This window comes from Salvia hispanica, chromosome 2 (assembly GCF_029641045.1).
Source record: "Salvia hispanica isolate PSC_SH4W2 chromosome 2, Shi_PSC_v1, whole genome shotgun sequence".
Taxonomy (NCBI): Eukaryota; Viridiplantae; Streptophyta; class Magnoliopsida; order Lamiales; family Lamiaceae; genus Salvia; species Salvia hispanica.
In genome coordinates, this window is record NC_142693.1 from 58,781,276 (window position 1) to 58,923,512 (window position 142,237).

The 142,237-nt window shown below is 36.8% G+C and overlaps 14 protein-coding genes, 1 long non-coding RNA gene and 1 pseudogene across 24 annotated transcripts; 9 read left to right on the top strand and 7 right to left on the bottom strand.

The window, feature by feature from the left end:
• Positions 1-3,273: 3,273 nt before the first annotated feature.
• EMB2816 (Small nuclear ribonucleoprotein family protein) lies at positions 3,274-6,175 on the bottom strand. The gene is made up of 6 exons (XM_048099250.2): positions 6,045-6,175; positions 5,882-5,941; positions 5,668-5,749; positions 4,803-4,874; positions 4,110-4,162; positions 3,274-3,660 (listed from the first exon to the last, which is right to left on the bottom strand). Exons 2-6 carry the CDS (start codon positions 5,882-5,884, stop codon positions 3,571-3,573), a joined length of 300 nt encoding a protein of 99 aa, XP_047955207.1. The 5' UTR covers positions 5,885-5,941; positions 6,045-6,175; the 3' UTR covers positions 3,274-3,570.
• A 17,919-nt stretch (positions 6,176-24,094) lies between these two features.
• Positions 24,095-25,769, top strand: LOC125201223 (large ribosomal subunit protein eL31-like). The gene is made up of 2 exons (XM_048099249.2): positions 24,095-24,252; positions 25,377-25,769. Exons 1-2 carry the CDS (start codon positions 24,173-24,175, stop codon positions 25,654-25,656), a joined length of 360 nt encoding a protein of 119 aa, XP_047955206.2. The 5' UTR covers positions 24,095-24,172; the 3' UTR covers positions 25,657-25,769.
• Positions 25,770-33,305: 7,536 nt separating this feature from the next.
• On the top strand, positions 33,306-35,038 carry LOC125201222 (large ribosomal subunit protein eL31-like). The gene is made up of 2 exons (XM_048099247.2): positions 33,306-33,464; positions 34,626-35,038. The coding sequence occupies exons 1-2, from the start codon at positions 33,379-33,381 to the stop codon at positions 34,903-34,905; spliced, it is 366 nt and encodes a 121-aa protein (XP_047955204.1). The 5' UTR covers positions 33,306-33,378; the 3' UTR covers positions 34,906-35,038.
• A 14,103-nt stretch (positions 35,039-49,141) lies between these two features.
• Positions 49,142-50,395, bottom strand: LOC125215247 (large ribosomal subunit protein eL36y-like). The gene is made up of 3 exons (XM_048116612.2): positions 50,264-50,395; positions 49,431-49,630; positions 49,142-49,342 (listed from the first exon to the last, which is right to left on the bottom strand). The coding sequence occupies exons 1-3, from the start codon at positions 50,363-50,365 to the stop codon at positions 49,312-49,314; spliced, it is 333 nt and encodes a 110-aa protein (XP_047972569.1). The 5' UTR covers positions 50,366-50,395; the 3' UTR covers positions 49,142-49,311.
• A 1,242-nt stretch (positions 50,396-51,637) lies between these two features.
• On the top strand, positions 51,638-57,823 carry LOC125200803 (SURP and G-patch domain-containing protein 1-like protein). Its single transcript, XM_048098574.2, has 9 exons — positions 51,638-51,798; positions 52,425-52,855; positions 53,758-53,884; positions 54,544-54,647; positions 55,244-55,387; positions 56,419-56,553; positions 56,651-56,830; positions 57,299-57,477; positions 57,572-57,823. Exons 2-9 carry the CDS (start codon positions 52,462-52,464, stop codon positions 57,596-57,598), a joined length of 1,290 nt encoding a protein of 429 aa, XP_047954531.1. The 5' UTR covers positions 51,638-51,798; positions 52,425-52,461; the 3' UTR covers positions 57,599-57,823.
• A 3,416-nt stretch (positions 57,824-61,239) lies between these two features.
• LOC125203950 (transcription factor bHLH130-like) lies at positions 61,240-64,492 on the top strand. Of its 5 annotated transcripts, none has more exons than XR_007173482.2 (8): positions 61,240-61,918; positions 62,322-62,623; positions 62,690-62,866; positions 62,956-63,021; positions 63,102-63,170; positions 63,258-63,539; positions 63,822-63,928; positions 64,056-64,492. XR_007173482.2 is itself a non-coding variant. In XM_048102515.2 (6 exons), exons 1-6 carry the CDS (start codon positions 61,465-61,467, stop codon positions 63,324-63,326), a joined length of 1,137 nt encoding a protein of 378 aa, XP_047958472.1. In that variant the 5' UTR covers positions 61,243-61,464; the 3' UTR covers positions 63,327-63,769. The 5 variants fall into 5 exon arrangements, 1 of the variants encoding a protein (XP_047958472.1); XR_007173476.2 differs by having other exon boundaries at positions 64,060-64,492; XR_007173490.2 differs by lacking the exon at positions 63,822-63,928.
• Positions 63,833-64,432, bottom strand: LOC125204242 (Bifunctional inhibitor/lipid-transfer protein/seed storage 2S albumin superfamily protein). The gene is made up of 2 exons (XM_048102875.2): positions 64,099-64,432; positions 63,833-64,018 (listed from the first exon to the last, which is right to left on the bottom strand). Exons 1-2 carry the CDS (start codon positions 64,430-64,432, stop codon positions 64,002-64,004), a joined length of 351 nt encoding a protein of 116 aa, XP_047958832.1. The 3' UTR covers positions 63,833-64,001.
• Positions 64,493-64,821: 329 nt separating the features above from the next.
• Positions 64,822-65,474, bottom strand: LOC125204162 (histone H3.2). Its single transcript, XM_048102764.2, has one exon. It carries the CDS (start codon positions 65,399-65,401, stop codon positions 64,991-64,993), a length of 411 nt encoding a protein of 136 aa, XP_047958721.1. The 5' UTR covers positions 65,402-65,474; the 3' UTR covers positions 64,822-64,990.
• Positions 65,475-72,822: 7,348 nt separating this feature from the next.
• On the top strand, positions 72,823-74,532 carry LOC125201600 (glutamyl-tRNA (Gln) amidotransferase subunit C). 3 transcript variants are annotated; one of them, XM_089064362.1, is made up of 3 exons: positions 72,823-72,940; positions 73,180-73,325; positions 73,547-74,532. In XM_089064362.1, the coding sequence occupies exons 2-3, from the start codon at positions 73,190-73,192 to the stop codon at positions 74,344-74,346; spliced, it is 936 nt and encodes a 311-aa protein (XP_088920488.1). In that variant the 5' UTR covers positions 72,823-72,940; positions 73,180-73,189; the 3' UTR covers positions 74,347-74,532. The 3 variants fall into 3 exon arrangements, with proteins under 3 accessions (XP_088920488.1, XP_047955733.1, XP_047955732.1); XM_048099776.2 differs by having other exon boundaries at positions 72,842-72,940; positions 73,174-73,325; XM_048099775.2 differs by lacking the exon at positions 72,823-72,940 and having other exon boundaries at positions 72,961-73,325.
• A 707-nt stretch (positions 74,533-75,239) lies between these two features.
• Positions 75,240-89,002, top strand: LOC125221848 (clustered mitochondria protein-like). Of its 3 annotated transcripts, none has more exons than XM_048124144.2 (29): positions 75,240-75,397; positions 75,983-76,204; positions 77,182-77,243; positions 77,421-77,610; positions 77,709-77,849; positions 77,969-78,125; positions 78,240-78,433; positions 78,537-78,638; positions 78,915-79,050; positions 79,148-79,276; positions 79,706-80,099; positions 80,417-80,521; positions 80,952-81,070; positions 81,463-81,571; positions 81,663-81,809; positions 83,563-83,697; positions 83,773-83,943; positions 84,111-84,197; positions 84,427-84,561; positions 84,906-85,061; positions 85,147-85,215; positions 85,671-85,829; positions 86,158-86,214; positions 86,299-86,339; positions 86,506-86,625; positions 87,293-87,602; positions 87,700-87,807; positions 87,918-87,989; positions 88,306-89,002. In XM_048124144.2, exons 2-29 carry the CDS (start codon positions 75,991-75,993, stop codon positions 88,726-88,728), a joined length of 4,242 nt encoding a protein of 1,413 aa, XP_047980101.1. In that variant the 5' UTR covers positions 75,240-75,397; positions 75,983-75,990; the 3' UTR covers positions 88,729-89,002. The 3 variants fall into 3 exon arrangements, with proteins under 3 accessions (XP_047980101.1, XP_047980111.1, XP_088920864.1); XM_048124154.2 differs by having other exon boundaries at positions 83,569-83,697; XM_089064738.1 differs by having other exon boundaries at positions 75,248-75,397; positions 75,991-76,204.
• Positions 89,003-90,551: 1,549 nt separating this feature from the next.
• Positions 90,552-97,321, top strand: LOC125222249 (chaperone protein dnaJ GFA2, mitochondrial-like). Of its 2 annotated transcripts, none has more exons than XM_048124766.2 (18): positions 90,552-90,728; positions 90,817-90,910; positions 91,004-91,081; positions 91,360-91,442; positions 91,525-91,608; positions 91,703-91,741; positions 92,240-92,335; positions 93,545-93,589; positions 93,665-93,752; positions 93,935-93,999; positions 94,143-94,217; positions 94,781-94,853; positions 95,593-95,684; positions 95,779-95,850; positions 96,218-96,274; positions 96,524-96,572; positions 96,721-96,787; positions 96,933-97,321. In XM_048124766.2, exons 1-18 carry the CDS (start codon positions 90,654-90,656, stop codon positions 97,045-97,047), a joined length of 1,347 nt encoding a protein of 448 aa, XP_047980723.1. In that variant the 5' UTR covers positions 90,552-90,653; the 3' UTR covers positions 97,048-97,321. The 2 variants fall into 2 exon arrangements, with proteins under 2 accessions (XP_047980723.1, XP_088921799.1); XM_089065673.1 differs by having other exon boundaries at positions 90,595-90,728; positions 90,849-90,910.
• A 275-nt stretch (positions 97,322-97,596) lies between these two features.
• Positions 97,597-100,087, bottom strand: LOC125222301 ((-)-isopiperitenone reductase-like). The gene is made up of 3 exons (XM_048124830.2): positions 99,897-100,087; positions 99,154-99,449; positions 97,597-99,089 (listed from the first exon to the last, which is right to left on the bottom strand). The coding sequence occupies exons 2-3, from the start codon at positions 99,418-99,420 to the stop codon at positions 98,586-98,588; spliced, it is 771 nt and encodes a 256-aa protein (XP_047980787.1). The 5' UTR covers positions 99,421-99,449; positions 99,897-100,087; the 3' UTR covers positions 97,597-98,585.
• Positions 100,088-103,065: 2,978 nt separating this feature from the next.
• Positions 103,066-103,777, top strand: LOC125222316 (uncharacterized). The gene is made up of 3 exons (XR_007176529.2): positions 103,066-103,120; positions 103,203-103,269; positions 103,452-103,777. It is a non-coding gene; the product is annotated as an uncharacterized LOC125222316 (long non-coding RNA).
• A 4,011-nt stretch (positions 103,778-107,788) lies between these two features.
• LOC125198834 (C2 calcium/lipid-binding plant phosphoribosyltransferase family protein) lies at positions 107,789-111,208 on the top strand. The gene has a single exon (XM_089063753.1). The coding sequence runs from the start codon at positions 107,920-107,922 to the stop codon at positions 111,082-111,084; it is 3,165 nt and encodes a 1,054-aa protein (XP_088919879.1). The 5' UTR covers positions 107,789-107,919; the 3' UTR covers positions 111,085-111,208.
• Positions 111,209-121,471: 10,263 nt separating this feature from the next.
• On the bottom strand, positions 121,472-122,665 carry LOC125222258 ((-)-isopiperitenone reductase-like). Its single transcript, XM_048124777.2, has 2 exons — positions 122,360-122,665; positions 121,472-122,298 (listed from the first exon to the last, which is right to left on the bottom strand). The coding sequence occupies exons 1-2, from the start codon at positions 122,624-122,626 to the stop codon at positions 121,624-121,626; spliced, it is 942 nt and encodes a 313-aa protein (XP_047980734.1). The 5' UTR covers positions 122,627-122,665; the 3' UTR covers positions 121,472-121,623.
• Positions 122,666-124,057: 1,392 nt separating this feature from the next.
• Positions 124,058-127,774, bottom strand: LOC125198609 ((-)-isopiperitenone reductase-like; annotated as a pseudogene).
• Between the last annotated feature and the right edge of the window lie 14,463 nt (positions 127,775-142,237).

Genomic DNA, 142,237 nt, shown 5'->3' on the forward strand with positions numbered 1-142,237 from the left:
TCCATCTCACATTAATTAAGTTTATCTTTTGACTACAATATTTAAAAAATTAGTGCAGTGGAGCATTTAAAATTTAAATAGAGAGCCTAATAGGGAATCTTTTGAGTATAAATTTACTAGAAAATAGTAATTGTGTTTTAGGGGATTAAATTGAGAGAATAATAATATTCAAAGTAGGGGATATAGAGTACTTTAAAAAGAATGACTAGTACAATAAAAAATGAAATACGTATATGACTTAAATAATTTGACATACGAGAGTATATTCCTTCCGTTTTAAAATATATCATTTGAGGATAATAAAATTTTTTAATGCATAATTAATATAGTGAGAGAGAGATTAAATTTGAAAATATTGGATGGTTGAACCAATAAATAATAAACTAAAAAGGAAATATTTTTTATAAATGAATATGGACTATTTTTATTACGAATAAAAAAAAATCAAGATGAGTATATTTCTTAGTTTATAGTACTATATAACAAGTGTTTGTCTGTACATTTATGGAAAATAGCCAAAGTACACTCACCAATATTCACTGGAATCTTTGTTTTCAATCGGATGTGAGAATAATATAACAATTAATACACGGTTTTTTAAAATTATTTTGACTAAGCTATTATTTAAGTACTTAAAAATTTTGTAATATTTCTTAAATTTAATTTTTTTTGTGAAAGAAAAATCACTAAAATAAGAATCTAATTTGTATGAATTTCAGGGCATGCATCACTTAGGAATAAATTTGAGATAAACAAATTTATGTGCTATTATGCTTTTTTCTTTATTTTTTTTCTAGAACAGGTCTTAATAACGCGGTCTCGTATTTGTTGTCGCTTCCAAGATAGTGATCCATTTTCTTTATTCATGTCAAAATGCAATGCATAGTTCCATCAAATAAAGGCAGATGTCATTGTTATTTAGCGGAAATTCTTATAAATATCTTATCTGATAGTAATTGATAAGTTGTGTCGAGTGGATATATTGTACGTGTTCACTCCATCAACCAAAGAGATGACTTGGTTTAATATCATGCTAAATAAAGATTGGTTTCTTTATTTTTAAGATTTTCTTACTTTTGTGGTAGGATATGAATTCATGGCGTTGCTACTTATAGATAGACTTTGATACTCGGATGTCCATTTGGGGATTTCCGGACAAGGTTGTAAACCTCCATCGATTATTAAATATATCACTTTAATTCTACTAGTACTACTCCTCATTATAAAACAAAATAGAGGGAAAATATTAGTAAAATGTAAGTCAAACTTTTAAATAATAATTTTATAATAAACTATAAGTTCAAAATAAATTTGTAGAATGTGAAAGTCCACTCAAAATAATAAAAATAAAATGAGACAGAAACATTTAACAATGAATAAATGAAAAAAGAAATATGACAGATTTAATTGCAGATATAGAAGTAAATAAGATATATTATTATTATTATATTGTTTCTCTTATGTAAACTGTACAATTTACTACCTCAATCTTCCAAAATACTCCTGAGTCTTACTATAATAAGCGAGTCACTTTCCTTTTCGGGATATCCAAGTATAAGTGAGTTATTTCCCTTTTACTTTATTTTTCCATCTATTTTATTCCTTTTATACATCTACCTTTCACTTCTTATACTTTAACCATCTCCACTTTAACTCTTTAAATATCAATTCCTTAAATTCTGAATAAAAAAAAAATAGCTTGCTTATGACGGGACATAGAGAGTATAAACTTTTGAAACAACATAATTTTATGCAAAATTAGTTAAGTAAGAGAAATGAATTGAAAAAGTAAAAGAAAGGAAGAGAAAAATAGATAAAGTAAATGAGAGAAAGAGAAAAATAGTGAAAATAGTATTCGTGGATTGCAGGGTCCACTTTCTAATTTAGTAAGTTTAAAAAGTTTCTATATTTAAAGGACGTAGCAAAATGAAAATAGTTTCGATATTTAATGGATGAAGGTAGGTATTAGTGAAATAAATCGCACTTGCAAAAATCATGCGCCAGAATTTGGTGCACATTGCATCCATCTTAATTCTCTGTTCCACAATTTGTCATGTTTTGATCGGATACGGATTTTAAGAAATATAATGAAAAATGAGTTGAAAAAATTAGTTGAACATGATTCTACTTTTAGTGGAATATGAGGTCCAATAACAAAAATAATACTTGAAAAATGACAAACTTTTGTAGGAGAGAAGAAAATGAAAATAAGTGACAAACTTTGAGACGAAGGAAGTACATTCTAAATATGATTAAGAAATTTAAATTAGAATTGATTAATCCTAAATGGAGTGGATCTGTGGATGAATTGTACATCCGGATGCAAACCAATTTTTATTCTGCAATTTTTACTGCAATTTTTAACACGATGAATTGAAATTTTCGATACTTTAACAGTATCTAAATTAGAAGAAATGTGTACGATGAAATAAAAATATTCAAACGCCCCTAACGTATATTTGAATATTATTTGTATATGGTAACTTGCATGCATATGATCCACCCAAGTAGCAAGCCAGCTACGATGAAGAAAAAGGTGGATTAAATCATTAAAAGGAATGGACATTCGCATTCTGCCAAAGTCAATAGGTAGAAACTAGAAAGCATAGAAAATAGTAACTATCACATTATAAAAGGATGAAATAAAAGGCATAAATGAACAAAAAAAGCTACTCATCATGATGTGATTTTTGGAATTGGAAAGCGATGTGATATTTGGAAATTGAATTGGCTAAATTGTCTCTAATCGACTTTTGCCACGTTGGGATAGGAACGATGTTGCTATCGTACCCAAAATTTCTCTCTACATTGAAACTACCGATGAATGTCGATAGTAATAGTAGAAACCCCATGAACAATAGTACTAGTTTTAATGCAAAAATAATAAAATATATATCAGTCAAAGTGATGTTTGCTGATGATAAAATCCACACTATTAATAATAGTATAATGTATAATGCAGAAAATTTCAAAAATAAAAATGAACTAATTGTATAGAATAGACCAAAATAGCTACACAATATTCTTTTTTAGAGACTAATTTTATGGGACTAACCTAGAATTGGTCATAGCATTGAATTTTCCCTCAACAAGCAGCATGTTAGTACACCTATAGCAAATGTTTGCTTTTCCAAAATTACTTCAATTTTTCGGGGCTGTGAAAACATACATGCACATGATTTCATCTAAATTACATAGATTTAACAAAGATAAATAAAATATTCCCAACATCCAAAAAAGGCAAACATACAAAGGGCAAAAAAACCAAAGAAGTTTGGACAAATAGTTTCCGGATTACCAATGTCTATTGCGAATGTATAACAGATCACAGAATCAAGATAAGGGTCAGTGCAGTAGAACTACTAGTGTTCACTGTGAAATATCCAAATATTGTCTAAATCTGACAAAGATTAACACATTTAAGCATATTTCTCATCACTGCCATGGCACAACTATTAAATCTGACAATGATAGAAGAGAAGTAGGGGAAACATACTCCAGAAGTTGCAAAGTAATGCCCATTTCTTGAAGTCTCCTATAAAAGTAGGATCTCACGTAGGGATGCAGCATCTATGCCCCATCAGGCTGAACGAATGGATTGGAAATCTCATCTGTTCCATCTGTTGGGGAAACGAGCATAACAGCAGTTCCTCGGCAAACCTGAAGTTGCAGAAACAGAACATTACATGTACAGGAACAGGTAATAGCTATTTTGCATTCTCTAAGCCTTGTGCTAGTTTATCAAATAAACATGCAGTGATGTTTGTGTCAATGCGATCTCAAAAATACATCTCAATTGAAAATGCAAAAAAGTATAGTAGCACAGGGATCTTGTAACCGGGAAAAAAGTACGAGGACTTAACAAAGCAAACATAAAAATTTTTAAGCATAGGGACCTAAAAATTGTTTTGGCTATAATTGTTTTGAAAAAAGAAAATCAAACTTCCGTGAGGATGCAAGCATCTTCGGATATGTATGGAGGATTTTCCGCTAATCTAAAACTTCTAGCTGTATCAAACTGTAAGTGAAGGTGAATGTAAATCTGCAGTGCAGTTGGACATAGAAGTATAGAACACAATTAAAATTATCCATGCACATTGAAGACATACTATTAAGCCAATGCGGCGGGTCTGATCAGTTGTCTTTAGGGGATCTTCTGGATCTGCAGAGAGTGAATAAATGTGTATGTGAATAACTGATAGTTTTCATGCAGCAATGACTCCTACTAGTATAGGAAAATAAAATCCATAACACTTAATATCTTCCCCATGGGAAGGACAATGTTTGTCATGTAGGAATAGTTTATGTGATAGCATCACAGATGAGTTTCATCATGTAACTTCACTGATTCAAAGATCCATAAGGTTCTTGCATATCATGATTATCATCAAATTATTCGCACCAAGAGGGACAAATATGGCTATGTGGAGTATAAAAGACTCATGGTTGTGGAGTTAATTATCAGTAACATCAAGCCAAAAATAAAGATTATATCAGCAATAAGTTGGATGTTTAAGGTAAATACGGTAGCAGCTTCTAAATATGACCAATTCATGTAACATGGTGTATACTGAGATTTCACTCCTCAGCAGTGATGAGCAGCTATCTTTTTACATTTAGATACCATGATTTTGGGAGGAAGGATATGGGTAATAATCACAAGTCATACGCATAGAGGTCTGGATGACCTTGGTTCTCATCATACGTCAGCAAAACTGGTCATACCAATGATGCACACAAAATAAATATGCAGAATCATGGCATGTATGTTTGCAGAAACTGCCAACAAATAATGAAATTACCTCTAAGAAATTCTACTGCTTCATCCAAAACAAGATTGAGCAACTGGTCATAGCCTTTTAAAGTTCCAGTCACTGAAAGGAATAGTTGGAGTTAAGCTTACACGGAATATAGCATCTAGCTTTGCCAAAAGAAACCACTGAAAGTGAGAAAAACATTATCTTTCAAAAGTCATGAGGTTCTACTACTGAGCATAAAAAATAGTTGGATGTGAAACACAAGCTGCAGAAGTTGTACAATTGACTGACATATTTCACTGAACCGAAGTATGACCAACCAAATACTTAGAAATCAAATTACGCTGCAAGTGCCATGTAAGATGTTTTGGACTTAGGAATTTCTACAGATTAGTCAAAAAGCAGAAACCACTGCTTCCCGCATGATGACAAAAGCTAAAATCAATGAAGGCAAATTCATAGAGATACATATCCATAAACACCAGCCAACTCCAGGAAATAATTGAACCTCATAAGGAATCAAGGAAAGGGCGGTGAAAAGCCTCTGAAATCCCAAACCAAGAAGTTGGAGGTAGAATAAGAGAATAAGAGAAATGACAATGAACTGTCTTCATAGTGAAAATGACAGGAAGCTATTATTAGTAAGTTCAAGCACCTTTAAAACACACACAAAATGATTGATCACAACCAATTAGTCTTAAACTAATAATGAACTTAACAGAGTAAGCCAACATTACTGCCCACATATTGAGTGCAAACAACACTACTACCGTTCATCTGATCCAGTTAAGTGGAAGATCTAAATCACTACTTCATACTTCAATTATTTTTATCCTTTTTCCTAACAACATCACGTTACACACAAAGTGGGATTACAAAAATTATAATCCAGAAAACAGAAACCACATACCCAGCCTTCCACCAGTTAGTTTGACTTGAACACCCTTGTCAACGAATTTAGCTAAGTCCAGAACAGTTTCTTTTCTGCCAGACTGAAACGAAGAAAACACTGAGTGATACAAATAAACAAATTTTTTGGAAGACCACAATAACCAAATATTTTGCAACTGATGGCCATCAGTCAATTAGGTTTGCGCTTACACACAAAAAATTGCATCACATACCATTTTGAGCTTCGATCGACTGCGTTTGTAGCTGAATGAATTGCAGACTGCAGTTCAGTTCTGCGAAGTAAAATTATCGGAATAAAATCAGGAAAATTGTGACAATCGTAGAGAAAATGTAACATTATTGCCTGGATATGATGACGGATGAAGGATGACTTACGATTTTGAAATGGAATTCAATTTGGGAAACTGAGAACTATGCCCTAGTTTCGTCTTCCCGCCTTCGGATTTACTTCCGCAGTTCCCCTGCTCTCGTTTATTTAGGTTGCGCAGAATCTGACTTACATAAATAAATATTTTTCTATAAATATATGAAATTTTAACATGTCCTACGTATAAATAAATAAATAAATAATTCCTACATTAACTAGAGATGTCAAACGGACTGAGCCGACTTGGCACAGGCCCAGCCCACCAATAAAATGGAGCGGCCTTGGGCTTAGCTTAGCAGGTTAAACATGCCCCAATTGGGCATTTTACAAACCCAGGACCGGCCCGGGCCCAAACACACTTAAAGCTCGGCTCAAGCCCGACAATATTTCAGTTTTATAAGTACTATATATTCTTAATTCTTTGAACATATTTATTTGACTAAAGTCTTTTTTTGGTCCATAACATATGACGATTTTACGATTTTGGTTCAAAACATTATCTTTTGAATTATTTGGTCCCTCACAAATAAAAATGAGTTATATTTGGTCCGAATTGAACGGAACTGTTAAAATTAAACAGTCAACGAATTTTAAATCAATATTGACCGAATTAAGTTAATAATTAAGTTTTATTAATATCTAATATTTATTTAACCCAAAACTAAAAGAGACCAAGAAACATATTCAGAGAAAAATATAGAGGAAGACAAGAGAGTACAGAGAACCGTAAACTTTTATTGCTCTGTTAATTTGGAGATAAGATAAATGACAACAACTACAAAGTATAAATAGCGAAAATGAAACCCATAAAATTCTAACTAACTAATAACTAAATCAGCTAAATAGAATACCACTAACTAAAACACAGAAACCTAAATCCTAAATAAATGGAACAGAACTTGGACTACTTCAACTCACTCGTAAGTTTCACTATTTTCAACACTCCCCCTTAGTGAAAACTTACTATCAACAACGCCAAGAGCAGCTCGGAATTCTTCAAGTTTAGCTCGGCCAAGTGCCTTCGTAAAAATGTCAGCAACTTGATCTTCACTTCTTATCTTCTGCAAATCGATCTCTTGATTCAAAACCTTTTCCCGAACAAAATGATGATGCACTTCAATGTGTTTTGTTCGAGCATGGAACATTGGATTTTCAGCAAGCTTAATAGCACTTTCGTTATCACAACGAATCAGAACCGGATACTTCAAGTCACAGAAAATTTCTTGGACAAGCCTCTTGAGCCAAACATACTCTTGAACAGCCATAGATGCTGCCACATATTCAGCCTCGCAACTTGATAGGGCAACAGTGTTTTGCTTTTTGATGCACCACGAGATTGCTGCTGATCCTGTATCGAAACAATACCTTGTTGTTGAGCGTCTATCATTTATATCACCAGCCCAATCTGCATCTACAAAACCACTCAATAAGAATGTAGTTCCTTGTTTATAATGCAGTCCAAAATTCAGAGTATTCTTGATGTAGCGAAGAATTCGCTTTGCTGCAATCAGATGAGGCTCTCGCGGCTCTCCCATAAACTGAGATATTACTCCGACGGAGAAAGAAATGTCAGGCCTTGTGATAGATAAGTAGAATAAACTACCAACAAGCTGACGAAAATGTGTTGCATCTTCCAGCAACTTTCCTTCATCTTTAGCTAACTTCAAGTATGATTCCATAGGAGTAGTCATTGGCTTTGAATCTTGCATACGAAAACGATCCAATAAATTTGAAGCATATCCTTGCTGCGAAACAAAAAATCCATCTGACTTTGTCACTTCTAGGCCAAGAAAACAGCTTACTTATCCCAAGCTTTTAATATCAAAACGAACAGACAAAGCCTCTTGAAGACGAGTAATTTCAGTATCATCATTACCCGTAATAATCATATCATCCACGTAGAGAAGAACCATTATACAAGAAGAAGATGTTTTCTTGATAAATAAACTGAAATCAGTTTCAGAAGACTTATAACCACAAAATTCAAGATATTGAGCAATTTTACCATACCAAGCACGCGAAGCTTGCTTGAGACGAAACTCTTTCGAAATGAATCCAGCAGGCTGCTCCATAAAAATATCTCGATCCAAGTCTACATAGAGAAATGCATTCTTCACATCTAGTTGCCAAAGTCTCCATCCTTTACAAGCAGCTAGCGAAATAATGGTTCGAATTGTTGCCATTTTAGCAACGGGGCTGAAAGTCTGATCATAATCCTGACCATATTCTTGAGAAAAACCACGAGCAACGAGACGAGCTTTATAGCGATCAATTGTGCCATCAGCCTTTTTCTTCAATTTGAATACCCATTTGCAAGTAATAGGTTGGATATCTTTTGGCCTCTTAACAAGTTCCCATGTGCAGTTCCTAATTAGAGCCAAATATTCCTCTTCCATTGCAGCTACCCATTTAGGATCGTCTTTAGCATCATCATAAGATTTTGGTTCATCATCGCAAGATTCTCCCATTAGAAAGGCATAAATCACTGATGAAAGATTTACCTCAACTTCATAGTCAACTAAATGAGCAGGTGGTCTTCTCTGTCTATCAGATCTTCGAGCTCCAGCCTCTATCATCTCAGATTGCTGAACATTCTCTCCTGAAGTAGTGATGCTCCTCTTATCATTTGATTCAGTATTGCCACAAACGGGCAGGAGATCAACCATGATATTTTTATCATTTGCACCAATGTGATCAGATGAAATTTCATCAAACACAACATCACGAGAGATAACAACTTTCTTTGTTTCTGGATCCATACACCTCCATCCTTTCCTGTGAGTGTCATAGCCAACAAAAATACATCCTTTTGCCTTCGGATCAAGCTTAGTCCTGTTAGACTTTGAGACATGGACATAACAAATCGAACCAAAGACTCGAAAGAAACTCACATTTGGCTTATGATGGTATAATAGCTCATAGGGGCATGGTTTCGTACCTGGCCACGAAGGTAACCGATTCACAACATAACTCGCGGACTGAATTGCCGCTGCCCATAACTCTCTTGGAAGGTTCATTGCATGTATCCATGATAAGCAAATGGATGTAAGATGTGCCAATTTACGCTCAGCAACTCCATTTTGTTGTGGAGTTTCGGGACAAGTCATCTGACGTCGAATACCATTTTCTTCGCAATAATTAAGAAATTGATCAAACATGAATTCACCCCCATTATCTGTGACATCCCTAACCCGAAACATGCATTATTTTGCATATTATCATATTATATTGTCATTGCATATTAAATTGTCATTTTTACTACAGAGATATTAAGTGTGTCATAGAGAATATATTTATTGTTATGACGACTCAATACAGTCGAATATATGAATAGTTTTAATTTACGAGAATGATTATAATGGATGCGTGTATGTTATTTTATTATATAAATTAGTGTATGTTATTTTATTATATAAATTAGTATATATATAGTTATGTAAATGTTTGTGCATGTGTAATCTATAGTACTAGTAGTCATGTACGTTATATATATATATATATATATATATATAGATAGGGAGATGATCAAAACAAGTATGTGTTTAAATTCAGAAATGCAGCCCAAATCTTGACCCTAGGATTAGATGATCTAATGATCAATAATTAACTCAAAACACGGAAGGTCATAATTAAGTAGTTTTAGGTCATATTATAAGATTTGGGTTTATGTCATGTTAAGAACAAAGCATGACCTAAAAATAAACTAACTATGACCTAAAAATGCCTTACGTATGACCGTGTTCTGCATTTCTATATTTAAATCTGGTCTTCATAGATAAAACCCTATATAGATATATGTTTCGTACATCTACTAAAGAAGTAACAAAATAAAATAATTTAAAAAGAGGGCTAGTCATCAAAATTAAATACGTGGCATAGTTACTAGATTGAACACTTGTCTATGTTATATGTATTCTCAATTCCAATAATGATATTATGCATATAAGTAGGCCATTAGAAATATTTGATAAAAAGGGGATGGGGACGAAGCCGACTTATATATTCATGTACAGAGGGAGAGTTAGAAAAAAAAGAAAGAGTGTAGCATTAAAAAAAAGGGATTTAGGTTTATCAATATCGTTGATCAACGTTAAAAACAGAGAAGATAAGATTTTGGCTAGTAAGATTCAAGCGCTGTAAATCTAGAGTGGAATCAGTGGCTCAGTTCGATTATTTATCAAGTGTGTATAAATCACCCTTTTAATTTTACATGGTTTATGTGGTTAATTGCTATGTGTTAGAGTGAAGTGAATATTTGGATTATATGATATGAATTTGATATAGTTGTGTTATTTGGAAATATTGAGTGGAATATGATATGGATATGTGATTGGTGCAATAGATATGTTTTGCATATGGTATTGGAATTAATTGAATCATTTGATTAAAGAGGATCTGTGATAGTCATGTCTTGGATCTGAAATCATAGTGGACATATTGGGACCTTTGGGTCAATCATATTGGGACCTTCGGGTCGAATCATATTGGGACCTACGGGTCAATTCACAGTGGGACCTACGGGTCAAATCACAGTGGGACCTTCGGGTCAAATCATATTGGGACCTACGGGTCAATTCACAGTGGGACCTACGGGTCAAATCATAGTGGGACCTTCGGGTCAAATCACAGTGGCATATTGGAAATCCTGGGAAGATACCATGCTTGAACTACCACAGAATAATGAACCGAACAAAGTGGCATGTGCATATGTGTATGGAATTATTTTAAATATTTGTTGATAATTGTTATATATATTGGTTAAAGAATATATTGATATATGGGATGTGGAATTAAAGGTAAGGTTTATATACACTGAGTTGTGGCTCATATAAACCACTAATATTTTTCAGGAATAAGATATGAGTGAAGTATTTGGTTGAGGTGAGTCGTAGGAATTGCACATGTTATCAGGGTCAGCGGCTGACGTATTTCGGCAACTTTCTCTTCCTCATCATTTTTGCATGTAGATAAATTTATAGTATATAGAGTGGTGAGAGGGTCCAACTGCCTGTTAGAATGTTTTAAAATATGTACTTGATAAATAGTGGTTTTTGAAATTATATAATACGTGTGGATTATTTATTTAAAATTTTTGAATTTATTTATAATAAGTGCATACGTCATAAGGGTTGGGGTGTGACAGTTTAGGTGGTATCAGAGCGGGGATAGAATCCCATTGGGACATAGCATTCAAGTAAATCATATGATACATTTTGGTTATAAGTTTCATTTGCATTTGTAATGTCATGAGCATATGTCACTGAGAAGAGAAGGGTCAGACGCCCTGCATCATCAATTAATTGTAGAAACATCTCATATACATGCTGCATCATATTTGGATTTTTGGTACATGGACCAATGATGAGGTAAAGAGGTAGAAAATTAAAAGAGCTTGGAAAAGTATAAGTTGTTGATTTTATGAGACTAATTTGACTGAGGCTGGGATATAGTTAAAAATGATAGAACTGGTGTTCAATCAAATGAGTTGTATGTCAGAAGAAGGTTTTGATTATATGGTATCTCTTCTTTGAAGCAATACTTACTCTTGGTGGGAAACAGTCCCGAAAGCTATGATACATCCTCTGGTATTCAGTTTAGACGATTTTTCTAGAGAACTCAATGCTAAATATATGCAAAGAAGTGTATTGTGATAAGAAGCAGAGAAGTTTTTGTTTTTAATCATGAAACTATGTTTGTTGATTATGAGCTGACATTATTTCAATATACACGGTTTTCTAGAGAACGTATTGCGAGTTAATTCTATTGAGCTGCCAACGGATATTGATTCTCTTATTCATACACAAGTTTTGATATTATTATGGGTATATATTGGTTTTCACTTCATCGAACCAAGGTAGCTTGTCAAGTAAAAGAAATGGTAATATAATCATCGAGACGGGATCGAGTGATATTTTACGGTAATCAATATATTATTCCAGGTTTTCTTATATTATCTAGATTGGCTTTTTGATTTATTGGAGTGCAGATTTATCTGAATTTTCACCTTATCAGGAGACATATTTCTCTATGGAGCACTGCATTTATTTTTATTTATACTTATCAACTGTCTTCATTAGATTTTCAAGAATTTATGAATCAGTTACAAGAGTTGTCTGGTAGGAGATTTATATGACCCAGTGTTTCATCTTGGAGTGCACCAATATCATATTTGAAGAAGAAAGGGTGCACATTGCGACTTTATATACACTATTGAATGTCGAATCAAGTGACAGTGAAGAATAAATATTCATTATCGAGAATCGAAGACTTGTTTGATCAATTTTAAGGTATGCAACTGTTTTCGAGTACTGATTTTCGATCAAGATATCATCGGTTGAAGATAGCTAAAGAGAATATTGCAGAGACACCGTTTTGAACTCAGTACGACCATTATGAGTTTTGATTATGCCTTTCAAATAAACTATTGCACCTACAATTATTTATGGTATTGATGAACAAATTCTCTCAACTATTCCTGGATCGGTTAGTGATTATTTCTATTGACTTACTATTATATTCATGAAGTACAGATGGGCATGTTAATCACTTGCAGTTAGTATTTCAAGTTCGGCGAGATGAACAAATCTATGCTAAGTTGAGTAAATGTGAGTTTTTGCTAGAACATGTGGTATTGTTGGGACACGTGGTGTCAGGTCATAGAATATAAGTGGATCTACAAAAGATTGAACTGGTTTTTATCTGGAAATGTTTCTCAATTATTATTCAATTGATAATGAAGTTAGTACGACAAAATTCTTCTTTTATATGGAGTGAAGCATATCCAAAGAGTTTTAATGAGTGGAAGCATCGGTTGAATATGTCAACTATTTTGGTTATCTCCGCAGGTACAAGATATTATGTTATTTATAGTGATGCGCTGAAACATGGATTTGGTTATCTTTTGACTTAATGGAAAGTTTATTGCTTATGCGTCGTAATAATCGCAAGCACATTATTTTGACATATATTTTCAATGGATAAGCACTGATCCCACTTTGGTTGTTCATGCTCATCATGTTCACAAAAGCAAAACACGGTTGCCCTATCAAGTTGCGAGGCTGAATATGTGGCAGCATCTATGGCTGTTCAAGAGTATGTTTGGCTCAAGAGGCTTGTCCAAGAAATTTTATGTGACTTGAAGTATCCGGTTCTGATTCGTTGTGATAACGAAAGTGCTATTAAGCTTGCTGAAAATCCAGTGTTCCATGCTCGAACAAAACACATTGAAGTGCATCATTTTGTTCGGGAAAAGGTTTTGAATCAAGAGATCGATTTGCAGAAGATAAGAAGTGAAGATCAAGTTGCTGACATTTTTACGAAGGCACTTGGCCGAGCTAAACTTGAAGAATTCCGAGCTGCTCTTGGCGTTGTTGATAGTAAGTTTTCACTAAGGGGGAGTGTTGAAAATAGTGAAACTTACGAGTGAGTTGAAGTAGTCCAAGTTCTGTTCCATTTATTTAGGATTTACGTTTCTGTGTTTTAGTTAGTGGTATTCTATTTAGCTGATTTAGTTATTAGTTAGTTAGAATTTTATGGGTTTCATTTTCGCTATTTATACTTTGTAGCTGCTGTCATTTATCTTATCTCCAAATTACCAGAACAATAAAAGTTTACGGTTCTCTGTACTCTCTTGTCTTCCTCTATATTTTTTGCTTCCATATTTCTTTACAACTTCATCCACCCAAATCCGAGTTCATACTACATACACCACCATATACCATAATCTGTAATCAACCTACTAATCGAATAAATCGAAGCAACACCCGAATTAAGAATCGGACATAAATGAATCAAGAATCGGCCCAGCGTCGACAACGTCTTCGGGGTGGAATCGGGGCTGCTGCGGCGACAGCGTCGAGCGCCCAGCAGCAGCGTCGCGTTTCCGGCATTGCGCGGACGTGGAGGACGGCCCTGACCGGCGACGATTGCCGCTTAAATAAGTCGACTGGTGCAGTCACGAAGGTGATCCTGCAGCGGTGAATTGGGGATCTTGTTTGAGAGAGAGGTTGACGAGACCTGAAGGAGAGGGAGCTCAAATTTTCTGTTCAATTTTGTGTTGTGATTTTCTTTGAGGGCCGACGGGATCTGGGCATGTGTTTCAATTTGGGGTAAATTTGAAGTAATTTTTTGGAAAAAGAATAAAAATTCACTTAATCAGAGCAAATTCGATTAAAAATTCGTTGACCTTTAAATTTTAACAGTTCCGTCCAATTCGGACCAAATATGACTCATTTTCATTTGTAAAGGACCAAATAATTCAAAAGATAATGTTCTGGACCAAAATCATAAAATCGTCATATGTTAAAGACCAAAAAGAGACTTTAGTCTATTTATTTTTTCATATTACATATAAATATCTTTTTATTTTATTTATTATTAAGTGAATTCTATTAATCAACTAAATCAAAACTTATAGTATCAAATTTGATTTCGATGATTATAAAGATTAATTGATAACTACTTTTCTCTTTTAAAAATAGTGTATTTTAAAATTAATTACTTTAATTTGCATAATTATAGAGATTAGTTGCTAACTACAATTAATTTAAGACCATAGGATTTTAGAAATATTGTGGTCTACAATTTGCCATGTGTAATTTCATTTTTCATTTTTTAATATAAAAAGATAATAGCAACTATCAAATTTAAAGTTTAGAAGCACAATGTCAATACAGTATATGAAATACATCAACGCAAAGACATGACAATATCAATACAATTTCATATTGGCATTGTACAAGCATTGTATTAACATATTATGTGTCGTGTATTGACATAAAGCTGTTAACGAAATTTATGAAAATTTGTAAATAAAATTTCAAATTTTGACATCAGAACATATGCAAGTGAGATCTCGTTAGAATTCTTATGAAATTATCTTTTATTTGGTATATGTTGTGCGAAAAAATAATTTAAATCGAGAAAGGTATATGCGTTTTAAAGTTAAGAGATATTTTTCAAAAGTTAGTTAGACCATCTCCAACCATTTATAACAAACTCAAACCCATTTTTAGGTATACGTCACCCCAAAAATTAGTTTTACTCCAACTATTTACACCAAAATAAAAATTTACACCATTTTTGAGTTTTTGTCTTACAAAAAATTTTTGTAGCAACACCATATCTGGTGTTGTTTCACAAAAAACACCAAAAATGAGTTTGAGTTTGGTGCATGATTGAAGTATATTTCTATACCAAAACTCATTTTTGGAGCATGGTTGGAGATGTTCTTACAACTAATTTGTTGTAAATTGACCTTAATACCCTTATTGACGTTTTTTGTTGATCGTATTGAGATTCCGGGGCTGATGATCTAGGCCCTTGATTTGAATATCTAATGGCTATTATTTAATTGTAGTTAGCAATTAAGTATTGAGCTAGCAATATAACACACCCCTATATATATTATAGTTAAAATATATGCTTGATATCACTTATGTTTTGGTTGATATGAGTTTTAGAAAACTCCACGTGTTGTCAAGGTTGGCGGCTGACGCATTATAGCAACCTTCTCTTCCTCGTCATTTTGCATGTAAACCGATGTATAACAATATAGAGTGGTGAGAGTCTCAATACAGTTCAAAGTATTTTGAAATATGTAACAAATAAATGTTGATTTCTGAGTTTATCTTATATTGATGTTTTACGAATTTTACATGTATGTTATTTGCTTAAAAATATCATATTTATATAATTATAAGAATATACGACAAAAGGGTTGGTCGTGGCGTGACATGTGTGAAGATATTTTTAATGCGATTAATGCGATTTATTTTTAATCCCAATTTTTGCCACTTAATTTTTATTTTGTGGGCATTAATGCGATTTATTTGCTCAAAATTTACACCTTTTAGTTTTAATTTTTACTCATTAATTAATGTGATTTACTTGCTTAATTTTAGTTAAAAATGTTTAATATGCTTATATAATTAGATAATACTATATAGATTCAATTTTAAAATTAACTTTATAAGTAAAATTCAATAGACACAACATTTCTTTCAAATTATTTATTCAGTATAATAATAATAATAATAATAATAATAATAATAATAATAATAATAATAATATTTTTTATTTTGGGAGTCTTCTTCTCAAGAAAGTTGTGCTGCGGTCATTTTTATTCCTTCACTTTCATTGCAGATTTTCGATTCTCAAGTTTCAACTTCAATTAAACTCATCCCCCTCTCTGACGATGTCCGCATGCAGCATGCCAAACCCTTAACCACTTTTACTATTTACGTTCATTAATTTTTTTATTATTTATATTACAATTGAGAATTATGAATAAATCAAAAACTAGTAATTTCATTAAAACAATGTACTACCCCATAAAGTTACATAATTCAAACAAAAACAAAAATGCATAATTACAAAACGAAATGGATATAATTACAAAACAAAATGGATATAGTTAAAGTTCCGATTAAGAATGTTATTACAAAAAAAAAATATTTTTATCATTTAAAAATATAGTAGTACAAATTAATTTCATTTTGGTCCATCCTTTAAACTTAGAATTTTTTTTTATTTTGAACTTTTCTATAAGATTATTCTCTATACAGTACTTTAATAATTTTTTTCTTTCTAAATCTATCATAATTATGCATTAAAATTTGCAAATTTTTTTTATTTTTAAAAGAAGGAGATAATAATAAATTTTCTGAAAATAAGTCACATAATTTAAAACGAAAATAAAAAATGACATACTTTAAACTTAATAAAAAAAAAACTTGCATAATTTTAAGGTTAAGAAAGGGTAACAAAGTCGAAAAACAGAAAAATATAAATTTTTTATTAATAATTAAAATTAGAATAGTAAAGTGAATAACAAAACATTCGTTACTCTTAATACATGCATATTACCTTGACTAAACACTAATAAATAATTATCAAAATTGGAAGTTCACCATTGCGTTTTGAAATGAATTAATTATAAAAAAATTGTCGACTATAAACAAAAAATAAAAATAAAATCCAATAATTAAACTAGTGAATAGGTCGTCACAAACGATGTAATCATTTGTGAAACAGCTTTCTTCCAAATTAAAACAAGGAAACTGTGAATTCATGAATAAAATATGCATGATTTTTGCTTTACAACATCATCAATGTTGTTAAGTTGTTTGGATGAAATATTTAAGACTACAATTGGTCAAGTAAATAGAAAAACACTTACCGGGCGTTCGGTTGGTGCAACTGAATCTATGAATAAAATTAATCATGTGTTCGGTTAGCAAAATGGAATGACTATTTAATCCATGATATTATCTGGGATGGATAATCTCCCGATTATATATCGGGCCTTTACCCCTGCGACTAAATCAGTCGGGGAAGGATTAATATTTGGTTCCATTTTTGCCCCCATCCTCTCCTTCACTATCAACCACACGCAGATCCAGATCTTACCCACAACAAACAAATCGACGCGGAGGTTTGGCAGCAACATCGGTGCTACACCAGCAAATTCGCTATTTTCGTCGGCGGAGACACTGAGGTGATGGAATGGCTGAGGTCGTTGTTTAATCTTCAACCAAATCGGGGAGGGGGGAAACGTGATTGGGCTGAGTGAGGTTCTCCAATCAAATAAGACAGTACGAAGACATGATGGAGTTGTATATGGTGAAGGATTTGGGGATGGGATAGGAGGTGCCAGGGTGGTGGTGCTTCCCAAATTGGAAGATGCCACCGTCATAAATTCATAATCCCCACAAAGGAAAACCAAATAGCTGTAAATTTGTTGAGAGAGGGAGAGAGCGCGCCTAAAATAGGGGATTTTACGGTGGTGGAGGCGGCGGTGCTTGGCCTCCTGCTTCAAGATCAGTAAGACTAAGATATTGCGTTTTCAATCTCCAAAATATTCTTTGCAACTATGAAGGGTATATTGGTAAATGTGTATTTAAGAATATTATGAATTAATTATATTTTTAATTATATAAAGATTGTCAGCCAACCAAACACCTTTCTTAATCTCATATTCAATCTGGACTTATCTCATACTCAATAATACTATTTTATCTTGCCAACCGAACATGGCCTTAGGAGATACACTTTAGTTTTCAAACTTATCAATTTATGCAAAATGATACAGGACTCATATATGTATGAGTATTTATGTATTCTAAAATTCTCTACTATAGTTTTGTATTCTATATATTTAGATTTTTCTCCACCGGGAGAACTAATTGGATTGTTACGGGCGGAACGGATGGGGCGCGCGTTGGAAGAAGCGGTTTGTTACCGAGCCCTCTTATTGGGCATAACAAGAGCGTCTCTCAATACTCAAAGTTTTATATCTGAAGCAAGTTTTCAAGAAACTGCTCGAGTTTTAGCAAAAGCAGCTCTCCGGGGTCGAATCGATTGGTTGAAAGGCCTGAAAGAGAACGTTATTTTGGGGGGTATGATACCTGTGGTACAGTATTATTGAACCAGACAAAACAACAAGCAATGAAACCAAAGACGGATAAAGCCGCTAAACTATATCTATGTTTAGAGAATTCTATACTAAATAATTTTCTTAAAAGTATCTAGACATTCTATTACTTTATCAACCGTGCATTAAAAACCGCCTTCAACCGAAAGTTCATACTCTTAGGATGGAGGAAGTATTATATTTTATTTTTCTAAATTTGTTTATTTAACTATTAATATGTTTTTCAATAAATATACAATAACGAAGATACTAAAAAAAGGACAAAAAAAGAAAAAAAATAATAAGTTTAAACGGTGCAATTTTATTATATTTGAACAGCAACAACTATAAAAGAGGATTTAAACAGGACGTGTGAAACCCCAAAAGCTAGCAATGTTAAATATATAGTAGTAATATTTTAAATCCTAATTTGTTAAATTTAAATACTAAATGCTAAAATGTTAAATAAACAAATAAAATATTATTAATATTTGAAACCCGCCAACTAAAATGGGCCGCAATTTTTCTTTCTTCCCTTATCATTGTCTCTTCCACTCATCCCTTTAAAATGGTACTGTCTCAGTCACAATTAGGTTGAGTCAAAACTTTTGGATACAAAAATTAAGAAATTATATTGAAAAATAAAAAAGAATAATAAAGTAAGAAAAATAAATAAAGTAAAATAGTAATAGAATAAAATAAGAGTGATTGTATGTTTTGTTTTTTTTTAAAAAAGAAAGAAATGATTCAAATTAGTTAAGACATTCCAAAAATGAATACGACTAAACTAAGTTGAAATATTCTAAAAAGAAATACGACTCAATTTAATTGGGGCGAAGATAGTACATTGGAGTGATACCGATGCATGGGACTCCATTAAGAATAATGATTGAGCAGCCTCCTCATATTCAAGGATCCAACTATGGCGGCGAAAATAATAATGCATGATAATGTTCCTAAATTAAATTGATATAGAAGACTCATCAGTTATCACCATTGTAATGTATACGGTACACCTATCGTTATTCATGAAATAAAAATGCATAATACAAAAAACGTCACATTTTTCGAAATATTCACTACCAAATGTTTTTACAATAAGATTTAATTTGTTGAAAATAACCAGACACTTTCTCAATAGTTAATTCCCAAAATGCTAAATAGAGTAGATTTAATTTGTACTCCCTCTGTCCTGGCTAAGTCCCGGCTAGATGACATATTCTTTAGCCGTCACGAGATTTTAGTAGTTATTGGTTAAGTGTTTAATTGGAGAGAGAAAAAGTGGGTATAAATGTTAGAGCATCTCCAATAGCGGCTAGCCCACTGGCTAGCCGATTTGCGTCGCTAGCCGGTCGGCTAGCTGAACCATTGGAATCGGCCAGCGCGTTTTCGGCGAGAGAATAGGCGAGCGCACGCCGATTTGGGGGCGCTGGCCGCCATTGTGGCGTGCCGATCGGCCAGCGCTATTTTTTATTTTTTATTTTTTGAAATTTTTTGAAAAATTATATATACGAGATTTTAGTTTCATTTTCATTTGCACCACTTGTTTTAACGAGTTTTCTCTCCCTCTAAATTTCTGTACAATAGCAACATCGAGCGATGGACAATAACAACGAGTCCAGTCCGGCGACGAGGGGATCTCAGACTCCCACGGTACCCGTGGGGTCTGGATGGGCCCAGATGGGCGGGCAGATGGACCAAAGGTTTAACATCCCTTGGCAACAGTTGATGGGGATGATGGCGGAGCGCAGTGGGGGATGCCGGGCGGGGGGCAGGCAACGCCGGGGTGGGGAGGTATGCCCCAGCAGATGCTGCAATAGATGATGGGGATGATGCCGGTATGGCAGGGAGGGATGCAGGGGTCACCGTGGGGGGAGGGGGGGGGGCATGGTCTATCGTCTCACACGTGGACCCCAGTGGAGACGCAGTTCACTGGGGATGACCGTTTCTCATTGCATGAGCTGGGGATCGATATCGGGGAGGCGGACAGTGCCGTTCCAGCGGGTCGGGCCGCGTCGAAGAAGAAGAAGACCAAGGGGAAGAGCAAGGTGGTCGGCGAGTCGTCGCAGCCGGCTGTTGACGTCACCCCCACGCGGAGGACGTGGACGGAGGATAAGTACGCCGCCATGGCCAAGGCGTGGTTGTCGATTTGCGACGATCCGCTGGTTGCGAACAACCAGCGGATCGTCAACATGTGGGCTAAGATTAGAGCAGCCTACAGGAGGTACTGCCCGCACGGAAAGGACTTCAGCGGGGAGGAGTGCCGGAAGGGGTGGGAACGCATCAGGGCCGCGGTCGGCCGATTTTCGGGGTTGTACACCACGCCCTCCGCATGATGACTAGTGGGCAGACTGAGGAGGACGCTCAGAGGATAGCGGAGAGTCAGTTCCCCGTGCCGGGGACTTATAAGGAGTTCACCTTTTGGGAATGCTATCTGGTGCTGAAGGACTCCGAGAAGTTCCGGGCGGGGGTCGAAGCTGGGTGGCCGAAGAAGCAGAAGCTGAACTATTCCGGCGATTACAGCGGCAGCAACGACGGATCCCACGACCTCCCCCCGGATGCTAAGGAGTTTCCGACCCCTCCATCCTTTGCTCGTCGCCCTCGCCCAGTTGGCCAAAAGCGGGCGCAACGGGCAGCGAGGGGATCCTCCCCCCCTATCGCCCCCGGAGGTCCTCTCGGCAGCCCCCCACGCGCGTACACCTTATTCTCGCGTCAAAAAATGCGGGAACAGATATACAAGGCCTTCCAAGAGTGGAGGGCCGCAACTGACCCCACAAAGAAGAGGTTTCTTCACTCAATGCTCGAGAACATGCAGGTGGATTTGGATGCCACGAGGGCACTGATGGGGGGCTCAGACGCGGGCTCAGATGCCACCAATGTGGAGGTCCCGGGTGGCAGCGGCGAGGACGGCGACGGCGATGAGGAGTAGAGAGGAGGGGGGGGGGGAGGGGGGGCTCGTGTGTGGAAGCCCAGTCTTTTTTAGCATTTTTCGGTATATGTCTCGTAAATTTAATTCCGTAATTTATCGTAAATTTAATTGCGTAAATGTAATTGTTTTTTAATTATTTTTATTGCGGCTAGCATGTGGCTGGCCTTAGGCTAGCCTATTTGAGTAAAATGATGATATGGCAGGTAGAATTTTAGTGCTGATGACGTGACAGAGAGAGAGAGTGTCTAGCCTAAAGCCACTGGAGATGCTCTTAAAATAGAGAAAAAAAAATATGAATATTTTAATAGGAGTGAGAAAAAGTTGTTGGGTGTATTAATTGAAGATAGAAAGTTTCCAAAATAGGAAATGTGTTATTTTAGTTGGGACAAACTAAAAAGAAAAATGTGTCATCTTAAGCGGGACGGAGAGAGTAAAATTTTAAATGACACGTGCATCTTGATGGCTACCAGTCTACCACCAAGTCTACAACATGTAAATTTGTTAACTTGTTGATTGACAAATCATTTTCACAATCCTTAGAGAACAGTGTTTAAAAGAGGTAGCCAACTAGTAGTCCAAAAATTGCCATTACATACTTACATTAATCTTCACGTTGGATGACAAATTCAACATAGTATCGGGATGACAAATTCAACTTTGCGAAAAATGGTTGAGATCATTGCTATTGAAGATGAAGAAGTTGGGAGTGGACGCCCTGTAACCATATCATTCATTCTCATTGAATATGACATTGTCTTGCAATTCTATATATTTTTATTTGATGCTTGTAATTGGTAAAATTACAAGTAGATAAGATCCCGATTGCTCATTTTTAGGTGGTATTAGAACCCTCTTTTGCCTTGTGTGATTCCTAAGTGTGATATTATCAGGAAATCTCTCTTCAAAGCTGGAAAGCACATTGCTCCCAAGATTGCTATGTTTCTTCAAAGATTCGTCGATATAAATCTACTTGCAAGAGTTATCATTATTTTTGCTACGACATCTTGGTCTGTGGAGGTACATTCGTATTTCGGTACATTTCTATCATCCAATTTTTTCACTTTCATTCTTCACTTTCGTTTTTGTTCTAGTTTCAGTTCTGGTTTCATATGAACGGGTTGATCCTCTTCAAAAAAACTAAAAGAGACGTCATCTTATCGATCCTACCCATCTAATTTTTTTTTAAAAAAACTTAATGAAACATCATCTCCATCATGATAATAAGAGGGGCAATGTTGGGTTACAAACCCATCCGACTTCAGCATGAGGTAAGAGTTCCAGCAGTGTCAACATGTCATACGACTCAGAACCAAAGCTACTAACTATGGATTGGTGTTTAGCACTCCGCTTATTCTTTTTGTTTATTCTTAGTTTGCTTCTAACAATACCTTCTTGCTCGTTGCATTACGTTACAGGCACTTTTCACTCAACTTATGTTTCCTGACATGAATAGAAAACTAAAAGGACTAAGGTGCAACTCTTCACCAATTACATTATGGAAGCATACCATGCATTTTTGTATCACATGTTTTTGCTTTTCCTCAATTCCTCTTCTCAACCGCTGTCGGGTGTCCATGGCCTTATCCACACTACTTTTACGGGCAATGTAACTGGCTTGTTAGTCATGCTAACTTTTTTACTTGTCGAAATCGAGTGAGATATATATTAGGTTGTCAAATTGGAAAAACAAATTCATTTTGGATCTTAAAAATCTTAAAACATGCTTCTAGTTTTAGGAGAACTATGTTATGTATATTAGTATATGCCTTGGTTGAGTAAGGGAAGTACGTAGCTTGACCATATTAGTATCTTCCAATAGCATGTTTTATCTTTATCATATCTTCAATTTTCTTCTCCCAGATGCGCAGATTCTGGAAAGCTTTCGCTTGGCATTTGGCCAGAGCTCGACTAGCTTACTGGGTATTGAAAACTGGTTGCCTATGGATGTGTAATCTAGTGACTTCATATTTGATGTCCCAATGTGTAGATTTGTTTGTAAGTTCGTACGGCTGGTATGATTATTTACGAAGCTACATTCATTTTGTGATCTCTATTTGCTTCTAGGACTACTGAAGTTGGTGGTATAAACAGAGATCTTTAAAACCATTGCTTGCTCTCACTAAGGCATCATGGTTTTTAACTATAAAAACTAAAATGGAGTTGCCTATTTGTCAAGCTTGACAAAGAGATTGTGATTCATTATCTATCAGCTTTGTCAAGAATAAAGAAATTGCAATCATTATCCTCAGTATGAATGGATAAATTAATTATCAAACACTATAATTATTCCACAGATTATACAAAATCAGCACCAATAAGCATATTACAAAGTCACATATTCAACATCCCCAAGCTATTTCTATTATCCAGATAAGATGATGAAACGAACTACTCCAGGAGTAACATTTTTCCATTTTGGTCCGTCTGCTAATAGAAGTCCCGGTTCATAATTACCATAAATGGTAAAGAGACCTCACATTACACCAACTCATTCTACTCACATACTCTATCATTTAAAATCAATATAAATAAGTGAGACTCATATTCAACTAATTTTTTTTTCACCCACTTTTTTCAACATTTATTAAAACCCGTGCCGGAGATGAATGAGACTCCTATTCGCTAACAGATGGAGTACTTATCTTTGGGAGGAGCCGAACAAAATAGCCAACAAAGTAGGCTTTATTACCCATAGGCCCACAATAATAACAATAAAATCTTTAATAAAAACTCATAGCTAGGGTTTACTATTTTCCTTTGCAGAACGAAGCGATTAACTTGGAGCAGCAGCAACCATGGTGGAGAACAAACCAAGGAAGGAAGAGGTTATCTCCAGAGAGTACACCATCAATCTGCACAAACGTCTCCACGGATGGTATAAAGCACTTCTCCACTAGGCTCTCCGTATCTAGGCGTTTACTTGCTTAATTGCTGCTATTTTATCAAAATTTTAATACTTTAATTGCGATCCAGTAAACAGTTGGTTCTCGTTTATAATGGTTTATTTTCTCAGCGTTTAGCGTCTAATTATTGCTCAGTTCTGTAGACATTAAATTTTAGTAAGTTTTTTCTATTCTGGATGGCATTGAGTTTCTTTGTGGTTCAAAACCATTAATTGAAAGTATGATAGTGCAGCAGAAGCACATGAATTTAGAGAATATGAGGATCAGGTTATTGCTTGGTAAATATTCAATTCAATTGTTTTAAGTAATTTGTCTTTCAAAGATTCAATGGATGCTTCTTGGCTGACTGCGGAATATACTCGTGCAACTGAATACTAGCCCTGCATCTGCTTGGACTGTATAATTGTTTTCATTAGTTTTTGCTGAGCTATATTTACTACTTATGGACCTGCTATAATTTCCAATGAGAAGATTATTTATTGTATTGAAATACTAGATTAGTGGAAGCATAAAGTGTCCAGTTGTATGTATTCTTGTTTACTTACAAACATAGACATAAACATGAACAAACACAAATACTTGGTACTGCATTGCTGGCCTATAAAAGTTAATTTTCACATACTAGTATATTTTACATAGATTGTTTTATGAAACTATGCAGTCATCAACTTATTGTGCTTTGAAAAGAACAGTGCTTGTTATATGCTTATAGCATGTAATTCCATCTTTGTAAAATTGAATTGCGCCATTAAACTATGTCAGTCATTAACTTATTGCGCTATGACAAAACAGTGTTTTCTATATATAAAGCATGTAGTTCCATCTTTGTAAAATAGAACTGAACTAAGTCCTACTGAGCCATGAAACTATGCCAGTTATTAACTTATTGCGCCATGAAAAAACAGTTTGTGCTATGTATACACCATGCGGTTCCATCTTTGTAAAATTGAATTGAACTTTAGTCCTATTGTTCAATTTGTTGCAAGTATCTAGCATAGCTATGAGGAGTACTTTATTTATGACTACAATGCTATATTTATGCTAGCTTTGTTGTTCGCTTAGTATGAAGTTGATTGACTTGTTGAATTGTACTCAGTACCTTCAAGAAGAAGGCACCAAATGCTATCAAGGAAATCAAGAAGTTTGCCCAGAAGGCAATGGGAACAAATGATGTAAGGGTTGATGTCAAGTTGAACAAGCACATATGGAGCCGTGGAATCCGGAGCGTGCCAAGAAGGATCCGCGTTCGCATTGCACGCAAGAGAAATGACGATGAAGATGCCAAGGAAGAGCTCTACTCGTTGGTCACTGTTGCAGAAATTCCAGAGGGAGGATTGAAGGGATTGGGAACCCAAGTTATTGAAGAGGAAGAGTGAAAATTGAAATTTTCTTTTCATTGGTTTTTATTAACTTCAGTTTTGCACACTGTGTTGTAAATTCAGAACAAGGGATATTATGCAATTAGATAATGGATTTTCTGTCTTTTTCATGTATTTTGTTCTCATATTTGGATTTTGGAATTTGGATATATTCATTTCTTACAGATTGAATGGTTATCGTTTTTCTGGAATTAATAGATAATAGTACTCCCTCCGTCCGCGATTAGGAGTCCTAGTCAATTTTGCGCACCCTTTTTATAAAAATTATAAAAAATAGTTAAAGTGGAGAAATGGTAAAGTAAGAGAGAGAATAATGTTGACAAGAGTCTTCTCAACATTATTTTCTTTTTTACTTTACCATTTCTCCACTTTAACTATTTTTTATCATTTTTATAAAATAGGTGTGCAAAAGTGACCAGGACTCCTAATCGCGGACGGAGGGAGTATTAATTAATAATGAAAACGTGCTCACTCATCATTACGACATTTGAGCGTTTTAATGTAAATTAGAAGGAAAACTACAAAAATAAGTTTTACACGACTATGTAGACATATTCAATGCAGATGGGAGCAGCAGTACTCCTTTCGATTCATAGTAATAGAGTCATTTTGTCATTTTAGTACGTTCCATAGGAATAGAGTCATTTCCATTTTCAGTAAAAGTCAACACATTTTTTCACACTTACTTTACTCTCTCTTACTTTTTCCCTCTTTATCTTTCTACCTTTTTCATTTTACACTTTATTCTATCTTTATTTAACTCACTTAACACAATTTTTCTTAATCTCCGTACCGAAAAGAAACGTATCCATTACTATGGAACGGACGGAATATATGCTAACCAACTAAGAAATTAGAGCTTTATTATTACAATTCATGAACACATATTTGAACTAACTTAAACCTCTAACTATTAATTAGAGAAGCCTAGAAAAGACTAAGCTCAATTTTAAGTGCATTAGAATAATAAATTCTTCCCGTTCATCACAGTTAACCCCAATTAGGTTGGCTTACCCAATGATGCGCGTATGATAGGTTCCTCGTGACTGAAGTAGTGGCGGATCCAGGATCCTAAAACGAAAGGGACGAAATAGAATATATCGGAAGCTATCGGAGGGGGCGAGAATGGTAGCGGATCTCCGGGAGGGGCGGTCGCCCCCTCCTGCCCCCTGGATCTGCCACTGCTGCGAAGCTGCACCCCATTAGAACAAAGAAGTCGAGCCAGCTGCGGATGTAGAATAAATTAGTGGTGGGGGCTCTACTATATATAAACTCCTTTAGGGCATGTTCAGTTTGTCGGTTATAGCAAGAAATTAGTTCAATTCTAAGCATTTCAGCTGTTTAGTTTACAACAATTATTTCTTGCAAGGCCCTAGAAATTAACAAGGCCCGCACTGTTCTCTTTAGAAAACCTCAAAAACAATTCTTCCAAAATAGGTGGTTTTCAATTCTGGGCCACTTGCTTGCACCAAGAAATAGAAGCATAGTTACTGATTTACCCTCCAAACTACTCCTCTCCTCGTCCCTCAAACTCCTCCACATCTTGGCAGTAGTTTCTCACGGCGGCAGCGGCGGGACGGGAAATCCGATGACGGAAGATGCATACCGGTACAAAGCCGATAGTTTCTGATACCGCGGCGGCGTATTTCTCTGAAAGTACGGGGCAGCCGCTTCGAAACAAAACACCGGAGAAGGCGGCTGCGAGATTGCCCACTTATTACAACGGAAACAAAGCGGCTCTAATCTTCGATTCCGGTGAACGTCAGGGCCAGTGCGAGGCAGCGGGCTCCCTTCAATTTCCGTTTCCCCCATCTGTGCAGAGAAGCACCCGCGGCGGCGGTGGATCGTACGGTGCTACAGAGGAGGAGGTTACTTGTTTTTTTTCGCTTGGGGAAATTGTGTTTCTGGGTGGGGTTGAAATCGGAAGAGACGCATTACATATGAAAAATTTCACCAAAACACAAACCCCCTTCTTCAATTCAACAAAAAGGGAAGCCACGATTCCTTCCAATTTCAAAACTTTCTCCCTCTTTATTGATAATTGATAATTGAAATTCAACAGCTATGTTTCTTGAAATTATGAAGTGCGTGTATATATTGTATCTATACATGGAAATGGGGATTTAGTGTGTGTGAGAGGTGAAGAAGAAGAAGAGATACAATGAGAAGAAGAAAGGAGCGTAGAGTGCGAGGAGTTCATTGTGAGATGAATATGAGAGCAGAGGCGACCAGCCGCCTTCAGAGGTTGAGTCCCAAGGGTGTCTCCGGTGGCGTCCCTCCCACTAGCCCTTCCCATGCCACGTCAGCATTAGCCCTTCCCATTCCACTGCCACATCACTAGCCTTTGCCACTGCTCTAGGACTTCCCGCAATAAAATTAATAAATTCACAATTAAAATTAAAATTTACGGAATTAAAATTTCGATACGAGCCGTATTTATAGAGTTTTTTTTTTTTTTTAAAAAAAAGTCGGTGGGACGTCCTACCCACGCCACAGTGGCGCCGGTCAGGTAGGACGTCGACGGGAGGGGTGAGGCCATCGCAGAGGCACATGGGACGGGCGTGGGCGCCCTTCCCGCCCACTATGGCGCCCGTCAGATCGCCCGTCCCCGACGGGCGAGTGGGAAGGGCGCCGGTGAAGATACCCTAATGCAGGAATTGAGTTGGGATGTCAATAATGATGATGAGGAGGAAGATAATGGTGAAGGCAGGTGTTGAAGTATGTGGAAACTGCCCACTGCTCCATGGACCAATTCCTGATCGTGATTATTGATTCATCTTCAATAGCTGGTTTAGAGATGAGTTGAAGGAGGGTGAGGTTAAAGTGGGCAATTTGTTAAAATAGTAGGGATAAAACAGTCTTTTACGTTGTCAACAGTGATGTGTGAACAGTAATTCGGGTCCTAATCTAGCACCGAAATCTTGAATACTAAACACAGACTTTGCTCACTCTATCTCAGCTCAACAGTAGCTCAAATCTTGACGTGCCTATATCTTGTGAATAGTGAAACAAGCAAGGTGAACACGCCCTTAAACATAGACTAATTTGAAATAACACGAATTTTAATAAATTATTGTTAAAGTAAGAGAAATAAAAAAGGCAAAAATGATTGGATTTTGTTAATGGATAATGAGACCACATTGTTAGTTAGAAAAAAAGTTACTACACTTATCTAAAATTGGTCTAAATTTAAGGGACGTCCCAAAATAATAAAATAAGTTTATTTTTAAGAGACAAATGAGGATAGTATTATACTACTACTAGTCTACTACTACTATATGAGAAATAATATACTCTTAGTATCATTTGTTAGAGTATCTCCAATGGTCGGCTAGAGACAGGTTAGCCGATTTTTCGCGCTGGCCGATCGGCTAGCCGAACCATTGGAGGCGGCCAGCGCGAAATCGGCGAGCGGACCAGCGTGGGCTGGCCGATCGCTCGGCGCTGGCCGATGCGCTGGCCGATCGGCTAGCCACCATTGTGGCGGCCCGATCGGCCAGCGGTGATTTTTGTTTTTTTTTTAAAAAAAAAAAACCTATATAAACGCGATTTTCGTTTCATTTTCATTTGCACCACTTGTTTTAACGAGTTTTCTCTCTCTCTAACTTTCTGTACAAGAGCATCATCGAGCGATGAGTAACGTGGATGGTAGAGGTGGTAGTGGTGGGGATGCTGAGGAGTACGAACGGAGGATGAACGAGGTTATGAATGCCTACATGAACCGCGAGATGGAGCGGTACATGCGTATGGTGGAACAGCAGGCGATACCTCGCCCTCCACGGGTTATCCACCGCCGAGCAGTGATTGATCGGGATCACGCCGCTGCACATCAGCGGCTGGACGACGACTACTTTTCAGAGAACCCGCGGTTTCCCGCCAACATGTTCCGGCGGCGTTTTAGAATGCGCAGGGAGTTGTTTATGCGCATCATTGGCGCATTAGAGCGTCGATATCTGTGTATCCGCTTTAGGCACGATGCGGCTGGCAGACCCGGCCACACCCCTATTCAAAAGTACACGGCGGCAATCAGGCAGTTGGCCTACGGAGGCACGGCAGACATGTGGGATGAGTACCTCCACATCGGTGAGTCGACGACCTTGGAATGTCTGGAGGATTTCTGTGGGGGCGTGATAAACGTTTTCGGTGAGCAGTACCTTCGAAGCCCTACTCCCGAAGATTGTCAGAATTTGATGCAGATGCACGGGGAGAAGCATGGGTTCCCCGGGATGTTAGGCAACATAGATTGTATGCATTGGGAGTGGAAGAACTGTCCGACTGGCTGGAAGGGGGCCTACACGACCGGCTACAAGTCAAAGAATCCCACGATAATCCTCGAGGCCGTAGCTGATTACCGGCTGTGGATCTGGCATGCGTATTTTGGGGTAGCCGGGTCGAACAACGACCTCAACGTCCTGAACTCGTCTCCCCTCTTCAACGAGAAGTGCCAGGGCGTCGGTCCAGCCGTCTCATTTGTGGCCAACGACAACCGGCATGATATGGGCTACTACTTGGCGGATGGGATATACCCTCGATGGCCGGTCTTTATGAAGACGATCAGGCAAACAAGTGATGAAAGGAAGGCCTACTTTGCGGAACGACAGGAGTCGGCGCGCAAGGACGTGGAGCGCGCATTTGGTGTGCTCCAGTCTCGATGGGCGGCAATTAAGGGTCCAACGCGTTTGTGGGATGTCGGATGCGTTTCCCAGATAATGTACGCCTGCATTATCCTGCACAACATGATCGTCGAAGACGAAGGCGTACAACTGACTAGTTGGGCCAATGACGATGAAGCCGGTCCAAGCCACGGAACGGCCACCCTTGGCGTACGACGTGGGGTACCTCTCGATGAAGCCGGCCGCCTCAAGGAATTTGCCGACATGCGCCAAGTGGATGCTCATATTTCAACTCCAAAAGGATATAATTGAAGAGTTGTGGGCACGGAGGATTGCACGGCGATAATTTTTTTTCTTTATTATGTCACTTTTTAAATGTAATTTTTTTTACCTATGTACCTTTTTTAAATGCAATTAATGAATTTTCCCTTATATGTCTCGTAAATTTAATTCCGTAATTTAATCGTAATTTTAATTCCGTAAATGTAGTATGTTTTGAATTATTTTTATTGCGGCTGGCCTATGGCTGGCCTAAATCTGATGTGGCAGGTGGATTTTTAGTGCTGCTGACATGGCATGGGGAGAAACTGCTGGCCGATTTCTGGCCGAAGTACCATTGGAGATGCTCTTAGCACCATACTCGTTTAGCAAACATTATTTCAGCACTATTACATCAAAGTTTAAAGACGTGTGGTGATATTTTAAAATAATATGAGCCAGAAAAGAAATTATGGCAAACTTTAGTAACATAAAATGCAGTTCTCACGTTTTATAATTCACTAGTATCACCCACGTGCGATGCACGGCCCATTTTCTTTAATTTAAACTTATTTTATACAATAAAATGATTTTATAAATTCATAAAAATATCATTGTATGAAATCTGAAATCATAAATACATAAAATAAAAAATAATTATTAAAAAATATAAAATCAAACAAAGGAAAAAAAAATAGCACATACCGAATGAGAAACAATATTATTATTTCAAGTTCTAAAATCACAAATTTATACAATAGCAATTTATTGTACCAATAAAAAGTCATATAACCAAATAAGTTTATAAACTAAAAATTGCACACAAATCACATATCATTTAAATCACTTTTAGATCTATACTACAAAAGATCAATCACAAACACATGTCAATAAAAATAATGTATAAATATATATTAGAAGATAGCCAAATCGATCAAAATCATCAACAAAAATACATCAAAATAGCATGGAATATACAATCGATATCAATATGCATGCATTTAGCCGGAAAAAAAAAAACTAACTGGTTGCATACCCTAATAGTATACCCCGCATCGCTTACTTCCCGTGTAGCTGCCAAATATTCAAAATATCGATTCCAAGGCCCATTACTATCTTTCCCACCATGTCTCAAACCTATTATTTAGTACTTATTGAATTTACCTTTTATTACTTCCACAATAATAAATGATATCGAAATATGATACACTACTATAGTATAAATGTGTGTATATATGTTTATTCTAGCACTGTTGTATAAATGATATCGAAATATGATACACTACTATAGTACTACAAAGAAAAATAGAAACTTTTATAATATAAATTGCTATATGTTATTTACCGTGTATGGTTAGCCGAACAGAGGACGGGCTAACCGATTTTTTTTTTATTTTTCTATTGCACATTGTGTGAAGATATTGTAGACCTTGCAGATGATCACATTAGCCAGCAAAAATGAAGGAAACATCGCTGTGAACCTGAATTAACCATGCCACGATTGAATCATGGAAATGCAAAGGGAGAAACCAAAAATTCTTATGAAACCGCAATACCTGCTCATCAGTAATTCTACGCAGAGGCGAACCACCTCCAATGAGAGCATACCCTTCCTTGCTCTTGGGAGCTCTCAACGTTGAAATCAGCCGTGCCATGGGACGTTGAAGGAACCCGAACAACCTTGGAAGACGAATAATGTCCTGCAAGATGGCATAAAAAAATATATCAACCATCAAATAATAAAACCAAATAACATTAATTTATTTTACGATTTTTTTCGGAAATCATTGTCCTCTTAAATGTTTGAATTGTATATGACATATTAAATCTAAATCATAGTTATTAAACGTCCATGAAGTTAATAGGTTAGTGGGTAAATGATAATGAATGTCATCTGCTTAAAATTTATATCTTGTACTTTTTATTTTATATTCGTTAATTAATGCGATTTATTTGCTTAAAATTTATATCTTCTGCTTTTTATTTTATAATCGTTAATTAATGCGATTTATTTGCTTAAATTTTAGCTAAAAAACGTTTAATATGCTTACATTGATTAGAATTCAATTTTAAAATTAACTTAAATTCAAAATATTTATTCATTCTTAAAAAGTAATTTTTCATATTATAATAATATTACTATTACTTATTTCGGAGTCTTCTTCTCTAGAAAGTTGTGCGGCCATTTTTGTTTCTTTTTTTTCTTTGCAGATTTTTTATTTTCAACTTCAATTCATCCCCTCTTTATCGCAGAATTTCTGAGGATTTTGTCTTTAACAATAACTAGATTTATTATAAAAATACTAACTCTTCCTTTAAAAATATAAATTATTAGTTCATTCCTTATAATTGGCAATTTTATATTTATAGTAAATCTTTTTCATTCTAATAATATGAATTTTTTTATACACTAACAACATTTTAATAATTTTTTCTTCTTTTTCTACTTCACTGATCATGCATTAAAATTGTCAAGTTTAAAATAATTACTATATTTTTATGAGATGAATGTAATTTTAAACTTTCATACTTAAAAAACAAATCACATACTTCAAACTTAAAAAAAAATTAACGTTACTCACATAATTTAAAGGCTTGAAAATAAAAACAGCGAAAAATATAAATATTTTATTTATGGGAATTAAAACTTGAACAGTAGAGTGAAATCATTGAATAATCAAGCATTAGTTAGCAAATACAGATTTATTATCCCTGGTCGAATAAAAAGCCCACAAAGCCCATCAAGCCCATACGCAATAAAATGGAGTATATAAATGATAAATCTCGCTAGGGTTTTGTTTTCTTTGCAGACAAAAAGAAAGAGGCGATTAACCTTGAAGCTGCAACAATGGTGGAGAAGGTGAACAAGCCAAGGAAAGAGGAGGTTGTCTCCAGAGAATACACCATCAATTTGCACAAACGTCTCCACGGATGGTATAAAACGCTTCCCTCTATGAGATACGCACTATGCTCTCCGTATCTGGGCTATTTGCTACATTTTTCAATGATCTTTTCAATCTCTAGATGTTTGTCGCTTAATTGCTGCTATTTTATCAGATTCTCAATAGTATTTATTTGCGATCAAATATGTCTGAAAATGATAGATGAAATGTTGCTGTTTCGATAGAGATTAATTTCTGCTTGAGTTTCGTATGCCTTTTCTAATCTGGATGGTGGTTCAAAATCAGTAATTCAAAGTATAGAAGTGCAGCAGAATCACATGAATTAAGAGAATATTAGAGTGAATTATAATTCATTTTATTTTAAGTAATTGTCTTTCTAATGAAAACTGATCATTAGTTATGGTAGATTTACTTTTTTGCTACCTGGTGAATATACTTGTTCAACTAAATACTAGCCCTGCATCTGCTTGTACTGCATAATTGTTTTTATTAGTTTTTGTTGAACTATATTTAGAGTTATATGCATGTGATAGTAGTATTTAACACTATAGTGAATATATCTTATTCTATGAAAAAACAGTCCTTGCTACATAGCATGCTGTTCCATCTTTGTAAAACTGGATTGAAATTTAGTCTTGTTGTTCAATGTGTTATATTGATTTTAGCATAGCTATGATGTTATAATCGATGTTGGTTCAAAGTCAGTAAGTCAAAGTATAGAAGCAGGAGAAGCACATGGATTAAGAGAATCATCAGTAATTTATTTATTTTAGTAATTGTTTTTTTAAATGAAAACTGATCACTAAATACTTTTTCAACTAAATACTAGCCCTGCATCTGTACTGTATAGTTGTTTTTATTAGTTTTTGTTACTCTATATTTAGAGTTATATGCAGGTGAGAGTATTTATTAGTACAACACTATAGTGAATTTAGGCTTGTTCTATCAAAAAACGGTCCTTGCTATATCGCATGCTGTTCTATCTTTGCAAAATTGGATTGAACTTCACTTATTGTTCAGTGTGTTATATTTACTTTAGCATTAGCTGTGATGTTATAATTGATCATATATTTACATACTGAAAATATGAGAATACAATGCTATAGTTAAACTGCTATATGTTGTTCGCTTGTTTTGAATTTAGTTGGTCTGATGGATTGTACTAATGACTGTCTTATTGAATTGTACTCAGTACCTTCAAGAAGAAGGCACCGAATGCCATCAAGGAGATCCGGAAGTTTGCCCAGAAGGCAATGGGAACAAATGATGTAAGGGTTGATGTCAAGTTGAACAAGCACATATGGAGCCGTGGAATCCGGAGTGTGCCAAGAAGGATCCGTGTTCGCATTGCACGCAAGAGAAATGACGACGAAGATGCCAAGGAAGAGCTCTACTCATTGGTCACTGTTGCAGAAATTCCAGAAGGTGGGTTGAAGGGATTGGGAACCCAAGTCATTGATGAAGAAGAGTGAAAATTCAAATTTTCTTTTGATAAGTCTTTGATTTACTAAAGTTATGCAGTTGGAAACTCATTTGTATTTTGGAATTTGGTATTCATTTCATAATACTAGTAACTGCCATTTTAATAGAACAAAATTCCTACTAGTAACTTGCAAAACTTGCAAATAAGTTTAATCTTGATTACGACTTTCAAGTGGTTTTTTGCTAATTTTTAGATGTAAAACTCATTTTGTTTTCCAAAAAAAAGTCCACACCACCGTTTTTCACTAGTAGTGTACTTAGGGTCGTTTGATACTACCTTTTACTACGGATTCACACTAGTCTCTGGTCAAACACAAATGTCTGATACAAAAAATGTGTTTCTCGCGGCCCGTGTAAATACATGCTTCCCAAAAAAGCCCGACACTTTTATCATGAATATCCCGATTATATTATCAGCATTCAGGCCAGGTATTTAAATCTGCATCAATTATCGTGTCAAGATTATATGAATAATTGACTTTATTGCCCTCAATTTCATTCTTCCCAAGCTGATTTGCCCTACCATAATTTCTCTTTCTTGCTCAAACACACAGCTTGTGCGCAGTGAATGAAAACAAGTTAATATCTCGTTCAATTTTTTTCTATCCTCATTCAACAATCTCGCGGATGTTGTTTTTAGGGCTGAACTAATTGCAGATTTCACTCAATTCGTGAAATTTTCAAGTTTGAATTATCTTCCCCCGCTTAGCAACTCTTCGATTATGCTTGCTAGAATCCTTTGACACATACGATGAGTTAACCATATCTTCCCCTATGCCATGTGTCTATTACAGTCATTTGATTTGTGTTGATGAATGTTTCCCTAAATTAATATGTGGTTTATTTTTTTAATTTTTTCAAATCTGTTCATCATCGCAGCAGAGTGTTTATTTGGTGATTTCACGAAGATAGGATTATAATCTTTTGGGATATGTTTGATTTAATTGAATCAGTTAAAACCACTATGCACGATTTTAATTTGAATTATTTGCTAAATGATGCAAATTGTATCCAGATTGGTTTAATTGATTTAGTTTTAGATTTTTGAGTTTTTCGGTTGGTTGAATTGAACTAGTTTGCCAATTTATTGGTATTTGGTTGGTTTAATTGAACTAGATTTCATCCCTGCATCAGCATGTGTTGGGTTAATTGAAGAAGAGTGAGGTGTGGTTTATGCAATTGCAGTTTATTTGTTTTGTTTTTAAATTTCGTGTTGGGTTGGTTTATGGTTTAATTGACGTAGATTTTTCTTGGTGGAAAATGCTTGTGATTACTCACTTAGATTCAATTCTATCAATGCAGAAAGAATTTGAATAGTAGATTCTGATATAGCCATAGTGATGGAGCATGCCGATGGACTGGGAGCTTCGCTGTGATAATCGTTGATATTATTCGCCTACATCAATTGCGCATTACGTGTTGCTTTCATACATATGGCATGTTGGAAGTGTCAACTGGGATTTCGTGAAACTTACCGTCTCTCCGACCTCAACCACGTTCAGCAAGATCTTCCAAGAAGCAGGCTTGAGCGGGAACTAGAGTAAAAAAAAGCGGCAATGCAAATGAGGAGAAAACCCAATTTATATTTTAGGTCAATATGAGAGCAAATAAGGTAGAAGCAAATTAGATTGAGGTTAAATATGTAAAGTAACAAGTCAGTAGTACAATGTCTTGTCTCAGACGGTGCTCTATCAAACATATGTGAATGAAACCAGGTAAAGGTTGTTTCTTGATCAAAGTCAGGAGGAGCTTGATTATAATCTTAAATATTTTCTTGAGAATATATACATGGTAAAAGTATCAAATATATGATAAAATCTTTCACTATTGATTTACATTCGTGTCTATCAATTTATTCCATATTTGAAAATGGACTCTAAGCAATTAGAGTTTTATTGTGTTTTTAGTAACAATTCACAAACACATATTTGAGCTAACTTAAACCTCCAATCTGAAGAATTGTCTTTTACTAGTATTTAGCCTCATATATACTTGAACTAACGTAATACTATAATTTAGGGTTTAGAATAGAAGCATTAAGTATTTGACTGAACTATAATTTACTGCTTAAAAGAGAAGCATTAAGTATAATTTACCGGAAAGGATCTCATGCTCCACTCCTCATCCACCTCTCACAATCAAATAAAATAATATTATAACTATGAGCAATTTTAATAAGTGTAGATGGATTATTTTATTTGATTGTGAGAAGTGGATGAGGAGTGGAGCAGGAGATCCTCTCCGATAATTTACTGCTTAAAGAAGAAGCATTAAGTATATGACTGAACTAACTTAAACCTACAATTTATAGTCCAAGCTGAACTTAAGTGCATTAGAATAATAGAGTTCTTTCAAAACATCGTTAATAACTGTGTTGGATTATTTAATCCAATTAATTTTCTATTTGCATTATTTAGAAACTGAATTCACATGTATAAAATGAGAAATAATACCTATATATCAAGTTCTAAAATCTAAACTCACAAATGTATATTACTATACTAATAAAAACTCATATGATCAATTAAGTTTCGATTCTAAAAGTTGAACATATTAATAAAAACAATTTCGATTTGTACTAAAAAAAGATCGATCAGAAACACACGTTGATTACAATTTAATGTTGAATGAAAGAAAAATGGAGCAATTATTGATGTATGTGTTAGGTGCATGATTAACGTTTACTAAATTACATGTGTTAATTTACTGCTCCCTCCGTCCCCCGAAGATGACCCACTTTCCTTTTTCGTCCGTCCCAATTAAGATGACCCCTTTATTATTTAGGAAATATTTAAAATACTCAATAATCATTTCCCTCTCTTACTTTATTCATCTCTCCTACTTTTAAACACCCAACAACTTTTTCTTTCACTTACTTTTTTGCATCTCTCCTACTTTTAAACATCAAAAACCTTTAATCTCTCTTACTTTATTCATCTCTCATACTTTTAAACACTCAACAACTTTCTCTCTCCCTTTTTAAACACTTTGAAATTAATATGCATAAAATCTCGTGCCGTCTCAAGAAGGGGTCATCTTCATTGGGACGGAGGGAGTACTATTTAATAAATTTATTAGTAGAGATAATTTTTTGTTTTGGATATATATCTCTTGTGTTTATTAAATATAAATACGGCTCACTATATTCTATGTTTTTTTAATTTTCAAAACATCTATACAATATATAAAAGGGGAGTTTTGGGAATATTCACATGATTGTCATTATGAAATTTTTGTAATATTAATGATTTTTTTTTATCAGTAATATGTTGATACTTCACGGAATCATGGGAGCAGTTCTGGATTAGTGGAATGGTGGATGTCATAGATGGAACTACTTCTAATCCACTTAAACTTGAGGTCACTCCAATAAATCTATAATTGAAATGCTATGTGCAGAACAGGTTTTGCTTTAGAAAAACCCGGTAAAAATTCCTTTTTTGATCTGCGCGTGTGTGTTTTGAGCTTTAAAATCATATTTTCTGTTGAAATTGCAGTTTAACTATTGAGATTAGGGATTTAATAGGATGCATGTTTTCAAGGTAGTTTGAATTGTGGTAAATTGAACATATGTTATCAGTGAAAGGAAATGAGCTAGAATTAGATTAATATGGATTAAGTAATTATTGTTGGGCTATCTATCTATACATATATAAAAGCCGAGTTTTAGGCTTCGTATTGAATATATATATAAGTTTTGGGTGCCGTTACAATTAATTTAAATTTGAAATCCTATACGGCAGTTTCATATGTATAAATGTAATCCACTGTGGAGTAATTAATTTTTTCAAGCGGTTAAACATTTATAGGGTTATTATATAGCAGGATTAATTTTCATGCGTTTAGAGCATTCAGTCAAAATATTAATTTTGATTAGTTTAATAACATTAAATGCACACATGACTAAAACGCATGATTGGAAATTTTTGTAGTAGTAATTGAAAAGTTCCTGATTATTGGGTTTAATGTGTGATAATGTTTTGAAACCATCACTAATGTTACGTCACAATCATGTAGATCAATTCCCCACGTCAAATTACATGTAACAACATGCAAAGAAATTAAGAAAATAATTAAAAGAAATCTCTTGTGGGAATAATGGCGTGAGTAGTGGAAGGTATTCATGGGAGTCTTTTTTCACTTCGAGTAACCTTCGTTGTCTTAATTTTGTGGTTTGTAGTGTGTTAATTTCAATGACCTTCCATGTCCTTATTTTGTGGCTATAAAAGGCATGGAGTTGTAGATGTATTACACATCAACAAAAGCATTCTGTTATTTCTCAATCTCTCTACATTTTAGTGTGTATTTCAGAATCATTGTATTCCATTGTTTTTGGAGCTCAATCAATTTCGTCCGTGCCTAGCGGATTTGAGGTACTTCTATATGCTAAGAGAGTTTATCTTTGAAACAATACGTCAATTCGAGAGCACTAGCCACGATATAATTTGTCTTGCAGAAAGAGGATTTCTCGACTCGACTAATCATAGTTTGGTTTATTTTATTATTTTCATTGTGATTTCTATTCTACGCATTTATTATACTAGTTTTTTTCTTCGATTGTAATAGTTAGAATGTCGCCTGTATAATTTTATCTCAAATGTGATTCTTATTGTGGGACAGAATAAAATGCCAAAATGTGACCTTCATTGTGGAAAAGAGAGAGTATTATTTATTACAGTAAATAATGTAATAAATAATAGTATTTAATTATTTATGTGAATGGTGTTTTATACTAATTATTTTTTTTTTTTTATAATTTGACCTTTCAGAAATTGATATATATTCTTTAATTTAATTTAAGGTTTATTATCAAAAACAATGTTAGCGTATCGTAATATTTGTGAATTTGCTTATTTTTTCATTATTTTGTATATATATCTTGAGTGAGATAGAGGAAGTAGTATATTTGATGTTTTGATTCTTTCTTTTCATTATTCAGTTATGAAAAATGTTTGGGTCGTGCATTGCACGTGGATGGATACTAGTAATTATAATAGTCCATAAGTCCAACAATCATGGAACCCTAGTGACTCTTCATCTATATAATGGTTATTTATTCTCCGTTGTGGGGCATGAGAAATAGCGTATTATTAGAGAGAAAATACGTAAAGCTTTGTAGAGAGAATTCATAGCATTCTTCAACAATTGTACCGGGATAGTTCCTGCATCGGATTGGATTGCACGTGGACCTCGATAGTAGTGGATTCAACTTGCAGGATTCAATCGTAGAAGAAAACAACACAAGTAAGATTTAATTCCGTTGTGTTTTACATGCTCTACTTGCATATGATTATGAATCTAGATCTGTTATTCTTGTATGCAATTTTCGTTGCGCTCATTAGATGAATACAAGAATTCCCAACAATAAAAAAGGAGGGGCTGCCTGATATGGGTATGTATCACCGTTATCTTTTTTCCTTGAATGCCAACAACCTCTGGTGTGTGGCCTAATACAAAGAAATGGTTTTTCCATGTAGTCGTGTGGAATCCGTGGGAGAAGAAGTCGAAAGCAATGGCAGATTTTGGCGACGAACAATATATGTAGATGCTATGTGTGAATGCACCAGCAATAGAGAAGAACATCACCCTGAAACCAGGAGAGGAGTGGACGGGTAGAGTCGAGCTTGCAGCTGTGCCTTCAAGATTCTGCTGCGATGAACTTGAACCTCATCTCGACTACTTTTGATGTTCGACTTGTGATTGTTCGTTCCTTCGTTTACTCAATTTTGTTTCAAGTGAATTATGTGTGGTGTAGAGGTATTTGAGCCGTCGGGGTCGTGTCCTTCGTTCTTGAGTATAACCCGTGATTGATCTCATGATTTGCAGGGAATGGTAATGCAGCAAAGAGAGAAATCATGGTTTGCATCTTCCCTTAGATCAAGAGTGCAGTATGTTGCTTGAACCTAAATCCTTTTCTTCAGTGCTCAAGTCAACAAGCTCTTTTGCATGAAGAGGTTGAGCAAAACCGGTTTGAAGCACTTTCTTCTTTTTACTAACTTTTTGAAGCCCCATCACTTGAAATGACAGTCGATCAGTAATTGACTTGAAAGGTTTAGTCTGATCTTTATGCTCATAGCTTTCATTTTCTTTCATGCTCGAGGGAAATGTTGAATCAATCCCTGCTCTCATACCCTCATTGATGTCTACCTTTATATATGAAGTCTATGTTGGACTTTGGCAATGGATCCCATTTAATTTTGTGTTCTCTCCCTGTCGCACCTTCGTTTTCATGTTCTTGATCCTTTTTTTCTTTTGATCATCACCTGCAAAGATGAGATCTGCATTGGCACCTACGAAGCCAAGATCAGTAATTGACTCGAAAGTTTTAGTGATGCATGTCTGATCTCTCTGCTCACAGCCTTCATTTTCTTTCACATTCGATGGTAATGTTGAATCATTCCCCTGTCTTGTGCCCTCATTGATTTCTACCTTCGTATGTTCATCGTAAGTTGTTGTAGCAAGTCCATGTTGCTCTTTCTCGGCAATGACTTGTGTTCTCTTTCTCTGTCTTTGTCTCACCTTCGTTTTCTTGTACTTGATCTTTTTTTCTCTTTCTCTTGATCTTTTTGCTCAGAACATCCATTTTCTTTCACACATTGATCATAAGATGTGTTAGCAAGTCTATGTCGGTCTTTCTCGGTCATTAATTCCATAATGTTTTTCTTTCTCGGTCTCTTCCTCTTCTGCTTATTCTTGATCATCTTTTCCTCTTGATCTTTATGCTCATCATACCAGTCTCCCTCTTTGGATCCTTTCATTGGAGCAGTTGATGCATTTTGCCTGCTCCTATTTGACCCCCATCAGGTTCACACACATTCTTATGATTATATATGTGATTAAGTGGAGTGAGTGGGAGATTTTACTATTCAAATTTGGTTTAAACGGTTGATTAAAATTCCAAATAAAAATATTTTTTGTCCTTTCATCAATTACATGTGGGGTGAATTGTTCGATTGTGTACTTTCATGGTGTGGAGAATGCTCGAATAACTCAACTCTTGGAAAACAGAGGGAAAAGCTTTTAAATACATGTTTAAATCCTGACCCTTGATTTGTTTTAGTTGATGGATTGCATTGTAGCCGTTGGATCAACTATTAGTTGATGAATCTGTTTTGCCCCTTTTCTTTTCTAATTAGGGCTCGGTTCTAAAACAGAGAGATATTCTTCAGTTGTAAATTCTCATCTTGTTCAATAAAAATTCTCTCGAGAGTTTCTCCATTCTTCTTGATTTTCTCGCAATTCGATCTAAATTCTAACAATTGGCGCCGTCTGTGGGAAGCACGGGCAATCGGATTTTGTTGCGTTCTGGAATCGAACTTGCTGGCGGATATGGCTTCAAGATTCGAAGCTGAGAGGTTCACCGGGAAAAATGACTTCGGTCTATGGCAGATGAAGATGCGCGCGATGCTCATTCAACAAGGGCTATCGGCGGCGCTTGATGAGGAGGATGAGAAAGCTCCGACGGATCTTAATGAGAAGGCAACTCAAAAACGAGCTGAGGTTATGGCAAAGGCGCACAATGTTGTGATTCTGTGTTTGGCCGACAAGGTTCTAAGGGAGGTCGCGAAGGAAAAGACAGCGGCCGGAATCCTCAAGAAATTAGAGAGCCTGTATCTCACCAAATCCCTCACGAATCGCCTATGTATGAAACAAAGGCTATACTCATATAAATTCTTGGAAGATAGGAGTGTAACGGAGCAACTGGAGGATTTCAACAAGGCTATCGATGATCTTGAAAACATCGATGTTACCATAAGCGATGAAGATAAGGCCATACTTCTACTCAACGCCTTGCCCATATCTTATGATCACCTCCGTGATGCGATGATATATGGAAGGGGGGGAACCATCACTTTCTTGGAAGTACAGTCTGCACTTAGAGCTAAGGAGTTGCAGGCATCTGGTACAAAAGAAGTTGATGCCGCCTTCGAAAGCTTGAATATAAAGGGGTTTAGAGGCAAGAAGGGTTTCAAGAAGAAGAATGAGGGGCCTAAACCTTCTGGAACTGATCAGAAAGAGAGCAGGGTATGCTTTTGGTGTAAAAAGCCCGGGCATCTCAAGAAAGACTGCTTCGGCTGGAAAAAGAAGCAGGCAACTTCAGGTAATCTCAACACAAGCACCTCTGACTGTGTTGAAGAAATCGATGCAGCAGAGGCCTTAAATGTAATGGAGACTATAGATGGTGCCTCTTGGATCATGGATAGCGGTTGTAGCTTCCATATTTGTCCCAATTTGGACTGGTTTGAACAAATTGGAGATGCTTCTGGCACAGTGACTCTTGGCAACAATCAAGTGTGCAATATCAAAGGGATTGGATCTATCAGGTTAAAGATGCAAGATCAAACTATAAAATTGCTCAATGATGTCGGGTACATTCCAGAGGTTAAGAGAAACTTAATATCATTGGGGTCATTGGAGTTAAAGGGTTACAGCTTCTCTTCATCTGGTGGAAAGATGCTGGTTAAAAAGGGGGATAATGTCACTATGTCGGCTCAAAGAAGAGGAAGTCTCTACTACCTCTATGCTTCTGTTGTAAGAGTTCAGAGGGATCAGATTAATCTTGTAAAGCCAGCAAGCATCAAACTGTGGCATCAAAGGCTTGGTCATCCAGCAATAGGAAGCATAAAGGAGCTGGTGAAGAAAGAGATTATCTCTGCTGATGTGACACATGACATTCCACCATGTCAGGACTGCATCAAGGGAAAGGCAAAGAAGCTCCCATACCCCACTGGTAATCACAACTCTTCCTCTCCACTTGATTATATACATAGCGACTTGTGGGGGCCTACATCAGTGAACACTATAGGAGGGGGTAGATATTATATGTCCTTCAGTGATGATTATTCTAGAAAAATATGGGTATATATTTTGAAGGAAAAGTCAGAAGCCTTTGGGAAGTTTAAGGAGTGGTGTACTGAGGTTGAGTTAGAAAAACGATGCAAGGTGAAATGTCTTAGAACAGACAATGGGCTAGAATATCTATCTAAGGAGTTTGATCAGTTCTGTAAGGAGAGAGGTATTAAAAGGCACAGAACAGTCCCTATGAATCCTCAGCAAAATGGAGTGGCAGAGAGGGCAAATAGAACTATTGTTCAAAGAATTAGATGCATGCTTTTCTCTTCAGGGCTGGGAAAAAAGTTTTGGGGGGAAGCAGCCTCTACTGCTGTATACTTACTGAATAAATGTCCATCATCTTCTATTAGTGGTGATACACCGGATTACAGATGGTATGGAAGGCATTCAAGTTACTCTAATTTGAAAACTTGTGGTCGTAAGGCTTTTGCTCATGTGAGGCAAGGGAAGCTGGATCCTAGAGCATTGATGTGTGTGATGCTAGGATATCAAAAGGGGGTCAAAGGTTATAGGCTTTGGTGTATAGAGCCTGGAAATCACAAAGTGATAATTAGCAGAGATGTGATTTTTGTAGAAAGTGACATGCCTTACCTGAATAGAGGAAGTACTTCTGATGGGTTGAGAATTGTTGCCACTGATAGCAATGATTTTGAGGTAGAGTCTGATACAAATGGTGGTTTAAGCCAAGGTCAAGATGCTCATGAAGTTGGGGCTGAGACAGGGGAGTTGGATGTTGATAGAGATGTTGACTCAGAAACTGATTCAAGTCAGCAAGGTGATGCATCTGAGGATCTGAGAATCTGGCAGTTGACCAGAGATAGAGCCAAGAGAACATCAAAAAATCCCAACAGATTATCTGACTCTGAGATGGTATTCTATGCTTTGAATATTGCAGAACAACTTGAGCTTGAGGAGCCACTGACTTATAAAGAAGCTATGGCTAGCAAGGAACGGGATAAATGGCTGATAGCAATGAATGAATGAAGAGATAGATTCATTAATGAAAAATAAAACTTGGAATTTGGTAGAAAAGGTGGAAGGCAGGAAGCTGATATCTTGTAAATGGATCTTCAAGAGAAAATTGGAGGCAGATGGTTCTATTAGATTTAAAGCTAGGCTTGTTGCAAGAGGTTTCAGTCAAGAGTATGGGATAGACTACAATGAAGTCTTCTCACCTGTAGTCAAGCATAGCTCCATCAGGATGTTGCTGTCAGTTGTAGCCAAAAACAATTTGGAGCTTGAACAAATGGATGTGAAAACAACTTTCCTAAATGGGGAGCTAGAGGAGTCCATATTCATGGTTCAGCCTGAAAGATTTGTTGCACCAGGGGAAGAGATGAAAGTGTGCAAGCTGAATAAGAGTCTTTATGGTCTCAAACAGGCTAGTAGACAATGGCACATGAAGTTCAATTCACATATGGTGGCCTGTGGTTTCACTAGATCTAAATATGATTCTTGTGTCTATCTTAAGAAAAGAGGTGGAGTACCAGTGGCATATCTACTATTATACGTAGATGATATGCTCATTGCAGGTTCTTGTAAGAAAGAGGTGGAGCAAGTAAAGGAGGATTTGAGATCAGCATTTGACATGAAGGATCTTGGACCTGCAAAGAAAATTCTTGGCATGAATATTGTCAGAAACAGAAAGCTTGGATACATATGGCTGGGGCAGACTGATTACATTGTGAGAATGCTGAAAAGGTTTAAGATTGATACTATGAAAGAAGCAGCTACTCCTTTAGCTCAACATTTTAGATTATCAGTTGATCAGAAGCCACAAAGTGAGAAAGAAAGGAAAGAAATGGAGCTTATCCCATATGCCAACATTATAGGCAGTGTAATGTATGCCATGATCTGTACCAGACCTGACATTGCTCAGGCTGTGAGCTTAACTAGTAGATTTATGTCTGATCATGGAAGGGAGCACTGGTCAGCCCTCAAATGGCTGCTGAGATATCTGAAAGGATCAGCAAATTTGGAAATTATGTATGGTGGAAACAATGGCTGGAATGGGGATGCTCTGATGGGTTTTTCTGATTCGGATTTTGCAGGCAATGTGGATAATAGGGAGTCCCAGTCAGGTTATGTATTTACCATGTTTGGATCAGCTATCAGCTGGAAGTCCAACCTCCAGAATGTTGTTGCATTATCAACAACCGAGGCTGAGTACCTTGCATTGACAGCATCAATTAAAGAGAGTTTCTGGATAAAGGTTTTAGCTGCAGAGCTTGGAGTTGTCCAGAAATCTATACCTATTGGTTGCGACAATAACAGCGCGATTTGCCTTGCAAAGCACCTGGTCTTCCATGAACGAAGCAAGCATATAGATGTGCGCTTGCATTTTATTAGAGAGAAGATAGAGGAAGGTGAAGTTGAGGTATTCAAGGTGGATACTGCTGTCAAGCCAACTGATATGTTGACTAAAGCATTGCCAAGGGAGAAGATTGGTTTGTGCAGGAGATTGATTCTTTTGCAGGAGAAGGTTGGAGTTGTTTGAGCAAGGTGGAGATTTGTGGAGAATGCTCAAATAACTCAACTCTTGGAAAACAGAGGGAAAAGATTTTAAATACATGTTTAAATCCCGACCCTTGATTTGTTTTAGTTGATGGATTGCTTTGTAGCCTTTGGATCAACTATTAGTTGATGAATCTGTTTTGCCCCTTTTCTTTTCTAATTAGGGCTCGGTTCTAAAACAGAGAGATATTCTTCAGTTGTAAATTCTCATCTTGTTCAATAAAAATTCTCTCGAGAGTTTCTCCATTCTTCTTGATTTTCTCTGGGTCTCATCTTATGTTTTGCTCTATGCATGAATGTTTTAATACATATTGATTATTGATTTTGTGTATTGCAAATTGATTTTGTTCCTTATTTTATTGTAGTTTTAGGTGAGGCGGATGGCTTTAAAGATGACAAACGAGTTATTTAATCAATGCGTTATGTTGGAGAGTGACAGAATTGTGAAGAATTGAAGGTTTAAGTTTAAAATAATGAGATTGATTTTAATTTTAAAGTTAATATAGTGTATAAAGAAGTTTTTAAAATAATGAGTAATTATCCATTGTGTTTAATTCTTTATTGTGATAGATTTTTATCTTCTGTTCATAATTTCAAGCTCAAAATTAATCCTCATAAACCTGACTTTTAAATGTTTCTTTTGCAATTGGTTTCGTTGATTTTTGACTTACGAGTCAATTCGAATGATTTTCCAAAGTTAGTGCTTTCTGCCATGATTAGTAACTGAAAATTGTAAAACATGATTCTGTTGATTTTTTTTGGACGACAAATTTTGGCCACTTCAATCGTTTAGGGGTGAAAAAGATGAGTTACTCTTTTCCAGGCTTATTTTTAATTTCTACTGATCATTTTTTTTCTTTTACTTCATGATTTAATATTTAAACATTATAGTATGTGATTTGTTTCAAATTTATTATGTTTCAATGTTGATTTGTATAGATCTTTGATTATCATATAACTAAAATTGTTACTCATAATGTTTATTGTTAATATTCATTTTAATTTTATTTAATTAATTTAAAATTGAATATTAATTAATTTTTAAAAATACATTATCTGTGCATAGCACAGGCGTGATAAAAGTTAGTTTTTAAAATTTTCAAAACATATATGATAAAAGTTAGTATAAATTTATTATATCAATGTTGAGATTTATAATCTTAACTATTTTCAGCATGTGCTTAATTTTAGTATTTTCAACAAAAGAAATTTTTTATTTGTGATTATACTTATTATATGTTCAATTTCTATATTTTGATTTATAATTGATTTATTAAATATACTATTAAAGGTTTATATTTTTAACTATGCATATAATACAATGCTACTGTATTTTGTTTTTCTATCCGTGCTTTTAATAAATCTTTTATAAAATATTAGTGGTAATTAAAAAAATTAATTACTAACATCAGTAATTTCTTCCTTGTTTTTTTGCCGGTGCTCTGCCTCCCTCTCTTGATCTTTTTAAACATTTCTCTGTTCTCTACTCGGACGGTCTGTTAAGAAAATTTATGCATTCCCTTTCTCATTCTGGACAATAGAATTTTTTTTCTTTTTATTGAATAGGAGAAACCAGTAGGTGGGTGTCAAAATTTAATCAAGTACTCCCTCCGTTTCATTAAAGTTGACTCATTTTCCTTTTTGATTTGTCTCAACCAAGATAACCCATTAAAACAAATGGAAACACATTTGTATCTATTGTATTCCATCTCTCTTACTTTACTCTTTCTACTTAATACACAAAATAAAATTGCATAAAATCTCGTGCCGCACAAGAAAGATGTCATCTTTCTTGGGATGGAGGGAGTAATTTTGTTTATAAAGTTTACTCATTAAAAATTACTCTCAAACAAAACCCAAAAAATACCAACTGAAGGAGTGAGAAGAAATACTCGGTACTATTGAAAAACAGTTAATCATGAATCTACAGAATTTGATAATAGATTGAAAAATACATGTGAGGAGACAGAAAAAATACACCAGTCGCTTGCAATAGCTCAAATTAAGTCCTTCAGCATATCAAGTCTCACATCAAATATATCGATACTAAGACAAATATGGCATGTGTAATTGTGCGCAATAATAGGAATATAAACAAACAAAATTAATAATAAATCACTAAATTAACAAAATTTAATACTAAGACAAATATGGCATGTGTAATTGTGCGCAATAATAGGAATATAAACAAACAAAATTAATAATAAATCACTAAATTAACAAAATTTAACAACAATAACCACACTATAATATCCACCTCATCTTCCTCACTATTAATTTAATTATTAAAAAATATATTGAACTATAGTTTTAAATAGTATTTGATTTCACGACCTCTATTCAATAACATGGGAGGTTCAAACGAGTTGTTTAATTAAACATACATACAATCTTAATGCAAAGATCAGTAATTGGTTTTTGCTAATACTATAAAATATGGAGCAATAAACAACACAAAACAACATCAAAATGAGCAATAAACTCATAGCTGATGAGTGTTCCAACCAAAAATGATTTTTTAATAATTACTAGCATTAAAAGTTTGTAAATACTCTCCGTCCCAAAAAATTTGTCACCATTAATCCAGCATGAATTTTTAAGGATGGAGGGAGTACTACATTTTAGAAATGATATAGCAGACAATCAGCGACTACCCGAAAAATATTTTAGAAATGATATATCGAACAATCAGAGACTACCCGAAAAATTATACAAGCCGGTTATTATGGGCAATTAATTTTTTGTTTATTTTTTATTTTTACCTAAATTATTTACTAAAATAATATAAGTACCATCTTTCTGTAAAACCCATTGTAAAAAAACTGTCATATAAGCTTAAGTTAAACTGCTACTTGCATATATAAAACCATACAAAATTTTCATTTCCAAGTACTATGAAAACAAGCATCAGAGAAGATGGTACTGAAAAAGTAAAACCAGAATGTGTCACATTTATGCAAGTCATTAGCAAAATACATCAAAGGATGTCCTAATCAACTCTGACAAAAATTAGATCCAAGAGCAGTTCTCTATTTCTTCTTCTCACCACCACCAGCAGCCCTGCTCCAACAACAAAGCAGAATAAGAGATACAATTACCACAGACAGAAACATTATTTCAACATTCCTTTTAAAGATAATTAATTCACCTCATCTTTCGGAGAGCGCCAGACATCTCCTCTCTCTTCCTCTTTGCCCTCTTGTGGGTGCCCAACTTTCTCTTGGCTACCTTCAAAGCACGCTTGTCCTTCCCGACTTTGAGAAGCTCAGTGATCCTTTTCTCATAAGGTGCAAATCCAGCAACTTCTCTGATAAGGCTCCTCACAAAATGCACTCGCTTGCTTGTTTTCTGTATTAAAAAATAGGTTTGAGCATAAACAAGTTGAAAGACCAACTGGAACTACCTAAAGCAGGGAAATGGATTCTCTGCACAATCAATCAGACAAAAATCATTCCTATACAAAATGTGTACATTCCAAAACTTAATCGAAATAAAAAAATTGCCAACTATCACACGCATCTAAATCGGTTCCTCCTTCGAATATCTCAAATCTCTGAATCAGCTCAAAGAGTTCGTGTATCACTGAATTAGTGTGTAAACTATACATCAGAGTAAGGCAGCATTCGGATTTGAATAACTAAACATTAGCAATCAAAATTCCTGACTAAATTATTGACTATAAGTTCAAAGAGCACATGTATCAGTAAGCGCATCACAAAACAACTTTTGAATTTGAGTACTAAATTTGAGCATAATGAATCAGTGGCTACATTTGTTAGTGGCTATGATTCTAGCAAATGAATCAGTAATGTGCGTATATTTAAATATTATCTTTCAGTAGCCAATTAAAATCACAGATTAAGAATTGCAAAAACAAAAGGAGCAAGTAAGAAGATGACACAATTTCAGGAATTAGATAAAAATTACTTAAAATAAATAGCGCTGGTATGAAATTGCAATGAGAAAAGGCATAAAACTCACCCCTTTCCTGTCTGAGGGGCGCGGCGCTAGCTCCTTTGGGGTAACGACATGACCTTTCTTCAACCCCACAAAGATACCACTGTTTTGCTGCTTTGGAGCCATGGAGAAGATGGAGAAAGAATAGGTGAACAAGTTTTTAACCTAATTATAGTTAGTGGATTTGGGCTTCGATTTGCATGAGTAATGGGCTTTCTAATTAACTCTGAATAGTTAGTACATGATTAGTGGGCTCTTTTAAAAATGAGCCCAATTTAGTTCATTTAATTTATGTACTACAAAAACAAATGAATGGGTGAGAATAAAAGCATGAAAATAGTTTTATTTTCTTCTTTCGGACATATTAGTATGATTTATTTGTGCTTTAATTTAAGTGTAACCTTGTGCCATGCAAAAATTTTAACTTGTTGTATAAAAATAAAGTAATATTTGCCTAATAATATACAACAAAATAATCATGCATCTAGTAAAAAAATTGGCAAAACTATCCAACGCATTACATTATTTATAATAATGAATTGCCAAAACACATTCTTAAGTCTTTAATCAAAATGTTCATTAGGTTTTCGTACATTTTTTTCGTTTTAATAGGTCCTTATACATTTCTCATAAATTTCATCACATCCTCGTACAATTTTTTCGTTTTAGTAGGTCCTTATACGTTGATTATAACTTGTATTGGGTCCCTATACATTATTTTTTTAAGATATTCTTTTATTTTTATCTTAGATACTAATTTATATTTAATTAAATTTAATGAACTTTTTAATTTTATTATTCAACTTATCTTATGATTATAAATATTCAGGGAAGCGTATCTTTCAATATAAATATAAATAATCAATTGAAAATTCAGATAGTTATTCTAAAAAAAACTTCGATTTTAATCTTCATTCATCACGGTTAATCTTTTTATTATTCTCTACAACTTATTGAGATTATTGGATAACAAGATGATATTTATAGACTATGCTAAGTTAAATAATGGAATATTAAAAAGTTTATTAAGTTAAATTAAATTTAAATTATTATCCAAGACAAATGTAAAAAGGTCCCTAAAATAAAAGATTGTACAAGAACCTAATGAAAATTATGATATAAGTATAAGGACCTACTAAAACGAAAAATTGTACGAGGACATGATAAAAATATTGTGAAAAATATAAGAATCTATTAAAACGAAAAAATTGTACAAAGACTTAATAAACATTTTGACTAAAAAATATAAGGACCTAAGAATAGATTTTGCCATACTAATTTAATACAATTTCCCACTACCAAAATAATTGAGAGAATGAATTGAGGGTGCAACATGTATATGGGGTATTATTATAGTCTTAAAATATAACTACAGTATAAATTCTTTTGTCAATAAACAAATGGACGTTGTGGAGAAAAAGGTGAGAAATCAGAAATATATGCAAATCTATTATAACTCATTTTTTAATCGTTTTTGACGAAAACACAAATTGTATCCGATTAGGGATTGCAACTGTTAATCCCTCTGAAATTGATCGTTCCAGTTCGGGCTTCATCAGGTAAGCAGCTGGTTTTAGTTTTCTTCAATTTGGGGATTTCGTTTTGTGCTTTGTAGTTTCATTATTGGCGCGTTGTATCTCTTGCCTCCCTGGGTTTCAAAGAGCTTCTGTTTTCCTTTGCGTTTCTGGAATTGAATCCAATCGATAAATTAGGTTTGGGGATTTGATTCGGCTTGTGTTATATTTCCTCTTTGTTTCTGGTTATTAAGTTTTATTCTTTGGGATGAAATCTGGTGTTATTGAATGCCTGCCTTTAGATGTAGTGGGGCTTTGTGCGACTAGAATTTATGCGTTATAAATTGGGTTAAAGTCTTCTCTTTGAATTACTAGTTCATAGCTTTCGTTTACATTTGCTTTTCCTGAGTTATGTGGCTGTTCAGACTTTTCGAGGATCATGCTCTGCTTACAAGTTGAGACATTGATTCCTCTTTGTAAAATCCAGCAATGCTCAGCTTATTTCCTGTTGATGTGGTTCATAATTATCATGAAGTTCTTACAATTAAGTGATACTATAAGCAATAACACTTAAACTTGCTCTGAATCCTGTCACTGTTATAGAATGATGCATATGTTATGTACTAGCTGCTTCTGTGACTAATTTTATCATCTACTTGCATGTGTCATAGCGCACAGGCAATCAGTGAACCAAACTAGTGCTAGGCAATGGATAAGACAACAGGCCATGGATTATTTGCTAATGATGGATCATTCCTGGAGAGGTTCAAGCAACTTCAACAGGAGAAGGGTGAACAGTTCGAGAAATCTAAGTCAGATTCAAACACGCGTGAGATTCAGACCTCAAAGACTGTCGTCAGTAAAACAACTATCAATTCTAAGGCTAATAGCTCTAGCAGAACGGCTAAAGCTCCTTCAAGTGGGAAACTTGCATTCAGTTTGAAACAAAAGTCAAAACTGATTGCAACCCCTGTTAAGTTTGGTGAAGATTTGGATGAAGACAATGAAGATGCTGGAAACTCCGCAGATGATGGGCCAGTAAAGCGCCCAAAATTGGCCCCACTTTATTCCTCTGATCTGTCTTCAAAACAAATTAATATTGGTAATTTACTTGTTTTGCTATTTTTTTGTGCATCGCCATGGGTAAAATCCATACCAAGTGGCAAGTATGTCTATCGTCATACATGTCCCTGACTATTTGATTTTGGAAAATTCTATGGTCTTGGTCTCAAACATAATTTTCCCCACTCGTAGTTTTTTGTAATGGTGACCAGCAGTTTTCCATAATTTTCGTTTTCCTATTACCAGGGGAAAAGAGTTCTATTATAATAACAGGTTTCAGCCGTCTTTCTGGCTCAAAATGTCGTATGAACTGTTTGTAGATTGGAAAGTCTTTGAAAACCTGTTGATCAGGATTTCATTAACTCAAATTTATATTCTAATTTTGTTCCTTATATCTAATGTGCTAGTTTGCCTTCTGAGAATCACGGGCACATTCATATTGCACCAGGAATCCTTAAGTGTATTGCATTTATTTAGTGATTTTGTTTTATAACTAGTTCTCATACTCGCTTTGCATCAACACCAGCCTGTCCTTTTCTTTCTTCATTATACATTACTGGATCTGCTGGTCTAAGTATTGATTGTGCTGAGTAGTGCTTCACATGTGCCAAGACCTATCTGAGCTCATGAGCTGAACAGTTATTTGCTAGAGTATTCTCCTAATACCTATTTCCAAATGCATGTGGCTGATATTTTGTCCATCTATTTAGACCATGTGCTGGGTCTTCATTGCCTGAGTAACAGTCAATCAGATAATTAGAGCAAAATATTCGTGAATTACTTTTATTTGGTGAATGCAGCTTATATTTAAGTTCATATCGACGTTGGTGGAAAGAGGTGTTCAGTGAACGATTTGGAATATGTGACTCGCCTGCTAGAAGAGTAATTTAAATTCTCTTCTTCAGGGTGTAAGTATTAATCAGTTCTTTGAGTAACATGCAGCACCACCTTTCCCTAGTGATCCTATAGTGAAGAATGTTGCTGATAAATTAGCTAGTTTTGTGGCTAAGAATGGGAGACCGTTTGAGCATGTGACAAGGCAAAAGAATCCCGGAGATACTCCTTTTAAGTACGTTGGATTTAATTTCTGGCTGCTCTGTACTCATAAGTCTAATTTTTACTCTTAGCTTCATATGATATTATTAGATCATCATGTCTATCCAGATAAGAATTGTATGCATATTGTTATCAGTGAACAACTTCTCTGAAAGAAATGGACCATTTTCTCTCTCATTTTTTAATGTTATACCTTTCTCTCTTTCCTCTTCTTCTATTATGTAGGATTTACTTTAGAAAATATTTGATACAATTAATATGTTTCCCTTTCTAACTTTCTCATTCTTGAAGTAGTTGATCTTGCAAAGTCTTGTCTTTGATTTGACCTATGAACAGTAGTAGCCTCCATATGAATATTTATGATTTGCCTCTCAAATACAATCTATGATTTACAATCCCTTGTATTGTATACTGTGGTGAGCAAGTAGTTTCATTAGCAAAGCAGTTTTACATATATCACCTCTTGTCAATAGTTCTATAATTAGTTTGTGATATTTCTGGATCACAAATACATGGGTCCTGTTCTCTGATGATTTTATTGCTTTTACTTATATTTCTAGTACCCGTAAATGCAAGGAGAGACTGTGCTCTATATTTTCCTAAAATCATATGTTTGTGCATTGCTTGATATTACTATAATGACTTAAGGAGTTCAATCGATTTCATTTGCAGGTTTTTATTTGATGAGAACTGTCCAGAATACAAGTACTATAAATATCGACTTAGTGAGGAGGAGAAGGCCTTGCCCCAATCAAAAGATTCCCAGACATTGCAAAGTAACGTCTATTGATTTCAGTCATTCTGGTTCAAATTATTAGCTGAAGTTCTTTTAGTCAGAATTATAGATAAACTGCAATAAGTACATGCTATGAAAAAAAGATTTACAGTTTCCAGAGACTAATTCCCGTTATTGCTTTAGAATTTTATTTTTTGCTGGGGTTGTATATGAGCAGGTTTGCATGCAATGTTGAGTTGAATGCTAAAACAGAATGATAATGGAACTCAACTCAACTGTGGTTGTGTTTAGTTGTAAAAAAGTGTCTTGAGATGTACTGATATGAAAAGCTGACGACGAATGCATCCTTCCCATTGTAATCCACCTCTGACACTATTGCTAAGCGCCAAATTTGACTGGATTTTCTGGATTATGATATATAGCCTCCTAACTCATTTTAAATATTTTTTATGTGAATAAAGATATGTATAAATATTGTGCGTCTTTTTTTGTCCTAACTTATTTCATTCTTGTTTACATTGTTACTGCATGTCTTGCACAATTAAGCTTCTGTGAACAAAATTTTGCATGTGTAACCCATTATCGACTGGTCGGTTGCTTTATTAATGTGGCCTGCTTTTATTATTGGTGGTTTAGGCAGTACAGTTCCTAATTCAGTGGGCAGTTCTCAGAGGTCAGAGCAGCACGTTAAATATCAAACTCCTGCTTCAGCTTTATATGAAGCCACAGAGAGTTTAAGATCTTCCCATGCATCATCACAAACAACACACCGAAAGAACGGTACTTTCTTGTATTCAGCATATATTCCTTCATGTTCTTTCATCAAATTAGGCCTCCCATTCTATATTTTGCATCCGTGGGGAGTGTTTACGGCAATTGAATCCTCATTTTGTTTATGATCCTACATTACTTACTGATATGACCTGCTCCTGTATATGATTTATTTTAGGGTTCTCCCCATTTTGAATAAATTTGTTGGAAACTGACAGTAAGATTAGATGCCCAAGCAAGACGACTAAAGAGAAAAAAATTATGATGCTGAAATTAAAAAGGGGTGATGTTTATTTCCAGGAATTGAGATTAGCAATCAAAGTGCTCAGTGATAATTCCCTGCCATGCAATCTTTCAATGAAACTCAACTAAAAAGAAACACTAGCAAAAGATACATTCATGATATAATGGATAACTAGCATAAACCTAACTGATTAGCCTTCTTTGTTTAGACAAGGAAGTAGGAACTAAGGATCTCTATGCAAATGTTGCTATCATGATATACTATATTTTGGGCCCTTCTGGGTCTGAAGAAGTATTTCATCCACATACAGCCTTTGTGACTGAGTCGTGACTTGTGACTCGTGACTCATAGTTTCCAAGATCACAAATTCTAGCTTGCTTTGGAATTAAAAGATAGGAGTAACATAAGAAAGGTTTTTAAACACACACATACACTGAGTAATGGTTTCCAGGCTCACAAATTGTGGTTGTGTCTTTGGCTTTAAAATTTAGGAGTAGAGTGACATAAGTAAGGTTTATTACACACAATATATACCCATATGCATATATATAAATAGATGCCTATGTGTGTCAGTGTGTGTGTTGCCAATCTGCAGATGACATGTGGATTGAGGTTCCACAATCCAGTATTTCTTTCTTCTGCACTAGTACATGATTTCTCTGGGAGATATCTTAAAATACATCTCCCTGAAAGGAGCATGCTGAACTTAATAACTCAGCTTCTGATAGCTTTGGTCCCTAAAGATATTTTTCCATGCATTTGACATCCGGTGTTTGCTTTTACCGAATACGTTTAGGTGAATCAAGTGGACCACCTGGTTCAGACCCTATTGCCATGATGGAATACTACATGAAGAAGGCTGAACAAGAAGAGAAGCTGAGGCCTTTGAAAGCATCAAAAGATGAGATGCCTCCACCTGCTTCCCTCCAAGGTTAAGCTTCTGTATCCTTTCTTTAGGAGTCCCTGGTTTGCCAAATCCAGAAAAGCACCAGCAGTAATGGAGAATGTCCATGTTATTCAATAAACAGGTTCAGGTAAAAAAGGGCATCACATGGGTGATTATATTCCTCCCGAAGAGCTTGAGAAGTTCATGGCTACCTGCAATGATGCATCTGCTCAGAAAGTTGCAGAGGAGGCTGCAGAGAAGACAAAAATTCAGGCTGATAATGTTGGTCACAGACTCCTATCTAAAATGGGTTGGAAAGAAGGTAATGAAAGTTGGTCATACTAGCCTACATATATGTGAAGTCTTCCTTTTCATTCTTGGATTTTTGTTTCTGTTGTGTCCTTTCTGCAATATCCTATGTGTTCTGGGATAATATTATTTTATTGATGTGAATACCAACAATTTACTTCTGCATGAATTCAGGTGTTTGTTACTCTATTCCTTGGATTGTTTTCCGCAGTGATTGACGATATACATAATTGAGACTAGTATCTTCACTTGATGTGGAACAATGTGTACATTATTCTCATTATCGCTAATTGCTTTATTTGAAATATGATATCCTGCAGTATAGTTGCATATGAGATGTGTAAGCTGCTACTGTTTCAGTCTACCAGCAAAATTGACTGGCATTTACTCCTACAAATGTGTTTAGTGTTAGTGTTAGTGTTAGTTTGTCTCGGCAGTGATCGCAATCTGTATAGCTCTAACATAATGGAGATAATTGCAGGTGAGGGTCTGGGGAGCTCAAAAAGTGGAATGGCAGCTCCTATTATGGCTGGGGATGTTAAAAAGGATAACTTGGGTGTCGGTGCTCAAGCTCCAGGTGAAGTCAATCCCGATGATGACATCTACGAGCAGTATAAGAAGAGGATGATGCTAGGCTATCGTCACCGACCAAATCCTTTGGTATGGTTTTCACCTATTCTCATTACACCCTTTCATATACAAGCAAGGTGATTGTTTAATCATCTAAAGCTGCACTATTTCAAAATATTTGCAGAACAATCCACGGAAAGCATATTACTGACAACATTTCAGCAAGTATCCCCATTTAAGAATAACCAGAGTTCTCCATATATTTGAAGCTGCTTGTTTTTGTGTATTCTGGAACCAAAACCAAATTCATTACAAGTTGGTGTTATATTTGTTTGTACTATACCTAATTATATTTCTTTTCCAAGTCTGTACGCACTTTATTTTCCATTATTTTGCCCCATGGTGAATGATATCTAGTTGGTGTTTTGTGAACCAATCATTCTGTGTGTGTGTGACCACAATGTTGTGGGCATTTCTTGAATTGGACGTCCCACTTTAAATGGATAGAAGTTTGCAGCACAGCCTAATCTTCAAATAAAGAATCTCACCCGATCGAATCCATATCCCTGCCGATAAACAAAATCTTGGTTTCTCGTCGTCTTCTACTTGTATCCGGTGCGTTAGCCATGTCATTTCTTAATTATACAATGATATCATGCGTATATTCTCTACCTTCAAGTGATCCTTCTTTTTTCAGTTTGTCATTGATCAACTCCAAAAGTCATATTTCATCTTTTCCCTAAAATTTTGGATCGACTTCGTGTTATGTTGCGTCGACCAAGTTGATGACATTCGTAGTTATTAAAATCGTAGCAAAATAAAGTCAGCTGTATATTTTTTACTTTTTAATCAAACACACAATTTCTTTCAATATAAAGTGAATCCGAATTAGTAAATAAAAAGATGAATTATAAGTAATTGATAGTGTGTACTCTACCTACGATTACAATATTACATGCTACTATAAGTCAAGTATTTCTATTTACAATTGTTAACTATAAATAATACTCTGCTACTATAAGTCAAGTATTTCTATTTACAATTGTTAACTATAAATAATACTCTGTGTCACGAGTCTTTGAAACATTATAAGGTGGAATTATGTGTATTGATTGTTATCATTCTTATCACATGGTGTCCAAGGTTCAAACGAATATATAATTATCAAATTACATGGCTTCAAAAAGGCATAAAAAGTTATGAAACGTAGTTGAGATAGTTGACTTTGTTAGTATATATATATATGCTATACAAACTAAAATGCTTAACTTTTCGAGCTATTTAGGTTGACAAATAATTTGTTTAAGGTAGATATTGTCTCCTGCCAAATGTATATTAATTAGGAAATAAGTTGCATAAAGTAATCGCCTCATGGTGTGGTTCCTTTCTTGTAGGAGCCGTGTTGAAATGGACATATTATTATCACTCGCACAAGGTTAGATTAGTAAATATAAATGTCAAAGGAGAATGGAATGAGTGGGATGAAAGTGAACAAAACTCTGTAAATGATAGAAACATAAAATTCGTTAAACTAAATCGAACGAAATAAATGAATTCTTGGATATAACTGTAATTAAATAAACATAAGTGTTGCTTTTAAAATCAGAGAATTCATTTTGTTTAGCTGCTCATAGACAAAATAATAAAAACAATAATTATACAGAACTTGAAATAAATAACTAGTAGTTTTATCGGTTGAATCTTGAAGTTTTAAGTCTTTTCTTGCTCAGATCTTAAGAACTCCTTCGATATATGGATGAATTTATGGAGGATGAAATATGATGGAATGATGAGAATGAAATATAGGATGGATGAATTAATGGAGTACGAAAGATGTTTTAGAGACTCTAAGATCGATGAATGGAATGCGTATTTATATGCTTCAAAAGAATTTGAGATATAATAGGAATTGGATTGGAAAATTTTTTAGATATATTAGGAATTGAATCATATACGGTATATCTTCAACATAGATATACCATATTAAATGTTCAAAAATCACTAAAGGGAAGCTCTATGCTCCATATTAAATGTTCGTTAATTAACTAGCACCTTATTATCTAATTTCATGGTAATATAGTCTAAAAGCCGTAGATAAATTTATTCTTGACCTTTCAACTAATTATTGGTCTATGGACCACATGTTTAATCATTTCTATCGAAAATTACAATCACATAAATCCATTAAAATAATAAAATGCTTTTAGCATATAATACAATTAAATAGCCCGGGACCATTCTCGAGTGGTGGGGGTAAATATATTTAATATCTGGATTCATGCATCTCATATGTAATTCAACTAACTTTGTTTAGAGTCTATGTTACTACTTTTCAAGTGTGTCGCCCACCTACTTTCTCTCACCCCTTGACCATAAAAAAGGACTAAGCATATGATTATGATAATGACTAAAGATTAATCTAGTTCCAAATTGCCCCTTCTCACTAGTCAAAGATACCACCCCTCACAAGAAGGAAAGAACAAGATAGCATTTTACAATCACTTTCATGGTTTTGATACATTTCCAAAATGGTTTACAAAACCACCAAACCCTTTTAAAACCATGGACTCATATCTTTTTTAATAAAGAACATTGTTTCAGTTTTATTAAATTGTATTTTACCATATCCTTATTATGTTTGTGAAAATAAATAAATTATTTTTATTATGTTGTGTGTATATGTATATGTATGGGGCTGTAAAGTTGCTCCTCAGATAAAGGAGAGAAGACAATAAAATATTTAAGGAGAAAAGGTAATTACATATTAGGTTATCTTTGTTTATCTTATTTTGAATGGATATTTATGTGAAATCAAAACTTAAGTACAATCAATTTGATATAAATATAATTGTTTAATTAGTGACTGATTATGAAACTAAACTAGAACACGTTTTTCATAAAATGATTGGTAAACATATTTTTTGTGTGGATAAAGGGCTTCGCAATAAGTGGAGTGGTGCGTAGGGTGAAGAAGTGCACTTTAAGTGTGGGCAAGCTCAGATTTTTCATAAAGGAAAAAATATGAAAAGTGTGTGGATAATATATTTAAAATATAAATTTGTATATTTAAATAATGAAATTATAAGTGGGGGTGGGGCATTTTACGAGCATGTATTCATACACAAAATAAGCATCATAAATTTATGAATATATGTCCATACATAAACTTTTATAATATTTTCTGTTTAATCCAAATATTTTTAACGCTAAATACACAAACTTTTATTATTTTTTGATCTTTTACTCCCAAAACTAATTTTCTTCAAATTGAAGTTCATGGCTATGCTAAAAATGTAGGTGTGGCAATAACAATACTGTTTTTAATATAAAAAGAGAAATTGTTTGTAAATATGTGAACTTTTGAGATTTTCTAATTTTCTCTTGAATTTTTGAGATTTTCTAGTCTTCTTCAAAGGTAGATGTTTCTCTGAAATCATTTAGTTATCCAATACTCTATCAGTCTATTGAGCTTGAATATGACTATTTTAAACACTTATATTTTCAATATGAGTATTACAAATCCATTCTTTGTAGCAAAATAAATTTTCAGTATGAAGTCTAATGTAGAGCCCAATTTATTTCAAAAAAAATATTATCTACATAAATTAAACCAATAAAATGTAGAGCGAGTCGCCAATAAATTTTAGTTTGAAACAAAACCTTCTAAAAGTATAGTAAATAAATGAAATGATGAGGTGGAGGAAGTGACATGTCAATGGATATATACGCCTAGAATGGGGGGTGATGATTAGTCCGGATGCAACTCACCATTTCGACAATTTCACGTGTTCAATTTCATAATTCCGATAAATCCGCTCCAATTATTTCCGCCCTATATATACTCTTCTGCTGCTGCATCACACGCACGCACGCACTTCCTTCCACCTCGACTTTGCAATTCGCTCAATTAATCTCTCTCTACCTACATTAGTTTTGCACCAAAAAGGATTCGATCGATCCAATCTATCCACCCACCGTTTCCACCACCATTCAATTCAATCCCATTACCTTTTCCAATTAAAATTCCATACGAGTTTCCATTTATGTTTTCCAATTAAAACCTCTTTCTCTCCAACTATGTACACCTCAGACGCCATTTCCAGAGACTTCCTCCACTCCAATCCCTCTCACACCACCAATTTCAAGCATGACGCCGATTTCTTCACCAATCATGATCAACATCAACACCAGCAGCAGCAGAGCTCCGGATTAGCTCGATACCGCTCGGCGCCGAGCTCCTTCCTCGCGGCGCTTCTCGATTCCAACGCCGATAATAACAGCAGCAGCGGCGATGAATCGGACGCTTTCTTCTCCGCGCTCATGGAAGCGCCGCCGCGCGATCTCAATCCCAAGAGTAGTATGAAGCGGGAAGATGAGGCGGATCCGGAGCCCCGAACCGCGCAAAACGGGTACCCGGGCGGGTATGATGGATCTTACTCTGTGGGGATGGAGCATCAGAGGTTGAGAGATCAAAATGGGAATAGGTCTAATCTGCTCCGCCAAAGCAGCTCTCCTGCTGGATTCTTCAATGGTACTAAATTACTTCATTTTTTTAATTTCTAATTTAGGCTTTTTCTCCTTGCTATGTGTCTAATTTAGCTGGAACAGTTTGTTGCTTTTGAATGAAGGTTGGAGTTGACTTTGAGCTGGCTTACAAAAATATTTCCTACTTGCAATATTTTTCATCTGAATAAAATTAAAATAATATTGAAGAAACAAAATTCAATGCAATCTTTAGGTTTTGCCTTCTGTTTAGTTGAAAAACTTTTACCAATATTCGGTTTTGAAGTGCCTCGCTGAATGATGGATTCTAAATTTTCCTGTTTTAGCTGTTTTGATGAAATATGCATAAATCTTGGCATGGTTGATTATGAGTTCAAGTAGTAGTGTTAATGGTTAAATATGGAGTGATTAAGACTTGTTTTGGACCTCAGGTTTTGGTTTAATGGGAGAGGCAGGAAACTACAGAGTTCACAATCCTGCAGAAGACAGTTCATCAGCTTGTGGTTTAAGTAGTTCCATGAATTTGTCATCGGCTGCATCTTCTAGCTCGAGATTCATGCCCAGCATACCCGAAACTGGAAATGAGAACGCATTCAGCCCTGAAAATGGTCGTCTGAGAAACGGGGCTGCCTTCCATCATGATTCTTGGAATGAAACATCTTTCAACAGTTTGAAAAGAAACAGAGATGGTGATGCGAAGATGTTTTCTGATTTCAATGGATTGGAGAATGAGGTAACCACATTTCTTTTGCTGCCTATTGTCAATTACTTCTGTTGTTGAAATCCATTTTTACTTCAGAATGGAGAAGCCAGGAAAAAGTCCTCTGGTTTAGTATCGCATTTTAGCTTGCCAAAGACTTCCACGGAGATGGCTGCAGTTGAGAACTTCCTGCAGTTCCAACAAGAGACGACCACTCCTTGTCAAGTTCGAGCAAAAAGGGGTTTCGCCACTCATCCTAGAAGCATTGCTGAAAGGGTAAAATTTCTAGGATTTGGAATCATAGTTTCTCCCATTCAAACTGAGGAGTTATTGAGAATAACAGCATCTCTTGCAATGATTTGCAGAATAGACGAACACGGATTAGTAAGAACATGAAGAAGTTGCAAGATCTTTTCCCTAATATGGATAAGGTAGATTTTGTAATGGTATTTACTTTTGGAATGGTGTTCATCTTGTTTGGTGTTTTTGCTGATTCCGTTTATATATGCAGCAAACGAACACGGCTGATATGTTGGACTTGGCAGTTGATTACATCAAAGAGCTGCAGAAAGAAATGAAGGTAATGAAACAGATACATCATCTCTTTCACATTGAACATGCTCACCAACCTCATCTTCCCTAATTATTTTCCCTCCTTTCTTTATAGGTGCTCAACGATGTGAGAGCAAGATGCGTTTGTTTAGGTAAACCTCACCAAACAAGTCCTTCCAAGTAGATGCTTCTGGCAAGACGAAAACCAAGTGCAGTAGATGAGTATATCCTTCAGTCTTGATTCACCTGCGACCTCACCACCCACGAGTCAAAGCCCGTGGCCTTTTCCCTATTGTTCTATGTATGCGTGTTGCAAGTTCCCACCCTCCAGGAAGAGGAGGGGGGAGAAAAAGGAGGACAGACTAAACTCCATGTTGTAGTATTATTATTTAAACTGGTAAGTGTAAGTGTTTTTATGAATAATTTTTGTATAGAAAGCTCCTGCATTTTATGCATTTTTTGGTGTTGTCAGTCCTTTCTTGTAATGCTAGATGAGTGAAAAGTCACAGGACCCACCTAATTCTTTGAATATGGAAGGTTCCATTTAGATCCCACCACATAAATTATTGTGATTATGATTATCTTGTGCCTTTAGTTATATAGAGATTGCTCTCGAGTCTTGAATCACTTGATCATGTCTAGCAGTGGTAAGCAACATAAGAATTTGTGTATGAACTAGGAAATAATGGATCTGCTAACGTGAGCTCAATCAACAATATAGAGAAACTATTTGTGCAGCAAGATTAACAAGAAGAAGACAACAGTTACTAGAAAATTCAAAACAAGGTAACTAACAACCTATTACAATTTGGCCACACACACTTATTAGACCTCATAGCAGCACTCCACAGAAAGTTTCTCACTTGGACGTTTCACCTGCACAAGAAAAATAACACTTTAAAATCAACCCAAGACAGAAAATGCAGAGTGGTCGATCGATGGCAGCACATATATACATGGCTCAAAGTTGGCAGTGCACTTCTCCGGGAGCTGAGTAGCCATGGTGCGATCAACCCCAGAAATGGGAGGCCCGTTAACGAGCACGCAGAGACAAGGTTGGCCTAGCGCTTTGATGGAAGCACAGCAGGCCTCGGTTGGGGGGATGGGGCTGAAGGGAGCAACTGCTGACCTGCACGGGATGAGCTGAACGAGAGCCGAGAAGAAAGTGCTACCACAGGGATGGGCTGTGCTTTCCTGTGCCATCACCACCACCACCAACATCAAGCAAGCTAGCTTCATATTCATGTTCATTTTGGCTGCCTTTGTCTTTGGGATCATCACTCTTGGCATATATATAGTGCAGCCTTCAGGGGAGGGATGATGCCTTTTGGTGCTTCTCTCCTAACTCCATTTCACACTTCATTCATGACTTTTATGAAAATTATGAACATTAACTTAATTTTAGATACATAAAAATTGGATAACTTAATTTAAAAATTCAAGATTGGGGGAAAATGGTTGTGTTTCTGAGTAAATAAAACATGAAAAATTAAACTTGCAAATTTTATGCTGTTCTACAGTAGAGCAGCATAAAATTTGCAACTACTCTAGCTTGAGGATTTACTATTTGGCTAAACTTCCATTTCCATACACAACAAAGTTGGTCACTGTTGCATTTGCTAAATATTGTAACACATTCTCTAATTAATCAACAAAACATAAGAATTAAACCGCAGAAAAAATCTAAATCAGTTAATGCCAATTGGATTTCAATGAAATTGAAATTGATAACAAGCTAGGAACCCTAACGCTGAAACAACTTTTTTACACTAATTCCCCAAATCGAAATCCAACACGACTCAAACCCTAACCCTAACAGAAGATGAATCCAATCCGAGTGAATTAAGACTAAGCGCGCTCGCCTCTGATCCTCCTAGCGAGCTGAATGTCCTTGGGCATAATGGTCACCCTCTTAGCATGAATGGCGCAGAGGTTGGTGTCCTCGAACAGCCCGACGAGGTAGGCCTCCGCCGCCTCCTGCAGGGCCGCCACGGCGGAGCTCTGGAACCTCAGATCCGTCTTGAAGTCCTGCGCGATCTCACGAACCAGGCGCTGGAACGGCAGCTTGCGGATGAGGAGCTCCGTGGACTTCTGGTACTTCCTGATCTCACGAAGCGCGACGGTTCCGGGGCGGAAGCGGTGGGGCTTCTTGACGCCGCCGGTGGCGGGGGCGGACTTCCTGGCGGCCTTGGTGGCGAGCTGCTTCCTCGGCGCCTTGCCGCCGGTGGACTTGCGAGCGGTCTGCTTGGTGCGAGCCATTGATGAAAATGGAGGAGTGTAGTGTAGAGACGGAGATTGTATGTAGGAGTATGTGATTTGAGTGATGGATTGGAAGGGGCGGTGGTGGGGATATAAGTAGGGAGGAGAGTGGGCGGGAGAGATGAAGATTTTGGGGGATTTTTGAATTTTTGGGAAGAGATGAAGATTTTGGGGGATTTTTGAATTTTTGGGAATTGTTGATTGGGAATCGGATCGACGGTGGATGCTTCAAGTTGATTTTGCTATCCGTGGCTTTGAATCTTGGTCAATAGAAATATGCCACGTGGAATGCAGGGCTTGTAAAATTTTTTGGCTCGTTGCTCTCTCTTTTCACTTTTGACTCTTCCCGCTTTCATTGGAAGTTGAAAATATCTATACATTGATTTATGATTATTTAAATAAAATTCATTACTATTGGTAATTCGTAGAGATGGGTGGTACGGTATACCATATCGAAACCACCATACCGTATATCTTACCATAAATACAGTATACGAAAAAGTCATACATTTATCTTACCAAAGTTTTCGGTATACCTTATTTTCGGTATAACGAATTTCCACACCGATACCGTATCTTATTTTCGGTATACCGTACCGAAGCTCGGTATACCTAACTTTCAACATCAATTAAAATAGAAAATTAGAGTTTTTAGAATATTATTTATATTTTATAATTTTAAAAATAAATTAAATATAATTTATTCATAATTATATTTATATTTCACAATAGATTTTATAATTTAAAAATATATATAATATATTTTATATATAATTTATATTTTTGTGGTATATAACTTTATTTACGGTATATACCTTAATTTACGGTATATACCGAATTTCGGTATGCAGCGGTATACCGCGGTATTTGAAAATTCATACCGTTATCATACTATACCGGAAATCACGGTATACCGAAAATTTGGTATTTTTGGTATTTTTTCGATACGATAAGACCGGTATTTTGGTATTTTTCCCCAGCCCTAGTAATTCGTAACTGTTGTTGGAGTAATGATTTAATTGATTTTAAAGTTATGTTTAATTGCCTGTGATGGTTAGTGCATTAAGTGTTTTTTTTAATGATTAACTAGTGCGATGCACGACTCGTTATATTTATTTTAATATATATAATCTCAAATTATTATACTATATGATTAACAGAAAATAAAAATAAAATCTTTATCTAAATTAGCCCATAAAAATTGATTAAAACCTTTCAGACACAAAAATTGCAAACACGCATCAACAGGGTGTCATGTGTAAGTTATAACTCGGAAATATACTCACAATAAAACCTATTGTAACGTTCACAGAATATGAAACTCTAGAATAAAGTTTCACCTGAGTGAAGAATATACAATAACTAGTGTTTTCAACTGTGTTATGCACGAAACATAAGACTATCAAATAATGAATACAAATTCTAATTAATTTATAGAAAAAAAAGAATTCATAATATTATGAATACTTACAAAAAGAGAAATGCGTCCAACTCTAAATGAATAAAAGGGTGTTTAAGATAAAATAAAAGAAATTATAATTGCATGAATTTTAAGCACATCTTAAAATGCATGGTCAAACCGCCAAAGCCAAATGCATTTCGATATTAGACTGAGATAAAAATACTAAAGTAGATATTTGAGAAACAATATCAATAAGTGAACTTGACATCAACAAAAGCTCTTGCATATGAAGATTATAACATTGATCTTACTACAAAGACAAGAACTCTTACATATGAAGATTATAACATTGATCTATACTACAAAGAGAGTTAAATACTCTATACAGGATGGAATAGGTAATTACCCACAGGGATTTTGAGTGAATGGGTATATAGTCCAAGAAAATGAATTAAGATCTTATTACAAAATCTTTCATTACCTTACTTATAATAAAATTATAAAAAAATTTAACTTTTCTAAATTTAATACCCAAAAAAGATTTCTCACTCCATGCATTAAGAGCATGCACATCAATGCTCTTAGCTAAGAGCAGGCGCCCTGCCGTGGCAACGGCGTGTACCCTGCTCACTGTTGTGCTCTTGCCGACGGCACGTCGCTGCTCTTAGCTAAGAGCATCCACATCGGTGCTCGTCGGCAAGAGTAGGCGCCGTGCCGTTGGCAAAGCAGACCCTTGCTCGCCGTTGTGCTCTTGCCAACGGCACGGCCCTGCTCGATGCATAGAGCACAGTCGTGCCAATGGCAAGAGCACGAGCAGCAACGTGGCATGCTCTGATTGGCCGTTGATTTATCATTTATTTAATTTTGTTTTAATTCGAAAAATTTGGATTTAATAAAAAAAATATTTTTCCGCTTCCCAATAAAATATATCCATTTTTTCCAAACTTTTAATATTTTTTTTCATTATTTTTATCCCAACATTCACACTTTCATCCATTTCAACACAAAAAATCACACTACACCAAACAACTCTCTCAACCTCAATTTTTAAGATTTTAATTATGTAATTTTTAATTTTTAGGATTTTAATTATGTAATTTTTTATGTAATTTTAATATTAGTAATTTGTAATAGTATTTCGGGTATTTTTAATGCAATTTAATATTGTGGAAATGTTTTTAGTAATTGAAGTATTTGAATTGAATAATAGAATGGTGGGACCCTTGAGTTTGTCCTTGTGGAAGAACATGAATGTGGAGTGCTCTTGCCTAAGAGCAGAGAGTAAAAGTAGGTTCGTGCCCACGTATGTTCTCTTGCCAAACAGCACGGATGTGGATGCTCTAAAAGCATCGTCGTGCCAACGACAAGAGCACGAGCAGCCGACGTGGCATGCTCTGATTGGTCGTTGGTTTATCATTTAAAAAAAAATTCAAAAAAAATCTGAAAAATTCAGATTTAATAAAATAGTATATCCATTTTTCCACACTTTTATTTATACTTTTTCATTATTTTTATCCCAAAATTCACACTTTCATCTATAAATACCTCAATTTCAACACAAAAAATCACAGTACACCAAACAATTCTCTCAACCTCAATTTTTAGGATTTTAATTATGTAATTTTTAATTTTTAGGATTTTAAGTATGTAATTTTCATATTTTAGGATTTTAATTAGAGTGAAGGCCAAATGTGGTCCTAGACATATGGTCGTTTTATCAATTTGGTTCTGAACATTATCTTTTTTATTATTTGGTCCCTCACAAATGAACTCGAACCGAAATTGGTCCTAAATTGGTAGAACCGTTAAAAGTAAGCGTTTAGCCGATTTTGACCAAAATTAACCATTTTAATTTATATTTTTAATTATTAATCTCTCGTCTCTTTTCTTCTTATTCTCTCTCTTGGTCTCCCTCTCTGCCAGCACCGCCGCCGGCTGAAAATCGTCGCTGATGTCATTGGACTGCCGCCGCTGCTGCGGCGACCGCTGTTGCCGTCGGGATGTAAGATTATTTCATTTTCAACTTTGTAAAACAAGTTTCTAAGTTAGAAACTTGTTTCATCTGCCCCCAAATCGAGCTCCTCAAGGAGGTGAACTCCATAACCGTCGTCCTCCTTCCGTCATCACCGCTCCGACGCCATGCCGGCGGTACTCCGATGGTTCAGGCCTCCGTCGGCTGAGGTGCATCTCCAATTCGAAGAGATCCTCCCCCAAATCGACCAAATCGGAAATCCCCAAATTTCAAACTCTTCAAATCCGCTGCCTTCGTAGCCGGTCACCACCAATAGTCGTTGCCTCACCCTCACCGGACATCATCGTCGCTCAGCCGCTGCCGCTGCTCCGCGGCGATTTCGTGTCACCGTTGTTGGGAGAGCACAACCACAACCTCCATGCCGTCTGCCACCGCCGCCGCCATTCCGGCTGCTGCTCGCTCTTGATCAGAACACTGTCGCTGGTCAGGGGCACCATCGCGGTCTACGATGCTGCTGCTGCACCGTCGAAAGTCTGGTAGAGCCGTCGCCGCCACTGAGCTTTCGGACAGAAACTTCAAACTTAGAAACTTGTTTTACGAAGTTGTAAATGAAATAATCTTACCTCTTGACGGCGACGGCGATCGGTGCAGCGACAGTGACAGCCCGATGACAGCAGCGACGGTTTTCAGCCGACAGCGGTGCTGGCAGAGAGGGAGACCAAGAGAGAGAATAAGAAGAAAAGAGAGGAGAGATTAATAATTAAAAATATAAATTAAAATGGTTAATTTTGATCAAAATCGGCTAAACACCTGTTTGACCGTTACTTTTAATGGTTCTGTCAATTTAGGAACGATTTCGGTCCGAGTTCATTTGTGAGGGACCAAATAATCAAAAAGATATTGTTCAGGACCAAATTGATAAAACGACCATATATGTTTAGGACCACATTTGGCCTTTACTCTTATAATTATGTAAAAATTTTTTTTTTTTGTAATTTGTAATAGTAGTTCATGTATTTTTAATGCGTTTTATTATTGTGAAAATGTTTTTATTTAAATTGAATAATAAAAATATGGGACCCTTAAACATGCAAAGAGCATGGGTGTAAGTGTTATGCTCGGAAGAACATGGAATAAAAAATGAATAAAAGTAAATCTGGGCCCACATCTATATTCTTTGGCAAGAGAATGGATGCATATGCTTTAAAAATTGTACTACTAAAAAGGGGAGTATATAGTAGTGCCAATGACATTCATTTTATTACTTTCAAAAGTCCAAAACTTCATTTTTCTATATGCATAGAATATCGTTCCAAGCTAACATGTCCAAAAAAACAATTTATTTATATTGATATATTAGAAATTTTAGTTGCGATTAAATTATTCTCAAGTGGGCCCTGGTCCTTTTATTTATTGAAGTTGCAAGTAACAATCATATTCTCCATTTTTGGTTGATAGTTATTAATAAATATTTTTTATTTTTTTATGAACTAATAATGACAACATTTTACTAATTTTACATTGCATAAAATATAATCTTAGTTTATATATATTGCTCTATTATAATATGCATGCAAACACTCTGCATCAGGTTAACCTAGAGAAGATAGTTGTTGCCGGTTAACTTCGTTGTGATAATAACCTCGTCAGGTTATCTTGATTAACTGCCAGAGTTGTCGGCGGCGGTGGTATTTCCTCTATTGGAGTGTTTTGGAGACTATGTCGAAAGAAGTTTGCAAACTGTGTTGCAAACTTGTCTGAAATGTTCATCATCGAACTTCGGTTTTTGCAATTTCACTCGAATCTGACATGCAATGGCAGCCCATCCCAAGCCTATTTCAAAGCTCATCTCATTTCCATATCAACATTATTTTTATATATATCACTTTTAGTTGATTGTATAAACTAAATACAACGTAAATAAAAAATAAAAAAAAATTCTATAAAAACAAAATAAAACATCCTACATTCAAAATTCAAAAATAAACAAGATAAAGATAGAAAAAAACATAGAAAACAACGTAAGCACACAAGTTCCGGCTCGTCCTCCTTGACACGACCCATTTTAAATTTGGAGGAATCCTTTAGTTGTTGATATATTTCCCAGTACTTGAACTCATTTGCATTGTCATCATAGATATCGTGAAATTTAGTACACCATGCGTTTCTAATGCTTGCGTAGATCGTCGGGCTAGTGTGTCGGGCCCCTTTGCAAGCTTTACTTGTTTGTATCTTTTCGTGATACGCTCCTAGAAACCGCCATCGCCCCGATTGTTGGCTATAATTGGGTCCTCAGAGATCGCTGCCCAACAATGAGCAAGAGCAACCGACCCCTCCATGGAGTAGGTACTCCTCATCCGCCCAACCTCAGACGCTTCCTCCACTTTCTCCTTCTTCTTCCCCTTCATGTCGGGCACGTCCGTGGTGAAGTTCATATCTTTTACCGGAACTTGGGTTTCTGGTAGAAATGTGGAGTGAAGTAAAATTGAGATTGAAATTGGAGATAGATAAATGTGCATTGATGGGGGAATGAGTTATATATAGGGGAATAAAAATTGAATTAATTTTTATTTTAAAAAGAAAAAAGATCGGCACCTACATCGGCCCCTGCCCGCAATGGAGGCCTCTCTCGAGGCCGATGACTCTTCGGCCGGGGGCGATTGATTGGCTTCGGGGAGGAGCCGCATAGCTTGGGAGATCGGACCCTTCTCCACAATAAAGGCCGATGAGGGGCGATGAGGTGGCCGATCGCCATTACTACTGCTCTAATATAGATGGAGTTAAATGCCGTAGGATTTCACAGTTATTTCCCAGTTTTAAATGTAGCATGAATATATACTCCTTAATATATAGCGTATAACATGCACAAAAATGATTTTTGTATTAATATTACAAACCACATATGACATGTACACTCGCTAGAATTCTTGATATAATACTCGATAATGATTAATCTATATAGAGTAAAGGCTAAAACTGGTCCTGAATATATGTCTATTTTACGATTTTGGTCATAAACATTATCTTTTGAATTTTTTGGTCCTTTACATTTCAAATCGGATCACAATTGGTCCTCCGTTAACAATTTCGTTAATTTTATAACGGTCAACGGGTTTAACCCAATTTGGACCAACTTAAGCTCTTAATTATGATTTTTAACTCACTAATTATATCTTAATTATTTTAATAAATTATCATTTAATATATAAAATAAATAATATTAAAAGAAGAAAATGAATTTGCAGAACCAAGCTGAAGCAGCCGGAGGTAGATTGTGAATACTTGAAGAGGAGACTTCACAAGGAATTACAAGAGCTGAGAGCTCTCAAGACTTCGAATCCACATGCAACTCCTCGCCACCACTCTCACCACGTGGCTCTTGTGAGAACGTGGCCTCCACCACCACCGCGCTCCGCCCCGCCGCTGCAGCGAAGGCGGAGTCTATTATCTCCAAGGCTATTCCATTTCCGCTGGCGAGGCCCAGATTTTGCCCTTTCCCACAAGCGGCGGCGGCGGTGCATGATTAGCTGGCGACGTCTTGATTTTTTAGTGATGCAGATTTGCTTGTAAATATAAAGGGGAAAGAAGTAAATTAGGTCTTGTTCTTGTTTTTTTTTTGTTGTTTTGTGTTTGGTGTTTGGAATGAGGGGTTTTGTTTTGATTGTTTGATGGTGATGAAATCTCTGCATCTTGAGCAAATTTTTCAGCTCATCCTATGTTGATTTTGTGAAGAATGCAGAAATTAGTTTGGGACGGTGGAAAAATAGTTCTGTGATTATTGTTTAATTTTGAAATTTTCATTTTTTTAATATTATTTATTTTATATGTTAAATGTTACTTTATTAAAATACTTACGGGGATATCAGTGAGTTAAAAATCATAATTAAGAGCTTAAGTTGGTCAAAATTGGGTTAAACCCGTTATAAAACTAATGAAATTGTTAACGGAGGACCAATTGTGATCCGATTTGAAATATATAGGACCAAAAAAATTCAAAAGATAATATTTAAAAAAAAAAACGTAAAATATGCATATGTTCAGGATCAGTTTTAACCTTTACTCATCATCTATGCAAGTCTATATAATCTCCGTTAGTTTTTTTCAATTTCAGAAATTGAATTTCAAACCCACTTTCACCCAATATTAAAAATATTTATTATTGGAGGTTAGATTCTTTCGCATGCTCTTTAATCTTTTTTTTCTAACTATAGTATTGATGTTAGTTGGAGTGCTCTCTTGCTCTAAGTTGAATATGAAAAAGAACAAATGCTTTCCTTTGTTCAGCTTTGAAATTCTGAATTTTTGATTGAAACTATTGATGGAATAGGACTTTATCACTGTTTCCTTGTATAATTTCAGCATTTGCCAAAAATATCAACGCAATTGTTATCCTTGAAGTTGCAGAAATACAGAAATGGTTTGGAGGGTGTGTTCCCGCCTGCCGCTTCTTTTCACCGCCGCAAAACCCCAATTCCACACTCCCCGATTGCTCTGCTTGTCAGATGCTGCCCTCCTCAGATTTCTTGGCCTCTATCATCCCATGTTTCAAGGTGAGGCTGCCTTTTTATCACTCACGCTACGTGTTTGTCGAAATTACTCAACCAAAATTTCCATGTATTTTTCCAGCTTCACTTTTATTATTATTCAAGCTGATGAATTGCCACATACTATCTCTACAGTCAGTGTTTATAATAGTGATTTAATACAGTATAGAATAGATAAATGCAGATTGCGAATTCATGTCTTCTGAAATGCTCTCTTGCATTTTCAGTTTCTCGCTCGTACGCCCGTGATAGGCGCCCGAGCTATGATCTTTTCGGAGGCAAAGTTCCGAAAGCTGCCGAGTTCAGGAAGGAGTGGGCCAAGAAAATGGAGGATGATGAGGATCATCTCTGGACAGGTAGCGAAGACGAGAGTGATAACGAAAGGGACGACCATATCCAGCTAAAGAAAGAGATAAAAAAGGCGAAGCAGCGGGCAAAGGAGCGGTCTGATCGCATTGATGCTGATGACAGTGATGAACTCCGCAGTATTTGGTCAGATAGTGATGAGGAAGAGAAAAGCCTTTGGACTGGTGACGAAGGAGATGATGAAGATGATGTGCCTACGGAGCCCTTCCCCAATGAGAGAAGTGATCAATACATTGATCATTTGTTTGAGTTTGATGAGAAACCCAAGTATCGAACACTTTCCCAGGCGTTGAAAGAGGAGGAGGAGCCGGAGGAGTTGTCCCCTGGTAAGCTAGCTAGAAAGCAAGCTGTGCAGAATGCTCTCAAGAAGCTTAAGAAAGGTCCCGATGGGCGATATACCAACGTGTGGGAGGTCATGAGTGATTTGGATATTCTCATTGGAGCGTTTGAGAACATCATCTCGGGACCAGAATATGAAGAACTTAGGCAAGGTGGGCCGAAGAAGTTAAACATGGAATTTTTCAAGGACATTCAAGCTAAAATGCGGGATCCAAACTACAAGTTCTCACCCGAGCTGAAGTTGAAGCCGAAGAGCAAGCTAGTATCAAGGAAGAAATGGATGAAAACAGAATCGAGGCGCAGGAGGGCACGAAGGCGATAGAACAGTAACAGATATTGCTGTTAAGCTAAAAGGACTGCTAACTCGCCGGTTGTTAGATAGATACACCTTTGATAACATATTGAAAAACAGAAAATAGCTTTTTGAGCTAGAAAAGGATTCTTATCGTCATGGCTTCTTGTTTGAATGGCTCTGCCTACCTTTATATTTTATCATCAATATCAAATACTCCCTTCGTCCCATAAAACCTACTATGTTTTATTTAATTTACAAATTTTAAATTATAGTTCCAAATACAGCTTCGTCAAAACCTATTCTTATGTATTAAATCATTTGATAACTCAAGATTTATCGAACTTCATTACTATTTTTCACACGAGTAGTATTTAATCATGTGTGAGTTTAAGTATACATCTCAAAATGTTCACAATATATTTGACATTATATATAAATATGAATAATTTCTATCATTATGAATTGGATAAATCACATATTAATTTTATCGTTAGCCTGAAACCTGAACGTTTAGGGTTAGCGTTGAAATGTCTAACCCGATAAAGTTTCGATTCTATTTATCCACACCTAACAAAGTTGAAACTCGAATTCAGTGACCTGAGGCTTGATGGGCTGACTCGATTAATATCTCTACAATAGTACCGAATCACATATGGTTATTATTATAGTATTTTGAAATATAAATTCAATTCCATTTATTAAAGAGAAAACAATTTAGAAAGGAAGGCTGGAAATTGAATGGGTCAACGTAACACTACAATCAATGAATTTAATAATATTATAATTACAATTTCATTTGCTTATATCTATGCATTTTGCACATGATTGGCAAAAATCAAAACAAATAAGTAAATGCCAGATGAGCTTGCCAATTATAGAAATTATAAAAAGATTAAAAATTATAAATTTGTTCAAGAAATTAGAATCCGCCGTCTCTCACATACACTCGCTACATTTCATTTCCCTAATTTCATAAAGGTTAAACCTCAGCCACCAGCCAAAACCCTCTGCCATCAACTCACTGTTTACTGGTTTTGTCAATCCATTGAGCTTTCGATTCTCCCCCCTTCTTGGATTGGTAATACTCCTATTCAATACAATATAGATTACTCCTTAGTTAGTATCTGTAAATCTCCAACTACAAATCTTTTTATCCGTATATAATTATTATTGCTTTATTGATTTGCATTAAATTTTTCGATGTTTGGATTTGGATTGAGGTTTGTGGTTTGCTATCTTCAGCTTGGAGTTACACGTGCTTTTTGCCTTTTTTTGTCCGTATTATTATTTGTATTTCATCTATTCGATCCTGCAATCTTCTCAAAATGGTTTATTTTTATCGCTTGTGGATCATATTTGCCGCTGCCGCGAACATCATTGAGAATTAATCAGTTTCCTTAGTGCTTTGACTCTGAAATTTGCCCATTTTTGTAATGTTAGAATGTATCCTGTGTTGTGCTGTATGCATGGATGACCAAGGCCATGAATAATAACATTAGGCTGTAGAAGAAAGACCCGATTTTTTTTTCCTTTGGTAGTTTAGTCATCTATATACATGTTACATGTGTTTGTTTTCATTGGGAATCTCATAAGTTGCTGTTACAACTTACATGTGAGCTTAGCATTTACTTTCCTAATACTAGTGCGTATTTCCTGATGTAAGGGTCAAAGATGGCGGGAAAGTCGAATAGGGGAAAGAACCGTAAAGGGTCGCAGCAGAGTGCTGAGAATCCATCAGAACCGCCCATCTCTTCGGATGCTCCAATAAATGGTAGCTCCCCTGCTTCAGAGGCCAATGGAGATAAAAGCTTGAGTGAATCATTAGAAACAAAGCCGGAGGTGAAGGAACATGATAACACATCAGAGCAGCATCAAACGAAGCAAGGTGGAACCCTTTCTGTGTTTTAAGTCATCAGTTGTTATCTGTAGTTTCACTTTCTCTTGCCCTCCTTAAGAAGTAATGCCGATAAAAAGAATCTTAGAGAAGAGAAATTTCTACACAACCTCATTGAAAATTTCAGTTCTTTAATTACTTCCCAGCAGTTTTAAATTGAATTAAACCCAAATATTTCCTGATGGTCTATCAGACAGCTGCACAAAATATATGAACTGGAAGGCTGCAGCATGGCTCTGATTATGATCTATGCTCAGATTTAACTATACACTGTTTCTGCACCTTCAGTGGCAGCTATGTGGAGCAGTTTGTTCTACTACTGAATTATGCTGGTCTTGGCAACGTGATTTATACTGTGATTATGATAATGTAAATACTCAATGATATTCTAGCGTGTAAAATCCCAAAATGACCACCCTCTTTTCTCTTAGCCTCTGCGGACTGCTACTGAGTTTCTGAACTTGGAAGTCTCAATTTGATTTAGTACTTTAGTAGTAAAATAGAATATTCCTATAAGTAGTATACCATGTTTATAAGGTGTGAGTATCTGTTGAACTAACCCTAGAAGTATAACCTTGCTGAGGGAAGGCTAGCAGTTTTTGTTTCTGTTCCTTTTGTCTGTTTTGCTTATGGCATAGAATTGACTGTATCCTGAGTCTTTTCTCATTCATAGATTTTCTTTATTGATTGTCTTTTGCATTTTTTTTTGGTATTTTTTCTAAAATTAGAGACTGGCATTTATACCTCTAATTGGCTTGGTAGAACTGTCTGTTGAATTGGTTGGTTCCTTATGATTTTTATTCTTTAGATTGACTTATGATTTTCTTCTCTAGATTTAGAATGCACCTGAATGGTAATCTCAATTCTGCAAATTGCACAAGTGCAAACACGAAGAATACACATGGACTAACATTTCACGAATCTACGTGGCAGTTTATGCTAAATGATTATTTTTCCTTCCATTGCAGCTGAGGTTCACCTATATCCTGTTCCTGTGAAAACACAAGGAGGAGAGAAGCTTGAGCTGCAGGTAAGCTGAGATTGCCAATTCAAAAGATATTTGGATATGGTTTAGAGATCTAGTTTTCGTTCTATGCAGCACCACTGGGATTTCCTACTCAATGATCATCTGATATGAAGATCTATTTCTACTTTGTTCTCTTATTTGAATATCGGTATCATTGACTCGGTCAATGGGCTTTTACAGTTAAGCCCTGGAGATTCTGTAATGGATGTGAGGCAGTTTCTTCTTGATGCCCCAGAGACATGTTTTATGACTTGCTATGACTTGTTACTGCACACAAAGGAAGGTTCTGTTCACCATCTAGAAGATTACAACGAGATCTCCGAGGTTGCTGATATTACTTCTGGGAGCTGCTTCTTGGAAATGGTTGCTGGTATGTTTAACACACTCTAGTCAGTTGTTGCAAGCAGATACTCAATTAGTGAGACTAATTCTTGACGTGCATGTGTGTTTGTGCCTTTCCCTCTGTAGCATTATATGATGATCGATCCATCAGAGCTCATGTTCATCGAACTAGAGACCTACTTTCTCTTTCAACCTTACATTCTTCGTTATCGACAACACTTGCACTACAGCATGACACAGGTCGAAACACAGCTAATACTAAAGCAGGTTTGTATTTGTTTCAAGATATAGTCCTCTTTTCTTTTATCTAGTTGAGTTATTTTTTATGTAAATGTGAATTTTGCTTTGGAGCACTTGTAACTTCTTTCACCTATTTCTATGTATAGATACTGTGAAAGCTGAAGTGCCAGAACTTGATAATTTGGATTTTATGGAGAATGTTACCAGTTCACTTACTAGTTTGTTGTCATCTCCTTCCAAAGAGATCAAATGTGTTGAAAGTATTGTTTTCTCTTCATTTAATCCACCTCCAAGCTACAGAAGGTTGTTTAACTCATCATTTTTATATATTTATGACTTGATATTCTGTATCTTCATTGTTTTGCTTTATATGTTGGTTGAAGTTTTTTGTTCCTAATTTCTATATCTGATTATCAGGCTTTCTGGAGACTTGATTTATTTGGACGTGGTAACACTGGAAGGAAATAAATATTGCATTACAGGAACAACAAAAAGTTTCTATGTTAACTCCAGCACTGAGAATATTCTTGACCCAAGGCCAAACAGAGCTGCTTCAGAAGCTACAACCCTTGTTGGTCTTTTGCAAAAGATTAGTCCTAAGTTCAAAAAAGGTAACAAGTATATATGGTATCCAACTAGCTTACTATTTTTGCTCACAAATGTAAGAATCATCTTTCTTGTTATAAATCACTCATGTTGTCTTTTGTTCTGAAGCTTTCCGTGAAATCTTGGAGAGAAAGGCCTTGGCACATCCCTTTGAGAATGTTCAGTCTCTGTTGCCACCACATACATGGCTTGGCCTGTATCCTGTCCCTGGTTAGTACAAGTGATACCTTACCACAATGTATAAAAATATATCACATAAGTAGCATTTAGTCATCATCATATGCTTGCATTTGTGAGGTGCTACATTTAGTCATTTCTTTTATTCAATTTGTATATCTCCCTAACGTAGCTGTCTTCCTCAGGATTTAACAGTTTGTCAATCTTCAAATCTTTTGTATTCCTTAATTCCTTCTTTCCCTATTTTTTTTTCTTCCATCCCTATTTCTATTATATCTGATAACTGCTCATGGATGGTTTTGTATTCAGAACACAAACGTGATGCAGCCAGAGCAGAAAACTCTCTGACACTTTCTTTTGGAAGTGAGTTGATCGGCATGCAGAGAGATTGGAATGAAGAGCTGCAGGCTTGCCGGGAGTTCCCCCATGCTACCCATCAGGAGAGGTATACCTTTTATATCTTTATAGTTTATACATCTATTGCCAGTCAGGGTATCCTCAGTGTAAACTCATCATATAATATTGGTGTACTTATATTGCAGGATCCTGAGAGATAGAGCTCTTTATAAAGTTACTTCTGATTTTGTTGATGCGGCAACTAGCGGTGCTATTGGAGTGATTAGCAGATGCATTCCACCTATTAATCCAACAGATCCGGAATGCTTTCATATGTCAGTAAGCCGATAAATATTGATTTTTTCAATGTTTCAATTTTATTGACATATGTTTTACTTTTTGTGAAACTTGCCTGTTCTTCTAGATTTACTCTTGGATATGCCATCCACTTCTCTGGCTTTGTGGCTAATCATTGACATTTATTATTGTTTTCATTGATAATGTGACCAAAATCAGCAAATGAACACTCAAGTTTAGCTGTTTAGGTATCAATGGGACACTTGAACAGTATGCATTATCCTTCTTATGTTTGCTTGCTGTATTTTTCCTCTACCTATGCGTAGTGAACTCCTCCCCTGTCTCTGTAACTTAAGCGACAATGCCCCAGACCACCATATTTTTGAAATTATCTCTCTTGCAACTTCTTAGTAATGTCTTAGTCTATAGTTGTGTTAATCTAATGTTTGGTTTTTATTGGTTTTCAGGTATGTCCACAACAACATATTCTTCAGTTTTGCTATTGATGCGGACCTTGAGGAGTTGTCCCAAAGGCGGCCGTCAGAAGAGCTCCATAAAGCTGAAAGCACAGCCCAATGTCAGACTTATTCTGATAAAAATGAGGAGATTCTATCACAAGCAGCGTTGAGTGAATCAACTGTGGGTGGATCTTCTGTTCCACATGCAGGAACTGTAAATGGCACTGAGGCATCCCCTGATGTGCCTGCAGAGACTCCGTTGGCTGAAAGTGAGCAAGCCACATATGCAAGTGCTAATAATGATTTAAAAGGCACAAAGGCCTTCCAGGAAGCTAATGTTCCTGGGTTATACAGTCTTGCTATGGCCATTATTGATTACAGAGGTCACAGGGTGGTAGCACAGGTGTGGTGCTAAGACCTATTTTCTAACATAAGACATGGATTATTTGAATTTTGGATTTGGATGTGACGATGAGCAGAGTAAAGTTTCTGTTCTGCTATGATGATGGTGGAAAAATTTAGATCTATTATTAAATGTGTTAAAGATTTTCTACTGTATGGTTTATTGTAGTGACATCATTATTATGTCCTTTCGTTTGTATGATTGATCTTATGTGTTAGACCGAAGGATCAGCTGGTACATTTTTCATGTGTCAGTATTAATCTCAGTTAACTGCGATTTTTTTTACTTAATGCATATAATTTTACTCTTCTTGCCAGAGTGTTTTGCCCGGAATTCTCCAAGGCGATAAATCAGACTCCCTTCTATATGGTTCTGTTGACAATGGCAAGACAATTTGCTGGAGTGAAGATTTTCATACCAAGGTAGAAATGAGAAATAGGAGTATTTGGTAAAGAGATATTTCTTCTCCTTCTCCAGAAACTTCTATTTTGTTACTTTTGAACGCTCTGAGAAAATCACCCAAGTTACACATGTGTGCATTATCTTCTATTTACTTATCTTTTGCCCCTCCCCCCCCCCTCAAAATCCTTTAGGCTGGAGAAAAAGTATAACATTAAAAGACTATTAAATTTTCTAGCTGATGATTGGATGCGTTACCTTTCCTTACGTGGGTGCTTTAATAGACATTGTGGCAGTAGTTCCTGCAACCACATCTTAGACTTGTTATCGGTGAACTGCGCTTGATTTCTTTGAATTCTGTATTAAATCTTTCAAAAGGAATTAATATTTACTACATTTTTAAGTGCCGCATTCTTCTAATTTGATTGGTTGATTTTCTTTACCATTTTTCAGGTTCTGGAAGCTTCTAAACGACTTCATCTGAAGGAGCACACTGTACTTGATGGGTCTGGTAATGCTGTCAAGCTAGCTGCTCCAGTTGAGTGTAAGGGCATTGTTGGCAGTGATGACAGGTAACTCGGGAATTCAGATTGTTTTGCAAATTCTCTCATTAGTCTTGTTGAATATCTTCTTTATTATTTGGCCTGTCATGTTTACTAGAAATCACTCTGTATTTAGTAATGGAGGTTTTTTCAAGCAGACATTCTTTAAATATATCGCCCTGCATTCCTGCTTCCTTCTTGGTTGAAATAGTAGATAAGTTTTGTTAGAGGTAAAAAGTGTCTCCCGATCTCAATTTATGATCCTTGTTAAGTGCTACTTCCCTGTAGAACCAGAGACACAAATTTTCCTAAATTTAGCTCTTTCTTTGAGCTGTTATTCCAAGTAGTAATTACTGTGAACATGCAACTTTTGATCTATTTTGTCTTAAAATTTTATACTGTTTTAAATTGTGCTATGCCAGGCACTACCTTCTGGATTTGATGAGGGTCACTCCCCGTGATGCAAACTACAATGGACCTGGTTCCAGATTTTGTATTTTGAGGCCTGAACTTATAACTGCGTTTTGCCATGTAAGACTTTGCTTTCCACTCTAATATCAGTGCAGAAAGGGTTTTGAATAATCTATATTCTCATACTATCCTTTCCTTTATGCATGAAAAGGCTGAGGCAGGTGAGAAGTCAAGCCCTGGGTGTGAATCACAAGAAGAGAATCCTGTTGCTTCTGATTCTTCGGGTGCTGATAATGGTGACGAATCTGTGAAATCGGAGGAAAATGCTGAATCAGCAACAACTGATTCACAGTTACAGGTGATCATTTTGAAAAATATCGTCTAGATGCTGACTGAAACATAGCTTTTACAAGATGTGATTCAGCTGTGGAAATTGATTTAGTCCCAAGTTGGTTGTATTAATCTACTATAAATTGACATTGCTTGCCCGTATTCTGAATGTGCATAGTTTAGCATTTCTACCATGATAAGCAGCCATATATCCTGTGGGGAATATTTGTGTGCCCTTAGATCTTGTTTGTTTGTCTAGATAGGGGTTAATAGATCTGTTTAGATGCTTCGTAATTATATTTTGCCCAAGTTATGAAAACCCAGAGAAATTGGAATGGCCTGACATCCATTTTTCATGCATGCGTTTGATTCCATAATCCATATCAGTATATCGCACGTCCAGGGTGTGTTATGCAATTAAAATTATAAATACAAAATGTAATTCATTTTTTACTTTTCTAATTTACCCTTTATGAAATTTGTACATGCTTGCATAAGTTGGAGCTGGAAACTTTTACAAATTTGTAATTTATGAAATTAAGAATACAAGCCCTTTGTCAAATGAGTAGGGGTGGGTCGATACGATATATCGTATCAAAAACGTTGTATCGTGTTTCGTATCGAAAATATCGTTATCATATCGAAAGTTTCGATATATCGTAAGATCGATACGATATATCGAAATATCGTTATCGTATCGAATACCTGTATATCGAAAAATATAATTTCAAAACTAAAAAATAACACAAAAATTAATAAAACTTCAACACAATAAAATAAATAGTGTTCTTATTAGGGTTTCATATATATATTTTCTAAATATATGAATGAATTAAATGGATTTATATATATTTATAATTTTAAACTTCAATATGTATTGAATTTCAATATGTTTCAATATATACGATATATATCGTATATTCGATATATCGAAAATATCGATATGTATCGTATATTCGATATAAAACGATATATCGCGATATAAGGAAATTCATATCGTTATCGTATTAAAAACTTACGATACGATACTGTATCGTATCGAAAATTACGATATACCAAAAATTTGATAATTTTTCGATATTTTTCAATACGATACGAGCGATATATCATTTTTTCGATATTTTTCCCCAGCCCTACAAATGAGTATATTGGAGTTTTGCTTTTATCCTCTATGTTTTTGTTGCTCTAAATTATAAAAGGATTGAGTCGTGTAATAAATTACTCCCTCCGTCCCAAGGTATTAGACCAACTTTCCTTTTTGGGATGTCCCAACATATTAGACTCATTTCCCTTTTTAGCAAAAAGCATCTATCTTATTTTATTCTCCACCTACTTTTTTCTCTCTTCTCTCCCCTACTTTGTCCCTCTCTCATACTTTACTCTCTCCACTTTAACTATTTAAATATCAATTCCTTAAACCATGTGCCCAAAAGAAGTGAGTCTAATACTCCGGGACGGAGGGAGTAATATATTGGATGTCACTATTTTTCTTAACGGAGACTAGTTTAGGCTGTTTAATTTTTCTTGAAGTAACACTTTTTCCTATGTTGACTAAGATGGCCCTGATATTTGCCACTTCAAACAAATTGAGAAGGGGTGACCACTACAACAATTATTGGGATTTGAACTGTTCACACTTGTTGCTGTCACAAACTAGAATATTGTGCATAACATGAAATGATGAAATATTTGTAGCTGACACCTGCTTTGGTACCAGTTACTCTCAGCCTATTAGGCTCTCTGTTTTGCTTGCTTGTTTACGCTTATTGACCACATTTTAGTCACAGGATGCCGTAGATGGTGAAAAGCCGAATATTGACGAATGTGGTTGTCACTTCAATGGAAAAGATGCAACCAAGGAGATTCTGTTCAATCCTAATGTCTTTACTGAATTCAAGCTATCTGGGAATCCAGAGGTAGCTTATTTGATCCTTCAAACTTGCCCCATCCCCTACACATTTGGTATTTTGTTAAAATTTTCACCATTCCAGGAGATAGCTGCAGACGAAGAAAATGTGCGGAAAGCAAGTTTATATCTAAAAGATGTTGCCTTGCCTAAATTCATACATGATCTTTGCACCCTTGAAGTTTCACCTATGGATGGACAAACTTTGACAGAAGCACTTCATGCACATGGCATTAATGTTCGGTATATCGGACGGGTATGACCATAAAATGAACTATAATCCCTTTTTCATATTGCATCCCCTTATATTCTGTAACTGAAGCTGGATCTTATGTTCTTTTGTACCGATTCAGAAGGCTATTTATTATTATACCTGTGTCACTTTGTCTACTCAATGAGGCTATCTTTTGATTGGTGTTGCAGGTAGCTGAGGGGACTAGGCATATGCCTCATTTGTGGGATCTTTGTTCCAATGAGGTCGTCGTCAGATCTGCTAAGCATGTTATTAAGGTGACTAACAAACTCTACACATGCACTGGTCAGTTTGTCAAGTAGTACTAGTAGTTGAAGCTGGTATTTACAGTTAGTTTTCTGGTTTCTTTTGTGTCTCTACTTGAATATGTGGCAGTATGGGCATTCTTTTAGTGCTTTATTACAAGATTGTCAGAAGAAACTATCTGCCATATTATGTGCACTCTGTCGGGCATTACATTAAGTTGCCTTCTACTATGATATGCAGGATGCTTTAAGAGACACAGCAGATCATGATATCGGGCATGCTGTTGCACATTATTTGAACTGTTTTGCTGGAAAAGTTCAGGGTGTGTCTGCCAAAGGTGTTGCAAACAGTACACACACCAAAAACCACAAAAAGGTATAAATGCGATTTAATGCTTTAATTTGAATATCTTGTTGAACTCTTTTCTTTTTATTCTACATTGATATTCTGCTTTGTCGGCAAGCTCAGATTTCATATGCATTTTCTTCTTCTTTAGTCTTCTGGTTTAGTTGTACAATTTCATAGATTCATAATAGTTTCAATTGACAACACAAGAAAACATCCTTGCATTGGATTTAGAAAGATCTTTGTAAACATATGAACTGAGGAAGATGAATGTCACTCTCATCATGTCGAAATTTCATTCTGATGTTGAACAAACTGAATCTTTACTATTCTATTTGGTGCCAGGCTGACATTTATACTATATTTATTTACAGGGTCAATCAGGTCATCATGCTTCAGGAAAATCTTCCAAAGCACAAGCTAAGTCAAAAAGTGGAGACTATATGAAAAAAAAGCAGTCCTTGTTTTTGAGCTTTACCTCGGATAGTTTATGGGCTGACATTCAGGAATTTGCAAAACTCAAGTACCAGGTTTCTTGTGATATCATTTGACTTCATTTATATTCTTTGTTGGTAAAAAGTATGTCTTTATTTTGTTGCACGCTATCTTCTTCAGTTTGAGTTACCGGAGGATGCAAGGAACCAGGTGAAGAAAATTTCAGTAATACGAAATCTTTGCCAAAAGGTAATCTTTTATCGAGTAAACTCTGAAAACCTAACTTTAACATTCTTCATAGAAGATAATATAGTCTCCCTACGTGTAATTTTAGCTTAGTGTTGTAATATATTACCATGATTGCACAAATGAATAGGCACTCTAATTTGCTGGTTTTTTTGAACTGCTATTAATGTGGGTATCTAGGGGACTGACTATTTGGAAGGTTCTCTGCCTTCTCTTATTATTCTGTCTAAGATGTGAAAGCAGCCATGATAATCAGGGTATTGCATGTGCTGGGAGGAATTTCATCTTCTATTATATCCATTTCTGTTCAGTTCCTATTCACATGTCTTCTCTTAATGGCATAATATGGCATTCAGTTGATAAAAAATAATTGCTGTCTTCCTTAAGTGTTGTTGGGATTAAGTTCATTTTGGTAGTAGGTTGTTTGCATTCATTACATATTTTACCTCTGTGATCAGGTTGGATTGACCATTACTGCTCGCAAGTATGATTTTGGTGCTGCCACACCTTTCCAAGTTTCAGATATACTGAATATGCAACCGGTGGTAAAATATTTTATTCCAATCAGTTCAGAAGCCAAAGATCTGGTTGAAAAGGGCAAAGTTCAATTGTCAGAGGTATGCTACCAAGATTTCTTACATGGACAATTGGGTTTAATAGCATCTCAATTGCCATGTAATCATAGATGCATCTATCGTTGCTGTTGAGCGTAGTAATCCTTTAGAAATAGTGTGTTTACTCAGAATAATCTCAAATTCAAATAGATTGGGAAGTATGCTAGTACAATGATTCATTTTTTAACTGCTTGGAATACTATTATGGATGTTTTATGTTTATCTGTGGGGACCATTTCCAATATTGCTTGCTAATTTAATCTCCGAATATTGCAAATTTTGATCAAGAATTTATTCTCATTATATTAATGATGTTTCATTGCTTTGTCAGGGAATGCTTAGCGAGGCATATGTGCTATTTTCGGAGGCTTTCACAATTCTTCAGCAGGTCCGATATATATTATCAGTCTTTCTATGATCTCTCAGTGTTCTTTCTTAGAATGGATAACCAATTTCAGATACAAAACTGCAGGTGACGGGTCCAATGCATCGAGAGGTTGCAAATTGTTGCAGGTAGTTAACTGATAGTACTTGCTTATAGATTAATTTTGTGATTATTGCTTTACCTGTCCTTAACATTCAATGTGGTACTGGGGGCGGCTTGATAGCTGACTTCAAATAATCTGATTTGTCACTTTATAAGTTGGTTAATTAATTTTCTGCACACCTTTGTTTTCAGATACTTGGCCATGGTCTTGTATCACGCTGGAGACATGGCTGGAGCGATACTGCAACAGCACAAGGAACTTATAATAAATGAACGCTGCCTTGGATTAGGCCACCCTGATACAGCTCACAGGTACAAATCATTCCTCTTATTCCTATCGTATTTTTTGTGCTCTAGTTTTATTGTCCGTACTTGATATCTAGGCTTAATTTCATGCATCATAATGTAGTATTTTATTGATGACTAAAGTCCAAAAATTGGTCCCATATATTTGCTCAAAAAAACTTTTTGGTACTATACAATAAATTTTGGTTCATATTTAATGGTTTCATAAAAAATTAGCCATAAACTGCGTTTTAAAGTCCAAAATTGGTCCCGTACATTTGCACAAAACACCTATTTGGTCTTACACATTTTAAGCATGTTAGCTACTTAGGTTTTGGTCCTAGACAATATGTTTTGGTCTATATTTAACTCATCAATTAGGTCGAAACGTGGTTAACCATTTATTTTTTACAGAACCGTTGAATACGTACCAAAACATATTGTTTAGGACAAGAAGCTTAACACACCTAATGTATAGGACCAAATTTTTTTTTTGGAAATGTATGGGACCAAATTTGGACTTGTAGTCTTTATTGATTTACACTGAGATTGACTAAAATAAATTTCCATATTTTGTGGGGTCTTGTTTTCATGCGTGTCTATTATTATCATCTTTGGAAGTTTCTCTAGTGGTGGGGTGCTCTTATGCACCTTTAATCTGCTGTCATCCATGCTCACATGGTGGTCTCTGCAGTTACGGGAACATGGCTCTCTTTTACCATGGTCTGAACCAAACAGAGCTTGCATTGCGTCATATGTCACGGGCATTGCTTCTTTTAAGTTTGTCATCTGGCCCAGATCACCCTGATGTTGCTGCTACATTCATAAATGTCGCCATGATGTACCAAGATATTGGGAAAATGGATACAGCCCTTAGATACTTGCAAGAAGCTCTGAAAAAGAATGAACGACTGCTAGGAGAGGAACATATTCAGACTGCTGTGTGTTACCATGCTTTGGCAATTGCATTCAACTGTATGGGAGCATTTAAGCTTTGTCACCAGGTATGTGCCGACTGCCAAAGATTGATATCTGTAGGACCATTTGATGCGTTGAAGTGTAAGAACATTCCTTAATATTATTTGATCTTTTATATGGCAGCACGAAAAGAAAACATATGATATTCTTCTCAAACAACTTGGTGAGGACGACTCTAGGACGAAGGACTCTCAGAACTGGATGAACACTTTCAAAATGCGTGAACTGCAAGTAATGATCTATTCTAGTTTATTCTGGAAGTCATTTGATTTATTTGTTTTTATTAGCCAATTTGATATCCTTACCTTTCGAGTGAACATAAAATATTTTTTGTATTACAGGCTAATGCGCAAAAGCAGAAAGGACAGGCTTTGGATCCAACTTCTGCACAGAAGGCTATTGATATGATTAAGGTATTCATAATTGTCACTTTGTAAAAAGAAAAATTTACTTCTAACCTCCTATGAAAAGAATCATCTTGAGAGAGAATTCTTTTTTACTTTACTTTTTTCAGAAAGAAGATCAGATTCCTATTATTGAACTTGAGGCAAATATTATGTATCTGTCATTATCTCTTGGATCTTGACCATTATCTACCAGAATTTTAGGAAGCAAAACAAGTTATAGAATTTTTTTATTTCTGGGGCAAAACAGTTTTTTTGCATTATTGAGAGCACATACATACAAGCATTTATTATGATTATACTGAGACATTATCTGTAATGTCAGGCACATCCAGACTTGTTACAAGCATTTCAAGCAGCTGCAGTTGCTGGGAGTTCTAGTAATACTAGTGTTGTTGGAAAGAAATCTTTAAATGGTGCGAGGGGTTTGGATGAAAGAGCGAAGAAGAAAGCAGCAGCAAAGGCTCTTTTAGTAAGTAGGCATGGTAGTCCTGCACAGGCTTCACTGCCAATCTCTAACATCATAAACCCAGGAGCGCCGCCTCCTCCTGAGGTTGCTGTAAACGAGGCCACTAATGGAGGGAAGAAAGAATCTGACGAATCCTCAAATGGAGTGCTAGGTCATGAAGCCAAGCCAGGTCAGCAAGATCAGGCTCCGGTTGGATTAGGCACGGGATTGGCTGCTCTAGACGCCAAGAAGCGGAAATCAAAATCCAAAGGGAAAGCGAAAGCCGAGTTATCTAACTGAGCCTGGCTGCATTTAGGTTCTTTTTTGTTAGGTGTAGGTTTTGGTCAGTCTGAATTACAATTGAGTTATACATTCTGCATTGAAGCGTGATTAGTTTACGGCTACATTCGGTACTCTTCCAAAGTTGTTTTAATAAGCGTGCTATGAGAATTTTGCATCTAGAGAGTATTTCTCTGCAGTTGATTCAGAAATGTAGGTATTTACATGTAGTTCACATCTGCAGTTGATCAAAATTGATGAGAATTTAAATTGAATTTCATTTCTCTCTTTTGTACATGTACTTCTATATATTTTAATTTTGCATTGAGCTATTTCAGCGTAAAATGAATTATTGAATCTATATAATGAATTACTCCCTCCGTCCTACAATAATTGTCACTCTTATTATGGGCACGAGTTTTGCGAGTTTTAAGAAAGGTAAATAAAAGTTGGTTGAAAAAGTTAGTGGAATGTGGGACTCACTTTTTATATTGGTTTTATAATAAAATATGAGTGAAGTGAGTTAGTGGAAAGTGAGACCTATTTACTGTAAAAATGAAGTGTGACAATTATTATGGGATGGATCGAAATAGAAAAGAGTGACAATTATTGAGGGACGGAAACGGATCACCAAAAATAGCTACCCCCTCCGTCCCATAGAAATATGTCATATTTCTTTTTTGTATGTCTCATACAAATAGTCCATATTAGACCTGCCCAAGGTTTACCGAACCGACGGTTAAAACCGAAACCGTAACCGCCAGTTACGGTTCCGAACAGAAACCGTCGATTTTTGAACCGTGGTTCGATTCAGGTTAAAAAACTTTTTGAACCGAAATTGTGTCGGAACCGCAGGTTTCGGACGGTTCCAAACCGAAACCGCGAAAAACTGTTGGAAAATCGTGAAATCAAGCCGGAACAGTAAAAAAACCGGCGATTCGTAACCGTGAAAATCCGTAAAAAACTGCTGGTTCGGAACCGTAACCGCAAAACACCCTCGCGGTTCAATTCCGGTTCAACAATTTCTAAAATCGGAACCGGCGGTTCCGAACCGTAACCTCCGGTTCCTGAACTGTGAGCACCTCTAGTCCATATCAATTTATGATAATATTTTTCTCCTTCTCTTTACTTATTATTTATGGGCACCACTATTCATTACACAATTTCAAATACTTTTTCTCCTTATTTCTTACTTTACCAATTATGTATTAAAACCAAATGGCCTATTTCATGGGACAGAGGGAGTACATGTTTTCACTTGTAATGCCATGATTCCATCTAAACAATTTATCTAGACTTTGTGTGTATTTGAATCGGTAGATAGGAACATTTAAAGGGTTTTTATTGGTCCAATCTAGTGTTTGAATTGCCATATAATAAGGGTATATAACTATCAACAAAAATTCAGTGATAGCCATAAAATGTCAATCTTAAATTACTAATATAGCTTTCAAATTCAATATACTATAAAAAATAGTTAGAGAATAGTTTTAGAATTTCCCACTATAAAGTTTATAACATATCAAATATATATTATTAAATACTATAGATAATATACATCAGATTAAACACCATAAATAGAATTAGAAAACCAAGAAAAACATTGTTGCAAAATGACTGATCTCTTATTAAAATAAAATATGAACTCCAATTCAAAAATACCAGTAGTGGATCTCCTACTCTAACAATGGTGTACCATTCCTACAACACTCACAATAATATAAAATAATTAGGAATATACACCATTGTTAGAGCAGGAGATGCGTTTCGATTCCAATCTAATCTTAGTCATTTTTTTTGGGTTAACACAAATGATATGACTTATGTAATAAGAAACGAGTCATATAAATATATAATTTATTATTTTAGAGGTTTAGGGTTTATCGAGGGTTTTAGGGAATTTACAGAACATCTCTTTTCGGTTTCGCAGTATCAACTATCAAGCAATGGCGCGATTCCAAGTCCACCGTCTCGCCCACCGCTCCCTCTCTTGCTTTCTCCTCCGCTACTCGCATTCACATGTACTATAGCTAATAGCTATACGTTTATTTACGCGGCTGCTTTAGCGCATCGACAATTCATATCTGTGTTATTCTAAAATGGTTGCAGTTGTGTGATTCGATCTTGAATGGCGCGTGCAGGAGTTTCAGCACCTCGCGGTCCTATCAATCCAGTGTTCTTTCAAATTCCAAATTAGGAAATGGTACCTCAAATTTGTATGAGCAATTCCTTCATTGTTTTTTTCTCCATCCTTGAATTAAGTGAACCGGATGCACTTTGTTTCTATGGAATACAGTGGGCAGCGAGAATTATTGGCTGAAGCTCCGATTTTTCAATAATTATTTGGGTGCAGCGAGATCAATTCACAGCACTGGTAATTTCTCTCTTTCCCCTTATTCTACTTTGCTTTTGGGACTGGGATTTTGTTATGTGGTTTGCCAATTAAGTTCATTGTACAATCGTGTGAATATACACGATGTTGATCTTCTATAGTAACATGTATGGCAAGTGAACCGAACAAAGGAGAAAATATACTAGAATCTTGTTTATACATACGCATATACATGTGCTCACATCTCACTGTCAAAAAGCTTAATGCTCACCTATATTCCTTTTCCCCTTCTTGTTGTTCTAATGTTCTTTTCTGGTCAGCTCAATTGTCTAGAGATTATTATGATTTACTTGGAGTTAGTAAAAGTGCAACTGCTCCAGAAATCAAGAAAGCTTATTATGGGGTATGCTATTGTTCTGTCATGTTTATCCCAAAAACTGTCTGTCCAAGTGTTCCCAACCTATACGATTTATTTGATCGTGCAGCTTGCAAAGAAGTTACATCCAGATACAAATAAGGATGATCCAGAAGCTGAAAAGAAATTCCAAGAAGTTCAGAAAGCATATGAGGTATGTGATCGGGTTACGATTTTGCCCTGGTAAAACTCCCCGATGATATACTTTTCCTGTGTTTAATTGTGTTATTCGGTCCCACTCTTCATAGGTCTTGAAAGATGAAGTAAAGCGGCAGCAATATGACCAGGTGTACATCTCGGCTTATAGTTCCAAGAATTTGAATTGTGTATTTTGAGATCATGCATATGCATGCTATACCATGGTGTAAAAGGAATTTCACTTGAATTAACAGTGTCATTGTACTTCTTAAAAATACATAACGTCATCTGAACATCACAATGATCGTCTTTCATGTTTATTTGACTTGTGAGGATGATTTATGAAAAGGCCATAAATATGTGATCGCAAGCTCTTTTTGTTTCAATTAATACATCCTACTTGAGCTCTAGAGAATATAATCTAGAGCTTTAATATGAACTAGGTGAAGAAACGTATAAACTGAACGAATTTCAAAGTGCCTAGTGATATTTTTAAACCTGGACCTGTAGGAAAAAATAGTCTGATTTGACTACTTATGATTAATATAAGGAAGTTGATTTTGCTTGATTCGCTGGTTTTCCGCAAGCATCATGTATGTTAGTCTTATCTCAATCTAAATTTTCTGCCATAACCTTTTTGTTAACAGCTTGGGCATGAAGCTTTTGAACATGCTGGTAATGGTGAAGGTCCTGGGTTCGATCCATTTGGAGATTCTTTCCATGATATATTCAAAAACTCTGATGTAAGTGTGAGGTTATATCTGTACTCCCTGCTGGTGCTGATAGATACAACAATTGAATATTTATGAATGGTTTAATGAGTACCCTTCTAATAACTAGTGGGAGGGTGTGCGGCAAAACTTATATATTGATGCTATGCAGTGAAGTAGCTTGTTTAGAAAAGGTGGTAGCTAATGCCATATTGACATGCAAAAATGTTAAAGTAGCTTGTTTAGGAATGTTAGTAACTATTGTAAGGTGCTGTGGTGGAAAAGGAAGAGACATTCTAATTGGAGACGTATTTTTGGTGGAGCCTTTACACAGTTTGTTCTTCATTATCTTTATCATTTTGTTTGTCTGCTTTTGCTACTTCACTAATTCGAAAAAGTTTCATTTTCTAGCCTCAAACAAAGTATCTGATCATGAAGTTAAGGTCTGTTTGCTACATTTGAATCAGAGAATGATATTAGATATGCATGTTATATAATATTTTAATCGTGTTATTAGATATGCTTACTAACATAATGTGTATCTGCTTAAAAGATCAAAGTCCATGAGAATGGAAGTGCTTGACATCCATTTCAAAGTTTAGTTTTGAATCTATTACTAGACTAAATTACCCTTCGTCAATAATATATGCATGTGTGCACCACTGCACCTCTACTAACATAGTGGGTTGACTTATAAATGATTATAATGAAAGATAATGTAGAGCACTAGCAATGTAATAAAGAGTAATAGAATATTAATGCACTGAACCAAAAAGTGGATTAAGCATCCCTATAAGTGTGGGCAACATATGTCTTTTAAAAAGAATTGCATGTGCTTATATTTGTGTTTTAAGAGGAAATGTAATGAGAAAATTTATTGGAGAATGTCTGTATAAGTATATGGAAAGTGTAGCGGAGAACATTATGTTCTTTTGTTTAGATTTTGAGAGAACAAATTGGAAAGGAATAGGGGATGGAGAACAATATCGAATGAGGCCTGAGTTTACGTCAAGTTCTGATTTAGTAGTATTGTGATGTGATGGCTAGCTATGGCGTTGTTAGGCTATATATTTTTAATATCTTGATGTGTTATTAGAACTATGGGCACATATCAAACTGGCAGTAGCGTCCTAGCCTATTGGCTTACTGAACTAACACATTATTGTTGACTTAGGGGCTGTGTATTAGTGTCATCTTCTCAATACTATTAACTAACTGCGGCATACCTTGTTTGGATATCAGATTTTCAACATCTTCAATAGGGACATGGGTGGCGAGGATGTGAAGGTTAGGAGTTGCTTCCATTGCTTATGTTGTATTCTCAATGGATTAGTTCTCACAATTTCTATACACTGACTACAGGCTTCGATTGAACTTTCCTTTATGGAAGCCGTCCAGGGTTGCACCAAAACAATGTCAATCATGACGGATTTGGGTTGCAATACTTGTGGTACTGTGATACATGTTTCCTCAAGGCTCAAACCAAAATTATTCAAAATCAATACACTTTCTGTGTACATTAATTTATTATTTTGTCCAAACTTATGTGTCACTTGGTTAAATATTACACTGAGGGAATATGCAATTTACTCTGATAATTCTTCTATTATTCTAACAGTAGATCATTATTAGGTGGAACTGGTGTTCCTCCAGGGACCAAGCCACAAACTTGTAAACGCTGTAGAGGTTCTGGCATGGTGAGTACCTTATATCACCACTAGGAGTTTTTTAACTCATTCCCCAACCTCCTGTGCTTGTCTAGGTTGTGTGCAACTTTTTTTTGGCATAGCATGAGTCTTTGTTCGATTGATTAAACCTACATATTGGTTTTCCTTGACAGGTTGTATCCCAAGCTGGGCATGTAACACTACAATCTACTTGTCCGAACTGTGGAGGAACTGGAAAAATTGTATCGGTATGTAGTTTTTACATTCCAGTATATGCTACTGGTTGCTTGAATATCTTCATGTGGACAGTGAATAGACAAAAGTAGATGACTGTCAAGTTAGCTATCACAAACTAATTGCTAACTGAATGGTAATTGCGTCTACTTAAGAGTGGTCGGGGGAAATATCAGTGGTTGATCGGCATGGAATCTCCTCCTAGGAATCAGACTCATCCTTGTTAAAGAAAGCTGGTTACCAAAGCACATTGAAGTAAAGACTTTGGGTGCATAATTAAACTCTATTAGCCACATTATGTGCATCTTTAGGATGCGAAAGTTTTGAACATGCATTTATTTCTGAAAACTGATTGTTAGAAACTCATGCTTTTAAAGTAATTGCTGATGAAGCATTAAGCACACTCTAGTAGCTTTGCTCCAAAGAGGGAATACTTGACAACACATTAATTTGTTAAAGGAAGTTCTTGCATTAGTTTGTGGCTTGTAAAACTAGTTAGTTTTCTGAATTGGATATTCAAAAATACTTACTATGTTCTGATGGTTACTATAAATTTGCTTTTTTGCTGTTGCCACAGAGCTTATGCAAGTCTTGCAAGGGTAGGCGGGTAGTCAGAGGCACAAAAACTGTGAAGTTGAATGTCATGGCAGGTCAGTTGATACAGAATTTGTTCTTGTTGTATGTTCTATTTGGTTACTTAGTTTGTGGGTGTGTTATAACAACTTCAGCTGTTCCCGGAAATTTTGACATTAAAACATTTGACGACCTCAATCTCAAAAGAATTTTTTAAGAAAAAGAAAATATTTTTTAGTAGCAGGGAAGATATGTTTTAGCTTCGTAATAATTTCACTCCATCCATTTACTCTACTCTTATCAATTATTGATGTTTGGTTTCGTATAGGATCCCTTAACCCTAAACCCTACCTGAACCATTTTCCTTGAAATGATAAGTCCTCGCTGCATTGTTGAAATTTCTTATGTGTGTGTTTGTGGTGGGAGGGGGAAGTGGTTCAAATAAAAACTTTTGTGAGAATGTAACAATTCTTGCATACCGAATCTATAAAATAACTGCAGGACCTATAAGTAATTCACAGTATTTGCTGAGTGTAGAGTTTAGTGCAGTTATTTTATAGATTAAGCAGTTACTTTATAAGTTCTCATATTCTCACTATAAAAAGTTTTTTATTCAAACCAAGCCCTATGTGTGTGTGTGTGTGTGTGTATTGAACTCTCAGGGGTCATGACACTTGAGGATGGACTGGTTGTGGACGGTTAGTGTTTAAAGGAATAATAGGAAAAATGATTTCGGAATTAAATGGTTTGAAAACTTTATTAATTTTGTGCAAGATCTGTTCTGGAGTACTGTATGTTAATGATCTGCATATGCAGGGGTGGGCCATGATGAGACTATTAAGATGCCGAGAAGTGGGGGAGTGGATCCTGACGGAAATCAGCATGGTGATCTTTATGTTAAGATCAAGGTTACATAATTAGATTCATAGTGTGTGTTTGTTTCAAGTGGCTTAAATTTGATTGATAGTTACACTCAGTTGTCATGGTGGATGTATTTTACAGGTCAGAGAAGACCCAGTATTTCGTAGAGAAGGTGCCGATATCCATGTCGATGCAACATTGAGCATCACTCAGGTATTACTAATTGAATTTGAGTCTGACATCATCTAATAAACAAGCTTACAATGAAGTTAGGTCTGCAATCATAACATTCTAAAGATAGAGAGCCAGTAAGCTGAATTTAGTTTTTGTATCGCTGCTTCCAGCAACCATTTCATGCTTGTTTCCCATTCCTATCTGATGAGCATGTGCCCTAACCTGACAAATGGGCCACTTTAAAATATTGTTTAATATTTTTCAAACTGGGTTGGTAGACAAATGACTTTAACAGGAAATATTGTTCGATTAAGTTTGTTTGTGTTTGGGAATGAAATACTGATGGTTGTTTGGATGTCTCTTTTTTCATGAGTGCATCCTTTATCTTGTTTCCTCCTATTTTCAGGCAATTTTGGGAGGAATGATCCGGGTTCCAACTCTGACTGGAGAAGTTGTCGTAAAGGTTTGTTTAAATTTCTTCCTTCTAAAGTAAACAAGTAGTAAGTACAAAAAAGGAACATAGTCTAGCAACTCGGTTCCATAGTTTATTTTTTCGTGTGCTTTTCCTCTCCTGATGTCTGGGTCGGATGGATGGTCTGTGGTTCAGTAGTTTCTTGTATCAGAGATGTGCTACAATCTATTAATTAACCTTCCGTACTTGTCACTCTTCTACTGAAGTTGACTATCTCTTTTTGTTCCTAACCATCTGTAGGTACGCCCTGGCACTCAACCTGGACAGAAGGTTGTTTTGAAGAAAAAAGGTAAAATTTCTCCTGTGAAAGTGTTTCTTGGTTTACATAATTAGTTTTCAGCATTTTATTGTGATTTATTTCAATTATTAGCACTCGCAGAATCTTTACATTCCTGAACTCTTAAATGTGCAATAACATTCCTCAATGTGTTGTGCAGGGATCAAAGTAAGAAACTCGTTTTCTCTTGGAGATGAATACGTCCACTTTAAAGTTAGCATTCCAACGTAAGTACCCAAAACTAGACCAAGTTCTATGCTATTACTCTTGCTGCTACTTGTCCTGTTCTCACAATTTCGTAGATTGGATTGTGTCATGGTTACTTCATAATAAAAATTTCTCACAATTGACACTTCTCTATTCTTTTATCAGAAACTTGACCGAAAGGCAACGTCAATTGGTGGAGGAGCTAGCTAAGGAAGAGCGAGGAAAAGATGATAAAGAAGACGAAGATGATAAAGAAGAGGCAGCTGTTGCAAGTGCTTGAGTTCTATCTTATATTTGTTGTGAGAAAAAGAAACTGCAGAGCCTCGTCAGTTGTGGAGGTGCAATTGTTTTTTAATTGAAAAGCTTATTTATATATATAACTTTCTTCAAGATCATATTTATCAGTGTTGGATTAGCTCATGAATTTTGTAAATATTCATTACTCAGCTGGGAAAATTTTGATGTTTGTTTATGTAGTCTTTAGAGGCTGATGTAACCCCCTAAAATTCATTCAATAATTCCCAATGTATTGATTAATGATATTTCGATTCTAACTTTTATGTGATTAACTGTGTTCATATTTCAAAGTCCAATCGTGTCAACCATCCCAACTGGGTCTACAATTCAGACACCTAATTTGGACAATTCCTATACTTATTTATCCTTGTACTTGTTGTGAGGTTTTTCCTAAAATAAAAATAAAATCCTTCCATATCTGCAGTTCAAGAGAATGTCTTTAACTACAAATACAAATTTTAAATCTCCAAAATGAAGCTTTTCAATAGTACGCCATCAGCTTTTTCTACCTCTTCAGAACACTCCGAGAAAATTAAATAAAAAGTTAGTTGGATTAGAAGATAATTTAATTATAGCAGCATTCACATCTGCACAAATCTTCAGATAGCATCGTGCAACAGTTATAGAGCTGTTACAATATGTTTAAAGACATCTATAAAAGCTTAAGGAAAACAACAAAAAGGAGAGGAATCTGATTCAACCTGGCGATTATAGCGAAACCCTTGTTTTGGAGCTCTTTGAATCATAACGGGCTGCCAAAGCCAAAACCAGAGATACTTAACGTTGCAGAATTCCCAAAACTTTGTTTTGCTGTGGAAATTGTGGCAATATTAGTGTGATGCAACCATTGAAAAGGCATTGGGATGTGATCGGAAGCGGATGCTCTCAAATTTGAACAACAATTTGAACAACAATTTGAACAACAATTGACAAAGCTTCGACACAAGAGTTGGCTTTGTTTCATCAAAACTTGTCTTTGAAGGAACAAATTTGTACCATGTTACTGATTCTGATTGAGATTTAACACCAGTAGCAATCCCCAATAAAAAGAGACAAATTTGTTCCTTCAAAGCCATGTATTGAAAAAGCAAAACTAACTTCTTATGTCAAACCTTTGTCGATCGTTGTTCAAATTTGAGAGGATATTTTGCGATCACATACCAATACGTTCTCAACAACTGCGACACACTAATATCGACACAAAGTTTGCAAGCAGAGCAAAATTTTGGAGATTCTACGACGGCAAAGTAACGTACTCTTGCAGCCAATAATGATTCGGAGAGCTCCAAAGCTTTGCGATGATTGCCACGTTGAATCAAATTCCTCTTCCTCCTGTAGTTTTTCTTCAGCCTTTTTTTGTAGATGTGTTTAGTCGTGTACTTACCCCATCTCACGACTTTTCTTTGCTAGCAGATCATTTTTTACATGTGAGAGGAACCGGAATGATTCAAATTCCTTTCTCTATATAATATTTACTTTTTCATATTTCCTTAATCAACGACAATGTAAGTAAGTAAATATTTAACTTATAAAATCAGTGTGCTTCTTAGCCAACACTTTAGTGTACGCATTCAATGTTGCTTTAGAGAGTTGATACGCCACACCATCAATCAGCCACTTGTTCTCCTCCAATCTCCCCTCTTTGAAATCAATGAGGAATTCTCGCACCACCTCATCAATGCTCTCTTCTGTCAGCCCCGCCTCGTTGCTCAACACAGCTTTTGCACGCTCGTTCCGCAAGAAGTTAAGGTGGCCACTTAAGGAGGAGACATTGACAATAGTTGGTGAATCAGATAGTTGGAGGAGAGGAATAAAGGCTTCTGTCACTCTCTTTACACCGTAGAAGTTTGCTTGCATGACCTCTTCTGCAGCCTCGTATGTCTGGATCATGGTTCCACTTGCTTTCAGCTGCAGCGGCGGCGTCTCAGCCTTTGAGGTAGCAAAGACAGCAGCAGCCATTGCTTCTATCGCCTCTTGAAGACTTGAAACATCTCCCTCCACTCCTGATACGCCTGCATTGTTCACCTGGACAAAAATTGCTTTCAAAATGAATATGAAGGATACATGGTGTTTATTGATACAATGATACCAGAATGTCAAGCCTCCCATATTTTGTGGTGAGGAATTGGGCAGCAGCAGCGATGCTTGCAGAATCGACAACATTGAGTTGTTGAAAAACCACATAATCAGAGAGGCCAGAGTCCTTGAGGGATTGCACTGCTTCAATGCCTCTCTTCTCATCCCTTGAAGTTAATATCACAGTAATTCCTTTGGAAGCTAACTGCTTACAGATCTCCAAACCGATTCCTTTGTTCCCACCGGTGACTAATGCATACCTGCTACCTGCCTCCGCCATTGATACTGAGATTGATATTTTGTTTTTTGCTATGCGGACCAACACATGTAGTTAAAGGAAATGGGTGAGGCTGACTCCATTCACGAGATTAGGCATAGCTCGCAAAAACTCACAAGTACAGTGGGAACCTATATTATCTAGGGACCTATATAGTAATAGACTAAACTATGTTTGTGTTCTTGAACCGTGAACACACACAAACTTCGGAAAAAAAAAATAGGGAATATTAATTTTGGTCGGTAACATCTGAAAAATATTTTTCGAGGTCCATTAACTTCAATTAATATCGTCTGCGCTACATTTTCATTGTTTTAAACTTTTTCTAGACAAAAATACCCTCAATGCCATGAATGGCATTTCACCACCATTTTCATTTTTAAATTTTTTTTTGTGTTATCAAATAAAATAAAATAAATTAAATAGAACACCAAAACATACTTAATTTAATAAAAAAAAAGCTACAAAGGAAGGATCACCAGTGAAGGAACCGCCCAAGGAACATCGAAGTTTCTTTGCGATATGTTGGAAACCACCGGTATTCACTTTTTGATTTCTAGAAAGAGCTGTAAATGAGATGAGAAGAGACTGGACTGAAGGAGTGATGAAATGAGGTGAAAAACTGAGTATTTATAGAGTGGAAATACTATAACAAATCAAAATGACAGTGCAGGAAAATCGGCAGAACCCACCGCAATAGCGCCAATCGGAGTCGAGGAAATCACGGAGCCACGATGACCGCCAAACCCTTGGTCCGGCGTCACAATGTTTTTTAGGGAGTACGACTGTAATAGCGCTGATAAATCCACTGATTGGGTGGGCCGGGTTTATAGGCGCTACTACAAGTGCCCTTACTATAAATCTATAATGTGTTAAAGCAAAGAATAAATCAGCCGCCCACCATTCATCGTAGTAGAGTATTTAGAACGCATTTATTGGTGTAAGTTCCTATAATTCCAATTCTCAACGTAGTTGGTGAGTCTTAAATATCACTATAAATACTAGGCTGATGGGCACCGATAAAGACTGGCAAAAATTACAAAGTACAAGTCTTCTTCCAATATGTGCCCTTGACAAAGCTCGTTTCATGCATGTGTTATGTGATAAAACTACATCCAATTCTGTAATCTAACATGCAATTGTGAGCCAGGTGTGTGTAAATTCCGCCGTAATTAGAAAATGAACGGATCAACTGGGCGGAAAGGCGGAACAAGAGGAATGAAGTAGAAACTGCTGTGCTGAGTGTTAGAGTTTGTATACTAGAGCTGTCAATTAGTTTAGGCTTACTCATCCCAGCGCGGCTCAAGTCCAATATCGTGGGCCTAAGCCCAACCCATAAGATGGGATGGGCCTAGATAAGAATTTATGAAACAAAACTTAGTCCAACACAATCCGCTCCACTTGTGGGCATGTGAATGTGTTGGGTAAGGCTCTAATCTGTATGGCCTAAGGTGGGCCTGGGGGCGGGCAGCCTATTTGACAATTCTATGTCCAATAGATGATGCTGACAACGCCGAAATCGTCAACTGTGTGACAATGACTTGATATTCGTATTGAATTTGCGAAATGGAGTAAGAATTTAAAAACATTGATACATCATGATTTATTATGGAACTTGACCATTTGATATGGTTTAAGGGGTAAAATAGCAATTTTAATTTTTTTACTTTATTTTTAATCTTTATAATTTTATTTATGATACCTTTTGAGTTTCTAGTGTTTTAAAACTATATATAAATAGTGAATTTTAATCTTCTACCGTCGGTTTTGAATGAATGTTATTAGTAATAAAATTTTGGGGTTAAAAGACTAGGATATTTGTGTTTTTATTCTTTCATTATTAGATCATTCCTGTGACGCGTATCAGAATGATGGTGTGTATTGGGCAGATGATGTTGGTATATAAAACACAAGTATACAATATATGCTTGGATAATACTATGGCAATGTAGTATTTGCACATTTTTAAATATATATACTTAATACAACAAATATTTTGATTCTTGAATATAAGCATGTAATAGTAGTAGTTTTTATTATAGGGAGCTTTATTATAATGGTGATGCCAAGTCTTCCACACACAGACAATATCCATCAAGTAGCAACACCATACGCATCCTTGTCATAAAAGAAGGCAAGAATAATGTAGATAAGAGTTGATAAATAGTAATGTAAAAGCAAGAAGAATATAGAGACGCATCTTATCTACGTTTTTCTCGCTTTTACGTTACTATTTATCCACTCTAACTATTTATTGCAATTTTTTCAAAACGAGTGCAAAAAGAAGTCAATCAAATATCTTGGGACGGATGGAATACTTTATAAGTTCTAATATTCGAACCAAGCCCTATGTGCGCGTGTGTGTGTGTGTATTGAACTCTCAGGGGTCCTGACACTTGAGGAGGGACTGGTGGTGGACGGTTAGAGTTTAAAGGAATAATAGGAAAAATGATTTCAGAATTAAATGGTTCGAAAACTTTATTAATTTTGTGCAAGATCTGTTCTGGAGTACTGTATGTTCATGATCTGCATATGCAGGGGTGGGCCATGATGAGACTATTAAGATGCCAAGAAATGGGGGATTAAGATGCCAAGAAATGGGGGAGTGGATCCTGACGGAAATCAGCATGGTGATCTTTATGTTAAGATCAAGGTTGCATAATTAGATTCATAAATAATCCTATAATGGGTGTGCTTGTTTCAAGTGGCTTAAATTTGATTGATAGTTACACTCAGTTGTCATGCTGGATGTATTTTACAGGTCAGAGAAGACCCAGTATTTGGTAGAGAAGGTGCCGATATCCATGTTGATGCACCATTGAGCATCACTCAGGTATTACTAATTGAATTTGAGTCTGACATCATCTAATAAACAAGCTTACAATGAAGTTTAGATTGGCCAATGACAAGAATAGTTCTTGTTCGTTGGTATAAGAGACATGAGGTGGAACATAAGTAGCTGCTAAAACAAAAATATTGGGTTTCTGATCATTATCTAATATATTCATGGAAAGCTTGGTCTGCAATCATAACATTCTAAAGATAGAGAGCCAGTAAAAACTGAATTTAGTTTTTGTTATCGCTGCTTCCAGCAACCATTTTTCATGCTTGTTTCCCCTTCCTATCTGATGAGCATGTTGACTCCTTTGAGGTTACATGCCCTAACCTGACAAATGGGCCACTTTAAAATATTTTTTAATATTTTTCAAACTGGGTTGGTAGACAAATGACTGCAACAGGAAATATTGTTTGATTAAGTTTGTTTGTGATTGGGAAAGAAATGCTGGTGGTTGTTTGGATGTCTCTTTTTTCATTAGTGCATCTCCTTTATCTTGTTTCCTCCTATTTTCAGGCCATTTTGGGAGGAATGATTCGGGTACCAACTCTGACTGGAGAAGTTGTTGTAAAGGTTTGTTTAAAATTTACTTCCTTTTAAAGTAAACAAGTACAAAAAGGAACATAGTCCAGCAACTTGGTTCCATATTTTATTTTTTCGTGTGCCTTTCCTCTCCTGATGTGTCTGGGTCGGATGGATGGTCTGGGGTCCAGTAGTTTCTTGTATGAGAGATTTGCTACAATCTATTAATTAATATTCCGTACTTGTCACTCTTCTACTGAAGTTGACTATCTATTTTTGTTCGTAACCATCTGTAGGTACGCCCTCGCACTCAACCTGGACAGAAGGTTGTTTTGAAGAAAAAAGGTAAAATTTCACCTGAACTCGCAGAATCTTTACATTCCTGAACTCTTAAATGTGCAATAACATTCCTCAATGTGTTGTGCAGGGATCAAAGTAAGAAACTCGTTTTCTCTTGGAGATGAATACGTCCACTTTAAAGTTAGCATTCCAACGTAAGTACCCAAAACTAGACCAAGTTCTATGCTATTACTCTTGCTGCTACTTGTCCTGTTCTCACAATTTCTTAGATTGGATTGTGTCATGGTTACTTCATACTAAAACTATTATGTGGACTGCGTGAGAATTATTCAAGAAACTTGACCTTATAATTGACAATTTTTTATTCTTGTATCAGAAACTTGACCCAAAGGCAACGTCAATTGGTGGAGGAGCTTGTTAAGGAAGAGCGAGGGAAAGATGATAAAGAAGACGAAGATGATAAAGAAGAGGCAGCAGTTGCAAGTGCTTGAGTTCTATCTTGTATTTGTTGTGAGAAAAAGAAACTACAGAGCCTCGTCAGTTGTGGAGGTGCAATTGTTTTTTAATTGAAAAGCTTATTTATATATTTAAGGCTTCAACTCTCTTCAAGATCATATTTATCTGACTTGGATTAGTTCATAAATTTTGTAAATATTCATTACTTTGGTGGTAAAAATTTTGTTGTTTGTTCATGTAGGCTTCAGAGGCTGATGTAATCTCCTAAAATTCATTCAATAATTCCCAATGTATTAATTAATGAGATTTGGGTTCTAACTTTTATGTTACCATCTGTGTCTACAATACAGATATCTACTTTGGACAATTCCTATACTTATTTTCCTCGTACTTGTGAGGTTTTTCCTAAAATAAAAATAAAATCCTTGCACATCTGCAGTTCAAGAGAATGTTTTAAACTACAAATAAAAATTTAAACCTCCAAAATGAAACTTTTCAATAGTACGCCATCAGCTTTTTCGACCACTTCAGAACAGTCTGAGAAAATTAATAAAAGGTTAGTTGGATTAGAAGATAATTTAACTATAGCAGCATTCACATCTGCACAAATGTTCAGATATCATCGTGCAATATGTTTAAACACATCAATAAAAGCTTAAGGAAAACAACAAAAAGGAGAGGAATCTGATTCAACCCGGCGATTATAGCGAAACCCTTATTTTGGAGCTCTTTGAATCATAACGGGCTGCCAAAGCCAAAACCAGAGATACTTAACGTTGCAGAATTCCCAAAATTTTGTTTTGCTGTGGAAACTTTGTGGCGATATTAGTATGATGCAGCTATTGAAAAGGCATTGGGATGTGATCGGAAGCGAATGCTCTCAAATTTGAACAACAATTGACAAAGCTTCGACACAAGGAGTTGGCTTTGTTTCATCAAAGCTTGGCTTTGAAAGAACAAATTTGTGCCGTGTTACTGATTCTGATTAAAATTTAACACCCGTGCAATCCCCAATAAAAATAGACAAATTTGTTCCTTCAAAGCCATGTATTGAAAAAACAAAACCTCCTTATGTCAAACCTTTGTCGATCGTTGTTCAAATTTGAGAGGATCTTTTGCAATCACATCCCAATAATGTCTTCTCAACAACCACGACATACTAATATCGACTCAAAGTTTGCTAGCAGAACAAATTTTGGAGATTCTACAAACGGAGATTCTACAAACGGCAAAGTAACGTACTCTTGCAACCAATAATGATTCGGAGAGCTCCAAAGCTTTGCGACGATCACTATGTTGAATCAAATTCCTCTTCCTCTTGTAGTTTTTCTTCAGCCTTTTTTGTAGATGTGTTTAGTCGTGTAATGATTCAAATTCCTTTCTCTCTTTCGGTTTATATAATATTAACTTTGTCATATTTCCTTAATCAACGACAATGTATGTAAGTAAATATTTAACTTATAAAATTTTAGCATATGAAGTATTATCTTTCTTAATTAACGTGTTGGAAATGTGCTTATAATATATATGTATTGGAAATATGTAAGATTTATGTCAAAGTAACCTTTTCATATTTCAATAATCAACGACAGTGTAAATTTGAACTTTTACAATTTTTGCATATATCTTTCTTAATTAACGCGTTGGAAATATGGTTATAATATATGTTCCTTAATTAAGGTATTGGAAATATGGAAGTAGTTAAAATCACTGTTCTTATATAAACCCAAATTATTAAAATTTAGAAAAAGGTGAATCTTAAGACGTCGGCATATCAATCCAAATAATGTACATGAATTAATATCTTTACATTTCGCCAATATAGCGCGCATGAGATTGAGCATATATTTCTTCCTCATTTTTCCAAAAATATACGGTATCATAGCCAATAATAAAAACATAATCAATATTGTACTGTAGTTGGAAAGATTGTCAATATACTCCATAATTTTAGCTTATAATCGTATAGATTGTTTTATTTTATTTTTGTATTAAGTGGGATAAGTTTGAATTTTAATTAGAAAAACAACAGTGTTAAAATTTATAAGTTGGAACAGTGTTAGAATGAGGACATTATATTATAGTATTACAGCTGTGCATGGTACGATTTCTCTTTATTTTCCTCTTGAAAATTTATACTATTCATCGTTTGTCAAAAATTTATAGTATTGCTCTTGAAAATTCAAAAAAACAGACTCAAATCGCTAGAGCCAAACTAATGATTATTGATTAATACTTAATTCAATGCTATTCGCCTTTTCACCTTTTAATGTGCCTCTATAAATACAAGACCAAAAATATGGCTTCACTCAGAAATAAAAAATTTAGTGAGGCCGTCTGTCGTGAACATAATGTTGTTTGAAGCTCACCTCTATCACCGCCATCCGCTCGAGAACGATCTCCTTGAGTCAAGGGTACGATATGCAGAAATGAGGAAAAAAGCTTAAAACGAAATAGAGTCTCAAACATGAATAAACTAGGAACCGAATTAACGTATCTTAAATAAATTATTTTGATCAGACTTCACTCTATAGTTGGGGAAGCGCTGCATTAGCATCACCATACCACAATCTCTCCCTAACATCTAATGGTAAGAAAAATATATAGGTGGCCCATTGATACTTCTACAAATTTGGGCCTGGGAAAGAATCACAAGTTTGAGATCAATGTTGTGAGATTAATCTCACTTTAAGCAAGAGAGCAGAATTTAATTTTAATATTTAAACTAAAAAACAAAAATAAGATGACACCTAATGAATTCTAATTTTAGGGATTAGGCTTTCGACTAGAATTTTGGTTTTTGACCTTTGGTTTAGCCTCGGTCCGGTGATCGATGGGTGATTTTCGAGTACCTTCAGTAATTTGGAAATATTTGATGCCACGAGAATGAAGCGAATAGACTTTAGTTAACGGCGTTTACAGGGGACAAATGATGACTTCTTGATAGTACGATTCATGAGTTACACTTTTCATCTAGACTCGGTACGGACTATATACAAGAGTACTAAGCATTTTTATTATGCTACAACAATGAAGTACGTAGATTAAACAACATGCGTTAGATAGAGGGAAACAATGACATAATCATAGTATATTTCGTCCTACCACTTATAGAATCATGTCTTAACTTTGTTTTGATTTTGAATGCATAAAGATTCAATTTTAGTTTTTGAAAGACACCTTAATTAAAAATTAAATATATTAAAATCAATGTGTATATAATAGATTGTTTACTGAATACTTAAAAAGGTGGCTAATCAAAACACTTATTCAATTAGTAATAACTTAACCTTTCGTATCTAAAAAACTAGTCTGTCCTTTCAATTTTAATTGGGATTGTAAAAATTACTTTTAACTGGGAGTACTTTAATTGATAATTTAAACATTGTTCAATTGGGTCCATACACTATACACTAATTAGAGGATTGCATTCGTGGGGTAACAATTGCAATTTGAAAGCAGTAACAAATTCATTAATTTAAGGGATATTGGCCCCTAATATTATTGAACTTTCAAAAAGTAGAATTTTTTCTACGAACTTTGAAATTGACAAATAATATCACTAACTTTACCGTGAGTTTGTTATTTCCCACCAGTAAAAAAATTCCGGCTATATTAATAGATTGAAGAACAAATTTGGAGGATGTGCTTCAAGAAAAACTATTCTCAAAGATTGAAAATCTTGAAACTCTCAAAGTTGTTGAGAAATTACGAAAAAAATCCATATCATGATTTGCCGGAATTTTTTCATTGGTGGGAAATAACACACTTGGGATAAAGTTCATGATATTATTTGCCAATTTTAAAGTTTGTGGAAAAAATTCTAACTTTTTAAAAGTTTTATGATATTAGGGCCAATATTGTCACAAAAATTTCTGATATCCAATTGTTGTTTCAAAACCAGTGGTTTTTCTCACAACCTGTCTAACAAAGAAAAATTAATCTGTACTAATAAAATGCGTTCATTGATAAACAGAAAGAGATTACGAAAAGAATAAAGGCATCTTTGGTCTACTTAATAAGTTTATAAAGTTGAAAATCAATTTTCCACTAGGCATTGCTGCATTCAGAAGAATGGTATGTCAGACAAACAAATATTCACTTTATCACCAAAATTGTACAAATCTCTTAACAAATGTAGCAGAAAACTGCTAATTTTTTGTCACTTTTTCGAACTCCAACACAAAGTCTTGATACCTTACCCCCAAACTCGTTTGCTACATAAACAAAACACACAGCTTCTCGAGCAAATCATTCTTTCCTTGCAACAATGATGAAGCTGCAACAGTACCTTGTGCCTCACATCATATATCATCAACTCAATTTGAGTTTCTTGGATTACTTGAGACCACCAACTTCCTAGTAACTTGACATAGGAGCTAAGGATCATGAAGTTGGTGGTGGAAGTTATAGATGCCCATGATCTCATGCCCAAAGACGGCCTCGGATCAGCCAGTCCTTTCGTCGAAGTTGATTTCCAAAACCAGCTCAGTCGAACCAAAACCATTCCCAAAAACCTCAACCCCATTTGGAACCAGAAACTCTTGTTTGATTTCGACAAGACACAGAGCCACCATTGTAGCATAGAGGTCTCTGTCTACCACGAGAGACGCCCTGTCCCGGGCAGGAGCTTTCTTGGGAGGGTTAGGATCCCTTGCTCAAATCTTGTCACCAAAGACGACCAAGTTTATCAGTCTTTCCAGCTCGAGAGCAAGTCTCTCCTTTCGTTTGTCAAAGGTGAGATTGGCCTCAAAATCTACACTTTATCACAATCAAACATCCATATTTCTTCTCCTAAAATCAGCCTTCCAACACCTCCTCCTCATACTCTTCCTTCTACCACTAGTAGTACAACTCAATCCCCCATTGTTGATGATTCTATCAAGTTGATTGAAGTCAAAGGAAACACTAGAACTCATACAAATCCCGCGGAAACAGCCTCTCCTAGCAAAATTCCAATCCAAGAAGCTGGTAGTGTGATTGAAGAGAGATCAGAAACCACTCACCAAATCCACAAGCATCAATCTGTGCAGCAACCAATCCCTACATTGCTGACTAGAGCCGACGGTGTCCATCTCCCAACAATGCAGAACCAAACCGGACCTAAGCTGCGTAGGAGAGCAGAGCACGAGGCCACCAGACCACTTCACCGAGACAACAACAACTTTAACAACACCACCACCAACAACAACAGCAGCAGCAACAACAACAACATCAACGTCAACAACAACAACAACAGCAGCAGCAATGACAACGACTTTGAGGTGAAAGAAGCGAGCCTCCACCTCGGCGAGCAGTGGCCTAACAACACGGGGAGAGCGTGGATGAGTGGCGAAAGAATGGCAGCCACACTAGACCTCGTGGAGCAGATGCATTACCTCTACGTCCGAGTCGTCAAGGCCAGGGACCTCGCTGCCTCCTCCGACCCCTACGTGGAGGTGAAGCTCGGCAACTACAAGGGCAGGACGCGCCACCTCGAGAGGAGGCCGAACCCTGAATGGAACCAGGTATTCGCCTTCTCGAAAGAGCGAATCCAATCGCCAATTCTCCAAGTGCTGGTGAAAGACAAGGACATGATCGGGAGGGACGATTGCCTCGGAGGAGTCGTGTTTGATCTGAATGAGATTCCGACGAGAGTCCCTCCGGATAGCCCTCTGGCGCCGCAGTGGTACAGGATGGAGGATCGGCGCGGCGAGGGGAAGGTGAGAGGCGAAGTGATGGTGGCGGTGTGGATGGGAACTCAGGCGGATGAGGCGTTTACAGAGGCGTGGCACGCTGACGCCGCCTCTGTTTACGGAGAGGGCGTGTTCAACATAAGGTCGAAGGTGTACGTTTCGCCTAAGCTGTGGTACCTTAGGGTTAACGTCATCGAGGCTCAGGATCTGGTGCCGAACGACCGGAGCCGCCTCCCGGAGGTGCTGGTGAAGGTGCAGATCGGGAATCAGGTGCTGAGAACGGGGATCTGCCCGAGCAGGACGGCGAATCCGATCTGGAACGAGGATTTAGTGTTCGTCGTTGCGGAGCCGTTTGAAGAGCATCTGGTGTTGACCGTTGAGGATCAGATTCATCAATCGAAGGACGATGTTCTCGGAGGGATTACCGTTCCTCTGGATTCGATCGAGAAGCGGCTGGATCACCGTCCTGTGCGATCGCGTTGGTTCAATCTGGAGAAGCAGAGAGAGGTTAGATTTTCCAGCAGAATACATCTGAGAGTGTGTTTGGAAGGAGGCTACCACGTGCTCGACGAATCGACGATGTATATAAGCGATCAACGCCCCACGGCGAAGCAGCTGTGGAAGCCTCCGATTGGAGTGGTGGAGGTGGGGATCGTGAGGGCGGAGGGGCTGCTGCCGATGAAGATGAAGGAAGGAAGAGGAAGCACCGACGCTTACTGCGTTGCGAAATACGGCCAGAAATGGGTGAGAACGAGGACAATTCTCGATAGCTTTAGCCCAAAGTGGAATGAGCAATACACCTGGGAAGTCTATGATCCTTGCACCGTGATCACTCTGGGCGTGTTCGACAACTTCAATTTAGGCAGCAGCGGCGGCGGAGGCGGTGGAGGAGGTAGAGATGCGCGGATGGGGAAGGTGAGGATACGCCTGTCCACGCTGGAAGCGCAGCGCGTGTACACGCACGCGTATCCGCTGCTGATGCTTCACCCCTCGGGGGTAAAGAAGATGGGAGAGATCTCAATTGCGGTGAGATTCACACCGATCTCACTCGCCAACACAATCTACATCTACGGCCAACCGCTTCTCCCCAAAATGCACTACCTCCACCCTTTCACCGTCAATCAGGTGGAGAGTTTACGGTACCAGGCGATGAACATCGTGGCGGCGCGGCTGGCCCGCGCCGAGCCGCCGCTGCGGAAGGAGGTGGTGGAGTACATGCTGGATGTGGACTCGCACATGTGGAGCATGCGGCGGAGCAAGGCGAATTTCTTCCGGATCATGGCGATTTTGTCAGGATTGACGTCGATGAAGCGATGGTTCGAGGAGGTTTGCGATTGGAAGAATCCGGTGACGTCGATTCTGGTGCACGTGCTGTTCCTGATACTGATTTGGTACCCCGAGTTGATGCTGCCGACGCTGTTTCTGTACGCGTTCGTGATCGGGGTGTGGAACTACAGGCTGCGGGAGAGGCACCCGGCGCACATGGACGCGAGGCTGTCGTGGGCGGAGGCGGTGCAGCCGGATGAGCTGGATGAGGAGTTTGACACGTTCCCGACGTCGAGGCAGGGGGAGGTGGTGCGGATGAGGTACGACAGGCTGAGGAGCGTGGCGGGGAGGATACAGACGGTGGTGGGGGACGTGGCGACGCAGGGGGAGAGGCTGCATTCGGTGCTGAGGTGGAGGGATCCGAGGGCGACGAGCTTGTTTCTGGTGTTCTGCCTGTGTGCGGCGGTGGTGCTTTACGTGACGCCGGTGAGGGTGGTGGTGCTGGCGGGGGGATTGTATGTGATGAGGCATCCCAGGTTTAGGAGCAAGCTGCCTTCTGTTCCGAGTAACTTTTTTAGGAGGTTGACTGCCAGGACTGACTCTATGCTTTGAGATTCAGTTTGTTAGTGTTGTGTGTTTTTTTTTCCATTTGTGTTGTATAGAAATAAGGAGAATCTTAAGTTGTTGCTTGCCATTTTGTTTTCGTTTTTCGTTTAGATGAATCACTTTTAGATTATGTTGTGTTCATCGGGCAAAGTATATCCACAAACTTCCCATCTCTCAGTAAAAACGTCAATAAATAATTTGAGCAATATTAGAGAATAGGGTGGGAGTTGAATCATTGATTATATATGATAATTCACCACTCTACCACTTGCTCAACTCATCCCAACACGGCTCTTTATAATTTTTTTACTTTATTTTTAATCTTTATAATTTTATTTATGATACTTTTGAGTTTTTAGGGTTTTTAAACTATTTATAAATAGTGAATTTTAATCTTCTACCGTCAATTTTTAATGAATATTATTAGTAATAAAATTTTGAGTTAAAAAAACTAGGATATTTGTGTTTTTATTCTTTCATTATTAGATCATTTCTACCGTCAGGAGACTTCTAAATAAGTGTATAAATAGGGGTGTCGAAACGGGTACCCGCGGGTACCCAAACTCGATTTTGCGGGTATCCGTACCCAAAAACTTCAACATTATACTATACAATCCCGACCTGTTTAGTTAAACGGGTAACCCGATACCCGCATCGGGTATCCCAAACCCGCAGTTGCGGGTACCCAAACCCCGCAGGCATTATTTGAATTGTGTATTACTTCCTCCGTCCCCGATTAATTGTCACTCTTTTCTATTTCGGTCCGTCCCTCAATAATTGTCACACTTCATTTTTACCATGAATGGTAAGTAGGTCCCACATTCCATTAACTCACTTCACTCACATTTTATTATAAAACAAATAGTATAAAAAAGTGGATCCCACATTCCACTAACTTTTTCAACCAACTTTTTTTTACATTTTTTATAACCCGTGCCCGATCAAAGAGTGACAATTAATCGGGGACGGAGGGAGTATATTATTCAATGGTATTAGAGCATCCGCAACGCGGACTCGATTTTGGCTCGGTCTCGTCTCGACGAGACGAGCCAGCATCGAGTCAGCGTTGCGAGGCTCGTCTCGTCTCGACGAGACGAGACATCTCGTCGCGCGACGCGACACGGCGAGGCCGGCCTCGAGCTGGCGGGACGACGCGCGCGCCCACGTGGCGCGCGCTGGAGCGTTGCGTGACGCTCACTCGCCGGCCCGCGAGTGGGCGTCGTATTTATGACGTAATAATTTTTTTTTATAAATTCGAAAAAATCGAATTTAATTAAAAAAAAAAAAAAATTTCAAACGGTCAAATGACCGTTGGGGACCAAACGGTCGAATTTTTCAAATTTTTATTTTTATTTATTTTTATTCTTCTATAAATATACTCCACACTCCATTCACCATTTTACACACAAACACAACTTTCATTCCTCTTCCATTTTACACACAAACACTACTCTCAAATTGTTGAAAAAATGTCCGGCGATGGAAACTCCAGCGGCGGCGGCTCCGGCGGCTCGGGCAGGCGGCGCTTCGTTGGGTTCGACTTGAACTCGTTCGACGATTGGGCGAGCATGTACAACTGTTTGGGTACTCCCGGTTCGTCGCCGGGCACCCAAGGCTCGACCACCCCGCCGGCTTACCAAACACCACATTTTGATGTGGATGCATACTATCGTCCCTCCCCCCCACAGAGGTACGGGCAATCGCCGGGATTATCCCAAATTCCGGAGAATTTTTTGGCGCCTGATCGCAATTTGCCCGACTGGCCAATCGGTGGAGGCTCCGGCTCCGGCTCCGGCTCCGGCAGGATCAACCTCAGTCTCGGCGTCAATGCCGAGGAGGAAGAGGAGGAAGAGGAGGTAGCGGCTGCAGAGGTTGGTGGAGACGGCAGTCGGCATGCATACAGCCAAGCCGAGACGTTGGCTTTGTACGACGCTTGGATCAGCGTCTCGTACGATCCTGTCGTCGGGAATCAACAAACCCACAAGTGCTTTTGGGAAAAAGTCACCGACCTTTACAACGCCCAAAGGCCGACGACTACCGTTCGCCGCAACGTGAAGATGCTCCGCAGTCATTGGGACCGAACCGACAAAGATGTCAAAAAATTTTGCGCGATATACAGGGGAGAAGAGGTGAATTATCAGAGCCGAGCCAGTGGAGCCGACATTCTGAGAGCGGCGTTGCGGTTCTTCAAAGACGACGTCGGCAAAGATTTCAAGCTTGTCGATGTTTGGTCGCAAGTCCACCACCTTGACAGGTGGGCTGGCGGTGTCGAGTCGGCCTCGGGCTCGAAACGCACGAAGCGCACGGCGCGTGGCCACTACTCGTCTAGTGATGGCGGCGAAGGAAACACCTCACGTGAGGGCACGCCAACCGATGATGCAGGGGGGTCTTCTTCCGGTGCACGACGTCGGCCGCAAGGGACCAAGGTGGCGAAGGCGGCTAGAGCCAGGGGGAGAGCGAGAGCGAGAGGGATGGGCCGCGGTGGACCAAGCCAGGCGGGCTCGGGCTCGGGCTCCGGCACGGGCACGGGCTCGCACACCCTAATGTCCATGTACCTAGTCGCCACAATGGCGGACCTCTCAAAAATGAATCCTGGCCAAGTTGCAGCCCATATGGCCGGAATTGAGTATATGAGAGCTCAACTTGGTATAGTTGTACCGCCGACTTCGGGGGATGATGATTCGCCGGCGGAGTAGTTTTTTTATTTTTTAGGATTTTAAATTATGTACTTTTTTTATTTTTTAGGATTTTAAATTATGTATTTTTTTCTATTTTTTAGGCTTTTTTTAAGTTGTAATATTTATTTTATTTTAATGAAGTGTGTTTTTATTAATTGAATTTGTTGGAATTAAAAATAAAAAATGAAATTGAATGAATAGTTAAGAGATGGTTAAGAGATGGAGGGTTGCAGGTGCTGTCTCTTAGTTAAGAGATGAGCTGAAAAGTACAGTGGGGCCCATGAATAGTTAAGAGATGAGACGGTTAAGAGACGGATAAGAGATAGCGTTGCGGATGGCCTTATGCTTTTAGTTTTCACTTTGCTCGTCATCTAAGTAATACAATAATTTTATGTACATATTTGAAATTCTAGAATGAATTATGGGATTGTTGCTAGTTGCTACACTATGATTTTAAATTTGTATTTTTTTTTACTTTGTTATATTTGCATAATTTTCAACTATTAACTATGCACAAATATGGTGATTTCTCATTTCTCCCCTCTTAAATATAATATGACTACGTATGAAATATAATGCAAATCCAAATTTCAAATAAGCAAATACTATGTTGCATGTCTAAAACTAAATCACCATTCAAAAATTTAATATAAAACAAAAAATAATTCACTTTCATCAAAAGTCTAAATATAATAACTTCAACTAAAAGTCTAAATATTTTAAATCTCTAATCTAAAGACACTAAACTAATAAAAGTTTCACTTTCACCAATCTTGCAATCCTTCATTTGGTAGCGGATGAATAATTGGAAATAAAGTGTATCGTCGGGGAGTATATATAGATTTAAAACTAATTAACTAAAATAAAATATTTGAAAACCCTAATCCTAAAAATAACAGGTATTATCGGGCTTAACAGGTATAACCGTGCGAGTAGCGAGTATACCCATACCCGCAAAAATTTAAAACACACTACCTAATCCCACCCCGTTTTCCATTATCGTCGGGTAGTGGGTACCCGCTACCCGCCAGGTAGCGGGTCAGGTTGAGGGTTTCCCGATACCCGCTACCCGTTTCGACACCCCTAAGTATAAACTATATGCTTGGATCCAATACTAAAGCATCACTAATAATACTATGGTTATGTAGTATTTGCACATTTTTTAATATATATATTCTGTCTATTCCTTCATAGTTGAGTTATTTCTCCATTTCGGGAAGTTCAGTTGAGTCATTTCCATATTTTTTTTCTCTTTCTTACTTTATTTTCTCCACTTTATTCACTTTCTATTTTATTCTCTCTACCGTTTTCTATCTCTTACTATTTTTTTTATCTATTTGTTTAACACACTCAACATCCATTTCTGAAACTCCGTGCCGAAAAGTTTCGCCTCAACTATGAGGGAACGGAGGGAGTACTTAATACAACTAATATTTTGATTCTTGAATATAAGCATATGGTTATGTAGTATTTGCACATTTTTAAATCTATACATACATAAAAGGCGAGTTTTGGAAGAATTTGAATAATTATTTTTTGCAAGGGATGTAAATGAAATAAATAAAAACTATTAATATTTTTGACTAATTCTTAAAGCACTACAATGAGGTTACAAATCTTTATATAGTATAATGAGCATTTAACAAAATTTGTAACCTCTATTCTCTTAATTTTACTAGAATGTATGATGTTTTAATTTCATGATCTCTCATATCCTAATTTTGTGCCTATAAAAGGCATAGAGTTGTGGATGAATTACACACCAACAAAAGCATTCTCCATTTTTTCTCAAGATCTCAACATTTTATTGTATATTATATGAACATTGTATTGCTCAATTTTTGGAGCTCCATCAAGTTCATCGGTGCCTAGCGGGTTTGAGATGTTATATATGTTAGGAGGAAGTCGTTTAATCTTTGGGGATGATACGTCAATTCGAGAGCACTAACCGCAATGTAATTTGCCTTGTGGAAAGGGGATTTTTCTCAACTAGATTTATGATTCGGTTTGTTTTATAATTTTGATTGTAGTTTCATTTCATTTGTTTTTTTTTCTTTGATTACAACAGTTAGAGTACCGCGTTTATATGGTTCAAGAATTTTTATCTTAATTTTTCTTACAATTCTTAGAGATGGAAGAATTGTAACATCCTTAACTTGAAACATGCATAAATATTAATCTTCATCTTTACACGATTTATTATTTTTGTATATTCATATTGTCACTGACGCTATAATTAAAGTAAGTAGTTTCACACAAGAAATAATATTTTACTATCACTTATGATGAATTAATAAGTGGTGCATAATTAATATATATATATATATATATATATATATATATATATATATATATATATAAAGCTATATATATATATATATAGGGATGTGATCATATCATAACCCATATTTATGGTGATAACCTAATAACTCTCATTTTATGGACGAAAAATATTATTTTATGGAACAGAATATCATTTTATGGAATAAAAGTATCATTTTATGCTTGCTGAAAAAATATCATTTTATCGTGTATAAATATCATTTTTAGTAAAAATGATACTTTTGACCCATAAAATGATAGGGTTATTAGGTTATCACATAAATATGAGTTATGATATGATCGCACCCATATATATATATGTATATATAGGGGAGCATTAAGCTCCTTTTACCTCTTTAGATACTATCTCCTTCTTAATTACATCCATTAGATTATAGTAGTGGACGATCAAGATTAGATTTCTGAAATTAATCCCGTGTTGCATTATGAGTAGCATTCTGTGCATTATAAGGTTATAATTGTAAAAATATAATGTCTGGAACACGTTTCAAATGGGAAGTTCCGATAATTAAGTGGGATTTTCATACACCTTCCAACTTCATACTCTCTCTCTCATTCTATCAAATCAAACCACGATCAAACCCAATTCTCTCATTTTTCAAAACCCTTCCAACCCTAGCCGCCGCCGTTGAAAAAGCTTGGAACCGGCCGTGACTTCGATTCTCACTGTGAAAAGCGACGTGGGTCGACGATTCCGAGTCTCAAAGTTCAGATTTAAGAGCACGCGCGCCGTCGGTCGACTTTTCATCTCCGTTCTTCATATACGGTATGGGTATTAAGTCTTGATTTTTAGTGAGATTTCTTTGAAAAATGTGAAATTGTGAGCATTAGATGATGGGTTATCAATATTTGGAAGTGTATTGTTGGTTTCTGAGTCGAATTTGGTTTGATGTTAGGTTTTTGGGTTGTATTCGTCCTCAGTTTGACGATTATTGTCGATTTTGCTTTAAATGTTTGATTTTTGTGGTTCTGGTGTAGTATCTAAAGCGGTTTCTGTTGTTGTTGTTGTTGTTGTTGTTGTTGTGTCTGTTAGTTTTGCGATGTCGAAAAGAGGCCGCCCCTTCAAAAGCCAGCCCACGCAGACCAAATGTGAGAATGCTGCGACATTTTACAAAACCGATACTGTGTTTTTCCTTTGTTTGATGCATTGCTGTGCATTTTATGCTTATTTGTTTGCATTACAACTCTTTTACATTGCTGTGTAGTTGTTACTTGAAGTGGTTTCCATTATTTTAACATTATTCAGTACATTTTCTGCATTATTTGTTTGGATTTCAACATTATTGTTCTACAGTGCTGCTTAGAGAGCTTTAAGAATCAGTAGGTTGCTTGTAGTCAAGTTTCATACATTATTTAACATTTTTGGTGCATTTTGTTTCTGTTTTTTTTGCATTCCAACTCTATTCCATCTCTGTTTTAATGTTGGTAGAAGTGTTCTACATTTTTGTTACATTATTCAGTTCATTTTCTGCATTATTTGGTTTGTTTTCAAAAGTATTGATGAAGGTGTTTAGTTGTAGTGCTTATTTGGTTGGAATTCTACATTGCTGCTTAACGAGCTTTAAGAATTAGTAGGGTGCTTGTAGGCAAGATTCTTACATTATTTAACATTTTTTGGTACATTTTGTTTCTGTTTTTTTGCATTACAACTATATTCCATCTATGTTTTAATGTTGCTAGAAGTGGTATACATTTTTGTTACATTATTCAGTTCATTTTCTGCATTATTTGTTTGGATTTCAAAATTATTGATGAAGGTGTTTAGCATTAGTGTTTTTTTGGTTGGAATTCTACGTTGCTGATTAGTGAGCTTTAAGAATTAGGAGGTTGCTTGTAGTCAAGTTTCATATATTATTGTACATTTTTTGTACATTTTGGTCCTTATTTATTTGCATTAAAACTACATTCTATCTCTGTTTTAATTTTGCTAGAAGTTGTTCACATTTTTTTTACATTATTCTGTTCATTCTCTGCATTATTTGGTTAGATTTCATCATTACATATGTATCTGATTATTAGTACTCCATTATTTGGTTAGATTTCATCATTATTTGGAGAGAGGGAGAAAGATTGGGACTGCGGACTAACTGCCAAAGGAACGAAGAGCCTGGAAATGTTGCGAATGAAGTTTGCAACAGCTCTGCTAACTTCTCCACATAACTCGAAGACTGGACCAACCAAACACAAGCCACGAAGCATTGGATGGATAGGCCGCCTAAATTCAGCTTCGAAAAATGGGTCGAGAATTATAGCATCGAGTGAACTAGATGTTTTTAAATTTGGATATGAAATAGATGTTTTTTTATGATAACTCATGCTGGAAGGGTGAACATCGACTTTGTGGGTTGGAGTGTTTTAGATATTTTGGTACTAAATTTTTGCACACAACTTATAATGGATGCAAATAACTTAATAATGTCAATTTATTGCTTAATAATGTAAAATATATACGGAATAATGTAGAACACAACTATTGAATATAATAATGTTTTACAACAAGCTCGATAATCAATGCATGTAAGTAAACAAATAATGTAAATAAATTCCTTTATAATGCACTTTTCCGGGATACTAATGCATTGACATACCAGTGCGTATAACACAATAATGTAATAATCTACATTTATAATGTATGAAACTATGTATGTAATGCACGGTTATTCACATAAAGGTAAATATTGTTTCTCCAAAATGCCCGTCTTCTGTAATAATTCTGAAAAAAATATTAAGTACTAAATACAAATAATGTAACATATAGATAACAATAATGCACAAAAACCAATTTATAATGAGCAATCATTTCCAATACCTTGTTCACAGTGGGAAATGCTTCGGCCTCAATACTGAACATAAAACGGAAAACAAAAACAAATAATGCTCTTATAATCAAAATACATCAACATTTCCTCTTTCCCTTACGCAGCTCATTCTCCGTTTCAAGCTCTTTAAGCATTGGACAATTTCTAGAGTCGTGATGGCACAGCTCATCGCACGCCTTACACCGTCTAAGGGGCCTAGTAGCATCCTTGATAGCCTTTTCTCTCTTGGAAATCAGATGACTAGCGGAGCTGCTCGCGTGCCCCTTCGTCTTTACCACATCTGGAGGGTGGACCTCAACGACTTCTGGCCTTTCCCTTCTCAGAGGCGGATGTTGTAGGAGTTCCAGCTGTACAACAATCACAAAATCTTAGAATGCGAAACCAAAATCTAGTTATTTGAACTTCTGCCCAACCACAGGCTTCAAATCTTTCAAACAGTCAGGTACAACAACCACTACACAATCACAAAAACAAAATCTCAGCTAACATAAACATTATGAATTATAAAACGTGCATTATCTATCTAAAAATTTAAATTATACAGTACTAAATCTACATTATCTGTATCTAATAAAGCAACACCCTAGCCACCACGTGTCTAAACCCTAACCAAGACAAAATAAAACTTGAATTATGTATTCGCAACTGTACATTATCCATTAATGAATGTACATTAAGATTGAAATAAAACAACACTCTAGCCGCCATGTTTCTAAACCCTAGCCCATGCAAAATAAAACGTGCATTATTTATTTAATACTTTACATTATAAACTTAAACATTGTACATTAATTTTATCAAATAAAGACATCCCTGCCGGCCTCAATCCCAAACCCTAGCCGACGCCATAAATAAACTCATGCTCCTTGTTAACGTCGGTTATGGAACTAGTACCAATTAACAAATACAGAAAATCGAAAAGGGTTGCGTTAATCCCTATTTACTACATCCTAGCCCAACGATAATATTCAGAGAACAATAATCAGAGAATGGGTTTAGGGATGAAGCAATTTACCTTCTTCCATTGTTGAAGCATGAGCTTCGTCCATTGTTGCAGAACACCCTTCGTCCATCCAAGCCCGGTACTCTCCCAAAAAAAATTCTGTTAACGATAATTACAAAATGCAACTTTCACACGATTTTTTTTAAATCAGAATTTTGTTCAATGGAGAATGATGAGAGATTAATCATGAAAGAGAAGAAAGAAATTGTAATGTGTTGAATAAAACCGCTAGAATATTTTGTGAAGGAGAGAATCATGGACTTACCATAACTGACGTTAATGTAATTCCCTTAAACGCCCTTTTATATTTTTTTAATGAATAAAATTGATTAGATCAGGCCCTAATTTCGGCCCTTAGATCTTAATATTGGATGGTGGAGATTAAAAAGGAAAAAGCACAAAAGATGGGAAAAGTATATGAATACATCCCTATATATATATATTATATATATATATATATATAGGGTGCTGATCTATGAAAACTAGATTTAAATACAGAAACGCAGAACAAAGTCATACGTAGAACAATTTTAGGTCATAGTTAGTCTATTTTTAGGGTCATGCTAACAAAGCATGACCTAAAAATATCTTTAACATGACATTAAACACAAATCTTATAATATGACCTAAAACTGCTTAACTATGACCTTCCGTGTTTGTGGTTAATTATTGACCATTAGATCATCTAATCCTAAGGCCAGGATTTGGGCTGCATTTCTTGATTTAAGGATATACTAGTTTTGATCATCTCCCTATATATATATTTGTAGTGAGATAATTAAACCTATCAAATCGAGTTAATCAAATAATTAGTTGTTCAAACAAAATAAAATAGTCTGCTACCAAATTATGGTTTACTAATAATACTATTGTTAAAATTAGGATTTAGCACTTAATTGTTATGGGATACAACTGATTTTATATAGAGAATCTAATTATCTTAGGTGATCATGTTGAGTAAAATATAGTATATTATAGTATTAAGTATATTTTTACAAAAAGAAAATTTGCAGCATTGAGAATTGTAAAGTAGCATAAAAATAGTATAGGTGTTTCATGTTCCAATAAATCACGTTTAAAAGTGCAATAAATAAAGATAAATGTTCCAACTTTCAAAAGGGCTATCATTATTCATTAATATAATAGTGTTAATTCAACCAATTAATGTCATGTTTTTTGTGAAGTTTATCATTTGAACTTTTTTATGGTCATAATTTTGACGTTTTGAATATTATGAGTTATCGATTTATTATTTTGTTAAAAGTGTGATTTACATTATTTTTAATAGAGAAATATGAAGGATTGTTTTAAACATAATTTTTAAAAGTGTCAACACTTGATATAATCTCTTTATCGTTGTCCAAATAATTGTGTTTGTCTTGATTCCATTTCAAATATGTTTAATTTTATGTCTAAAATGAATTGAGGATCATATATTTATTTAATTATTATTATATAATATATTTTTTTATTATTAAATATTATATAGTTATATTATTTCTTATTTTAATTAATCAATTAACGATTTAAAACTGTATGACGAAAAAATATTACATCGTGCATTGCACATGGGTTAACACTAGTATATATAATTAATACAACTAATATTTTGATTCTTGAATGTAAGCATGTAATAGTAGTTTTTATTATAGGGAGCTATATTATAATGGTGATGCCAAGTCTTCCACACAGACACTATCCATCAAGTAGCAACACTATACACATCCTTGTCATAAAAGAAGGCTCCCGACGGCCCTCCGCGAGGCAGCAGCGCCACCCTGACCACCTTCTGAGCAGCCTCCTCGGCGCTGATGGCGCCGAGATGGCCCGATAAATCTGTTTTTGCAAAGCCAGGGCAGAGGCTGTTGATGATGAAATCAGTGTGCTTCTTAGCCAACACTTTAGTGTACGCATTCAATGCTGCTTTAGAGACTTGATACGCCACACCATCACTCAGCCACTTGTTCTCCTCCAATCTCCCCTCTTTGAAATCAATGAGGAATTCTCGCACCACCTCATCAATGCTCTCTTCTGTCAGCCCCGCCTCGTTGCTCAACACAGCTTTTGCGCGCTCATTACGCAAGAGGTTAAGGTGGCCACCTATGGAGGAGACATTGACAATAGTTGGGGAAGCAGATAGTTGGAGGATAGGAATGAAGGCTTCTGTAACTCTCTTTACACCGTAGAAGTTTGTCTGCATGCACTCTTCTGCATCCTCGTATGTCTGGATCATAGTTCCACTTGCTTTCAGCTGCTGCGGCGACGTCTTAGCCTTTGAGTTAGCAAAGACTGCAGCAGCTTTTGCTTCTACCTCCTCTTGAAGTTGAACACTTGAAACATTATCCAGTCTTGCTCCTAGTATGCCTGCATTGTTCACCTGCAAAAATATTTCTTTCAAAATGAATATGATTAGATATCTTGATACAATGAATTGATACCAGAATGTCAAGCCTCCCATATTTTGTGGTGAGGAATTGGGCAGCAGCAGCGATGCTTGCAGAATCGACAACATCGAGTTGATGAAAAACCACATAATCAGAGAGGCCAGAGTCCTTGAGGGATTGCACTGCTTCAATGCCTCTCTTCTCATCCCTTGAAGTTAAAATCACAGTAATTCCTTTGGAAGCTAACTGCTTACATATCTCCAAACCGATTCCTTTGTTCCCACCTGTGACTAATGCATACCTGACACCTGCATCCACCATTGATAGTGAGATTATTTAGTCGATGATATTTTGTTTTTTGCAATGTGGATCAACACATGTAGTTAAAGGAAATGGGTGAGGCATTGCATAGCTGACTACATTCAAGAGATTAGGCATAGCTCGCAAAAACTCATAAGTATAGTGGGAACCTATATTTTCTAGTGACCTATAGTAATTGACTAAACTAACATACACACACTCCGGAAAAGAAAATAGGGAATATTAATTTTGGCTTTCGAGGTCCATTAACTTTGATTAATATCGTTTGCGCTAAGTTTTCACTGTTTTGAACTTTTTCTAGACAAAAATACTCTCAATGTCAAGAATGGCATTTCACCACTGTTTTCATTAATTTTTTTTTTTTTTTTGTGTTATCGAATAACATAAAATAGCAAAATAGATAAATTAAAGAGAACACCATAACATACTTAATTTAATTAAAAAAGTTACAAAGGAAGGATCACTAGAGAAGGAACCGCCAAGGAACATCGGAGTTTCGTCGGGATATGTTGGAAACCACCAGTAGTCACTTTTCGCTTTCTAGAAAGAGATGCAAATAAGATGAGAAGAGACTGGACTGAAGAAGTGATGAAATGAGGTGAAAAACAAAGTGTTTATAGAGTGGAAATACTATACAAAATCAAAATGACAATGCAGGAAAATCGGCAGAACCCGCCGCAATAGCGCCAATCGGAGTCGAGGAAATCGCGGAGCCACGATGACCGCCAATCCCTAGGTCGGCCGCCACAATTTTTTTTTCAGGCGGACGACAACAATAGCGCTGATAAATCTACTGATTGGGTGGGGCGGGTTTTTAGGCGCTACTACAAGTGCCCTTACTATAAATCTATAATGTGTTAAAGCAAAGAATAAATCAGCCGCCCACCATAAACTGTAGTAGAGTATTTAGAGCACATTTAATGGTGTAAGTTCATAGAATTCCAATTCTTATTTATTGATGTAGTTGGTGAGTATTAAATATCACCATAAATACTAGGGTGATGAGCCCCAATAAAGACACAACAAAAATTACAAAATACAAGTGTTCTTCCAATACGTGCCTTTACTATAAATCTATAATGGTGATCCCAAGTCTTCGAACTTCAACAAAGCAACAAGTCATATAGTGAAGTTGCATGTGTTGAACTCGGAACCAAGTAACATTCGTGTCCAAAAAAAATTCCCAAAAAGTCGAATCGCGAACCAATCACAACATGTTACGTACGTACTGCTCTTAATTGTATAACTTGTAGGCATGTACTCCTATTTCATTTTTTTTACCTATATTTACATCAAGATTAGCATTTAATATACAAATTTCTAAGTTGATAATCTATATATAAGAGCATCTCCAACAATTTACACTAAATTCAAACCTATTTTAGTGTAAATGTCACATCAAATACGATTTTACTCCAATCATTTACACTAAATTCAAACTTTAAAACTTTTTAATTCAAACTTAAAAGAATATTCTTTATATTATGCCTTCTTTAAATTCAAACCTATTTTAGCGGTGATCCCAAGAATTCCATTAAGTAACAATACCATACACATCCTTGTCAATAAAGTGGCCCCTCGTCGGCCCTCCATGAGGCAGCAGCGCCAACTTCACCACCCTCTCACCGGCCTCCTCCGCGCTGATGGCACCGAGATTGTTAGTAATATCCGTTCTCGCAAAGCCAGGGCAGAGACTGTTGATGACGAAATCAGCGTGCTTCTTAGCCAACACTTTTGTGTACGCATTCAAAGCCGCTTTAGACACTTTATACGCTGCACCATGACTCGGCCACTTGCTCTCCTCAATCTCCTCTCTTTGAAGTCTTTGAGGAATTCTCGCACCACGCCATCCACGGCCTCTTCGGTCAGGCCTGCCTCGTTGCTCAGCACAACTTTTGCACACTCGTTCCTCAAGAGACGAAGGTGGCCTAAGATGGAGGAGACATTGACGATAGTCGGTGAATCAGATAGTTGGAGGAGAGGAATAAGGGCTTCTGTCACTCTCTTTACACCGTATGCACTTTTCTCCAGCCTCATATGTCTGGATCATAGTTCCTTTTGCTTTCAGCTGCAGCGGCGTCTCAACCTCTGAGTTAGCAAAGACCGTAGCAGCATTTGCTTGTACAGTTGTACACTTGTACTAGCACTTGAAGAATTGAAACATCTCCCTCCAGTTCTGCTCCTAGTATGCCTGCATTGTTCACCTGCACAAAAATTGCTCGCAAAATGAATATGAAGATAAACATAATATGCATTCAAAATATAACTTTCTCTGTCATAACAACTGAGAGCATCTCCAAAGGTGAGGTAAACTACTATAACTACCATATTTACCTTTTTTTCATGAAAAATCATATTCCAAGGGGAGAGGTATTTGAGAAGGTATTATATCTTTTCCCATTTTGAAGAGGTATCTTTATCTTCCCATCAATGGAGAGGTAAAATCTTATAACTACCATATTTATCTTCTTTTCATGAAAAACCCTTCTCCAAGGGGAAAGGTATTTGAGAAGGTATTACACTTTATATTTTTTTATGCATTTTGTACTATTATTTTATTTTTAAAAAATAATTTACCTTACTGTATACCTTTTCCCTTTGGAATGTGTTACTTTTTAGAAGGGTATATTTCACTTTCTAAGAAGGTAAATAAGTAATATACCTTTTCTATATACCTTTTCCATTGGAGATGCTCTAACTAGGAGCATTGAGCCCATAGTCTATTGAACATTTTATATACTCATTCCGTGCCACTCTAAATGATTAAACAAGCGAAAGTTTAGTTATTAAGTATAATTAAGGTTGTTATTATGTCAACACAATTGAAGTGAAGCAGTGGTAATGGAGTTGGGCTTGTATCCATTAGGTATAGGGTTTGAATCCCTCTGGGATCAATTTCTTAAAAAAGCCTAACAATTGAAAAAATCGGTCCAACCGGCCGGCGGTTCACGGTCAACCGGCCGGCTCATCCGGTTCAAAACGGCTCAACATGCTGCTGGTTTTATATGGTGAACCGGATCTGAATGGACACCGGTTTGCGGTCGAATCGGCCGGTCCGATTCGGTTTTTAAAACACTATGAGGGAACAAAGACGACACACAGTTCCCGAAAAAAATAGGGTACATTTTCTTTGGACCACGAACTTCGCCAATGTATCAATTTATACCCGAAACGTTTGAAAATATTTTCTAAGGTCAATTAACTTCAACGCAATACCGTTTTTTACTATGTCAATCAGTTTAATTTTTTTTGGATGAAAATACCATCAAACAGTTTGATTCAAACCTATGAAGGGCATTTCACCACCATTTTCATTTTTAATTTTTTTTTTGTGTTATCATGTAAAATAAAATAACAAAATAACGTATATTAAAGCCAATACCAAAACATACTAAATTCAATAAAAAAATAAAGTTACTCCAAGGAAGGACCACCGAAGAAGAAATCGTCGGGGAATATCGGAGTTCCATTGGGATTTATTGGAAACTACTGGGTTTCATTTTTTCGTTTTCTAGAAAGAGATAAATGAGGCGAGAAGAGACCGGAGTGAAGGATTGATGAAATGAGGTGAAAAACAGGGTATTTATAGAGTGAAGATAGCAGAAGAAGAAAATCAAAAGAATGAACTACAAAAATAGGAGTTTGACACGTTCCCGACGTCGAGGCAGGGGGAGGTGGTGCGGATGAGGTACGACAGGCTGACGAGCGTGGCGAGGAGGATACAGACGATGGTGGGGGACGTGGCGACAGTTGGGGGAGAGGCTGCATTCGGTGCTGAGGTGGAGGGATCCGAGGGCGACGAGCTTGTTTCTTGTGTTCTGTTTGTGTGCGGCGGTGGTGCTTTACCTGACGCCGGTGAGGGTGGTGGTGCTGGCGGGGGGAATTGTATGTGATGAGGCATCCAAGGTTTAGGAGCAAGAAGGCCTTCTGTTCCTAGTAACTTTTTTAGGAGGTTGACTGTCAGGACTGAATCTATGCTTTGGGATTCAGTGTGTTGTGTTTTTTTCCATTTGTGTTGTATAGGAATAAGGAGAATTTTATGTTGTTTCTTGCCACTTTGTTTTCGTTTATCTTCATGAATCACCTTAAGATCATGTATGTTGTGTTCCTCAATCTACAAGGAGCAAAATATATCCACAAATAAATAGTAGAGAAGTTGGTGCACAAACTTCCCATCTCTCAGTAAAAACGTTGATAGATAATCTGAGCAATATTAGAGAATAGGGTGGGAGTTGAATCGTTGATTATAGGTGATAATTCAACACTCTACCACTTGGTCAACTCACACACACATATTTAGTTTTTAATATAGAGTAAGCTTTACATATTTCATTTGTTGTTGTTTATCATGTCTTTCACCTTGTTGGGCTCTTGGTGATGCAGTTCTAGTTAGAGGTTTCAATTAGTTTAGGCTGACTCATCCCAACGCGGCTCAAGTCCAATATGGTTGGCCTAAGCCTAACCCATAAGATGGGAAGGGCCTAGTCTAGCCTGGGGCTTAGATAAGAATTTATGAAACAAAACTTAGTCCAACACAATCCGCTCCAGTTGTGGGCATGTGTTGGGTAAGGTTCTAATCTGTATGGCCTAAGGTGGGCCTGGGGACGGGTCTATGTCCAATAGATGACGCTGACAACGCCGAAATCGTCAAATGTGTGACAATGACTTGATATTCGTATTGAATTTGCGAAATGAACTAAGAATTTAAAAACATTGATACATCATGATTTATTATGGAACTTGACCATTTGATATATTTAAGGGGTAAAATAGCTATTTTAATTTTTTTACTTTATTTTTAATCTTTATAATTTTATTTATGACACTTTTTGAGTTTCTAGTGTTTTTAAACTATTTATAAATAGTGAATTTTAATCTTCTATCGTCACTTTTTGTGGTGAGGAATTGGGCAGCAGCAGCGATGCTTGCAGAATCGACAACATTGAGTTGTTGAAAATCCACATTATCAGAGAGGCCAGAGTCCTTGAGGGATTGCACTGCCTCATTGCCTCTCTTCTCATCCCTTGAAGTTAATATCACTGTAATTCCTTTGGAAGCTTACTGCTTACAGATCTCCAAACCGATTCCTTTATTCCCACCTGTGACTAATGCATACCTGACACCTGCATCCGCCATTGATAGTGAGATTATTTAGTTCGATAATATTTTGTTTTTTGCAATGTGGATCAACACATGTAGTTAAAGGAAATGGGTGAGGCATTGCATAGCTGACTACATTCAAGAGATTAGTCATAGCTCGCAAAAACTCATAAGTATAGTGGGAACCTATATTATCTAGTGACCTATAGTAATTGACTAAACTAACATACACAGTACACACACTCCGGAAAAGAAAATAGGGAATATTAATTTTGGCTTTCGAGGTCCATTAACTTCGATTAATATCATTTGCGCTACGTTTTCACTGTTTTGAACCTTTTCTAGACAAAAATACTCTCAATGCCGAGAATGGAATTTCACCACCGTTTTCATTTTTTAAATTTTTTTTTCTGTGTTATCGAATAACATAAAATAGAAAAATAGCATAAATTAAAGCGAACACCAAAACATACTTAATTTAATAAAAAAAAGTTACAAAGGAAGGATCACTAGAGAAGGAACCGCCAAGGAACATCGGAGTTTCGTCGGGATATGTTGGAAACCACCAGTAGTCACTTTTTGCTTTCTAGAAAGAGATGTAAATGAGATGAGAAGAGACTGGACTGAAGGAGTGATGAAATGAGGTGAAAAACAAAGTGTTTATAGAGTGGAAATACTATACAAAATCAAAATGACAATGTAGGAAAATCGGCAGAACCCGCCGCAATAGCGCCAATTGGAGTCGAGGAAATCGCGGAGCCACGATGACCGCCAATCTCTAGGTCGGCCGCCACAATGTTTTTTTAGGGCTGACGGCTGCAATAGCGCTGATAAATCCACTGATTGGGTGGGGCGGGTTTTTAGGCGCTACTACAAGTGCCCTCACTATAAATCTATAATGTGTTAAAGAAAAGAATAAATCAGCCGCCCACCATTCATTGTAGTAGAGTACTTAGAACACATTTAATGGTGTAAGTTCATAGAATTCCAATTCTCATTTATTGATGTAGTTGGTGAGTATTAAATATCACCATAAATACTAGGGTGGTGAGCCCCAACAAAGACACAAGTCACACAACAAAAATTACAAAATACAGTGTTCTTCCAATATGTGCCCTTACTATAAGTCTATAATGGTGATCCCAAGTCTTCGAACTTCAACAAAGCAACAAGTCATATAGTGAAGTTATTGCATGTGTCCAAACCGATCTCGGGATCAGGATCCACTAGGTTTGCCATGTCTACAGTTGCTTCTTCCTCTGTTTCTGACTGTTCTGTTTCTGATGATGACTTCGGGTCCTCTCTCCTTGACGAATTCCACTCTTCCTCACTTTCTGATTCGAACAGAAATGGATCTACTGTTGTAAACCCCGATCTGGTGGTGACTGTGGATGTTGATTCCTTGACCTGCCACCTGACTTGAGCGTTTCTTCACCCAGACGAGTCACTCCAGTTTCCAAACCGTGAGCCTCTGCTCATAAACTGTAAAGAGAAACAAATAAAAGAAATTAAAACTATATACACCAAATCTCTAAACACATAAACAAACTACGCCATCCATCCCCGGCAATGTCGCCATTTGAAGAGCGAAAAATGAGCTGAGTGTGTGTATTGCTGTGTAAATGTGAACTTCCCCGATTCAGAAAATCCACCAGACACTGGGAACTCAGAGAATCCTCGAGTTACTTGTCGTTGGGCACACAATCACTTCTTTTTCCCTCCAAAACCCCCAACCCGCTATGCTAAAAAGATTAGTACAAGGAAGCAGGGATCGAATCCACAGAGACAGATGCGTAAGTAAACATGCTAAAGACCTGGAAACTATTTTTGGCTACTGCCACACAATTTTCTCGGGGTTGAGATTTAATTCCTAAACTAGGGAAATGAAATGCTCTATCCTAACAGCTAGATCTAGGCAGAAATAACAGAACATGCATAATAGTGACCAAACGGGTTTGACACGACTGCTAGACCTAGTAAACGATTTCCTAAACTAACCTAGACAGAGGAATAAATAGAACGTGGGGACCATTTCCCAAAACAGCATGGTACGACAGAAAAGCTGCGAATCAACTAACTATGGGTTTATCTAACAGCGACATCATCTTCTTCAAAATTTGATCACAAAACACAGAGGTAAAACAGATCAACGTAAAGGTCGAAACAGGGTAAACGAAATTAAACAGATTAATGCGATAAACTAGACTAGGTACACAAGTAAACAGAATTTAAACATCACAAGCATGCAAACGTGAACAGATCCAAACACTGGATGCTTCATCCACTCCGGATCCAAGCCATCCACAACAAACCATCACAATTTCCGTCTCCGATCTTCACAGATTTAACCGACTTCAACCGATTAACCACAAATCTCCATGCAATTTAAAATCCAACTCAGATCAATCACCAATATCCATCAAAAGCAAATAGAAAATGCAACTATAACATAAACGAAACCAAAATAACAATTCCTATAGCAAATTAGTGCAATATCCAACGGGAATGTAACAAAATACGACCGAGCTTCGAACAGCGAAGACTCGGGAAAACCAGAAACGTAAACAAAAAGCAGAAAAAATGATTGTATCTTCGCCTCCCTTGGAGACGGTGTTACACAACGACTGATTTTTCTGCGAACCGTGAACCCCTAAAATGACTCCCCTAAAGTGTGTGTAGAGAATGAGAAAGGCTGAGCTAAGAGCTGATGATGAGAAAAGAGCAACGAACTACTTTATGTTGGGCGCGTGCTCCTATTTATATGGGATGGAGCTTCTAGACTCTTCCTTGTGCTTCCCATTTTGCCCTCCTTTCAGATGCTCCTTCATCTAGTAAACTCCTCCCCTTTTCTGCTCACTTTCTCCGCCAGCTTCTTTCTCCAGTGATCCTCTCCTTCTTCCTGGGGCTGACAGTTTCTCTACACACCTGGCTTACAAAACCTTGTTAGACCCAGGAAATAACAGAATTTATCCCCATAACCTATGCATGAAATTAGCCTTATCAAACTGCTCACACTTAAACCATACTTGTCCTCAAGTATAAAGGCAAGAAAAAAAAATAAGGCGAATTTCAATGCATGGTTATTCCATGACCGACTCCTAGACCTAGACACTCTACTGTCATACAAAAAGAAAAGGAAAGAAAAACAAACACTTAGGAAAATAAAACACATAGGCATGAACTAGTTCAAACTTTTAAGCAATTGTCCCCACAAGCTTAAGGTCAATCAAATAGTCTACACACTCCAAATCCTCCCCTTCTCTTCGACTACCTAGTCGGTTTGTCAGCTCGTCCAGATAGCCTATAGCTTACTAATTGTTGGATTCACTCGATCACTCATTCCTCACCAGGGATAATAGGATCGATCACTCTTAGTTATTTCCTACCACTGATGCCTCGGGTTATGAGAATTTCTCCTTCTATCCTCCTTTCCTATTCTTCTTTCTCTTCTTTTTTTCCTGGACTTCGTGCAGCTTATACCTCCTTGTTTTCCTGGACTTCGTGCAGCTTATACCTCCAGGTATTTAATAATTTTTTTCTTTTTCTTCACCTATTTATCTCCTTTCAAAATTCATCTCCCTAAGCATCAGGTGGTAGCCCCTTTTTAAAATATTAGCACTCAATGTTAAGGCTTATAACTCACTTATGTAGTGGGGCTTCACAACTAGGTCAACTAAGACACCTTCTATCGTTCTTGCTTCTTCCAAACCGAATTCAGCTTTTAAAGGAAATAGGTCTCAAAGTTGTAGTGCATCATATTCTCAATTACTCTTACTAAGGGAATCTTGCCTTATTATTATCACCAGTTCATGCTAAACACATAAATCCTAAAAAAAAACTAACTCCTAAACCTTCTAGACTCTTACACATGCTGAGCACAAATTGCACTAACTCTCCTACCCCCTCCCACTTCACTCCAGCTTGTCTCCAAGCTATCCTAGCGAAGAGGGGAAAGAAGGGAGTTGGTGCGCACAATCAAAAATAAAACACAGAAAACAAAAAATTCAAAACACAAGAAAACTTCTCCGCCATCCAGCGACCACCGCATCCGCTCAAGCAAGTGGTTACCCCATCCGCGTCCAAGCCAGTGTTAATCCCATCCAAGTCAAAGTCCATGATGTTAAAGAAACCAGTGTCTGATCAACCAGAGCAAGAGAAGGAAGAAGAGGAGCCGGAGCTGCCGGCGAAAAAGAAAGTGAAGATGACCCGACCCGGGATCCCACCCCAATCTGGCTCTCGAGGGAGCCAGACCCAGAAGTGAATCACCCCCATGACCAAGTAACTTTTATTTTCTGCATTCCGTTATATCTGTTTTTTTTTTAATGTTTTTTTTGTTATTATTTGTGTCTCTGTGAATATTTGCTATATGTGTTTACCTTCTCCCACTTAGCCCAATGCTTGGTCTAAGTGTGAGAAGTTTATGTTTTCTGTTTATTGTGTCTTCTCCCACTTAGCCCGATGCTCGGTCTAAGTGTGAGAAGTTTTATAGGATTATTATTTGTTTATTGTGTGTTGAATTGACTACCCTGTTTCCCCCCTTCACGACGATGGCTTGGGGACAAGCTTGAGTGAAGTGGGAGGGGGAGGGGAGTCAATGCGTGTAGTTGTCAGCATGTTAAGAGTCGTTAAGTCTAGGTTTTGTCTGTGTCGCATGAGCTGGTGAATATAATACAGCATGATCTCCTTAGTGAAAGTAATTGAAGATAGGATGTATTTCAACTTAGAAGCCTTTTCCTTTAATAAGTCAAGTCAATCTGGACGAAGTAAGAACGATAGAGGATGCCTTAGCGTACTTAGTTGTGAAGCCCCACTATAAGAGCGAGTTATAAGCCTTAAATAACTTTGAGCTAACACATGAAAAGGGGCCGCCACTGAATGCTTAGGGAGAAGAGTCATGACGGAGAAGAAAATAGGGGAATTGGGTTATGAAGGTATAAGCTGGACGAAGTCCAGGTAAAGGAGTTATAAGTTGGACGAAGTCCAGAGAAAAAAAAAAGTGAGAAAAAGAGGGAAATGGAGGAATAAGCTGGACAAAGTCCAGAGGAGAAAATATAAGGAATGAAAAAAAAGAGGAGGTATAAGCTGGACGAAGTCCAGGGGGAATATGTCTGAGGGCAGGAAGCAATAGTAACCTGACCCAGTAAAAAAGGAGAGAACGAAGTGTAAAAAGGAGAAAACTCTCATAACCCGATGCTTCAGTGGTATGGCAATAACTTGTGAGAGAATCGGTCCTAACATCCCTGGTGAGGAATGAGTGATAAGTGAATCCAACAATTGGGGAAGTAAAAGGCTATCTTGACGAACTGACAGATTGATTTGGTAGAAGTAGGGAAGGGGCCAATTTGGAGAAGTGCAGCCTGTTGGATTGACCTTGATCTTGTGGGGACGGTTGCCTAAAAGTTGAAGCTAGCTCATGCATATGTGTCTATGTGTTTTCATTTATTTTAAGTGTTTGTTATTTGTGCGTCAGTTATGTCTAGGTCTAGGAGTCTGTGTTAAGATAGAGTCTAAAGAGTCGGTCATGGGATAACCGTGCTTTGAAATTCGCCTTATTCTTTTTCGTGTCTTTATACTTGAGGACAAGTATGGTTTAAGTGTGAGCAGTTTGATAAGGTTAATTTCATGCATCAGTTATGTGGTGAAAAACACTTTATTTTACTGGGTCTAACGCAGTTTTTAAGCCAGGTGTGTGAAGGAATCGCTAGATCCAGGAAGAGCTGGAGGCAATGGACTAGTGAAGGAAAACGAAGGAAAGTGAGCAGAGTTGAAGAGAAAAAAATGGCTGGACGAAGCAAAAGCTGAGGGCAACAAAGACTATTCATACCTCGCTGGACCCACTTCCACGCCTATATATAGAGGAGCATGCAGCACACGCAAGATATATGATTTTGTTCTCAGCTCACACACTTATATACACTTGGGAAAAATGAGAATTTTGGGGTAGTTAAGGGTTCATCTTCGGAGAAAGTTATTGGTAACACCGTCCTCACGGAGGGCGAAGATACAATCAGTTTACATTCAGTTTTTTTGCACTTTTATTCCGTCGAACTTCAACGTTTTGGAAGTCGATTTTGTTGCTGAGTACTTACCGATTATCTATGCATTTAGTTTATGCCATGATGGTGTTTATTTTGTGTTGATTTATGTTGATTCTGAGTTTTTGTTTGAGGTTTTATTTCGGCAGTTGAATGCTATTCTCTGTTTTGGACGTTTCTGTGCTTGATCTGGGAAATAGGTTGTGGATCTGTGTTGTTGTTGTTGATCGGTGGTTGTTTGGCGAATCTGTAGCTATGGATATACTTTTGGTCGGAGTTTGTTTCAGATGCTTGGATCCGGAGTGGATTTAGCATCTGAAGTTGGATCTTAACAGGGGAATCAAGTTGTGCATGGATTTCGAATTTTCTGCTCTCTTTTAATTTTACTTCGTCTAGTAGCCGTAGATCTGCCGTAGTTGTAATTGTTCTTCGTTTAATTGCTTTAAATTCAGTCTGCTTCGTTTTCGATTACGTCCTATCTCTGTTTTTACTGAAAATTTTATGCAAATTGTTGGAGAAGATGATGTCGCTGTTAGTTAGTACTTTAGTTAGTTGTTTTCCAGCTTTTCATCCGTACTTTACCTTTTCAGCAAATGGTCCCCACCGTCAGATGTTTTCCCAGGTCTAGGTAATTTAGGAAATAGTTTCTTAGATCTAGTGATTGTACAACTCGTTCCAGTTTATATGCATGATTTCTGTTCTGTCTAGATCTAGTTGTTAGCATAGCGGATTTCAACACCAAGTCTAGTTTAATTTCCTCAACCCAAATTGCGTGGCAGCAGCCAACCAAAAAATAGTCCCGAGTCCTTGAACCTTTTTATTGCGCATTCATCTCTGTGGGATCGATCCCTACTTCCCTGTGCTAATTTTAGTATACGTGGTTGAGGGTTTTGAAGCGATATTCTGTGTGTCCGACGACCGAGATCTTCCAACGATCCGTGAGTTCCTAGACCCTTTGATCTAGTGGATTCGCTGGACCTAGGAGACTTGTTATTCCTTTCTGTGCTCACAGTCTAAAAACACACAAGTAGACAAGCTTCACTATGCCATCCTTACCATAGTGAACTCGAGTTTGCATTTATAAAAGTATATCATCGAGTATCACAAAATAATTTCATAGACTGGCCAGTCAAACAATACCTCCCATTTTCTCATCAATCAACAATTCCATAGTGCGATGAAAGTGTGGCCACACTATTTTCCCACGAGACCGGCCGACTAGCAAGGACGGCTCCCGATCCCAACTATGTACACTAGCCTGATAGGGATTGCGGCCCTACTCAGACCCGAATTCGTTTATATAGCCCTATAGCCTAATGGAGCGCACTCGCAAACTAGGCATCAGGCACACACAATATCCAAAACAATCACAGGCATGGCATAACAGTTTAAACCACCATTGTTTCTCCACTTTCATAAATTTGCAACATAGAAGAGTTTAAGAATAAAGCCCACCTCGATTCCTTAGATTTCAAGTACGTTCTTCTTCTTGCTATCACTCCGTGAGCGCGAGTTAACACCTTTAATTTATGTGTATCACAAGTAAGTCTCAATCATCTACTCAAAATCATGCATGTTCCCAACGTTTTCCTTTTCCCCATTAACTTATTTTAATATCACCATTCAAAATCATAATATGATTATCGTACCACTTTTATTCGCACCACAACTCCAGATCTATCATTAAATCGTGTTACGCATGAGTGTTTTTCACACACATCACACGCACACACACAACACACACGCACGCACACTGAGGTACGCGCACACACACACACATTCCATACGCACACACATGCATCCCATATTCACCAATTGTTTCCCCTTTCACTCAATCTAAATGCATGAGGACTCAAGAACACCGATTAATCAGTAGATGGAGAAAGATCAATATAGAAAATACCTTTTTTGATAGAACGAACGGTAGAAACAAAGTAATAGCCTTGATTCTTCAAAGATTCTTGAATTTCAACTTCAATTCTTCTCAAAAGATGAAGAAATATTGGAGAAAGTAGAAGAAAATTTTGAGAGAGTGGGGAGAGAGGGAGATCGACGTGAGGGAGAGGGGGGCGTGTATTTGTGATCTAGGGTTAGGGTTTTCACTCTTATTTATAGAGTGCAAGATATAATCCCATAATTAAATAAATAAAAGATTTGGAAGAGATATGAGAGAGTAGTTGGCGTGATTTTAGAGAGGAAAATAGGGGAATTCAAATTTTATGATATTTAATTAGCATATGATTAAATTTGGATATTTTACGGAGTAAAATAATATATCACGGAGCAGAATAAAAATAATAATCCTCTCCAAATAATATGAAAGTGGCGTAATTTATTGATTCCTCCACAAAGAATCAATTTCAAATATTATTTAAAATGAGATATGATAAAATCTCCTTAGATATGGTAAGATATGCTTGAACATTTGAATTTATTTATGGAAGAGAATAAATAAGGGACCAAATAATATAATAAGATAATCCCTTCTCCCATAAATAGGAGATTTTCGAAAATCTCCTTCAAATAATCATAGGGGCCGAAAATTTCATGAAATAAATAAGGAATAATCGGACTTTGGATTTAATTTAAATAATTATCCCAAGGAATAATTAAATCCAAGAAAAATAGGATTTCTTTCCAACAATTAGGAGGGTCAAAAATTCCAATTAAATAAATAATGCTCCTATTAAATTCTCACTCATCCCTTAGGAAAATAATTCACTAAAATATTATTTCGCTCCGTATCAAAATATTCACACGATCACAACGCAAAATCCACCATTCAAATTTCACCTCCACGTCACCTTTTCATCGACTTTGACCATTCCACGACCACATCATATTTTCTACAATATTGACTAATCAATAGCCACGTCATAAAATCAACAAGTTTGACTATTCAACTCCATCTCTACTCCAAATCGCAATTAGGTCACAAGAAATCATGCAATAAATTACTCATAATTTAATCCACATACATCATAGCATTAAAAGCATTTAATGCAAAATATTCACGTCTCAAAAATTAGGGTTCGATAAAGTGGGATGTTACAAACACTGTTTCCCAGTTAATAGGCCTAGCAGATATCCCTAGATAGTAAAGATGTTCCTCGGGGAAGGCATTGGGTATGGCTTCGTCCTTGTCCCCTTTAAATATTCGACTCAAATGGTATACGACCTTGTTTTCCGTTCCCTTTTTATCCTTTACCTCCCAGTTGAAATCTTGCAGTAGTAGCACCCACCTGATCAACCTTGGTTTTGACTCCTTCTTAGCCAGGAGATATTTAATGGCTGCGTGATTAGTGTAAACTATCACCTTCGACCCTAGTAAGTACAGTCGGAATTTCTCAAATGAGTATACCACTGCCAACATCTTCTTCTCTGTAGTATCATAGTTCTTTTGAGCCTAGTTGAGGGTCTTCGAGGCATAGAAAATGGCATAACTTTTCCCTTCGATCTTCTGACCCAGGACTGCTCCTACTGCAAAATCACTCGCGTCGCACATCACCTCAAAAGGGTGATTCCGATCTGGTGCTCTAATTATTGGTGCAGAGACAAGCTTATCCTTTAACATTTGAAATGCCTTCTTGCAGTCTTCATTAAAGACGAATTCCACATCATTGTTCAAGAGATGAGTGAGTGGCTGTGCAATCTTCGCGAAGTCTCTGATGAATCTTCTATAAAATCCTGTATGCCCCAGGAAGCCTCTAACTTCCTTCTGATCTTAGGGAAGGGCAGCTTCGAGATCACATCCACTTTGGCCTTATCCACTTGAATACCTTTCTCTGAGACCACATGACCGAAGACTATTCCTTCCGGTACCAAATTCTTCAAAGTTTAGGACCAAATTCTTCTCCTGACATCTTCTCAGTACTAGATCCAGATTGGCTAAACAAGAGTCAAAGGAATTCCCATACACCGTGAAATCATCCATAAAAATCTCAATAGACACTTCCAGCAGATCTGAGAAAATGCTCATCATACAACACTGGAAGGTGCCTGGTGTATTGCATAGACCAAACGACATTCTCCTGTATGCATACGTTCCTAACGGACCAGTAAAGGTTGTCTTCTCTTGGTCTTCAGGATCCACATATATATCTGGAAATACCCACTATATCCATGAAGGAAGCAGAAGTACTGCTTTCCAGCCAATCTTTCCAACATCTGGTCGATGAAGGGCAAAGGGAAGTGATCCTTTGTAGTGGCTTCGTTAAGCTTTCGGTAGTCAATGCACATTTTCCATCCAGTCACCAACCGAGTAGGTACCAACTCATTTTTGTCGTTCTGAATCACTTGTATCCTTGACTTTTTTGGTACCATGTGAACTGGGCTGACCCATTCATTGTTTGGAATGGAGTAAATAATACCCAAGGATAGAAGTTTCAGAACTTCCTTCAGAACTTCCTCCCTCATGTTCGGGTTCAGCTTACGCTGCGGGTCTCTATGAGCCTTCGCCCCTTCTTCCAGTCTGATGTGATGCATACAAAGATCAGGGCTGATTCCCACCAGGTCTGAGAGAGTCCATCCTATGGCCTTCTTGTTTCTTCTGATTACTTCCAGTAGCTCATTCTCCTATTCCGCTGTTAAGTGACTGTTGATTATCACCGGGAAGGTTTCATCTTCCCCAAGGTAGGCATACTTTAAGTTCTCTGGCAATTTCTTCAACTCCTTCTTGGGTGTGATGGCTTCCTAGGGCAAGGGATTTTTCTCCAGGTTCTTGGTTGCCATTTCCCCAAAGTTAGTTGCCTCGTCTGGGCTCCTTGCTTGAACAGAACCCGTTGACTCGAATGACAGGGGTTGGTGGCAGAATGCCATGATCGCTTCATTGATTTGTCCGTCTGTCAAATCCCGAGTCAATAGGGTTTCACACCATCCTGCTACCTCCTTATCAATAGAGTGACTCAACTCCGAATTGTTGAACTGTTCCTGCATTAATTCAGTCTCAAGGTATTCCTGGACTAGGGGGTTAATAACATCGATAACATGCAAATTCTCAACATCCAATGGTTTTTTCATGGCTTCATCGATGCTAAACGTGTATTTCTCCCCATGATAGTCCAGACATATAGTTCCATCAAACACATCAATTATAGTCTTAGCGGTGCGTAGAAATGGTCTTCCTAAAAGCACTCCGCTAGACTTAGCGGATTCGTTCTCACTCATTTTTATCACATGAAAATCTGTTGGGTACAGGAAATCATGCACTTTAACTATCACATTCTCCAGCACACCTTTGGGTGAGATGCATGTTCTATCAGCAAACTGAATTACCATCTTCGTGTCAACCAGAATTACTGATACGCTCGGATGTTGCACTATTTTAAGGCCGTTATTTGGTCCGTTTTTGATGTCAATGTCACTCTACATGTCCATTATTTGCATATTTTATCTATTTTGGTATTTTGACGTATTTTGTAAGAAATGTGCATAATTGAGCCGAAAAGGGGAGCCAAAATGCAAAGTTTGGAAATCTAGAGTCAGACGGCGACCGGCGACCGCCGCGGACGTGTGCGGCGATTGCCGGCGCCTGGCGGGCAGATCAATGCAGCGGTCCGCCTCAGAAAAATACACTTGGAAGAGAAGTCTCGCCCGGCTACCGCCGGAAGCCGTGCGGCGGTCCTCCGTCGAGGGAACAGACTCTCTGGAGTCCAACGCGGCGATCGCCGGCCAAGGTGCGGCGGCCCGCCGGATAAAGGCGGCGAATCCGAGAAGCCCTAGATTGGCGCCCAGCCATATTTTGGAGATCGTTTCCTTCTACAACAAGGATTGGCTTTCCCCTATAAATAAGATCTCAAGCTTCATCAAAAGGGAGCTTCTACTTGCAAAATAATTCATAGAGATCAAGAGCTAGAGTACTTCACTTGTGCAATGAGTTGGAGAAGGATTTCAAGAACATCAAGAACGATAAGGATTTAACCTACGGGTTTTATTTGCTTTAGTTTTATGTTCAAATTGTCATCCCTTCAATCTATGTGTCTAGCTTATTTCATCATGTGTAACTAAACTCATAGGATTCTAGGGATGTGTTAGTAACGACTTTGGTTATACAATACAAATTTTCTATTTAAAATCCGTTTTGTTTTTACTTTGTTTATTCCCTAAGTAGTTCTGATGCTGCATGATTGAGTGACACAATCTTGTATGATTTAATATAACTTGCTTCATAACTGTGACAGAGTTCTAGCGAGTTAGATTCACTTATAGATACTACAGTTAGCTTCCCTTAAAACGACACTGTTAATTGAGAGTGAGGACTTTTCAAGGGTTTTAGGAGCTTTATGGAGTTACGTGTTAGGATTGACAACCCTAATTTTGTAATCAACGTTTGCATCGCATGAGCATAAGCTAGGTGACTCGTTCTATCAAAGTAAAAACTGTGCTAGGGTATTGTAGTTTGGAAATTGTATAACCATAACTGTGAATGCACATCCCTGGGATTCCATTATCTCTATCGATTATCTCCGTGTTTTATTTGCATTTAGTTATTTTATGCTTTTTATTGTTTTCAATTTTCAAAAGTTTTCCAAAACCTACTGTTTTTCCAGATAGTAATTGAGTCTTATTAGAGGATAGACACTTTGTGTTTGCCTTCCCCGTGTTCGATATCCGGTACTGACCTTTAGCTATACTAGATATACCCTGTATACTTGCAGGTATTTTTAGTGCTAATAAAAAGTGCATCAAATTTTTGGCGCCATTGCCGGGGAAGACAATTCACTTTGGAGTGACATCTTCAAACGGATAATTTTACTACTTTGGAATTTAATTGCTTTCAGTTTTTATTTTTAGTTTCTAATTTGTTTTTGTTTTTGATTCTTGCAGGTTTTGTATCCCAACGCGCTCTGGGAAGGACAGCCTAGAACCGCTCGATTTAGAACTTGAAAGAACTCGTAGGAAAATAAGAAGTGAAAAAAGATCAGGAACAATGGGTGACCGAATAGACATCGAGAAGCTACAAGGAATGGTGAAGCTGCTAATGGACGAGAGAGATGCGGAAAGGGCAGCCCGCGAGGCTTTGGAGAAGAAGAATAAGGAAATACAACCCGTGATGAACATGTTCAATCATGGGAATATGATTACTTTTCCCGAAGGACCTCGTATTGACGCTAACAATTTCGAGTTGCGCATGCCCCTTATTCAAAGGGCCGAGCAAACTCCTTTTGCAGTTAGGGCTACAGAGGACGCCAATCGCCATCTTTCTAAATTTGTGGAGATCTCAAACACTCTCAAGTTAAACGGTGTCAATGACGATACCATAAGGGTAAGACTCTTCCCCTTTTCATTAACTGATTCTGTTAAAGAGTGGTTTGAATGAATGCCCATAGAAAAGGTCTCCACATGGAAGGACATTGTAGCTGCCTTCCTCGACAAGTACTATCCGCCAGGCACAATCTTGATGCTCAAGAGCGAGATCTTCCAGTTCATCCAAGGCCATGACGAGCCCCTCTATGAGGCGTTTGCTCGTTTCAAGGCTCTTCTACTAAAGTGCCCTAACCATGGTTTCACCGTGGATCATCAGGTAGGAATCCTCTATAATGGGTTTAACGAGAAGATTTGTGCTATGCTTGATTCAGGTGCAAATTGAGGATTCTTAAGGAAGTCAGGTGAAGAAGCCATGCCGGTAATAGATGAATTCGCCACCAACAACAGGGGGTGGTCGAAAGAAAGGCATAACATGAAGAGGATAGCTGTAATTGAAGAGGCCGAGGAAAGTTCTTTTGCGAAGGAATTGGCCGAGCTCAGAGTTAGGGTGGACCAAATGGATACATCAAGGAAGGAGGATCCGATTCCACCGACCTCCATCATAGTGGTCTCTAAACCCGAAACTCCTGCCCCGATAGTGGAGGAAATCAACTACATGCAAGGAGACGGTTCCAACAGAAATTACAACAACAATTATCGCCCTAATCAGGGGGGCGATAATTTCAATAATTATAATGGAAACCGACTTCATCCTAATCTCTCTTATTCTAACAATAATTACTTGCAACCCCCCGCAGGATTTAATGTTAGCAAGGGAGGAGTAGTTGAGACAACCAAGAAGGAGGAAAAGTATGATCAAGGGATCACAAGGATCTTGGAAGTAATCACGCAAGACAGAAAGGTTAATGACACCAAGATCGGAGTGGTCGAAGTTAGAATAAACAACCTCGAGCAGGGGATGAACACGATCTCAACTGCCATAGCCAACATCAACACTCAAATGGAACAAATCCAAATGAAGTTGGATGAAGACAGGGCAAAGGCAGCCGCACGAGTGGATGACATCAACAAGAAGTGGGTGGCAAAGCAGAAAACTGGGGACTGCCCAGTCGCCGGCGGACCGCCGCAACCAACGCAGCGGGCCGCCACTGAAGTACCGAATGGAGTCTGCCCAGCCGCCGGCGGACCGCTACACATCCTGCGGCGGGCCGCCACAGACAAGGCAGAAACACCCACTCAGCAAGGACTCGTGCGGCACTATGGGATTGTG

Excerpts from the sequence above, each read along its gene's own strand:
- LOC125201600 (XM_089064362.1), top strand. The coding sequence starts at position 73,190 with ATGGTTTGGAGGGTGTGTTCCCGCCTGCCGCTTCTTTTCACCGCCGCA. Across the intron at positions 73,326-73,546 it reads CTATCATCCCATGTTTCAAG|TTTCTCGCTCGTACGCCCGT; the intron begins GTGAGGCTGCCT and ends TTGCATTTTCAG.
- LOC125200803 (XM_048098574.2), top strand. The coding sequence starts at position 52,462 with ATGGATAAGACAACAGGCCATGGATTATTTGCTAATGATGGATCATTC. Across the intron at positions 54,648-55,243 it reads AGATTCCCAGACATTGCAAA|GCAGTACAGTTCCTAATTCA; the intron begins GTAACGTCTATT and ends TTGGTGGTTTAG. Across the intron at positions 56,831-57,298 it reads TAAAATGGGTTGGAAAGAAG|GTGAGGGTCTGGGGAGCTCA; the intron begins GTAATGAAAGTT and ends AGATAATTGCAG.
- LOC125204162 (XM_048102764.2), bottom strand. The coding sequence starts at position 65,401 with ATGGCTCGCACCAAGCAGACCGCTCGCAAGTCCACCGGCGGCAAGGCG.
- LOC125204242 (XM_048102875.2), bottom strand. The coding sequence starts at position 64,432 with ATGCCAAGAGTGATGATCCCAAAGACAAAGGCAGCCAAAATGAACATG.
- LOC125203950 (XM_048102515.2), top strand. The coding sequence starts at position 61,465 with ATGTACACCTCAGACGCCATTTCCAGAGACTTCCTCCACTCCAATCCC. Across the intron at positions 62,867-62,955 it reads CTAGAAGCATTGCTGAAAGG|AATAGACGAACACGGATTAG; the intron begins GTAAAATTTCTA and ends AATGATTTGCAG. Across the intron at positions 63,022-63,101 it reads TTTTCCCTAATATGGATAAG|CAAACGAACACGGCTGATAT; the intron begins GTAGATTTTGTA and ends TTATATATGCAG.
- EMB2816 (XM_048099250.2), bottom strand. Across the intron at positions 4,875-5,667 it reads ACTAACTGGTGGAAGGCTGG|TGACTGGAACTTTAAAAGGC; the intron begins GTATGTGGTTTC and ends TATTCCTTTCAG. Across the intron at positions 3,661-4,109 it reads CCCGCCGCATTGGCTTAATA|GTTTGCCGAGGAACTGCTGT; the intron begins GTATGTCTTCAA and ends CTGCAACTTCAG.
- LOC125201223 (XM_048099249.2), top strand. The coding sequence starts at position 24,173 with ATGGTGGAGAACAAACCAAGGAAGGAAGAGGTTATCTCCAGAGAGTAC. Across the intron at positions 24,253-25,376 it reads CACAAACGTCTCCACGGATG|TACCTTCAAGAAGAAGGCAC; the intron begins GTATAAAGCACT and ends AATTGTACTCAG.
- LOC125222301 (XM_048124830.2), bottom strand. The coding sequence starts at position 99,420 with ATGGCGGAGGCAGGTAGCAGGTATGCATTAGTCACCGGTGGGAACAAA. Across the intron at positions 99,090-99,153 it reads ATGGGAGGCTTGACATTCTG|GTGAACAATGCAGGCGTATC; the intron begins GTATCATTGTAT and ends ATTTTTGTCCAG.
- LOC125222249 (XM_048124766.2), top strand. The coding sequence starts at position 90,654 with ATGGCGCGATTCCAAGTCCACCGTCTCGCCCACCGCTCCCTCTCTTGC. Across the intron at positions 91,609-91,702 it reads AAGTTCAGAAAGCATATGAG|GTCTTGAAAGATGAAGTAAA; the intron begins GTATGTGATCGG and ends CACTCTTCATAG. Across the intron at positions 93,753-93,934 it reads TTTGGGTTGCAATACTTGTG|GTGGAACTGGTGTTCCTCCA; the intron begins GTACTGTGATAC and ends GATCATTATTAG.
- LOC125215247 (XM_048116612.2), bottom strand. The coding sequence starts at position 50,365 with ATGGCTCCAAAGCAGCAAAACAGTGGTATCTTTGTGGGGTTGAAGAAA. Across the intron at positions 49,631-50,263 it reads GCCCCTCAGACAGGAAAGGG|AAAACAAGCAAGCGAGTGCA; the intron begins GTGAGTTTTATG and ends TTTTTAATACAG. Across the intron at positions 49,343-49,430 it reads GGCGCTCTCCGAAAGATGAG|GGCTGCTGGTGGTGGTGAGA; the intron begins GTGAATTAATTA and ends TTGTTGGAGCAG.
- LOC125221848 (XM_048124144.2), top strand. The coding sequence starts at position 75,991 with ATGGCGGGAAAGTCGAATAGGGGAAAGAACCGTAAAGGGTCGCAGCAG. Across the intron at positions 84,562-84,905 it reads ACACCAAAAACCACAAAAAG|GGTCAATCAGGTCATCATGC; the intron begins GTATAAATGCGA and ends ATTTATTTACAG. Across the intron at positions 87,808-87,917 it reads TCAAAATGCGTGAACTGCAA|GCTAATGCGCAAAAGCAGAA; the intron begins GTAATGATCTAT and ends TTTGTATTACAG.
- LOC125222258 (XM_048124777.2), bottom strand. The coding sequence starts at position 122,626 with ATGGTGGATGCAGGTGTCAGGTATGCATTAGTCACAGGTGGGAACAAA. Across the intron at positions 122,299-122,359 it reads ATGGGAGGCTTGACATTCTG|GTGAACAATGCAGGCATACT; the intron begins GTATCAATTCAT and ends ATATTTTTGCAG.
- LOC125201222 (XM_048099247.2), top strand. The coding sequence starts at position 33,379 with ATGGTGGAGAAGGTGAACAAGCCAAGGAAAGAGGAGGTTGTCTCCAGA. Across the intron at positions 33,465-34,625 it reads CACAAACGTCTCCACGGATG|TACCTTCAAGAAGAAGGCAC; the intron begins GTATAAAACGCT and ends AATTGTACTCAG.
- LOC125198834 (XM_089063753.1), top strand. The coding sequence starts at position 107,920 with ATGAAGTTGGTGGTGGAAGTTATAGATGCCCATGATCTCATGCCCAAA.